Source organism: Gymnoscopelus braueri (genome assembly GCF_963280865.1).
Source record: "Gymnoscopelus braueri genome assembly, chromosome: 16".
NCBI classification, from domain to species: domain Eukaryota; kingdom Metazoa; phylum Chordata; class Actinopteri; order Myctophiformes; family Myctophidae; genus Gymnoscopelus; species Gymnoscopelus braueri.
The window spans coordinates 19,313,348-19,420,719 of record NC_137616.1 but is presented as its reverse complement, the minus strand read 5'-3'; the positions used below and the strand labels follow the sequence as shown (position 1 = coordinate 19,420,719).

General features: G+C 41.6%; 5 protein-coding genes across 8 annotated transcripts in view; 3 read left to right on the top strand and 2 right to left on the bottom strand.

Annotated features, from left to right (window-relative positions):
• The first annotated feature begins 1,048 nt into the window (after positions 1-1,048).
• On the top strand, positions 1,049-37,633 carry LOC308103129 (uridine-cytidine kinase-like 1). Its single transcript, XM_080452983.1, has 15 exons — positions 1,049-1,195; positions 3,615-3,823; positions 7,763-7,869; positions 11,837-12,007; positions 14,025-14,096; positions 17,100-17,289; positions 19,159-19,220; positions 23,397-23,413; positions 25,840-25,938; positions 26,083-26,176; positions 27,495-27,557; positions 29,550-29,672; positions 29,916-30,023; positions 31,935-32,091; positions 33,346-37,633. The coding sequence occupies exons 1-15, from the start codon at positions 1,086-1,088 to the stop codon at positions 33,420-33,422; spliced, it is 1,659 nt and encodes a 552-aa protein (XP_080309109.1). The 5' UTR covers positions 1,049-1,085; the 3' UTR covers positions 33,423-37,633.
• A 506-nt stretch (positions 37,634-38,139) lies between these two features.
• Positions 38,140-63,984, top strand: mpv17 (mitochondrial inner membrane protein MPV17). Of its 2 annotated transcripts, none has more exons than XM_080452945.1 (8): positions 38,140-38,166; positions 40,731-40,808; positions 51,737-51,852; positions 53,373-53,465; positions 56,800-56,895; positions 62,983-63,015; positions 63,135-63,187; positions 63,566-63,984. In XM_080452945.1, the coding sequence occupies exons 2-8, from the start codon at positions 40,736-40,738 to the stop codon at positions 63,633-63,635; spliced, it is 534 nt and encodes a 177-aa protein (XP_080309071.1). In that variant the 5' UTR covers positions 38,140-38,166; positions 40,731-40,735; the 3' UTR covers positions 63,636-63,984. The 2 variants fall into 2 exon arrangements, with proteins under 2 accessions (XP_080309071.1, XP_080309072.1); XM_080452946.1 differs by having other exon boundaries at positions 38,140-38,170.
• A 3,833-nt stretch (positions 63,985-67,817) lies between these two features.
• uts1 (urotensin 1) lies at positions 67,818-68,390 on the top strand (the record flags this gene model as incomplete). Its single annotated transcript, XM_080452571.1, has 1 exon — positions 67,818-68,390. One exon carries the CDS (start codon positions 67,818-67,820, stop codon positions 68,388-68,390), a length of 573 nt encoding a protein of 190 aa, XP_080308697.1.
• A 5,192-nt stretch (positions 68,391-73,582) lies between these two features.
• On the bottom strand, positions 73,583-73,948 carry LOC308102859 (gamma-aminobutyric acid receptor-associated protein-like; the record flags this gene model as incomplete). The annotated part of the gene is made up of 1 exon (XM_080452713.1): positions 73,583-73,948. The coding sequence occupies one exon, from the start codon at positions 73,946-73,948 to the stop codon at positions 73,583-73,585; it is 366 nt and encodes a 121-aa protein (XP_080308839.1).
• Positions 73,949-81,872: 7,924 nt separating this feature from the next.
• Positions 81,873-107,372, bottom strand: part of trim54 (tripartite motif containing 54) — a 42,007-nt gene continuing 16,507 nt past the window's right edge. The window contains exons 5-10 of one of the 3 annotated variants that reach the window (XM_080453073.1): positions 107,168-107,263; positions 106,068-106,301; positions 96,489-96,511; positions 94,210-94,334; positions 89,327-89,433; positions 81,873-82,546 (exon numbers count right to left, since the gene is read on the bottom strand). In XM_080453073.1, the coding sequence (XP_080309199.1) occupies positions 89,342-89,433; positions 94,210-94,334; positions 96,489-96,511; positions 106,068-106,301; positions 107,168-107,263 (570 nt within the window). In that variant the 3' untranslated portion in view covers positions 81,873-82,546; positions 89,327-89,341. The remainder of the gene's footprint in view (positions 82,547-89,326; positions 89,434-94,209; positions 94,335-96,488; positions 96,512-106,067; positions 106,302-107,167; positions 107,264-107,372) is intronic. The other 2 variants (XM_080453074.1, XM_080453075.1) reach the window with 2 other exon arrangements.

The following is a 107,372-nucleotide window of genomic DNA, read 5'->3' as shown; positions in this document are numbered from 1 at the left end:
GACAAAGTCCAATGAGGTCAGGTTCAATACTGAAAAAAGAACCGAAAAACTGACGTTGTAGATCGGCTATTTTCACTTCCTGTTTGGTGGTGAAACATGGAAGTTTGATGCTTCGCCCCGGTCACACCGTTTTCTGAAAACTCACGCTTTTGATAAATTTTCATCGTTAAGGTCTTTTGTGTATGCTGAGCGAGTTTGAGGTGGATCTGACCATCCTCCTAGGAGGAGTTCGGTTAAAGTGCGACCCATGAAAATGGCATAGATTGTGCTAAAACGCCACAATAAATTAAATATGGCTGACTTCCTGTTTGGTTTAGGTCATGAGACCTTTTTCTCAGTCGGGACCAAGCCCCCAGAACTACGGTAGAACATTGAAGCGGCCAAGCCTGGTGGTCAAATCTGAGAATGCACTTAAAATGCTACTGCGCGTGCGTCTCCCGTTTTGTGTGCATGCTCACGACGCGTCACGACGCATGGAGCGATTCCATTGGTTCATATTGGTTCCATATTGGTTCCTATTCTTACTTCCGGGTGCTTCAAAACGCCACTGAGCACATTCATTGAAATGATAGCTGGGGGCGGGGCAATCCGCCCTCTAGTTATATTATACCTCTATGATCGGGACATGATACAGGTGCATACCAATTTTCAAATAGGTGAAACCATATTGTGGGGCTTCAACGTTGACATTTTGTAGGGGGCGCTATTGAGCCATTAGACCACGCCCATTTTTAGACTATTAAAGTACTTTTTCAGCAGGTGTGATGTTTGTGCAAAGTTGCACAACTTTTTGAGGCCCTCAAAAACGCGATTAATTTGTGCCTATAAATTACAAACGTTGCAATTTCAATGGGGTTTCGCACTGGTGCTGTGCTAGGGCCCTAATAATCATAATTATTATGCCTTGAGTTGTTACTGTCAACCATAGCTGTCAACATTAGCCCCCTAATGTGTGCAGTCAGTGTCCCAATGCACAATTTATACACAAAGAGGAACGTCATCACGCTGCGTCCCATGTGGTAGGTAGGTTTACGCGCCGTCGGCCACCTAGAGTTAGGTCTCCTCTCAGTGTGTCAGATGGAAACATGGCTTCTATGACAACGAGCCAAGCAGAAGACAAGCAGGAGCAGCAGACAACAACCAAAGAAGGCCTGGAAGAGGAAGAGGACAGATCTCTGTCCAGATCTGACAGCAGGTCAGTGAAATGAGGGCTGTCTGGAGTAAAGCGAAAAACAAACAAACGCACGCATTATTGTTCTTATTAAACAGAAGAAACGGCTAATATTAGCTTGCTGGCTAAGTTAGCCTAACAACTAACCCACTCAAATCATTCTAAGCTTGGGTCGCATGCATGTATCTTATTATAATAGTAATATGCCGCTTGCTGACAAGGACTAATGTTCACTGAAGTTCTTATATTTGTGCTTTTCGGCAAGCTAGATAAATTAAGCTTGAGTCAGAACAAAAGCTAACTGATGCATAGCAAGAAAACAGGGGGAATATCATCTCACTGACACAACAATGATAATCAATTGTTCAACGGAGCTGCTGTGTGTGTCCACAGACATAACGTTCTAGACTAGTCCAATATGGAAGGTGTACTGTTTGTTTATATGACTAACATACCAGCCATACCGGTCTCATGGCTATTGGCTACACAAGCATTCTGCGTATTCGCTGATGCATAACCAGACGTAGCCATGGTTCACATGACGCTTGTATACAAGCGTCATGGTGCCGAGTCCCCCTGGTCTAAAGTTATGTTCGATTTTTTCACATTGCCATCTCTCACATAAACATAAACGTTCAGATTTCAAATATAAAGTGCTTACCACCGAGCCACGGATGTTACAAGGCGATGCGGACCGCGATGAGTACCCGTATCTCCCGTATTGTTCAATACAAAGCATTTTAATCCCATCGCCGGCCATTTTCTCCAAATTGTCTCCGATACTTTCAACCATGCGACACTAATGGTTGGGAGGTGTATTGCACTCTGATACATTACAAAACAAAAAATAACAAAAAAAGAAAATGGCCGGCGATGGGATTAAAATGCTTTTTATTGAACAATACGGGAGATACGGGTACTCATCGCGGTCCGCATCGCCTTGTAACATCCGTGGCTCGGTGGTAAGCACTTTATATTTGAAATCTGAACGTTTATGTTTATGTGAGAGATGGCAATGTGAAAAAATCGAACACAACTTTAGACCAGGGGGACTCGGCACCATGACTGTCATGGTATGACAGTCATGTTTCAGGGCTAAACCAGACGTGGCGTTGAGGATGAGGACACGACACAGAGGGATCAGGTGTCGGTTTGTGTTATCTAACCCACTGGTTCTCAAACTGTGTCAAGTCAAGGACCCCAGAAGCAAATATTTGAGTTAAGAATGCTTTAGAAATATATATATATATATATTTTTTTAAAATAGCAGATCTACAAGCTCATAGCGAATAGGAGCTTGTATATCTGCTATTTTTGATCGTATAAGTATAAAATGTGATTACAATGATTGTGATGCAATATTAACACATTTTCCTAAATTTCTTGAATTTCATTCTAGTTGTCGGGAACGACAGTCATACAAATTAACGTTCATTGTGAATGCAGTCAATGCAACACTTCCCACTTGTCAACTGATAGGTTTGAGAATCAGAGAATCACAGGTTTTACACAGGTGTAAAGAAGTGGGCGAAATAAATGAGTGTTTGTACAAGCTCCATCGTTCATTGTTTACAGAAAAGGGGGAGAGCAAGGAGAGAAACCGAAAATAAGTATGTCAAAGAAAAAAGGTCTATGATATCTACATATACACAACATTTTAACTCCCAAGTGATGATAGCCTTACTCAGGCGAGTACCTGCCCCCATCCTGTGCCATGCTGTGTCTGAGGCAGCTGTGTGGTTTTCCTGGGGAGGGCTGGCAAGCTCCCCCTCCCTCCCCCTCATCCACACAGACAGTAGGCTGTGGCCGTCACTGTGGAGAGATGTGGTCAGAGAGGGTCTATTGGAGCGTACAGATTCCCCCTCCCTTCTCTCTGCAGCACAATGAGTGAGTGACAGTAGGGTTGAACTGCCTCTCTTGCACCAGCAGCACGGGGGCAGGTGTGAGCTTACATGGCATTTCTGATGGTGACTCGTAAATTAACAAGCCCATTAAACGCTTTCATCATTCGACCACTTCAATCCATTTTGTCTAAAATGTTAAAATATTTTTCAAAGATTTTAAAAACCTTTCAGAACTGGCAAAATAGCCGATCCACAAGCTCATAATGCGCCGCAACGTGTTGTGAGATTGTAGATCAGATATTTCAGATCAGACTAAATACATAGGGCTTAAGTGGTTAGTTATCTTACACTTTTCATTCTTACACCTGGATTTTCTATCTACATTCTAGAGAGTTTAGCTTATGACCTATGTTTGTGTTTCAAGCCATCCTCTCTATAGCTTCTGTTTCCCGCCACTCTCTCTCTACTCATTTAATATACATTCTGTAGAATTAGATGAATATTATCCACTGATGCTACTAAATAAAGCAAACTGGAACATTTGGAATAAACATGCACGATTTGACCGTATAAGTTCTGTCTGTTTCTGCCTTGGTCAGTGGGAGTGGAGACGATTCACTGGATGGCCTCTCGAAACATGTTCCCCGCTGTCCGTTGACGCCCTCGCTGTCACCACGGAAACGGACCACAAGTCAATCCAAGACAGAACCGCCGCTGCTGAGGACCAATAAGAGGACCATCTACACCGCCGGCAGACCGCCTTGGTACAATGTCACTGGGACCACTTTCAAAGAGGCCTTTGTCATTGGTGAGTGAACTTTAAACCCGATGTATCCCGACAAAGTAACACCCACTAATCCAAGAATGTAAACATTTTAGTAATTTAGGACACACACACACGCACACTCAGACACACAATATGATTTGTGTGTTTCTTGTTTTTGGAGACACTTGTCTTGTGGTTTTAGCCTGGCTCAGGAAAGGATAGTTCATAGCTTGTCGTCATAACATGAGATTACATGTTTCTAGACAAGATGTACTTTTCCACCCGGTCTCATACCAGAATGTGTCTAAGCCCTACATGATGGCATCATTGCTAGTTGCAAATTGTGAACCACTGTTTTTGATCTTTTCTTGAAGTCATACTATGTTGCATTCATTTCAGTAGGCAATTCTCCCCACCCATAGTTCCTGTCACTGCCAACCCCTAATGTTGGTCTAAACCAGGGGTGTCAAACTCATTTTGGGGTCCGGGCCACATTGGTCAAATGGTGACTGATGTGGGCAGAAACCAGTTGCGGACGCGCATGTGCGCTCACGCGCATTCAGTTATACAGCATTGTTTTTCAGTCTGTTGTCTCAGTCACTGCTACTAACTACAGTATATCACCTTTAAAAACATGTTATTATGAAGAAGAATAGCTACTTTAATTATTGACATTAAAAACAAAATGCAATTTGTAAGGAGCATTCAATCCGGGAACGCATACTGTGTCATTTTAGATTATATATATATATATATATATATATATAATTTTGCCATAAAAAAGTTAGAGAACCACATATTATAGCAACATAAGTGTTTCAGAAAACTGTTAGGATTTAAAAGACATTTGTAAAGACTTGCACAAAAAGTTTTTTTTAATATCTGCTATTTTTGAATAGCCAAATAAATCTTAAAATGACACAGATGCTTTCCCGGATTTAATGGTTTAAATACGCTCAATTAACACTGAGGATTTCACTGGGCAAGCTCCTGAGAAATAAAAGAAGCAGCTTTGATACATTTGTACGTCTTTAACACATATATGATTAATGCTTCTATCTACCTATTACCATTATTATATTTTCAAAAATACCCAAAATGGCAAATTTACATGGTGTAGCCAGCATGAAATAAATCACTTGCTGCTTCCAGACACCTGACATCTCTTTACTTTAACCAACTTGTCAATGTCAGGGACCAGTTATTTTGTGTGTGTGTCAGACAGACAGACAGACAGACAGACAGACAGACAGACACACACACACACACACAGAATTCACGTCTGTGCTAGGCTGACTCCTGTGTGAGGATCAAAGAGTATAGCCATTACTACTCGACTAGTAGTTGAATAGACTGTTAACGAGCCAATCAGCCAGAACATTCCACAGCTGGGAAGAGCTTCTCTACAGCGGGCCATCAGCTAGGCTGCAGCGAGTGGGGGAGGGGGGAGTGTCCTCACAGCAGCTTGGACTCTATGTCGCCCCCCCATTTTATAATAAGAGCACGTCAGTCTCTTTAAACAGAAAGTAATACAGAAGACAGGAGCCTATCCTATGTCTGACAGCGCCGCGCCACCGTTTTCTGCCACAGCGCCACCTGGAGCCTGAAAAAAAATTTCGCGGGCCGCCATGGACCTTTCCGCGGGCCGCAAAATGCCCGCGGGCCGCCAGTTTGACAACCCTGGTCTAAACTAAGGGTGTAGACTATGTTGCAAATTGTGTACACCGTCAGGAGTTTTCAGTGTTTCTGATACAATGGGTTCAGTACAGGCTTATTTTAGAATGAGTCGCCATCATCATCTGTCTGGCCCAGTATCTGCTATGGGACTAGACCATTGTCTGACGGAGTGAGTCTGTGCAAGATGCACATGCACAAAAAGTAAAAGAGAATTGATAAATGTGCGCTTTTAATGCGTGTATCGATTAGCGCCATCCGATTAGCGTGTGTTTGTGTGTGCAGGGATGTGTTCGTGCATGCACTTGCACGCATCATGAATGGAAGCCGACCGGTCGTTATCTTTAGCTGGCAATCAGTTATCGTCATTGGGTGGCGCTGGTTACAATTTCACACTCGGCTGTGCTCCGCTAGATGTGGTTCTCGTATAAAGAAAAGGCCTGTGTGTGTGTGTGTGTGTGTGTGTGTGTGTGTGTGTGTGTGTGTGTGTGTGTGTGGGGGGGGGAATAGGAGAGAGTGCGTTCATGCGGTATAATCAACCTGCATCAAAGGTCAATTGAAGGCAAAGGGAGTGGAGAGCAAGCAGCAGATTAGGGTGGAGGGGAAGAGGGATTGAAAGACAGTGGTTTTCAAAGTGGAGGCTGCGTCGCATTTCCAGGGGGGCTCATGACGTATATCGCATTGCGACATGTCATGAGCTTTTTTTTAAAGCCATTTCACAATATAAAAGAGGTTGACTCGCAGCCACAGGCTATGGCTATTTAGTAGGGGTGTAACGATACATTTTAACAGCGATGCGATGCGCATCACGATACATGGTTGACGACACGATACAAGGACGATATTGGTTAATTCATGGCGATACGATTGTAGCGATATGTAATGTAAAAGTAATTAAACCCTTCTTTCTCTTTTTTCTTCTTAAAATTGCTAATACAACGCACTATTTAGTATCGATACAATCGATTATTTGCATTGCAAAACTATTCGATAGGATACAAAGTCAAACAATACGATATTTTGCTGTTTGCATATCGATATAGTTGGATCGTTGAAATTGAAATCGATGCAGTTACTGTATCGTTACACCTCTGCTATTTAGGGTCCTTGTCATGGAAAAGTTTGGGAACCCCTGGATTAAAAGACATGAGATCATAAGAGGAAGGAGTAGATGGACAGTTAACTGCACATGAGAAGGGTGAAGAGAACGGAACAGAACAAGGGTTAATGGTCTGTGGTCATGTGTTTTGCCTTTTCTCAGTGCAGAATCAGATTTCATTGCTAATAGAAAATGCTGTTTTATCACCCGTAGCCACTGGTGTCAATGGGCAGGTTTCATTGTAGTGTGTAAGTGTGCCACAGTGACAATTCTCATCACTGTGGAATTAATAATGGAACAATACAGATAGGATACAGACTTTGAGATTGTCTTAATACTGCAATTTACAAGCCCTATTGACTAATTCCGAGTTCAGAGTTAAGCAGATCTGCAAAAAACGTCTTGTTACAACATTTTCACCAAATTTTGCAACTGTGATGTGACCTGCTATACGATGTAATTTATTTCCTCGTGCTCAAAGTTATTCACAAATGAACAATTTCCTCCTGAATGTAACTTGATTTATGGGCTCCAATTATCCACAGAAACGGAAACCTTTGTTCAGCTTTCATTAAAAAAGAGATTGCTTCAGTCAGGATTGTGATTACGTTTTTGAATTTTTTTATTAATTGTGCCGCCCCCCTAGCTGTCAGTGATAACCATTTGTTGAAATCGGGTGTTTTGCAGTTTTATCACTTTCCCCATAATCGTGTCTGGGACATTTTGTGTCGGCCTCAGTGGCCGAAGTATACTGGCTGTGTGCAGTCAGCAGTTTTATCTGAAAAAACTACCTCATTCCAGCACTTTACTAGGTGTTCAGCTCAGAAGAAGTCCCACAGGCTATTTCTGTTACACGCGTGCACGCACACACACACACACACACACACACACACACACACACACACACACACACACACACACACACACACACACACACACACAGGGAAAGGTATCCTGTTTTTCAATTGAATTGAAATATAAGAGAGCTGAACTTGGTGCACTGGATATGAACCTGTCTTAACAGTATGTGTCGTCAGTATGCTCACATGTGTCGTCAGTACGCTCACAGTGAGCTTGTCGATCTGCAATTTTCTGCAAAAGCCTTCCCCACAATACGTATGCTGGGTTTTAAGTGGCTAATGTGAATTGTGACAGAATGCGTGTGTGATGCCGTGGCCCTCTCCTCTCTTCCTGCCTCCTCCCCATAGGTTTGTGTGGTGGCAGTGCCTCTGGAAAAACCACCGTAGCCAATAAGATCATAGAAGCCTTGGACGTTCCCTGGGTGGTGCTGCTGTCCATGGATTCATTCTACAAGGTAGACAACACCGTGACATCATCATGCCTTTAACTGGGTTCATGACATATTTACAGTGCCTATGAATGGGCGTTCTGTGGATTTATATTTTCCACAACTGCACCAGTAGAGGTCCACAGGAGAGGGCGAGAAACGGTTGGATAGATGGGTAATTAATTGGCTTATGGCAGTGGCTCCAAACAGCCAGAATGACATGGATTGTTAGACCGTTCAATATCAAAGCTGATATGGATGCTGCTCCTTCTGTAGCATGCACCTGCTGCCAAATTATTCATCTAGGATAATAAAGAAAAACATCACATGGATCCACCTGGGACGTATCATCAGTGTTGTAGCCTGGGGTCGACGGGTGTTTCGGGTCTCGCAACAACATACACCCTCGCCCAGGTGACCCAGCCGGGGTTGATCAAGCCCCGACTTACGTCCCAGTAGCTACCCACGGTCAGTCCTCTTAGGGAAAGACATGCTCCAAACATGCTATCCTAGGAAAGCATGCACATAATTTTTTTAGACTGATATGAGTGTATTTCCCATCAATATCAGCTGATGCCTTTACCATTTTGTACAAAAGTTGTAGCCTATACGCAGGCTTTTACAGACATGGCTGACTTGTTATAATCAAATAGTATCATTAGTTTAGGGGAGTTACAATAATATTTATCACATCATTTCAAAAATATCCCCCTTTGTAGCGCATTCAATTAAACCAGTTTAACAACCGTTCTATACAAATAACTATTAGCATTTGATTTCAGAACAGTTGTGTGTACATTAATAATGAATGCAGCATGCAAGTCAGCCCTTCTCCTTCCTCAGTCCCTTAACGGTTCATGATTAATCCAGATTTAATTTCATTTCATTTTCTTGTGAGACGACTTGCAGCCCATGGCCAATAAGTGATATAAATGAAATGATCCATATCAATTATGTTCTACAACGCATTGGGACTAAATAGTCAATGGCAACTCGATGTGCTCTGCTCACTGAATTAGAGAAAAACATTTTGTGCGTATGTCTCTATGGGTTTGGTCATTGTTTCTGTTAGAGAATACAGTTTTGTTACCTTTTTTCTTTCTTTTTCTCAGGGAAATGAACTGATCTTGGATACCATTCTTAGGCCTCACAATCATACTGGTATGCATATTCATACCTGTGAGCTGGGGCAATTAAGTGCCTTGCTTAAAGTCACCTCTGCAGTAATTAATGTCAGAGGTGAAAGCATTCATCATTACATTTTCCCTCCCAGATTTCCCTAGCTGGTTTGTGGATCTGGACTGACAACAGTCTGGTCAGTGGTCACAAGCCTGCTTCTCTATCCTCTATGTGGTCAATTACTAAATTGATTGAAGGAACAATAAAAAAATTATATAATTGAAAATTATATCATTCATCTGCATTTGTATGGGTGATTTTTAAAGGGGTTGGACTTACAAAAGGCGTTTGCTACTCAGCAGTGTTGTCACTGACTTGACAAGCTACTACCTGACAGTATAGCGTTGTCTTAAAAAAGCCTTGATTTCCTTTATAGATCCCCAGCCTTTATATCATGGCCATTAATCTTCATCGTGTAAAAGTATTCAAAATGTTACTTTCTGATTACTTGTGTATATTCTGTTCTCATCTGTTCTGTTCTGTTGTCTGTTGTCCCCCAGCTGTTGGTTTAGTTTTCAAACAAAACCGAAAGATGCTGTGTGCATACATAATATGTCCCCATTGACTAGCAACATTCTTTACCCGCTCCTGTGAGGCATGAAATCTGCTTTTCTCCTGAGTGAACAGCACTGCACTTGGCACAACATTAAGGTTAACAGCACCGCTGTGTATACAGAGCTTCAATGCTTGTGGTGTTCTCAACTGATTAACTGTATTAAATATGGTCAAATGCTTCCAAATGTGCCCACAAATACAGTATTACTAGCATTTTGGTATGTTATTGTCAGACAGCATATATCAAATATGATTTAAATGGATTGTGCTTGGCCATACATTGTGCTGCAAGACATTTATTTGTATAGAATATGTCAACAACAAGGCGATTCAAAGTGCTTTACACAAAAAAAATTAAGCATTGGGAGATTAAGACACAGAGCATTAAGAACTGTACTTGAGGGGGCACGGTGGCGCAGTCGGTAGCGCTGTCGGCTCACACCTAGAAGGTCCTGGGCTCGATTCCTGCCGGGGGCACTGAGGGCATGTTCTCTCCTCCGTGTCATCAGTGCCTATACCCTAGGTGGGGTTGGTGAAAGGGGGGAGGAGGGGAAAGGAACTGGTTGGAATAACGTCGTGTTCCTTCCATGCGCTACGTCCTATCGGGGAGACTCCCCCCTGTCAGGTGATAAGAAGTGGCCTGCTCACTCCTCATGCGTTGAAGGAAGCATGAGCTCAGTTTGGGGCTCTACCCAGGCTGGCAGAGGGAGAGTAGCGCCCAGGATTACAAGCTTAAGCATTGGCACTGGGTGAATTTTTTTTTTTACAAAATTGTGGGATAAAAATGTATTTAAAAAAAAAGAACTGTACTTGAATTTTGTACGGAACTATCAAACCACTTTTCTCTTCAAGATACTGTATGTAACGCAGCATGAATGAACTATCAGGAAATGCCTGTTGAAGTGAAAGCCAACATGAAACTTATGAAGAATGTAAAAGTTGCACGATTTTGTCCGTCTTATACTGTACGACCATGTACGACGTGTCACACTGTGTGATGTGTAAAAGGTAAAATCATGATTACATAAGTATGAGTTGAATTGAGTCTACCAGTGACACAGTGCGATGAAACTACAACCTATGTCTGCCAATGTATCCCAGGGCAATGTTTTACCTCTAGAAAACTAAACTAAAAAGAAAAGGAGTTGTATTTGCATCCAGATGTGATTTGGCAATAGAGGACAATATGGAGCGTCAGTTCTCCAAAAGGAGCTGATTATTTCACGCTATCTTTCCCAAAACTGTCTGCACAGGCTAAACTAGCAAACGGTGATTGATTCCCCCATGATTTAACACAAGAAAAGTTCGGGCCATTTTTGCATTTGTAGCTGTTGGCTAAAGGTCCCACATTGACAATCGTTACACCAAACACACAGCATGAACATGGCCCCAAATTTATGACACGGCAAGAAATCACAGCCTATGATGTTGTGGATCGGTTCTTAGACAGTGGTCATTGATCCTATCACACTGAACGAAAGACGAAAGATTCTATCACATTTATAATGAAATTTAGTCTGGGATGGTCATGGCACTAGGATGGTTTACACCACAATATTTTTTATTTAAGTATTAAGTATTTATCCCTCTGCAAATGAGAAGTAGACTGTCACCACGCTATTTCCAAGTCATATAAACATCAAGAATAAAAATAGTCATATAAACACACATTGTGCTGTACACATTTATGTTGAAGAGGAAGAAACCTATTGATTTTGGTGACCCCATGACCTTTCCGGCCGCTAGTACCACCTCAGGCACATCAGGCCAAACTTCCCAATGAGCAAACAGGAGAGATTTTTAGGTCTTTGGTGGAGCGCTCAACTGAGTGCATTCTTGGTTATCCTGATCTTTAAACTGTTTTCTGATTTGATGCTGAGCTTTTGTAACTTGTAACCACAAGCTTATGCAGGTTGAGTTTCACTGAGACATATTATGTCCCTTGTCCCATATCATGCTGAATTCGTAACCTGGCATATTTACCAACTCGCCACACCACCACATTGTGGTGTTTGCCTTTCTTCAATTTTACACAATGAAGATACAATTCTACACATTTGCTATTCCACCTTCTATTTTATCGTCTTCTATTCTGAAATATAAATGGTATGTTTCAAGAACTTGAAACTGAGGCATAAAGATTCTAATGGTTGATTTCTGGATCATGGCATGAAAAAGGCTTGTATTGTGTTTGTGTTTGTCGAGCCTCTGGGAGAAATTCACCTTTACTTACGTGTGTGTGTGTGTGTGTGTGTGTCAGGTATTGAATAAGGAGGACCAGGAGCTTGCAGCCAAGAACGAGTATAACTTTGATCACCCAGATGCCTTTGACTTTGAGCTCCTGGTCACTGTGTTGAGGAAGCTAAAGAAAGGCAAGAGCATCAAAGTTCCAGTATACGACTTTACCTCGCACTGCAGACGTAAAGAATGGGTAAGACCTCACGTACACTAATAATGTAGCTAGTGTCTGTGTGTTTAAAGCAAATTTGGTGTGTGTGCATGTGTTATTTTTTTCATTCAAACACCCGTCTGCAATTATGTTTTGCCAACATTAACTAATTTATACGGGTATGTTCAATAAACTTTTAACAACTTTACATTAAATGCAAACAACTGTCTAAAAAAATACTTTATCGGAAAATTGTCAATGTTTATGTACGACATATGGTCAAAGCTGTGAACAGCTTTATGTATTGATGCAGGTATGGTTTTAACAAAGTTAGTGTTGATGTGTGGTCTATCCAGACACACACACACACACACACACACACACACACACACACCAAACATAAAAGTAATTCCAGTTGTCAACGCCTACTAATCCACCAATCACTATGGTTTAATGTGTCCTATTCATTACCCGTGATGCTCCTCTGCTGCAACAACAACAATGGCTGATTCCCTGACAGCAGACATATCTCTGCAGTATAGACTGCACACAACAAGAACACTGCACTAGGAGGACTGCTCTCCCGGTCACCTCTCTCTCTCTATCTCTCTACCTCTATCTCCACGCAATGTAATTTAATGGCTGGAGGAACCGACACCTCCCAGGGGACACGTTACATGACTTGTTAACCAAGAAAGAATTTTACGGCCCGTTTTGTATTGGCTTTGAGTTTAATTACATCACGCTGCTGCACAAAGGACGGTAGTTGGACAGAGTCTATAGCCAACTAGTCAGAGGATACACAGTGTACCTGTGATGTGACAATAAAACTGATTCTCTGATTCTCAGTATGTCTACACACATAATTTGTCAAGGTGTGCGTGTGTGTGTGTTTCTAACTTTTAAAAGGAATTGCAGACCATCATAATCCCCTTTTCCATCACACTAAATGTAGAGGTCACCTTTTATCTGAGCTTCTGGCTTACTACGCACGCACGTACGCACGCACAACTACCTCATAGGCACACAACTTGCACTCCACATACCCACTAAACACACACTTAAGTCCTCTGTAAATCACTCTGTTAGGAAGGAACTAAGGGGGAATGAAGGAATCAATAAACAACTCATCTCTTTCTTGAACATTCACTCTCTTTCGCATGTTCGCGCTCTCTCTCTCTCAATCTGACTCTCTCTCTCTCTAATCAATAAAGAAGTAACCAGTCCATTGACTTTAGCAGTGAGTAGGTGTGTGCGAGGTAATGGGATCATGACATACTCTGGACCATATTGTTTTAGATCAAAGTGATTACACACACACACACACACATATATATATATTTACAGTGCGTACACGTATAATGATTACGTATTCTGATCACATCTTGGCACTTGGTGTAACAAAGTATTTGTGGCTGTCATGCAAGAATTCAGTGTCCTCTGACACGCACGCGCACACACACACACACACACACGCACACAGTAACACACACACAGTCTCCTGGGAGTGCTTGTTGTATGAGAGGGTGTTATCAGATGGCTGCAGTGAGGCAGGTCAAGGCAGCTTGCTCAGTGCCTACGCCAGCATCTGGTAGGATGACTAGAGGACCCGGGGTGGGGGATGTTGTGTGGGAGGACAGATATTGAGTAAAGCCAGTGGGAACATGACTACAAAATGTGCTGCAAAACTATTTTAGAGTTAAGATAATTGTCTGCTGTTTACTGGTTATTGCTCTAGGACAGTACGATGATTGTTGGCTGTCTGTTGCCGTTGTGCACACTACTGATACTAACACAGTAGCAGGAAGCAGGTTTGACACATAGTAAAACCGAGCGTTAACCACTTAAACCATATATACTTTGTTGACTGGGGTTCCCCAGATGTCTATATTTGGTCACCTCCTTTTTTTATCTCTTCACCAATATGAAGCACCTGAACCTTGCAGAAAATTGTGTGACCTTATGTGTTGTGCTGGGACACCAAGGCGCCAACAAGTACAAAATGGTAAGTTCCTTGAAGCTAGAGGCATTGACCTTCCATTTCCTTCTCTAATGACAGAAAACGGTGTATGGGGCCAATGTAGTCATCTTCGAGGGCATCCTGGCCTTTGCAAACAAGGAGCTGCTAAAGGTAAGCTGCTTCTTCTTGCCTTATCAGTCTTCTCTTCAGACCTTAACAAAAATTGTTACATTGATTTGTACTATTTTAGTGGAATAATGTGGAAAAATCTTTCTAAAATTAAAGCTTGAGGCTGTCCAACTGTCTGCCGTAGAATAGCAAGTGCACCATCCAGTTGACATAATGAATATCATAATTTTCTCTTCATTTGGTTTTGCTAATTTAGAATTTGTTATAAATTTTTTTCAAAAAGTGCTTCTCGATTAATTGAAAAAGTAATCAATAGCAGAATCGCTTAGAAAACAATCAGTCGTTGCAGCTATACTTCTAACCCTTTTCCAGGCCTGATTAATCACACCTCCAAGTCCAAGAGACGGGCAGCAGTCTGATTAATGGAGCACTGGAGCTGTGATTCAGAGTAGGGAAATGAGAGCAGCTAGCTGCTTCTGTGTGTGCGTGTGTGTGTGTGTGTGTGTGTGTGTGTGTGTGTGTGTGTGTGTGTGTGTGTGTGTGCGCGCACGTGCATGTGAGTGTGTGTGTGTGCGCCTCAGTCGACAATATTTGTGTGAAGGAAATGGGCTCAAAGCTTTATTAATGACACTCTTGAAGGCTCCTTTTATTCTCTTCGATCTGCGAGTGTGTATGTCTGTCTGTAGGCATGTTAGTGTGCACGGATGCACGCGTGAGTGTTACAGTATGTGTGTATGGGCACGCCCGCTTGCATCACTGCGCATCTCCAACCAAGTTTTGAAATGTGCACTGCTTTGGTGTGCGTGTGTGCTGGGGTTAGATATGATCCATTACAAATAAAGCCAGGGTGTCAACATTTACATCGGAAAAACAGTTGTGCTGGTTGTGATTTATCTCTCTGGACCGTGGTAATGGATGTGCCAGCACCATGCTGGCCCATGGTGATAAGACCGATAGCCAATAAGGTTCATCTGCCCGTTCACACAGCCTCCCCTGAGAGTACGCAATGCAGAGTTGATTATCCTCCAATTCTATTAACAAAGGCTATTGTCTGCTGTGATGAAGTGTATGTTTGATTTGTACATCCATTGATAATAGTCGTAAGTGAAGTCTATTACTGTGTATTGGGGGTGTATTGGTAAATAAAGTGCTTATGGAGACGCGAGAGGTTTGTTTTAGCAATTGTGTTTAGTGGTTTGCATGCGTTTGTCATGACATTTGATGGGTCACAGCATATTTGATTGAAAGAATACCACAGCACACACACGTGTGCGTGTGGCAACCCACTGACCAAAAACCAGTCGGACCTTATGAGCTGTTTTGCATAGTTTTCCCTAGTTGCATATCCGATCTCTCCAGTCACTCTTTCTCGTCTCTCTCTATACTGTCTAATTAAGCAGGGTATTTTTGCTGAAACATTGTCTTAATTGCTGTTGTTGATAAAGTTGAGTAGTTGAGTAGACATACATCCAGTAGAACATAATGGAACCTAGAATTCAAAGCAAGAATTGGTCATGTTCCCAATTATTTTGTTCGAAAATGATTTATTATATCATTCACTCCACCAGGCTGGCATGGCCGGGGACAGTGATTATGTTTTCGGCCCTGTGAGTTTGTCTGTGAGTCTGTTTGTCTGTGAGCACCTACTCTCTGCCACCGCTGGACTGACCGTTGTGACACTTTGCACGCAGACTTCCAGTAGGCCAAGAAGGAACCTCCATCCCAAATGTTGCTACAGTATATAACAGGCAGCTTCACATTTTGGCCTATAACTCTTGAACCGTAGGTAGTACAATATTTTTTTGATGATGCAACTTCCCATATAGGCCTCGCCCATTTCTGCCTGACAAGATTTTCCGCCATTTTGCATTTTGCCCAAAACTCACGCAAATTGGTACACATTATCTCTGGAGTCTGCCATCGAGATGCATCTGTCCTATTTTCCATATTCCAGTATGATTCGCTACGATTGTCTTCCAAAGTTTGCGGGAGGAGCCTGTTGTGCAAAAACTGCCACAAATCAACGTGTGGCAGTTCTTTTAAGACTCAGAGTTAAAAAAAAAGCAACGTTTCGGCAGGTAACTGCCTTCTTCAGGGTAGAAGAAGGCAGTTACCTGCCGAAACGTTGGTTTCTTTTTACTCTGCATCCTAAAATAAAATATTGGCACTTTGGCTACCAGTGTGTGCGGCCACCTTCTTGTCTCTTGAAGACTGCTATTTCGATTATTCTGCCGTGGGCCGCCTCCACTACAAGGACTTAGGTGTGCGTAGCATTCTCGTGCACAGAGTTGTGATCTACAGCAGAGGCCATGCTCTCCAACGTATCACAGCAGACCACTCCTCATCCACCTCCTCCCATTGGCTGACAGCTCTGCTGACCCTGCAATATGCCCCCCCCACCCCCCTGTCCGCTCGGTCAGTTTAGCAGATTTACAGCCGAGTAAAACCAATGGCTTGTTGGGCAACTGAGTTATACTGTACCTGTACCATGTTTCTCTGTTTCCAATCTACTCTTTGTCATTCACATCCAACCCTCTCTGTTTATCTCTCTTTCCCCTCTCTCTCTCTCTGACATCACTCAACCCATTTTATTTTATTTTTTTCTGTTTTTCTTTTTCAGAGTCATCAGTACTTATTCGTCGGGTAGCTTTTTGTTGCTGTTGCAGTGCTGAATCATTGTGACTGGTTTTGCTGAGCAGGTGTTTAAATTTAGTGGGACTGCTGAGAATGGATTGACAGACGGACGGACGGACGGACGGACGGATGGATGAATGGATAGATGGATGGATGAATGGATGATGGATGGATAGCTGACTTGCTCTTTAAAGAGGGTACAGAGAAAAATAAGTTGATGGCCTAGCCTGGCCTTTTTTAAGTCAGAGCCAGAGTTATGCAGGCTGTGCTTTTTTTCTTTTTGTTATTTTGTGGCTGCATAGCATTCACACACACACACACACACACAAACACACAAACACGCACACGCGCACGCACACACAAAAAAACTGTAATGTGATTCTCTCTTGGCCTTCTGCACCTCTCCTCTAGTTGCTGGACATGAAGGTGTTTGTGGACACCGACTCAGACATTCGACTGGTACGGAGGCTGAAGAGGGACATAACGCAGCGTGGGCGTGACATCAGCGGCGTGATCAAACAATACAATAAATTTGTCAAGCCTTCGTTTGAGCAGTACATTGAACCGACGGTTCAGGTGGCTGATATAGTGGTGCCCAGAGGTCAGTGGGATGGTTACTTACAATGCATTTCACTGTCCAATCCTGGCCATGGGCCATAGCGGTAAGGAGAACTCCTAACACTGGTTGAAAGCCTAATCTCCGTGGTGGGAAGACACTCAGAACCCCACATTTTGGTCAGAAAATTAAATATGTCCACCAGAGGGGGAAACTTTAATTCAGTCAACACTGCTACTACCTACAAATCCGGTCAATAGCATTTTGAAATCCCATTTTTGAATGTTAAACTTAGCTTTGAGACTTGACTTTTGTCTACAAGAACAGTGGATACATTATATTATGATGTTGTCTTTCCTAATTCGATCTTACAAAAATAATTTAAGTGTATTTACAAAACAACAACCATACCCACATATTTACGACATGTATGACAGTCAAGCTCCAAATACTGTACTCAACTATAACAATCTGGTGCTATTGTACTTTTAATAAGGGGCAAACTCTTGACATGTCGAATAAATAAGTTCGGTCTAGTAATAGCATTGCCGCAGCCTCCTTGATCCAGTGTAATGAAAGAACACTGAAAACCACTAGCTGATACAGACTAGGGCTTTCACCAACTAGTCGACTAGTATAACCACTAGTCGACTAGTATAACCACTAGTCGACTAGTATAACCACTAGTCGACTAGTCGACTAGTATAACCACTAGTCGACTAGTATAACCACTAGTCGACCTTGTTGGTACTAGTCGAATAGTTTAAAAAAAAAATGTTTTAATGCAATAGTAATGGCCCATCTTACTATTTTTATTATCCTCCTGACTTTATTTATTATCAAAAAGGGGTCAAAAGTATGCCCAATAAAAGCCTATTATTGGGCAATGGGGATCCTTGGAGACGCTGCTGTGGTGCTGTGCCAGAAGCGCTTAGCCCTTTAAAACGCCATAAAAATAAAGGCAGGAGGATAATAATAATAGTAATATAGTAGTAGGATAGCATTAAAACAATGCCCCCCCTAAAAAATATATATATATGTTTTTATGTAAATTTCGACTAGTCGACTACCACTGGGTCAAATTAGTCGACCTGTAAAAATCTCTAGTCGTGAAAGCCCTAATACAGACTAAGAATTATTTGGATGAAACTGCATTTACTGTGCGATATTAGTTCCATTCATTAGCTGGGTTTCATTGGTTCCTGCCATTAGTTTGAAACCAGTAACCAGTTGACAGAATATATTTAGAGCATAATAGATTTTCTCCATTAGTCACAAGCTAATGTTGCTGCATGCAGCACAAAGGTATAAAGTTGAGTGGGATCAGAGTTCTATATCCTAATAGAGTAATGTAATGTAGCTTGTGCTGTCTTTTAGTATTTAGGGGTGTGCCGATTCCATGAAACGATACGATACGATATTGGGCTCACGACATCGATACGATACGATATATGGCACTTTTTTATTATGAAAATATATGGGGGGGGGAGCAAATGCAAACAAATATTTCTGTTTTGCATTATTCAGACATGCAAACTTGTAGCTTTTCAGCTACAATAGCCGTTTTGAACCCAAATAGGGCAATAGTGTGACACCTGACCCGAAAAAAAAAAACATGTTGTCACCCTTTTCACCTCGGGGCTGTTTGCATGCCTGATTATTATTATTGTAAAAAAACGATATTTTTTCCCCCCAAAACGATACATATCGTCACGAAAACGTATCGCGATATATCGCGGGACGATATATCGGCACACCCCTAATTGGATATATTCTCTTACAGTATATGAAACCTATTTCAGTCAAGTCATGGCCCAAACGCATTTGACGATGACGACGTTGTCCCTCTGTGATCCTATGATAAGAAACCCTGCCATTAGTTTCTTGTGCCGTGTGCGTATGTTTACTTTCCAGGTGGCGAGAACTTTGTAGCATTGGACCTCATTGTTCAGCACGTCCACAGTCAGCTGGAGAAGGTAGGACGGCACACAACATCATTACCTCATGTCTCTCACAAAGTTTGGTTTCGAACCAGAGTCTGCCTGACAAGGACACTGCCCTGGGTTTGTCTGGGTTCTACTTCACTATCATTCATGAGTGGCAAGATGCTTTTAGGGCAAAGCCAAGGCATTTGAGAGCTAATGTATTTAGTCATATTGTGCATACAAGCCTGACTCTGATCATCTGCTTTGTTTTGCTGACATTAAGATGGAGGTCATTATACTGACACCACAATGTTGGGGCTGTCACTGCCTCTCTGTATATCAGGGCTCTCAATTCCTCTCTGTAGGCCGTCTCATCATTGTCTGTAATCAGGCTGATGATGGTGGTGTCATCAGCAAACTTCACAATGGAGTTTAGTTGTGTGTGGCCTAGGGGAGCAACCGTTAATCAAACTAATTGATTTAATTCCATTATAAAAAAAAAAATTCTAAATTTTCTAAAATACCGTAAATAGCTGATCTACAAGCTCGCATTGTGAGCTTGTAGATCAGCTATTTTCTGAATCTTTGCACAACAAAATTGTACAACAAAATATAAACTCACTCGATCTGTTGGGAATTAATTACATGCAACCGGCACCTGCGTGTGCAGGCTCAATGTTTTGTCAACAAATAATTGGTCTATTTAGACAAATGCGCGTTGCAAGCTTTTGGATTGAATTTGGTGTAGAGGGGAAAAAAGAGCGAATCAAATACAGTGCCAACCCCAATCGATAAAGTAATCTATAGAATAATCACTGTGAAAATTATCGATAGTTGCAGCCCTAGTGTGGCCACACAGTGTTGCGTGAACAGGGAGTACAGGAGGGGCATTGTGGAGGAGTTGCTGGTGCCAATCCCACCTGTAGTCTGTCTGTCAAGAAGTACAGAATTAATTTGAACAGGACGGTATTGAGTAGTAGATCTCTGAACTTGCTATGAGCTGAAATGGCACACATACATGCTGAACTGTAGTCAATGAACAGTATTCTCCTCACCTATGTGTTACTCAGTTCCATGGTGGTGTCTTTTCTATTGTCCTGTTTTGACTGCAGGGAAACTGTAGTGGGTCCCTCCACCCAATACAGTAAGGAGTTGTTAAGAGTTTTGACCAGCTACTCTAAGCACGTCATGGTGACTGGTAGAAGTCTGACATGGCGGTAGCATACCACCCTGTGGCATTCACCATATGTGATTTTAGCCAAGCATGTTAGACTTATATTCATTGGAATGCCTTCTGAGGGCAGCATTTCATTTAATTGGTTCTCCCGCCCGACCAATCAGTGAAAGCAGTCACTTCGACTGGCAGTTGTGCCATGTGAGACTTCTGCCGTGCGTTTTTGGAAACTATGCCTACCGTAATCTAATGTCACAAAATTACATTTTTAACCAAGTTAGTCCTTGGCCTTCAGCTCCCTCTGATGGTGAAACAGAGTATTTTCAACTGAATTGCACATAGCAAAAGCTCTAAGCAACCCTAGAGTTATCAGATATGATAAGCTGAGTAAGAAAGAGTGCGTGTGCGTGTGCGTGCGCACATGGGTTTGCAGGTATGATTCCCTTTATGAACGTATGCACTGTATGTACAGTATGTATTCCCATGTGCATGTGTGTATTCCCCTCTGTGTCTCCCTCTGCAAAAATGTGCCGATTCCTTCATATACATCGTTCAAAGTTGATTAAAAAATGTGTGTTTTGTATATGTATACATACTCTTGTGTGTGTGTGTGTGTGTGTGTGTGTGTATACTATACATGCGTGAATAGGGTTGGGATCCTTTAGGATTTTAACGATTCCGGTTCCTTAACGATCACATCGTAACGGTCCGATTCCTTAACGGTTCAGTTTAACCATTCCTAGTATAGGGGGTTCCAAATGGACCCTCTGAGAGGGTACAAATGGAACCAATTACGGGTCCATTTGGTTCCATTTGTACACTCTCAGAGTTATGTTGGTCCTTGAAATTAAAAAGTTTGAGAACCACCGGTATTTGTAATTGTATAGCAGACGTGAAGTCCTCATGCCAGCTCTGACTGTGATAAAACCGGTTCCAAATCCCAACCCTATGCGTGAACCAAGTGAACCGTGCTAAGCTGTGGGCTGCCCCCCTCCATATTGTCTCCCTTGTGCTGTGAGCCAGACGCTTCATGAACCGTACCAAACCATGATCTGCTAGACTCGAGACACATCCATCACCACCCGCACCACATCAGGCATCTATCTCTCACACACGCACGCACGCGCGCGCACACACACACACAAACGTTTACACACAGCCTCTGATTCACACTCATACACCGAGCAATATGCTATGAAAGCTATATATGTGCATACTTGCATGCATACATGCACGCAGCACATGAAGCATGACACATTGTCATGCTCTTGCTAAATGCCTGTCAGTCACAGCTTCCATCCCACTCACTCAGCCCTCTTTGTGTGTGTGTGTGTGTGTGTGTGTGTGTGTGTGTGTGTGTGTGTGTGTGTGTGTGTGTGTGTGTGTGTGTGTGTGTGTGTGTGTGTGTGTGTGTGTGTGTGTGTGGTCTACACTGTGGAGAGAGTGTTCGGTTGTAGTTTACAGTGATAACAAGACAGAGACAGGAAAATAGTGATGTGTCGAAAATAGCTGATCTAGAACTTGTAGATCTACTAGTTGAAAGTAAACATTACATTACCAGTAAGTACATTAAACATGTACTGGTGAACTCAGTAGAACTTAGGATTTTCTGCTTCAATTTATAGTGTGGAGACTGGAGAGACAGGGCTGGCAAGCAGGACATGAGCCAGACTCAAACAGACGCAGATATATATGTACTGCTTTTCTTTTTTACATGATACTGATACCAACAGTGCTGGTCGGAGGATATTTTTCCACCCCATTCCGTTTTGTTTGTCTGTTGGTAAAATAACTTGAGAAATGGTAGCCGGATTATCATAAAACTTGGTGGGAATGATCAGACTATATTTTGGGCTGAAAAGGTTAAAGTTAAAGGTCACTATCAAGATCAATATTAAGGACAAATGCTGGTGGAAATGATCAGTCGGCTGCCCCAAAGAGATTATTAAGTTTTGGGTTGAAAAGGTCTAAATCAAGGGCAAAATTACATAATCATTATCATATCTCAGGTAGATATATCTTCACAGTTGCATAGTGTCGGCAGCGGTATGCACTCTACTGAGTTCAATCTTTATAGTTTATGGCAAGTGAACACAGAGCTGCCAAGAAGATGGGATTTCTACCTATGGCCAGATATAAATAGACTAGCACATTTTATGCCTTTTACTACTGAGGCAATATGCAAATCTTAAATTGAATGCCTGCAGTGCTCACTGGCCCTTGTTATTGAACGAGTGCCGTACGTAGACCAATGCACGCTCACAGTCTATACCCTGCATTTCAATGAGCTACCGGGTTCCTAGGTCATTGTTTTTCTCTTTTATTTTATTTTTTTTATAAAATGTTACGTGAATAACACTTTGTTTTCATGGGAAAATGGTAGAAAATGGTTCAAAACATTTTGTTTTCATGGGAAAATGGTAAAAAACCATTGAACACTTTTTCAGGAAGTGGAGGTTCTGGAGTCTAATTCAATATTTAAAATAAAATAAATCAATCATAACATTTTGATGTACTTATTTTGCTTTTAACCCATTAAAACTGGGAAAACATCTACCGGTATGTCATTTTAGCTTTAGATTTTAGCTGTATGTACAGTATAACAACATACGTAAACAAAAACAACTCTTAGAGTTTAGAAACAGTGGTTATATAGATCTACAAGCTCACAGCGCGTCACTTGCGAGCTTGTACGTTTTTGAAATGTTTGAAAAACTTTGAATTAAAAAAAATTATCTTGTATGTTGAGTCCCTGGCACAAAACATTTTCAGAGAGTGGGGGTCCGCTGTCAATTACATCATCATTCTGGGGGTCCTTGCCACGAAAAAGTTTGTTAACTATGATTTAGAAGGCATTTGTAGAATCGGCCTCAGGTCTTAATGGGTTAGGGACTTTTTTTCTGTGGGTGGCGGTGAGGTTTCATTGGAATAGCTCATTCCATTTTATGAGTTGTGACTTGTGTTTGTTTTTAATTTCTCTCACTCCGTGTGTCTGTGTGTGTGTGTGTGTGTGTTATCCCACTGACTGGCTGAATTCTGTATGACCATCCCAGCGTGAGATCACAGTGAGGTACGATTGCCCCAGCCCTCCTCTTCTCCCACTCTTCTGCTCCTCTTTTCTCCTCCTCTTGGTGGCTCTGTCACTCGCGCTCTCTTTTCAGAAGGTTTGGGGAGCAGCTAAGACAAAATGAAAAACTAACCAACATGTAACTGCTTTCATGCATGGAAGCAGTTGTTCTCAACCGTTGGCTCTAGCCATCAAGCTAATAAATTACATATACAAGTTATTATTGAGCACTGCAGCAACCCTGCCAGAAACATCTTCTGCATTTTGTCACATATCTTGCAGAAATCAATATTCCATATTGATTACACGTTCCAATATCCCTTTGCTTTGAGACACATTTCTGTAAAATTTCCTTTTGTCTTTGCTGTTGCTCCTATCAAGTCAACTGACATTTAGCCAACACGTTTATTTACAGGAGCTTACGGTAAGGGCATCCGTAAGAATGGGCTTCAGTTCCCATTTGGTTGGTTCCCAAGTTGGAATTGAAATAGCACGCTTAGCTCCAGAAATAACCTCACATCATTTTCTCTGATGCTATATAATATGAGGGGCTCCCAGATGACCAGCCAGGGGCCATTTTCACACAACCAAGTCGGCATGCATCTGTGCTGTGCAGGGCAGGCAAAGGTGAACACTTGTTGTGCTTTGCGGTTTCAACTCTTGTAGTGAGTGGGAAACCAAGCCAGCCCAGGTAAGGTATCATTAAGGTATTGAGAAATGGGATACAAAAGTGACAGATTTTGAACTGATATGACCAAAAGCAAGGTATACATCTAGCAGGTGAACAGTAAAACTTCAAATCAAGTTTGAAGAGTTTGCAAATCCACTTTTGACACTAGGGTGTAGGATTGGTTAGGTGAGATTCATGGGTGTGAAAATGGCGCCCACTGTTCTCGGGTGAGTTCCATTGGTGGATGCATCCCCATCATGCTTCAAGTAATAATCCAGTGATTGGGGCCCCCTACCTGAGATCTGTGTTTTACAGGTTAAAAAAAGTCGAAGAAATAGGAAACCCACCCCACGGCTTTGCCCACGGCTCTGTAGTGATGTCGAGAGGCTGCTCACGTTCCATGTTCTAACCGTCTTGTCTTCTTTCTCTCTCCTACTTCTTCTGTTTGTCTTTTTATTCCCTCTCTGGTCGCATCTTCTCCCTTGGCTTCGTTCTTTGTTCTCTCATCTCTTCTTCCTCGCCCAATGAATATCTGTCAACCTGTCCAGAGGAAGCAACGCTGGCTTATGTGAGAATCACAACTGCATCTCCTCCATTTTGTAGTCTCAAAAGCACGTTTATAATTTTTTTGTAGAATATAATATTCCAGATATATTTTCCCCTTATATGGATGTTATCGTGATAACATTTCATATATAGTACGAACACGACAACGACTGAATTAAACAACCCTTTTCCTAATAACTGGTGCTAACGTACTAGTGACAGAGGAATTTCCAACATGAATCTGCTTTGCATCTTGATTTTGGTAATGGGATTTCATGATATTTTGAAGGCGATGGTCATGGTATACGCTGTGTTGTCCAAATTCATGACTTTTCAAACTACAATGGCAACAACAAAACAGGGCATTCAGCTATTATGCAGTTATTATAAAACAAACTAATGTACAGTGGTTCAGAGCATCAGTAGTGTTAGTCTTCCAACATTATTGATATCAACATGATCACCCATGATGTAACCTTTCTTACAGAGTCATTATTTCAATGACATTATCAACAACAATTGAATCTGATAATGGGACCAGTGCAGCTGCTTGAAAGCTGGCCTCAAAAATATTTGACAGTACTCTAGAAACCGTGGCCCTTGGAACTTCCCATCTCGGTTGGTTGCAAGTGGCTATTAACCATATTCAACTCTGCAGCCACTGTGTAAATGGTTCATGGCAAAACACAACGAACCATATCCCTGTGTTATTGTTGCCAGGTCACGCAAACAACTTCCCCAAACACACTCTGCCTCACTATTGTTTAAAGGGAGAAAGGTAAAACGATTGACTGTTTTACTTTTTACCTTCACTTTTCATTACCTTCGTCGTTCACTCAATCATGAGTCCTGAAGAATTTAGTTACTTCCCTGCATCCCACTTCAGCACATTTCAAGTTTTGCATTGGTGTGGAAAATGCTTGGAAGGCCTCATGATTGAAGTGGCCACGGCTGTGGCCAAACACAGCCATGGGACTGTCCCCATCCAAGTTGGTCATTATAAAGATAGCTGGTCGGGTCTTGAGACTTCTTGAGACAGATAGCATTTATTTGCTGTAGGAGTTCCTGGGATTTTCCTGGGATACTTCAGTTAGCAAATCTCATGCAAATTCTCAAATAGTGTCATCACACAGTGGGGGCAGACCTAGTGTACCATGATGTCAAGTTCTCATGATCATCACTACATGCCACTGTATCCACTGTATGTGTGTAGGTCAGCCTTGGCCTCTGCCCACCAAGACCAGCCCTTACCCAAGACCCTCAGCGTCATAGGGAACACACCACAGGTCCGTGGCTTGCATACCATCATCAGGTGAGCATGCAAACGCGCACAGACACGCGCACACGCACGTACACACATGTCTTTATCTTTACCCATTCTTTTAAATGTTTCCAACCCCTATCCTCATGTACTAAATTGTTCTTTGTGTATGTGCCTACACGTGCATCCATGCAGGAACAAGGAGACAAACCGTGATGAGTTCATCTTCTATTCCAAGAGATTGATGAGGCTACTGATAGAGCACGCCCTCTCCTTCCTGCCACTCAAGGTGTGTGTGCTTGCGCATGCGTGTGTGTGTGTGTGTGTGTGTGTGTCAAGTAGAGCAGTGGTTCCCACATTTTTTAGCTCAAGACCCAAAAGAGAAATTAGATGTTTGCCCAGGAACCAAACTAGTGAAAAAAGCAGATCTACAAGCTCAGAACGAGTCGCGCTGCGTTGTGAGCTTGTAGATCTGCAATTTTCACTACTTCTTAAACTTTTTTTATAATTTGTAATTATTAGATGTTTTCATTTTATTTATGAAATATCTATATATTTAGTAATGTAGGAAAAAAAAAGGAGATATTTACTCGCGACCCATAAAAATTGGTCTGCAACCCAAAGATGGGTCCCGACCCACTGTTTGGGAAACCGAAGAACCTAAGATGTTAACCTAGAACACTAAACATGGGTGAATATCACCCAAACAATTGTAATTATGTGATGTTCATAATGTTGCTGATGTCTGAGGTGGTCGGGTCCTTGGGTACCTTCAGGATGCTCACTGACATCATTGAAAGTAGGTTTGTTTCCCTGCCCCCATCCCTGTTTTCTTTCTACAGGCAGGTCTTTGGGTGATTTTCACCCAACTTCAGTGATAGAGGGTAAAACAAAATCCCATACTCCCACAATGGTCAGCTGATGCAATTAGAATGTGCCTTCACCGGACAAGGCTCACATGTCCCAGGAATGGGCGGACCAAAAGAGAAGCTCCATTATTGTTTTTTTTAGGTGAAATTTCATGTTGAAATGTTAAAGAAGAGTACCTCAATTTGCCACATATTGTTGTACTTTAATGTATTTTGATGAGAAATATTTTTTATGGAATTTATTATATCGGGTAAAATATACCCAACGTTAGGGATGTGACTATTTTCAATGTTGGTGTTCTAGGGTTAAATGTGACTTAGTTGAATTATTGCACTAAACGCAAAATCGATCCCCTGCAACCTGCCCCCTTTACCCTGGGAATCAAATCCACTCTCTACCTCTTGTACTTAAAGACTGTACTTAAAAAAGTACTTATTTCACTTAAACACTTCTGGGGTCATTTTCACATCTACTCTGGCAGCTCATACAGTTTTTAAGTTGCTTGATTCAATATTTAGATATAGATAATATATATCAGACATTGACAAGAATTATTGGCTTAGGAATGTGACAAAAAAAAAGAAACTATGAATTCAAGGCTTCATGGGGTGTACTGTGTAATTGATAGAAAATAAGTACTTTTTTGGGTGAACTACTCCTTTAGCTGTCAGCTAAATGTCTGACAAATGCAAATCTAATAACTTACATCTTCTGGTTTCTCCCTTCTCTCCCTGCAGTCTGTGTTGGTGGAGACACCCCAGGGTGCCATCTACGAGGGCAAGAGGCTCAGCGGCAAACGAGTACGTCCACTTAGGCACATTCTGCCATTGTTCTAACGTCATCAAGACCACGTTGTGTTGCAGACTGCAGCGTTGCTATCATTAACTCTTTGACTGCCAGATCAATAGTGTCATAGTGAACCACTACTGCCAGCAAAAACAGCAATTTTACTGTACCTTTTGAAAAATCATGGAATATTATCCGTGACCGGCGTCCTCACGGAGATCGGCTCACGGGGTTGTCGTAGTATAGGAAAAAAAATTGTCTGGTCGCGATCCTCCATTCAAGAGCTATGGCCGTTTCAATGAGGCTTGTTTTGCCGTAAAGCAGGAAGAACAGAGATCTAGCAGAGATATGGCCATTTCACTGCAGGAAATAAACAGGAAGTAAACAAGCTTTTATTTTAAATGACGTCATTTCCGGGTCTGTCGTCATTAGGCAGTGAAAGCATCATCCATAGGATAGGTAACAGCGCCATCTAGTGGAAAACCACTGAAAGAAACTCGTCCTAACTTGTCTTTGGCAGGGAAAGCCTTGGCAGAATTCGACGCGTTAACGCGTCCATGGCAGGCAAAAATTTAAACCTCAAGTCCTTATTGAATCTGAAAGCACCTGCACTTAAATGTGAAGTTTAAATCCAAGGTCAAAGCAAGCCTCTGAAATCACATTCAGTAAAGCACTTGGTTTGCAATATGAGACAAGCCTCATCACAACTTCATAACGTCTTGAGTTGGGGGTGTCTGAGTTGAGCAGGGGTAAAGTTCCTGCACACCACTGTAGGTGTCTTTTCAAGGCAGCTTTAAAAGAGTCCAGTGTTGGAGCATGGCGAATCCCTATTGGGATGGAGTTCCACAGGGTGGGGGCTGCCACACTGAAGGCTCTGTCCCCGAAAGTTTGCATGTTTGTGTTGGGGACAGCAAGGAGGTCCAAGTCTGTGGACCGCAGGGTCCGTGACCGGCTCGGTTTATGGAGTAGGCTTGAGAGGTACTGTGGAGCAAGGGCATAACTCTCCTGTTTCCTGTTTCTTATTTTATTTTTATTGTATAATATTTCCTGGTCATGGTTCCTGATTTCTGCTGTTGGACAGGCTTGATGCGCTCACGGCGGATATATCTGTCCGGCCTCATTTCCTGGGGCTGGTACGTCTTGCCGTTGTAGAATGTCCATAGGTCCTGTTTCTGTTTCTGGTCGATGACAGTCAGGACTCTGGTAATAGATTTGCGGACAACGCCGATCTTGCAGATTTTGGAGGCAGCTCCGCCTGTCACTTTGGCCACACAAAGCTGGCACAACTCATTCTTCAGGTCGTCCAGCTGTTTTAACAGCTCTTGTTCGTTCTTGCCCCTCAGATCTTTCATTAATTTGAGCGCACCCATGTCCCCTGTCGCTGCCTTGTTCGCGTCTGTCATTTATAATGTCAGTCGTCAATGACGTATTGATGATGCGTGACTCCAAATTTGGGCAAGATTTCAGGATGATCACATCACATCATTAAAACAATTGCATTTCATTTGGGTGTTTTAATCCAGGCCCCCCTGTGCACCAAAATCTCTTCTCCAAAAATAGCAGATCTACAAGATCTTCTATGTTATTTGAATGTTTCCTCAGAATAGGGATGCTAGGATTCAAGTGGTTAATATGTAACTTGTGTGGTTGTGTGGAGGGGGTCTTTGTTGTTTTTGTTTTACCCCCTTTTGTCCCCAATTTTAATCATTATGCCAATGTATTCCTCCCCACACACATTTCTGTGTGTTGTCAATGTTGTATCCTACTGCCTTACCTGCCAGTGAGGAGCCTTCTCCACACGGCTTCCCTCCTCTGAACACGGGCTCCCTCGCTTATTTATATACTCTCGTGTGTGTGTGTGTGTGTGTGTGTGTGTGTGTGTGTGTGTGTGTGTGTGTGTGTGTGTGTGTGTGTGTGTGTGTGTGTGTGTGTGTGTGTGTGTGTGTGTGTGTGTGTGTGTGTGTGTGTGTGTGTGTGTGTGTGTGTGTGTGTGTGTGTGTGTGTAGATCACAGGTGTGTCCATCCTGAGGGCAGGGGAGACAATGGAGCAGGCTCTGATGGCCGTTTGTAAAGACATCCGCCTGGGGAAGATCCTCATCCAAACCAACCACGACACAGGAGAACCTGAGGTAGGACGGTGTGTGTGTGTCCACATGTAACTAAATGGACCCGTAGGCATTTGTACACTCTCAGAGGTACAAATGGATAACATTAAGACAGAGGAATTTACTGTGGAGTACTCCAGCCACCTCTTTTGGTGGTGTCTGGTTCACGAACAGCACATGGATAGGATCTCAGCAAAACATAGAACTTCAAAAACAAGACGAAGACAAAAAAAATACATTTAACTCCCTGTTGTGTCTTTGCACCAGCTCCACTACCTACGTCTGCCGAAGGACATCACTGAAGACTACGTCATTCTGATGGACAGCACTGTGTCCACTGGAGCGGCTGCCCTCATGGCTGTCAGGGTATTGCTGGTAGGTTTTACACCGCTCTTCATCATGTTTAGTACCATGAAAGGATCTCGTCTAGTCTGTTTGTGGTATTATATTCTGTTCTGTCTTTTGGACAGACATAATTGCATTGTAGGGGTCTTTAGAACTACCAGCAGTGTCTACCAGTAGACATTAGTTGACACACCGTTGGCCTGTGGTTGTCAACCTGGGGTCCAGGGCCCCCAGGAGTCCTTGAGGGGGTTACCGCGGTACAAAAGGGCGCGTCGCTCTCAGCAGGAGTGTAGGGAATATGGTGTTCCTCCTCGCGTATTACTACGTCCTGGTGAAGTTCCTCACTGGCAGGTGAAAAGAGGCAGCAGGTGAATTCCATGCATGTTGTTTCAGCACCAACCAGTCCCAAGACCAACCAGTAGGGGTCATCAGTGACAGGATTACACACAGTGTGTGTGGGGAAATCGGGGACTAATAATTACTAAATTAGGAGATGGTATATAAATTATATATATCATGCATCGCAACACAACTCGTTGTGAGGTTGTACATCAGCAATTTTCACTTTGTTTTACATTTTCTGAAACTTATAACCTACGATTGATTATTTTTTACAATCGATTTAATAAATTACTTTCATTAACTGTTGCAACCCTACATTACATTCTTGTAAAAAAGTGTGTCTGTGCTGGACAGGTAAGGAATTAGCCATAGGCCTGTCAGCATGTGTTGAAACTACAAGCACTACCGCACAAGTAAAGAGCGTATTGGATTTTCTGTTCTGGGCAGTGGAGAGTCTTGTTTCGTACCGATAACACTGAGCTTGTCGGTAATTGGATGCAATCATTGTCAACCAAAGCAACAGTGCACACCTGCAATGTCAAATAACTGTCAGGCCTAAAAGATAAGAGGAGGATAGACTGATGGAACAGATAAAGAGAAGGAAATGGGGTGGGGGTTGAGAGATAAAGAGACAATGTCCAGGCACTCTGGGATCTAGATATGGTTAGAGAAAAGAGATGCTGTAAAAGGATCGTTTTACAGCATCAGTGTGAAAAGATAGAAATGTTCATAAGAACCCTAGACAACGTAGTTTAAAACAAATGTTTTATTAATATCAGGGGTTTCAGTGTGACGTTGTGTCACGGAATCCACAATTCCAAGGGGTTCATCCTAAATGTGAACGGTAAACATAAAACATTGGCTACAATGCGAGAGTCATTTGCCACGGGCAAAGTCCAGTCAAATTCCAATGGCTCAGGGCAATTCAATATTTACTCTTCTGTTTTTGGTCCACTTGCAGGGTTTTCAGGCTTTCAAAGCCATAGAATGTTCCTTATCAGTGTTCACTGCTGACTATGTCAGGACAACTACAGTAACACTGGCACAGATGAACTGAAGAGCTGCTACGCTGCACAGTTCATAGGAAACTTTTCTCACTGCCTGAGTTGAAAATATTATATCTCCAGTTTCCTTGGATGTAGGAACGTATTCTGAAAGTAGAGCAGAAGGCGAATAAAGATAAAACATTATCAATCTCCAGGGGCATATTGGGTTAATGTGTCAGCCTACATGTGTGGAATTAGGAGATAACATTCATGCAACACATTCCTTAATAAAGCCACAACCCAGTTCCACAGTGCCTGGAAATTGGGTGGATTTTATGCTTTAAAGAAATCTCCCTTTCCAGCTTTATTTTACAAAGTATACAACAATGTGTCATTGCCTTTATCTCTGTCTTTTTGTACAACCTGGTGTCCACATAACTATGGAAGTGGACTGAAAATGAAATCTGAAAACACTTTCAGAGTTGCATTAAACAGGATTTTGCTGGCCGCCGTCTGTGTCTATAAAGTAAACAATACTAAAGGCAATGGACAGCTTTCTTTCCTTAATAGTCCGTAAGCACTGTAATGTCTCCATGTGTCTCCCTGTGTGCAGGACCATGATGTACCAGAGGATAAGATCTTCCTGCTGTCTCTGCTGATGGCTGAGATGGGGGTCCACTCTGTGGCGTACGCCTTCCCCAAGGTCCGCATTATCACTACTGCTGTCGACAAGGACGTCAATGACCAGTTCCACATCATCCCAGGCATCGGTGAGAGAGGGACAGTGTTTTGTTTCCTCTTATATGATCCAGAGCTGGGCAATTAGGGATGGGTGTTTGGGCTTTTTTTAAAAACATTCTTGGTGTGTTGAGCAGTTAAGCCTTGGACATAGCAACTGTATCGTATTATATCGGTTACTGTTTTGTACAGTAGCCGAGTTATGGGGATAGATAATTTATAGCTAATTGCTTTGTATCATATTGGACAATTGGATATGGCCCCAGCAGGAAAAGCTATGGTCGTACAGTTAGCAGTTCCAGCGAGGGACGCAGACTTTCCTTTACCTTGGAACATCGGCCAGCTCTGACTGGGAGATTGTGAGGAATTTCCAGGCAAGAGTGGAGATAATCCCTCCACCCGGTCCTCAGCGTGCCCTGTGGCCTCCTCCCAGCTGGGCGTGCACTGGAAAGAGTTGAACTTTTCTCAACTTTGATGCACCGTTTTTTGCATTGAACTTAGCTTTTTCTCAGAATGTGGAAGTTGAATAGTACTGCTAGTGTGAATTCAGCATAAGGGAGATGCCAACTATCCTCTTGAGAAAACCCATTTCGGCCGCTTGTATCCGCATTGTCGTTCTTTCAGTCATGTTCCACATGTTATTATGACCATAGGTGAAGGTAGAAATTAAGATTGACCGGTAGATCCAGATACCTCTGTCCGTCCGATTCCCCCCCCCCCCCATCCCTTGCATCCCGCTACTCATCTCTCAGTCTGCTGTCACTCCACGGACAGGCTCATCTGTGGCTCTGGCGTGCGTGTTGTCATGTCATAGAGCGAGGACAGCTGCTGCTTGTCTCGGTGGCCAGTGAGGCGTGTGTGTGTTATAAATTATATTAGAATTAGAAAGCTGTTCCGTTGTGTAGTGTGTAGACGGCCATCAGTGCTCAGCGGCAAACAATGTTTCTTAATCAGACTGACAGCACGATAGGTCAGGGCAATATACAGTATAAATATATCGATATTGTGTGTATTAGACTTTTTTTATATTATCACAATACGATATTATCATCACAATATTGTTGGTCAAAAATATATTATATATAATGATGATAAATTGATTTTGTCCACATCGCCCAGCCACAGGGGTGAACCTAATAGTGACAGCTTGTAGAGGGCTGATAGCTTGTAGAAACTGGGTTTTTGGTACATACATTCTCTCTTTTAATTCCACCTCATGAGCTGTGTTTTTTCTCTTCATCTCATCTCCTCGTGCTCTCTCTCTCTGCTCTCTCTCTAATCTCCAGGAAACTTTGGAGACCGCTACTTTGGGACAGACGCCCCCTCGGACTGGTGTGAAAGTGACGATGGGATGGAATACTGAAGAGGGAATGGAAGAGAAGAAAAGGGAGGGATGAGAGAGGTGTGGTCCACATAAGAACTTAACCTAGATGTAATGAACGCTGTAAAACGTCTCTCAGAGCCATGGACTGTCCTTGTCCCCTCTCTAAGCTGCTCTCTCTCTCTATCCTGCCTCACTTTTGGGGTGGATGGCATAGAAATAGCTCCAGACACCAATCAGCGGACGGAGAACTTTACTTTTAGGTTAATCAATTTAATGTCTCCATTCAAGCCATCCAGAGTTCACTGGATATTTCCACTTAAAAGCAACGAGGAATGGATTTTCCCGTTTGAATGTGTAGAAAGGTCATGGGCGTTCGCGCAACTTACATGAGCCGTCCCATTGAAATCAGTGTGGACTGGATTGTCGTTTCCATTCATGTCATGAAAGTGAATGGATTGAAATACTATCCGTCTGCCTCCTTAATGGGAGAAGGACAGTGTTAGCAATCCTCCTGAGGAGGTCATGTGATGTTATTAGCAAAGCTTCATGAGCTGTGATGTCCATAGGCATAGCTCAGAAGTACTCTGCACTTATTTGGGCTGGGCCTCCTAGACAGCTCCGCAACGAGAACTATGATTTTCATTTGAAGTCAACGGCAATTGGGAATCAGGCAAAACAGTAGCCAAGCTGCTGATTAAATACTTGATGGTGATGATAATGTGTTGATAATGACAATGATGATGGTGACAAGGACGTCACTAATAGGCCCATCTTACACTCTGCGCCAAACAGCGCAAAGTGCATAACAGACCAATTGTGATGATGCTTGGACAGGCAATAGGCCTAAATAAATGCATTGCATGACAAGTGCACACACACAGTAATCATTTGTAAGATCATTTGTCCTTAATACAATAGAATATTCTCCTGTATGCTATTCAGTAAGCTTACTGGACTTCTGTTATTGGCTGGAGATTAGACAGTATTTCTTTAGATCAGTTACATAGTGAAATGACAAAAACTGGGAAGCACTCAACTAAATTCTGGAGGGTCTAAATGGACTTAGATCTAACTTGTTGAAAAATAACAGCACCGCCACCACCGGTTTTGCTGCCTTCTGCCGCTACAAGAAAGGAATGTTTGTCTCATTGCTACCGCTTAATGAAAAAGACAGTAATGGGCTGATCTTTTGTTTTCAACTGAGTTCAGAAATATTCAGAGGCATGTACTGTATCTAGCTATGTGACAGGCATTGTTTTATTTTAAATTAATCACAAATTATAGTAAAGTAGACCATACCCGTCGGGGAGATATGAGCACCACGCGCGTCATGGTCCGCTTGTTTCACGGATGTGGCAACACCGGCGCTTGTTTGACGCACATGATTTGGCAACCCGGGAGCCAGCGAACACTAAACAGCTGACATTTGGGGAAAGCGGGCTTCGGTGTTCCGTGCACATGGTAACGGTCAATGGCTGTGTGCAAATGCAGATCAATTGCCACTGAGGAGAACCGGGCAGAAGAGATTTTGGGCACAGATGCAACTAATAAGTTGCCATATCATATTATATTTGGGGTTTATGGTGTCATAGCTCACAGGATACAAGCTCAAGCTCACAGGATACAAGCTGTGAGAATCGTCACAGCTGTCAGCCTGATCGCAAGAGCTGGTTATTTTTAACTCATTGTGAAAGAACTACAAGTTGAGAGCGTGCTTTCATCCTAGAGTGCTCTTGGAAATTCCTCACAAGTTAATAAAAAACCCTGCGATAGCACATACTAGCAAAAAACTAATATTTACTTGCTCATCTGCCCCTAAACAAACATTTAGTTCTGATCCTGGGTTCAGAAAGCAGACCTTTCCCAGATGACCTTGTGTGTTTCAGAAACTCAAATGTGCTCATAAAGTACTAAATAAAAGCAAGCTAGTGGATAAGATAGCAAGGGAATGTGCAACAATAATAGGCATTTAGCAGATGCTCTTATCCAGAACGTCCTAAATGAGAGATTGCAATATAGTCTGTCTGGTGGTATACAACAGAAGTTCTCAGGTGGTTTCTCAGGTGGAATCTGAATTTTGCTTTGACCATGACCCAGTATTTCAGATTATATCAGTCTGTTATAATTGCTTTATATCTTGACTGTCAAAACATCTCAACTCCCTTCTTGATCCTGACTTACCGATTAAGGGACATTGGTGTAGAATATCTTTTTAGCTTTTAGCGTAGTGCAATAGTTGGCATGCCTCAGCAACCAGTTCTAATACTTACATCTGTGCTGTAACAAGGTCTCAGGCCAAATTTACCAAAAGAAAGGGAATAAATTGCTACTTTGTTGTTTGAGAGATCTGTGATGAAGTCGAGGAGAATAGTCTCTTTTTGTTTTTGCTAATGTCCATGTTTTACATGTTATTGTATTAGGTTACCACAGCAATAATCCAGACTCGATTATGTCTGACATGTTTTTTGTTTTTGTTTTCCTTCTCATGATTTTCTGACACTTTTAATTGTTTTAAAGTCCAAATGTCTCAAGACACACTCACACCAACAGTTTGTTTGCAAACTTCCTTATAGTTTGATGATCAAAACGGCAGTATTGTACAAAGTTCAATTGACTCTAAACTAATTAACTCTAAGATTCACTGGTGGTGTCAATTACATCAGCTAGGAAATATCATCCAAGGTATTTTTAATTAGGCATAACACCAGCTGTATGGAATACAGAGTTCATTTATTAAGGTTCACATTTTGTCCAGGATTTATTAAGTTAATGGTACGGAAACGTATTTAAAAAATCCCAACCGTATGGTTAAAAAATACACTGAAAATGACAGGAGTGTCTAGTTTGTTGTTTGGAATACATAATCTAAATTTCTCATAATGATATGATTTGGTTTGAAAGTGCAAAAACTGACCAAGAAAGGGAGCTTTGTGGCATATTTGCACTGGTAACCTGCTCACTGCTTCATTGCTGTTTTTTTCCCTGCAGGGATTGTTTTCTTAATTAACATTTATGTCCCAGCCATTTATCCAGGTTAAATACTTGAATTTTCTTTTCAAATGTGTAACTTATTTAGTTTGTATTTAAATGTTTTCCATGAGAATCTAAGTCATAAGTCTCGAGGGCGTGAAATGATAAATGTAGCCATGGTGTGGGGCTAGCACCAGAAAGGATTGTTGCTTACTGCTATGGTGTTAAGCAGAGCGATTCCCTACCTGAGGGTATTGGCAAGTGGGCTCCCAAATAATTGGCAAACGCTAAGATTTTAATTATAATATAACATATATATATATATATAACATTAATATTTAAAACAATGTAAAAAAAAAAAGGTCATGGTATTTTTTTTTTTTAAACCATTAAAAAATAGTTTTCATTTTGATACGGATTAATACCAAACTTAAAGTATACTACGTTAGTTCCATTTGATCCAAGCTGGAACACAATCGATTGATTGATCATTCAAATAAACATGCTCTGAAAATGCAGGCGGCCCACCCTTCTGACCACTGAAACATGACAGCCATTCGCCTGCCGTGTTAAGTGGCCAAATGGGTGAGCCACGATCACTTTTTCAAGTGGCCACTGATCCAGAAAAGGTTGGGAATGTGAACCGCTGATTTAGCCTGTGCTGTCCATTGTTACTCCACCCATTTGTAGTGGCTATCAACAGCACATTGTCTTTCAACATATCAACGGTATAATATTGTACAACTTGTAACCAACCGTTGCATTTCTGTGACTGTCTGTGTGTGTTAGAGAAGGTGTTTTAAAGCCATGTTTTTTTGCGATTTTAATCAGATGTTACACTAAGAAATATTGACCTATACTGACTCCAGAGGTCATGCATGCAGACAGTAAACGGTTACACGGGAGCATAATATGGCAGTATTATAAAAATGTTCATGTCCCATGTTTGCTGTCTAACGTATTGGTCTTAATGTGACTGTCCACTCCAACATAAACAAATCTAAACATTTAGACATCCCCCCCCCCCCCCACATACATGCGCACACACATTTCTGTTAACATTGGAAACTCAATGTTAGTATGGAACAACTTAGGCTACTAATTATCATTTTAAAATAAATGTTACATGTTGTGGAAATAAGGTTAACATTATTTTACATTGCTTTTTAATTTGTTGTACAGTTTGGTTGTGTTCCTTCAATGTTTTTTTTGTTATCCTTAATGCAACCCCATTCATACAGTGCTGATAATTTCATGTTGAAAGAATAAATATTCTTTGTGACTTATTTGTTGGTGGTGGTGTGGTGTTTGTGTGCTTGGCGGACTGTCCTGAATCTTTGTTTTAACACAAAACTAACATGTATCAAAGTCAAAATACAAATTCTTATTAAACTAAATGAATCATATGGAATGTTTGGAGGTTCTGTAACTTCCTCTGTAGACGCCAATGTAAATGTGTATTTGAGTTTGACCACTAGAGGGCAATGTACTTATACTTTGGATGTTTACGGTGGAAGTGACGTTATGATCAGTATATTTGGTACTTTTTGCCTTAAATTAACTGCTAGACTGATGTTTATTGCGGGCTGTATACTCAATTTAAAGATAATATATCTAATCACCGGTCGAAAACATATTTTCAAACTCTAATGTTTTGTGCTTTTAAAAAGCACTGGAAATTTGCACGATATATACAAGTTGATCTTCTCCCGGGGTATCTGTCTGACGGGAAGCATTCACGACAAAAAATAACCTTAGGCAGTGTCATTGGATTGGAATCGTTGGAGCCGAGGAGCCAACATAACAGAAACAGGCATGTGTGTGATTATTTTCTACAATGTAACAGTTTCTCTGTGTGATACAGTAGCCTAGTCTAGTGCGCCACTTATCTGTACTCTATCGCCTGTTTCATTCAGTGTAGCGTCATGAATAAACACGAGAATAAAGTAACAGTTATGTTTGTACACTGACTGACTTAGCAGTCTTCTAAGTCCAGACGGTTGTCAAATCTTAAGTAAATAGAGGATTGATCAGTGGTGGAAAAAGTACTCACATTTTTTACTTAAGTAAAAGTATCAATACTGCTATATAGAAATGGCAGTATTTATACTTTTACTATACACCGCATTCGCAGTATACTCAAACCAAAATTTGGGTGGAAAAAATAGTACACCCTGTAACCACAAGAATTCATTCTGTGACCGTGCGTGTATGTCCGCGTGCGCGAGGGAATAATTATGACTACAGAGAGAGTACAGCACTGGAATACTCTGTTACAAGTAAAAGTCGGGAATTCAAAATGTACTTGATTAAAAGTACTTTTTAATCAAAATGTTTTGTATCAAAATGTACAAGGACCTAAAACTAGAAAGTACTCATTATGAAGAATGTCCCATTTCACACGTTTTCAAATGTATAAAAATCTTTTGAAAATAGCAGATCTACAGTCAAGCTCACAATGTGTTGCATTGTGGAGCTTGTAGATCTGCTATTTTCAAATGGCCCGAAATATTTAGGGCTGAATAAATTGGTTAATTTAATTAACCAATTCAGCCCTATTAGTACGTTTTGTAATGATAACATTAATCTTCAAAATAACTAGTAACTATATATATATATTGTAGTGGAGTGAAGTAGAATATTTGCCTCTAAGATGGAGTAGAAGTACATAACATTTGAAATACTCCAGAAAAGGTAAGAATGTCTCAAAATTGTACTTAAATACAGTACTTGAGTCAATGTACAATTAGTTACTTTACACTACTGTTAAAAAGTTAAGAATCAATGCCCGTTGCTGTATACGATAAGCGTTACTTTATTTAGAATAGTAGCTTTCATATTTAGCGTCACTGACTCAGCCCATGAGTTTTTGTCTATGTTCTCTAATTGAGAGCGTTGTGTCGAGAGGCAGCTGCTAACGCTCATTGAGTTGACCTAACGGCCTTAAAGGGATATTTCACTTTAAAAAAAACTTTGGGTCATTTTATCTTCTACTCAGGCTTTTGTGAGCCCTCCAGACCGTTTTTAAGTTGTTTGATTCATTATTTAGATATTTGATATTCATTTTATCAGACACGCCCCCTTCCTATACAAACCCTTATAACTTCAAACTCAATTTTCAACATGTTAGATTCATCAAAAACACCCGTCCTTGCTTCTGGTGACTCACCCAGCCCTCCTAATACGCGAGGGGCCGTGTTTTTTCGATTACTTTTTTCATTTATTTTTAATATTTTATTTTTGAAAATGAAAAAAAAAAAATACGATAAAAAAAAAATGTAAAGAAAATGAAAAAAGTTAATTAGGTTAAAAGGTTAGGTTATTGTGGGCCAGCAATGTTGATGGAATCTGAAGAATTGGACAAGATCTGTGGGAGTATTATCAATAAATGTGTTTTGCAAAAATCTGCCTCCTGGTGGTGCTATAATAGGGCAATGTCATAACGGGTGGCATTTGTTCCTCAATGTAGGGCGAATGTGCGTGCAAAGTTTCACCGCAATCTGGCGCTGCCTTCATGATTTGAGGCATTTTGTTCAAAGTTAACGTGCCACTCCTGAAAACTTTAGATGTCAATCTGATTGATTGATTGATTGAATACTTTATTTAGAAAGACATGGTAAAAGTACAATTCACAATACAAGGTCCTCTAAACTGGATCGCTCATAAAAGCACTTGGCTTATTTAAAATGAGATCCCCGTGCACTCAAATCATGATGACATTTAAGAAGACATACAAATATACACTACTATGCAGAACGTCATACAATCAGTTTACAGGTTACTGGTATGAAAAACAAGAAATATGTACAATAGACAGTTTTAGCAGGAGGGGAGGGGGGGGGGGGGTAGGTTAAGACTTTGACAGGGGCCAATTTGGAATTGCAGCCTCCTGAAGGTGATTCTTTAAGGCAGTTTTGAAAGTGAGTAGGGTTTTACACTCCTTTACTCCTTCCACATTTTTGTTGAATAGCATGAGAAAGAGTTCATTCCCTTGTTGTTAGCCAATCAGGATGGAATATGGAAAATCTGAAAGACCTGTTTCGCTATAGAGATACTGTGTACCGCATGATGTTTGGACAAAATGTGTAGAAAAGATCGACCTCCTGGTGGCGCTATAACGGGCTGATCTGAAAAATTCGGGGCAGAGGTTCTGCTGGCATCCAAGAAGTGTGTGTGCAGTTTCGCTGCGATCGGCCCTACGGTGCTGGAGATAAGCTGCTAACAGACAGACAGACAGACGGATGGACACGCACGCACGCACTCACGCATGTCTCTGCTACACCTTCGGCCTGGAGGAGACAATTAACACTGAGGGCTTTTCTGTGCATAATGATTATTAAAGCTATTGATTTACCTACATGCTTGTGTTTCATACAGGTAGAATGGCAGGCCTGTGGAGATCCTACCAGGTCTTGATGACCAAGTACCCATGGTCTGTCCAGATAGTGACTGCCGGTAAGAAAAACGAAAATGCTAATATTTAAGAGACATCACTGTAGTGTAGATACATTGATAAATAAAAACACGGACAAGATGGAAAAACAGATGAATAGGGCTTGTGAAGTAAGCAAACCCTGCTTTATTAAATGGCTGCATTATAGGCCTATTGGGTTCTCAGAAAATGCATTAATTTCTTTTGGACATTTGTACACTCTCAGAGTTTTAAAGAATAAAGCCTGCACACTCATGCTCCAGTACAATTGATGACATTTTGTGCCAAGGCTCTTCGTCAGGTCAAACTCTCTGTTAAAATGAACACAGAGGCTTTCACTGTGTACCTACATTACCATGTCCTGTAGAGTGAGTGGCAGTGGAGTGAGTAGTAGTTCATGTAACCAAAATTTCATAAAAGGAAATTTCATAAATCTGTCAGTAGTCCATGAAACCATTTTATCAAATACAATGTCATAAATCTGTCAAAGCTGACAAGCTCACAATTGAACAATGACACTATATTTAACTGGTTTCTTATCTATTAATTGCCCTGTTGTAGAACAGTAGTAGTAGTGGAGCATGAGCCTAGGCTGCTACTGTAAACATCAAGTGTAATATCATTTCATAATCACTAGATGGCAGCAGTAGGCAGTGTTTTGAGTATCCTTCTGTAGAGCTATTTGGTCTGGTGTATACAGTATGAAAAGACGCTGATATTGTGTGGTATAATAATCACTTCATGTAAACACATTCCTGAGACTTGGATCCTGTTGATGTTGCACAGACAGGTTCATTAACCACATACTTTAGTGAAAATAGCCACTCTACAAGCTCACAACCCGCATCCTGATGTGCTGGAAGTTTGTAGATCTGCTATTTTTGCTGTTCCATGACGGGGGGGGGGGGGGGGGGGGTCTTTGAATGCTTTGAAAATTGTGGCCCACAATGATGCTGGTGACATTGGCAATTCATGCAATGCTGGGGGTAGACTGCTGAACATCAAATGCCTTCCAGTGGCCAAGCGATCAGAAGATATACAACGCTCCACATGTCCCAGACTTTTCTCCCTTCTGGCTCCCAAACTGTGGAACAAACTCCCCATTGCAGTTAGAACTGCAGACTCCCTCCCAATCTTCCGCCGTAATCTGAAGACTCACCTCTTCAGACACCACCTTAGCCCGTAGCACTTGCCGGAGCACTTGCCCTACCCTTGACGACCTTGCAGGCTTATACAAAGGCTAAAATGTAATTTAGAGATAGCATGTTGTGTAGACGTGTCGATGCCAGATTCATTTGTAGACCTGGCATCCTATAGTGGGTATTGTTTCAAAGTACAGATTATTAATTTTTTGATATTATACTGTTTAGACTGATGATAGGTTCTTGGTTTACCTATGATCTTACCTCGATCTTACCTTGTTTACCTTGCTTACTGTAAATTGCTCTGGATTAAGAGCATCTGCTAAATGCCAAAAATACAAAGACTTCAAGTTTACATTTCTCTAGTGCCCAGTTATATATTAAAAAAAAATAATAATAATAAAAAAAAGGCTGGTACCGTGCATGGTTTTCTCCGCAGTCTGTGTGAATGGGTGAATGCAATGCACATTGTAAAGCAGATACAATTGCTACATAAATGCACCGTTTACTGTTCAGGTATAGTATATTTACTATAAATTGTATTGCCTTCCTGAGAATTTGTAGTAGGTGCCTGTGCTTGTGTGAATGGACAATTCCCTGTAGACCTTGTCACTGGAATTGTGTTGCTAGGGAACAGCTTATGGGTCTGAGTTTATTTTCTGTCAGCTTCTGATATTCACAAACAATGCAACAGGAAATAAACTTGGACCCATTTGGAATGTTGGGGAGTGTGAAAAGGTCAGCTGGTGCTGGAGTCGTGACAAGACTTCAAGGTCTAACATTTATGTCGTTGAAGAGCAGCTTGCCAGCATGCAAAAAACAACATGATTATAACTTTTTTTCCCCCTTTTTTTTCCTTTAAATTTAGAGTAGCCAATAATGTTTTACCCCCTTTTTCTCCCCAATTTAGTCGTTATGCCAATGAATTCCTCCCCACATACATTTTTGTGTGTCACTGCTGTTGTATCCTACTGGCTCACCTGCCAGTGAGGAGCCCCCACCAGGAGGACGTAGGGCCTTCGTCCTACTCCTTCCGCCCAACACTCCCTGCTGACAGGTGCCACCCCAGGCCGTAGGAATAATGCAGTGACGCCCACGAACACGGGCCAATTGTGTTCGCACAGACACCCGATAAAGCCGGATGCACCACGGTGGATTTGAACCCACAACCTCTGTGGTGGGCAGGGACTTCACCACTGCGCCACCCGAGCACCATTATAACAGTCTTTTATACTATATACAGGCTGTAAGGGCTCATGAGCCCATACAGAGCCTGTACGAGCAGTCGGCAGTCATAGTGATCATTGTGGACTCTCAAAATCATTGTGAAAATTAGACCACTTGAAGCTATATTGTTTGTTCCAGCCTCCAGCAAGCTGCGAAATCTTATTGTAATAGAGCAATAAATAAACACTTAGTACTTTCATTCTTAAACTTTAAGACTTTAATGGCGGTTACACACCGGCGAATATGCGAATATACGCAAAATTCGGACTCGTTCCGAATAATTAAAAGACGCTTTTTTCGCTCCGCGAAACTGGTGTGGAAGCTTGCATTGACTTTATGGTTTAAAAAAAAAACGTATTATTAGCATGAAAAAAATCGCCCCGGTGTGTAAGGACCTTAAGTCTTCACGTTGTCAATATTAAATGTATCGTCAAATATCTCTTATGTCTAAGATGTTTTATGTGACGCAACTGTCTACCATCGTGGCAAACATTTCTCATGCTTTTTTTATGTGAAGACCAAGTTCCGCTTGGGGACAATGAAGTTTACCCTTACCTCTTACCAACTCCAATGAGTCATCACCATTGTTTTGGACTTGGTGGAGAAGGAGAGGAGAGTGGGCAGGAAAGCAAAATTAGACAGACAATTGGTGTACAAGGGGAGTATGGTGGAGAGGTAGAGCTTCCAGAATGTATGCTGTGTGTGTGTGTGTGAGAGAGAGAAGAGAGCAAGTACAGTATTGTCGAAGAAATTCGTCTGGAGGCAGGAATCTTAAGATGCATATCCACCACCGTATTTCCACACACGGTTGTGTGATTCATTGATAATGGGATATGGGCCATTTCATATTTGTATATAGACTAAAGATAATAACAATGCGTGAATTTATTTATGACACATTTCATTACAAGCAACCTCATTGCGCGACACTGTAAAATCCTGTGTTAGCTGTTTTGACTTTTGAGTGTGAAAATTGTCCCGTAAGGATGATTTGAAATGCACATGAATGACCAAGATTTAAATATGCACCCACTGCCGGCATAAAAAGGAGGAGCTGAGCAGAGAACGTGTACAGATGTGTTTGTGAATTAACGATACAGCGTGATCTGTATCAATGTGGCAAATAAGCGAGACGAGGCATGTTAGGATACAGTATGTGTTGCTCCAATACTGCAGCTTTAGTTTCCATGTAGTTCTTCTACACCTGGTGCCACCGGTCCCTTTTTTTTCATTAGCTTAATGCCCAAGATGCTCTGCCAGCCCAATCCCTTTACATTGCTGCACTGACCCAGAATGTGTTGGTACTTTGTATCTGGCCTGTGTTTGTCCCCCGTTGACATTATTGTGTCTGTCCAGTCAAGGTGTCTTTTAGAACAGTGCTTGTGCTTCTCAAACTTTTTCCTGTCAAGGACCCCTAAATTAATATGTATTTGGCCGCGGACCCGGGAAATATTTTGTGCCAGAAACCCCATACAAGATTTTACAAGTGTTTCAAAAGTTTTTTATTTTTTTAATGGCCGATTTCTGATAACAAAATGTGCACAATCTAATTTTTTTTTTTGTTTTGCTGTCACTTGTATTATGTGTAGATTGATGGCAAAATATGTATCTAATCCATTTTTATATGCCCCACCCTGTTACGCGTTATACCCGTTGTCATAGCACCCGTCTGTCTGTCTTTGTCCCTTTTGTGCCTATATGGAGATCTCTGTATGTCTGTCTGCCTGTATCCCTTATATATATATATATATCCCATATATGGAGATCTCTATATCTGTCTGTACTTGTCCCTTTTATGCCTATATATGGAGATCCCTGATGTTATCAGTATATGGGCATATATGGGCATGCACATCCATATATGGGCATATGGGGGGATCGGCAGTTGTGGAAAGTCCTTGTGCAATTGTAAACATCTGTGGAGAATGTGTGCAAACTGACTGAGAAAAATGGACTGACAAACTAATCAATTGGCAGGTGTGGGGAATTTGCCCAATCCAGTGCCATCTATTAGAGAGTTACGCCAACTCCGTTCACTTCTTCGGGCCAGGTCTTCTACATACACATACATTGGCGAATAGTGACAAATCCCTAAACTGGAAGTTCATGGAATGCATTGAAGTCGACGGCTCCTTGTCACTATTTCCAGCTACATGAACCACGTGACCGAGGCTGTTTCTGACCCCTCATTGGCGCAACTCTCTAATAGAAGGCTCTGGCCCAATCACGCTAAGGCTGGGGTTGTCATGGCAATCAATTGGCTCATTTGTTTGAGTCTTTTCTGGTGGTTCTGGACAACCTCCTATCCGACCGACTCAATGTCGGGCACTGCACTCCCTCGGGTCGTCTGCGACGCGTGTGTCACATTTGAAGTCGGCCGATCGAACGTTTCTCGAGATATGTGAATTACAGACTTACGTACATACATATGAACATACATACGTACGTACAGAGATTCAGTGCATTTATTGTAAGATTATATCCATATTCACATGTCCCCAAATGTGGCCTATGTCAGGAAATTTCTAATTGGGGATAAAATTGGTGTCTCCAATTGGATTTTACTGAAGTTCATAGAGTTTGGAATAGATTAGAGTAAGGATTTATGGAATGAATATAAGTCAATGCAATGTCCCCAAAGTTTGCTAAACGTGTGTGTGTGTGTGTGTGTGTGTGTGTGTGTGTGTGTGTGTGTGTGTGTGTGTGTGTGTGTGTGTGTGTGTGTGTGTGTGTGTGTGTGTGTGTGTGTGTGTGTGTGTGTGTGTGTGGTCATCAGCGCCAGGGAGAGAAGCAGTTTGGAGTCGGTGACCTTAAGATGATTATTCTCTTACCTCTTAAGACACTTCTCTCCAAGCACTTTACACCAGTGGAAAGTGTCAGATTATGAATCACACATGAAATACATGTTTATTGTCTCTCATATCTCCTCTGACATTTTAAGGAAAGGTTAGCCAGCTGGGTACAGCTTATATTCTTAACCAGTGCTGTGTGTTTTATTAACAGCGGTGCGTAGGGTGAAGATGACAGTATCTCCGTACCGCCACCAGGCCAGCCAATGACTTAAAAGGATACCACCAAAGGCAGATGTTTTTTCATGTTGGTTCCATAGACATAATTTGTCATATGAAGGACAAATAAAGTATCTATCTATAAACATAAAATAAAAATAGGTAGACTTAAGTCTAACCTAGCCATTTTCACTTGGACTTTGCATAATTTACAACTGTTAATAAATATAGATATTGATAGATATTGATATAGGCGTCAATATAATGTACATCATCTATCACCAGAGATATGAACATACATCTATCGTCATTCGTCAGTGAATGGATGATATATGAGGCTGATTACATGTATACTTTGGTTCTAGAACCAGCTCCGTTCTTGGAACCTTGGTGCTTTCTAGCAAACCGGCCCGAACCGGCCCTGCGTTTCCCACCAGTTATAAGCAGAACCGTTGTAATCAAGGATAGGCTACGTCATGAACGGAGGGCGTTGTGTTTACAGCCTGCAGATAGACATTTGTATATTTCACGGTGGAAATTCAATCGTCAATGGCAGTTACAGTTTTCCAAAATAATCTTTGCACACATTTTTTAAATAGAACCATTATTGTAAGATATTTAAGCTGTCAATCCGTTATGAATGCATATACCCCATGTATATACTATCTAAAGTGGATATTGAGTTGATTTGTGTGTTTTAGGCACACATGCATGCTTTGTTTGGATAAATAACTTAAATGATATGGAGTTTCTGCTGCACCAACACATTCATGACAGATTACACTCCTTCTAAATGTACAGTATATGAAATATACTCGCACTTTCATTTTACACGAGCAGAGATGAGGATTACTGAGACATTTTTTTCCGACTCTGTGAGACAAAATACATCGCTGGCACTGCGCGATTAAGCCTACAAAAAAGCTTAGCCTACATAACAGAAAAACAATACATTGATTGACAACTACTTAATTCCCTGAGCGGTAAATTACGATGATGATCTAGAGTGATCACCTTAGATAGATGTAACTAAACAGCCCCAACCTGAATAGCGTTAGTCTATCAATTGATTGTTAATAAAATATGAAGTCCTAATTTGCATTAACGGTATGGGCAAGAAAGTTGTCCCAGATTGATAAGTCTGACTGTTTAGGATTCTGTTCATGTAAAGTGACAACAACACAGAAAAGGAAAATTGTCATATTCTGTACAAATATATTATGATTAGTGTGGACTTTATACCACCTAAGATGAATCTTACATGGTGCAACCAAACAAAGACAGCTTTAACTATCAAATTAATTGCACCACTGCACTGTTGTTTTTTAAAAGATGATTGTGCACCATTGTTTGTATCGCACCTGCATCTTCCAACCTGTAGAATATTGACACGGCCACTTTGGTTCACAGTTCAGGGCAAGAAAAACCAAGTATTTTTTGGTTCCCCTGTTCCGAACCAACTTTTAGGGATCTGAACCAATTCATTTTTGGTGGTTCAAAACTAGGTGGGGAAAAGAACGAACCGAACTTAATACTTAAGTGTAAATCCCAGTCGTCCTTCCAGCTTCCTCCTCATCCTCCTCTCCACAACCACCACCAGATTGTCCAGTTTAACTCCCAACTACAGAACTAGTCTTCCTCGCCAGGTTGTTGTTTGTTAGTGTCCTCGAGTTGATGTTACGCCCCCAAACAGACCACGACAAAGCAGAGGACACTGGCTAGTGGCTACTACTAACTGGTAGAACATCTGCAGCAGCCTGGGGCTGCTTGGGCAGAGGGAGGAGTAGGGGTGATGGATGTGTGCAGTGCTGCTGAGCTCGGTTAGGCTGGGAGGTCGCACGCTGCATTGGTTCTTGGTTGGATGTAGATGGGGATGACAATGGCGTATGAAAAGTTACATGCTAAATATGGCCTCATTCCCACAGCCAGCAGTTCTATGTCCATATTGCAGATCTGTTCCTTTACATTAACCTGCTCAGGTTGACACACTGTTTTTGTTTCCCTCACACATACACAGCGCTTGATCCTTGCCTCTTAATGCGATGGAACTCATTTTTTGTGAGCTAAAAGTTGCTTTTAAGTGTAAACATTAGGCCCTCTCACGGCCATGTTCATTGTCACGACCATTGTCCAACTGGGCTACACCAAAAAAGTCTATAAACAGTATGACATTACACCTGTCCTCCATGACCTATACTGGCTTCCTGTGTCGGTCAATCCAATACAAAATCCTGTTTACCACCTACAAGGCACTCAATAATCTGGCTCCCCCTACCTCTCTGATCTTCTCCAACATTATGTCCCCTCCCGTTCCCTCAGGTCCAGTGAAGCCAACCTCCTGGAGGTCGCCAAGTACCGTACCTGGGGGGATAGGGCTTTCTCTATTGCTGCCCCCTCCCTCTGGAATGCACTCCCTAACCCTATTAAAGACGCCCCTTCCCTCCCTTCCTTCAAAACCACACTCAAAACCCATATCTTCAGGATAGCCTCTCCCAGCTGAGGTCGAGTTAAGATGTCCCCCCAACCCATGCTTAGCCTTTTATCATTTTTTATCTAGCACTTTTCTTTTTATTCTTTTGTGTTTTCTTAATAAAGTTGGTTCCTTTTCTTTTATGGAAAGACTTTGGGTACTTAGAAAAGCGCTATAATCTGAGCTATTATTATTATCATAACACCACGGAGCTTTGTTAAACCATGTCTGCTCCCTGTTCAGTTTGACAGTGTGTAATACTGAAAACTGTAAATATATCCACATTTTGCAGTGGTATGGTATACGCCGTATATATCCACTTATTTTCTAGTGTACATAGTGTATATTTTAACTCGCATCAATCAGTTTTAGTGTTGTAGTGTTGTCCATACATTATACATTTCTCAATACATATGGATCAACAATATTTAAAACCATTTCAACACTCATTTTCTGCACTATTGACACCAACCATGCGTTCTCCTATGACTATAGACCGGAAAGGTCGATAAAACAATCAGAGAGTGGCACACACAGGCCACACACACACATGCACCATTGCCAACATGGAGTTGCTCACTCACAGTGTTGGTATCTCAACTCTCATCACTTGACTTGACTTCTTTACTCCACTTCATAGTTTGTGGCCCTTGTCACAGTGTTATAGTATACAGGTAAACTGCCCTTTGCCATGGTTTTCTAAAGATGCGAAGTGCACAGAGGCTTTGCAAATGGTTTTAACTGTCAAATATGAGGTGGACAAATGTAAATGTATATTCAAATCCGACTTCCGTCTTGTCTCGTACTGTATGTCTCTTCTCTCTCCTTCTCTGCCCTTGGTTTCCCTACCTCTACACTCTCCTGAAATGAAACATAAAAAAGTGACACAAAATACATCTACAGTACATTTTGTTTTGGCAGCATTAAGGCTTGGGCCACCTTGAAATCTTTTGTCAAAAGTAGTATACCGACTTCTCCAAACACTACTGTGAACCCACCTAACGAGAATGTTCTCTAAATAGTGCGCTTGATTTAAGACGCGCGCGCTTGTGTGTGTGTGTGTGTGCGCGTGTGCACGCGCGCACACCTGCCATTGTGTTAAGAGATATTTTCTACAGTAGGAATCAGGGCAGGGAGTACAATTCCAGCAGAGTGAGAGAAAACATCTCATCCTTCAGAAAGTATATGAAGTAAAAACCTCTGCCGCTTGTTCAGTTTGTTTAGACACTAGAGGAAGTGAAGCAGCTGTCTCTGTGTCTTACCATATACAGCACAGTCAAGTTATCACTGGCAGCTAGGGCTGCACAATATAGCAATATTATATTGATATTGTGATGTGAGACTACATCTCTGGAATTTTAGATAAGACATAGTGTTGTCTTTTCCTGGTTTTAATCAAGTAAGCCCTATTTTATTCTTGAAATAGCCGACCTGCTGTTTTCTATATTTTTAAACGTAAAAGAAAAAACAAATGGCATTATCATCACAATATCAATATTTAGGTATTTTGTCAGGAATTTCATTATATTTGTTTTAGTCGATATGGCCCAGCCCTACTGGCAGCAGTAATGAGGAAGTAATGTCCAATTTATTCCTCAGTTCTCTCAGTATCCCAGCCAGTTCACCTGCTGTCCTTCCATCCCATTGAACAAAATTTGTCTCTCATCAGCGAAGAAACCCCCAAACGTTAGCAGCTGGGAGTTTAGGAGTGGTGAATAGGGCTGAAAAGTTAGGATGATTCTTTGAAGCCCTCAGCTGACATGCTGTATAGTCAGGGTATATTTAAAAAATCTTGGAATAAATTCCTTACCAAAAAAAATCTTCACCAATGTGTTTGTAAAGGTGTCTAGTAACACATCTCACAAAGACTGAAATGCAGTTTCCCTAGGAGAATTTGTGACAGCTCCTGAAAGTTGGGGTACCCACCATAACCTTATGTGTGAAAAATCTAATTTTAATTCTGTTTTAAGTAGCATGTGAGGGGTCAAACTAGGGTGTTTTTATGATTCTGAATCCATTGCAAGCATTTGTTTTGCACCAAAACCAATCCTTGGGCTAAAAACGGCCATAGCCATCCTTTTCCAGGTATACTTTTTGTGTAAAAAGCCTATTGAGATTCGGCTGTTTTTAGCCCAAGGAGTGGTTTTGGTGCAAAACAAATGCTTGCAATGGATTCAGAATCATAAAAACACCCTAGTTTGCCCCCTCACATGCTACTTAAAACAGAATTAAAATTTAGTTTTTTGCCCCTGCATAAGGTTATGGGTACCCCAACTTTCAGCAGCTGTCAAAAATCCCCCTAGGGAAACTGCATTTGAGTCTTTGTGAGATGTGTTACTAGACACTTTTACAAACACATTGGTGAAGATTTTTTTTGGTAAGGAATTTATTCCAAGATTGGATTTTTTTCGGCTAATATCCCCTGACTAGTAGTCCCTCGAAGGTAAACCTTTCCCCAAATCATGCCAACCAAGCCATAATGTAAATCAGACAATAACCCCATGAGACAACGTACACTTTGCCATATTAGCCTTAGGGCAGATGATCAATTAGCACAAATGTATCACCCTCTTGCTCCTCTTGTCACCCTCTCACTCAGGGCAAATAAAGAGTGTGTGTGTGTGTGTGTGTGTGTGTGTGTGTGTGTGTGTGTGTGTGTGTGTGTGTGTGTGTGTGTGTGTGTGTGTGTGTGTGTGTGTGTGTGTGTGTGTGTGTGTGTGTGTGTGTGTGTGTGTGTGTGTGTGTGTGCTCGTGCCTCCATTGGCAGGTGCCTGGGCTTGATTTGCCCACTAAGCATTGGCACACAATGTAATACAAGGTGACATAATGCCACTAATCATAATTCTCTTTCCGTCTTTTTTTTCTTGCTCTCCTTTCTGTTACCTCCTCCTCACCCTTCAATGTTCTCTACTTTTGTTTGTTTCTTATTCTTTCTCCTATAACAATTTTTAAGTGTGTTAATTTTATAATGTGGCTCTTTTGTGCCTTTTCTTAATGCTTTTAATCTTTTGTGTAAAGCACTTTGAATTGCCTTTTTGTTGGAATATGCTATATACAAATACACTCGCCTTGCCTTCACATCCCCCTCTCTCTCTCTCCTCCAGGGTCATTGGTGGGTGTTGGTGATGTCATCTCCCAGCAGCTGATTGAGAGGAGGGGATTGGCCAATCATAGTGTTCAGCGGACAGCCAAGATGATGAGTATAGGTTTTTTCTTTGTGGTGAGTCTCTCCTCTCTGCTCCTCTCCTCTATTCATTGGTGGTGTCGTCAATATAACCATACGAGCTATAATCTGGTATAGAAGCAATATATTTGGAATTTTCATAAGTGTGTATATGTGTGGTTGTCATGCAATACAGGCTCGTGCTGTAACCTCATTCCTCAGTTGAAATGCCTGCACTTCACCACTGAAACTTCATAATGGTTGCTGGTTTTTGTTCAGAACTTTACCCCCAAGCTTGACTCACAGTGCTGATAGCCAACTCAGAAATTAGAAACAGCTTTATTGCCAGATACATTTTGCATGTAGCCTACTAGCCTACTAGGTAACTGAAAACAAGATGATCGACAAAGACTATGAAAAGAGTGCTAACAGAGTCACTACAGTGGCCTTTCTCTTTGGTACCTTGTGAGACCAGTGTAAACAGCTTTTTGATACATGCTACCTCCAAGTACCAGTACCAGTGCCAATTACCTACTGAAAAATTCAAAACCACATTTCCGCTATTAAACTGATCTCTTTTGCTTGGCAAGTATAAAAGGTTGGATTCAGAGTATATTGGTTTATTGACTCGGAAGTCATGTGACAATGAGCAGGTTTTGATATTGTAATTGGCTTCGAAAATGTGTGAGAGGGGCCTATTTCAACAACAAAACAAACATAATATCATGAACACAACATCCAATCAACCCCAATTGGAATTGCATGTTGAGAGGCCTCTATAGACTGCGCTTCCAAAAGCACTTTCACTTCTGCCCATAGGGGCACAACAAATGCGAAAAGTTGCACTGTATGTCGTAAATGCAATCCCCCCCCCCCCCCTCAGGTCCTGACAGTTGAAATCCACTTACATACGTAGTCCTAGGCAACCCAGCCTGGGGGAAATATTCACTCCGTGGAGCACCCCATGGAGTCGTGAGTTATTTCTAAACCCATGTTTTGACACCAGCAGTAGTCACTCTCACCTCACGCCATTTTTCTTTTTTTATTTCTATTATCAAGTTTTGACGTCACAGAGACGCAATCAAAGTGTATTTATATTTCCCTAATCGTCTTACATCACAACAACAGGCTATTGTTATTGTCCAAGGTTCCATAGATAGACAACATGTCAACATATTTGTCCTGGAAACTAAGCTCCGCTGCCACAAATAAGAAGCCTCAGGCTCACAATAATCTATTTTTATTTATTGTTTCGCTTTCTACTGTGTTTCACGTTTCTCTTGTTCATATTTTTTCTGTTTATTCCTTACCATTGAAATTCATAGATTTTTGTCAGATTCGTGCATTTTCTGTACATAAACTATTGGAGTTTTCAGACCGAGCTGCCAAACTAAACCACAGCCCTACTCGCGCTCACAGTGCGACCACAGTAGGGCTTATAGTTTGTAGATCAGCTTTTTCTGGTGTGCGACACTATGCACAACCAGGTATAAATCAGGCATTATGCATTGTCGTGAGGTTGTTTTCCTCTCCCAAGAGCCAGGAGCTGACTTATACACGACTCTTTTCCCCACCAGGGTCCATTGGTAGGAGGCTGGTACAGGGTCCTAGACAAGCTGGTCGTTGGAGGCACGAAGACTGCTGCCATGAAGAAAATGCTTGTTGACCAGGTGAGACATCTGAGAGATCATTGACCATATTTACATGGCAGCCATTTTGCTGTAATGTCATAAGTGGGACATTTTTTTCACAACCCATCAAGGTAACAAAATTCCTTGCTGCACCACTGTTGATGGTGGAAGTAGGCCCTACTAGTAGTAGTAGAAGTGACTGTGGGGCCAGGCTCTGGGCATAACTGTAGTTCCGGGTTTCCAGAAGGTGGCATGCCCGTTTCCTGTTCATTTTCCCATAGCTTTGTTTGATTGTCTCAACAGTAGATTTGAACTGGAAACCCATGACACCTTCATACTGTATGTATTTCCAGTTCAAAACTACCTCTGAGCCTTCTACGCCTTTTGGAAACTCAGGACTAAAGTTATGCACATACGGTAGCTTATCCCCAATACCATGATGCAGTGGTGTGCGGCTGAATACGCAGGATGTTAAGAGGACAATGAGTCTTGCATGCTGCCCTTTTCCATTGGGCAGATTCATTCTCGTTTGGAGAGGAGAGCAGGCTTCTCATAGATGTAAATAATGTCCCTCTCAGCTTTCTCCAAACCCGGTAACCCACAGGCAAACAATAAGGCACCACCTGGAGGCTCTGGGCTCTATTCAGAGCCAGATTTGAACAAACCACTAATTAGGGATTTCGGACTAGGCAAGAGGCGTTTCCCCGCAAAATTCGGTATTCTATGGCACCCCCCTCACCCGCCAAACACCTGAGCTACCCGTTACATTATGCATAGGTGTGGTTTGGGCGTTACAATGATAAAACCAATCACCGTGCCAGAAGCCATTGCCTTTAAGAGAAGACTGCGCTAGCCGTCATCCCGATCCAATATATGCTCTAGCCTATCTACCTGTCTGCACTGTTGCCTGGTCTGATTATTATAAGCCACATTGGGCTTGTTTTCCTTCTTTTTTTTTATTTTATCCAAATACATTTTTATATTAATTTGTAGCCTATTGTGTTCACAATAAGCTTGTCATATTAGTCAGATCCGGAATAGTATATGAAAGCCATTTAAAATATGTATACTATTGGTACACACTGGCTGCTCCCAAATAATTAATTACATCATGTTGCGACAACGCTCCTACGTGGTACACAGACAAACAGTAGCACATGGGTATAATAAATTGGACAGTTTTAGGAAAGGTCTATAGCCTATGTACTCACGTTGGCTGTTATCGTTCTATTTCCACCGTTCTAATGGATTCCAGGGGTGTGTAAACATCTCTGAAGTTGCTCCATAGTTTCCTCTGAAGTGACGCAGTTAAAGTTAACTTACATCCATATTGTCCCCGTTATCTTTCATCATCCACCTTTGTTCAGTAATCCCGAACAGAGCTAAACTTTAAGTTTACATCAATCAAAGCCTCTCAAACCCAGACACATTGCTGCGATGCGTATGTGCGTCGCCTACCCAAAATAACAGACATACAAGCTATCAACGGCGCTGCGTCATGTCGTGTCGACAGTTACAGATCTGTTATTTTGGGCAGCATACAATGAGGCGCGCGCGCGCCACGGAGTAGCCTATCACTAAACCAAAAACATTACATTACGTGGTCAACAACATACTAGACATGTAACTTGCTTGGAGCTTTTAATGCAGTGGTTCTCAACCTGTGGGTCGAGACCACAATGGAGCACCCAACGCCTGGCGAGCTTGTAGATCTGCTATTTTCACAATATTTATCTGTGGAACCGAGTCAAACAAAATGGGGGGGTCCCCAGTTCAAATATGGTTATTTTGGGGGGTCATGAACGTAGCGTTTGCATGGGAGGCGTTGTGAGCTTGTAGATCTGCTATTTTCAAATAGCTGATGTATATGTTAGAGTGCTCATGTGGCCCATAGTCGCTTGACTCGCTTCTTTTGGGCTGGTTTTCCTAGACCTGGTTGCTTGTTAGTTGTTTTTCCTCACAACACTGGCACTGATGATAACTAGACGGCAGCCGTCATAGAATCAAAATGACCCCGCTGGGAGTGGTGGTGGCGTTTGTGGTAGAGTGACCATGGGTTTGTATGAAGAGAGATAGCGCATTTGCGGTAGAGTGAGCATCGGTTTATATGAAGAGAGAGAGCACATTTGCGGTAGAGTGAGCATGGGGTTGTATAGAGAGAGATAGCGCATATGCGGTAGAGTGAGCATCGGTTTATATGAAGAGAGAGAGCACATTTGCGGTAGAGTGAGCATGGGGTTGTATAGAGAGAGATAGCGCATATGCGGTAGAGTGAGCATCGGTTTATATGAAGAGAGAGAGCACATTTGCGGTAGAGTGAGCATGGGGTTGTACAAAGAAAGAGCGCATTTCACACACAGATCATTCATATATTACCAAGATTTAATGAGAAATAAGGCTTCTTTAGAAAAATGACTGACGGGCTGGGCTGGGTCTAATTTGTCAATTATTAGTCGAGCCTGGCTGAGATATTTAGGGGATATGAAAGCTCTAGTTAGTAGTTTGAAGTGCTCATGTGGCCTTAGAGTTGCTTCTTTTTGTTTTCATAGACCTGCGGACTGCGTTGCTTATTTCTCTCCAAGGCTGGCAACACGGCTCATGGTCCAACGCACAAAGCCATTGTAGTGTCTGTGTGCACTTGACGGGTGATTTTATAAACCAGCGGGTGCTTCTAGAATCCACTATCCCCCGTCCCCAAGCCGTACCCATGTGTGTCTGTAGAATTGCAATGTGGGGGATATAGCAACAACACGCCCACAGGCACACCTCCACGCGCAAATAACGGCGTCGGCATAATGGTGACGGGTAGAGCAGGTGCTAGAATAACCTATTGGGGCGGCGCAGGTCCATTATCCCGATTTAACGGGGAATTTTTGGCCTGAGAATGGGGCCCTCTGTCTTTGGGAATTTCAAGCGACTGCGTAACGTGACGTGTGTGTGGGGCGGGGGGGGGGGGAGGTAGGCTGACCTTCTAACTGCAAAGCTTCTGTTTACTAACACTGATCACACTCTCTTGAATGGTTTTGCAAAGTAATGAAGTGAGTACATTTTAATTCAGAGAGTAGGCATTCATTTAATACATAAGGGATATTTTTCCATTCTGCCTGGGTTACATGTACAAATGTGCCTTATCTTCAGGTGTAATAGAAAGATTTGGAGTTGTTGTTGATATTTAGTTACAAAGACTAAATATTACAATAATAACCCTCATAGCCTATGACACCGGTAATTGTTTCCATGCCATGCATTCACGTACAGAACTACTAATGTATGCAATCACAAATACACACACTCATACAGACATGCAAATATAAATACATAACACTGAGGATAAATTAACATTGAGTATATTTTACTGTGTGTGTTTGTGTAGTTGTGTTTTGCTCCCTGTTTCCTGGGGGGCTTCCTGGGTATCTCTGGAGCTCTGAACGGACTAACACTGGAGGACAATGTTGCAAAGCTGAAGAGGGTGAGATGTCTTTGTTATATTTATCACTAGTCCACTTTTTACATGTGTATTTATTTGAATTCATACAAAGCTTTACAAACACAAGCAGTACTGAGATTTTTTTTTGTCATTACACTACCATAACCACTGAAAGATACTTATATTTAGTTGACTGTCCACCAGGGACCCCTTGGTCTTCTTTTTTCCCCGCTACGCTTGGTTTGTAATCACTTATGCATGGTGTTATCTGTTTGTTGTATAGGAAATTGTTTTCTCTTCTTAAACATCAAATTATTTTTCTTGGGTACAAAGTACAAACTCAAGATTGTGGTGCAAACAGGCTGGTATGCTTTGGTGGTTGAATGGCACCAATTCTTGACACAAAATGGAAATACTGCACATCACAACAATAATAGGTTCTTCGGGTTTAAATCAAGAGTTTGCCTCACACCTGAAAACTTTAGATGGTAGATTTGGCCGCTCAAATATTTGTAGGCCAGCCCAGTAGTAAGCTCCTGGGGCACTGAACCTACAATATAACACAGTGGTTCTCAAAGTGGGATCCAGGGACCCTCTGGGTTCCTTGAGGGGGTTCCAAATGGACCCTCACAGGTCTGTAACTCTGAGAGCTGGTATAATGTATCTGGTATAATGTATCTGTGAGGCATCTAGCTTGGGACACATGCTGTTGCTAATGAAGCAATAGGCCTTTTCCCCCAGGAGGCTGTCCTCTTCTGTCAGCCAGCTCATAGGAACCACCTGACCCATGTCTTTCTGTCTTCATTATTATTAGAAGCCATTTCCTGTGATGGATGGAGGGAGAGGGATGGGACTGTGGAAATAGCAATCTCGGGTGACTCATGTTTGAAGGGGTGTGTGTGTGTGTGTGTGTGTGTGTGTGTGTGTGTGTGTGTGTGTGTGTGTGTGTGTGTGTGTGTGTGTGTGTGTGTGTGTGTGTGTGTGTGTGTGTGTGTGTGTGTGTGTGTGTGTGTGTGTGTGTGTGTGTGTGTGTGTGTGTGTGTGTGTGTGTGTGTGTGTGTGTGTGGATAAGAAGCTGCATGCATATTTGTACACTTAAGTAAGAACAGGGTGGCATCCTGGTGGTGGTGCTGCTGGCACAGATGGGTGTCTCCAGCTGACTCACACACACCATTCCACTGCTCACCTTAGACTGATCATTGATTATTTAACCAAGCAATGGTATGGAGCCACAGCCTGAACAAAGAACCTGAAAGGCCAATCAGGTAAATGTCAGAAAAGACAGAAAACAACAGACTAATGGGTTCCTTACTGCAAGCCTGGTGCAAAGTGAATGTGAGAAGAAAGGTAGGCTGTTGTGGCATGTCAAATGTTGTCAAATTCTTTCTGTCGTATATAACAGAAGATGGTGATGTGTGGAGGAACATTTCTTTTCTGGGCAAGCTGGGAAAATTAGTCTGGGACAAGTTGTTGTTGGAGGAGAGAACAATACTTGGGAAGCAGTGGAGCTGCTCAGTGGCCAACAGTAGCTGATTATCAAGGAATGAAGTAGTTTAAGTGTATCCTATTTGTAAAAATAGAACAGCACTATAACATCAAGGAGAAGGCACACTGGAATTCTGTGGGGGGGAAAGTATAAAAGCATTTCTTTTTCATGGCTTTGCAAGATAAGAAATAACGAAACACAGTACTGACCAACAACTTTTGACTCAAGAGAGTATTTGTCAGTGTCAAAAATCCTACACATATCATTACACATTACATTGCTTACCACGTCACCCAGGAACATCACATTTTACCACAAAAAGTGGGATTTCCCCAGGTTATGATGAAGATGGAGACCTGTCTGGTGAATGGCCTGAAACACCTCTCAGAAGCTGGCCAGAGCTGCAGTATCTCGAAGTTCGCTATGTGCGTGGGCAAGGAGGGTACACCACACAGCGGCTGCGATGAACCAGAACTGTGTCCATCAGATGCTTGAACATGGCAGGGTCGTTGCATAGGCCGAAGAGAGGGAAGAGGTCCTTGTTGTGCCGCTGTAAAAGCCTGCACACGCCTGCCAGCGTCTCCTCTGTTGGGCCTGTTACTGACGGTGTTGGTGCTGGCAGTTCGATGCCCATTACTGGCGTCAACTTTGGCTGTTCAGACTTCGATCCCCTCGTTAATTGTTGTCAGGCTCTGGGTAGCTGGCAGGGCCGGTGTAACAGTGTCTTGGCTGGCTGTCATCGTGGGTAGCTGCTGTTGTTATGTCTGAGGTGGAATGCTAACATCATCAGCTTTGCTTTAGGAGTGATATAGAGCTATTGTCACGGAGCCCAGAGGGAGACCGTTTCGCCTGCCCAAAAGAGTTAATCTACAAGCTAACAGTGCATCACAATGTGATGAACTACAACATACCTAATACCAATATTATGATGCTTGGACAGACAATAGACCTACATAAATGCATTGCATGACATGTGCTGACGAAGATAATGTCGTGAAATAACAAAAACTGGGAAGCACACGTCACCCAAATTCTGGCAGCCATAAATGGACTACCACTTGTTTAACCCATTAAGACCTGAACAACCTGAAGGCAGAACCTCTGCCCCAAATGTTTCACATTGCTCTATTATAGCGCCACCAGAAGGCCGATTATAAAATAAATGTTGTCATATTGCTCCTACAGATTTTGTCCAAACATCATGCAAATCGGTACACATTATCTCTATGATCATGTGATCAAGACGGATCTGTCCGTTTTTTCCTATTTCATCCTAATTGGCGAATTCCGAACATTAGTGGCCCACAATAACATACCTGACCTGGCGGAGACCTGTGTTCCGAGGAGCACTTTTTCTAGTTCTATATCGTTTTTGTTTAGTAGCCATGGGGTAAGATCAGCAAATGTTCTTGTGGTAAATTGAGCCCATATTAAGTAATGAAATTGTACACACGTGGGTTTCTTATTCAATACATACAGTATAGTTTATGAAGGAGGAAATGTTTAAAAACTCCTATGATCTTTGCTCAATCTGCATTAAACTTGGTACACACAATCTATGTATCAATATTTAAAATTCCAGCATAAGAAAACTTTTGTACAGCAAAGAAATTAAGCCTCTATGAGCCAATAAGTATTGTAGAGGGGGGCAGCAGTGGCTTAGGAGGAAGAGCTGCTGTCTCAGAAGATCCCTCTGGCTTCATGTTGAAGTGTCCCTGAGCAAGACATTTAACCCCTAACTACAGACTATGTGCTACTGTAAACGAACTGATAAAATACCAATGTACTAACATTATTTGTACAGGCCAGATCTTAACTCTTTGACTGCCAGAAATAAAACATTGTTTGCTAAGCCACTGCCAGCGATTTTAAAGTGTTTTCAGTAACCTTTGAAAAATCATAGAATATTTATCCCCAGTATGATCGATCCCCCGATCACTTTAAAAAACGTATACGAGTCTCGTAGAATCGGGGGGGAGCGTGCCGTCCCGATCTTCCATTCCATAGATATTGGCAGTTGAATGTAGGCTGTTTTCGCCAAAAAGTAAAACAGATAAAAAGCTATTTTTCCAAATCCATTAACATTTTGCGATCACGTGATTTGCTGCTTCTTTGCTTCACTGGGAGTCAAATGGTGACTCATAGGTTAGCGAACAGCGCCACCTAGCATAAAACCTCTGAAAACACAAAATCTTGTCATTGGCAGTCTGCAGTCTCTGCACCTTAGCAAAATATGACGAGAAATCTCTTCATTGGCCGTCAAAGAGTTAACCATGGGCCGCCAGCTGAATAGTACGAAATAAAATCTTAGGTGCTGGACGGAAGAGCAGTCTAAAGAGGAAAATAAAGTCCACACCCTGGATCATGCTCCACAAGTGTTTTTTATGGCCTTTCCTGGCCACTTTCCTCTGACCACTAGTTGAATAGGCCTGTGGACCAACATGACGCTCTTATCTCTTTATTTATATCTTGATAGTAGAAGATTCTGCTTGAACTCGGCAACTCTCAAGTGTTGGTTCCATCAGTTGTTGTTCGTGAGCCTAGTAAGGACACAAATTATTTGCAACTTACTGAATAAAAGCTGCTTTGTGTGATATTCATTTAAAACAAGCCATGGTGTTTCAAGAAAAGCCAGCTATTTTATTTTGAAGAAAGACAATTTTATTGTCCGCAGATTTCATCAACCCAATTACCATGTCAGTCAGTCAGTATCATCTTAGTAAAGTAAAACACACCTGTGCATGAAAGCCGTTTTGCTCTACAAATTCTTTATTTTTATTAATATTTTTTTATCATCAAAAATTATTTATGAGTTTAGAGATTATTTTGTGAGTCCAGCACACAGCAGTTTGCAATTAGCATCGCGCCTCTAACGTCAAAGAATCTACAATAATTTTGCACCCCCCTCACCCCCCCCCCCCACCCATACCCGCCAGTGAAAAGGCCAAGGGCATGCAGTGTGCCTGATGGAGACCATACCAATTAATTAAGTGCTGTTGGCTTTTTATAGAATCCACCCAAGATTATGTGTGTTGTGATTAAGATCCCAATAGATGAGACACACCTTTTCAGGGGTAATCTTTTTTTCTTTTTAATAATTGCCTCAAATTGATGGTCAACTTGCTTTCTTTACCTACCATGTAAAATATAATTTCTAATACCTGATTCATACTTGGTTGTATGCCGTGTCGCGCATGTGCATCTAAATAACAGAAACGGAAACAACTACTAAGGCACTGAGACCCAATATATGCTCTCCAAAGAGTAGGAATAATTGTGACATCTTATCCCACTGACACAAGGATCACCACACTGTAAAATTCTTAGTGTTACGGGTCCATTTGGTTACATTTGTACACTCTTGGGAGTTCAATTATACCTGACAATTTTACAGTGCAGCAGCAATTTCAGCTCAGGTGGCATTGTACCTTGTTTGCTCATAATTATAAAAACAGTTACGCCCCAGCAAACAAACACCAGCAGCAAGAAATAAACCCAAAACCCATTGGAACATTGACTTTGTGTTTTTATATGTCAAGACACGTTGAGCTGACCTTTAAGTCGATAAAAGAGGACATTTTGTGAGTTAGGATCAGTTTATGTTGGTTGTGTTTGTCTCAGTGCGTGTGAGTGTTTGAATTTGGACTAGGGTACTGGAAAATGATTGAATTCATGCTTTATTTAATCAATGCATGTAAATGTGCCCTTCCAAGCATCTCAAAAACAGCCGAACACTGTAGCATAGCAATGCATTTTGCATGCAAGTATAACTTTTTAATTGAATGGTTCTTTATTGAAACCATGAGGTGTGTGTATAATATTACATGGCAGATATGTTGGCCTACGAAGCACTGATCCGTAACTTCAATGGTGAAATGGTAGGTGTTAAATTACTACCCTGCCAATTTAACTGTGAGTGTAAAATACGGACCTGTTGGGGTTTTACCATGAATTCAAGTAGCTGTGGATGCAGCCAGTTCATGGTGGTCAAGATAGGACTAGGAGAGGTGCATGGAGCCCCCATCCCTCCCTCCATGGCCTTTTAATAAATCATAAGACTGTTGCTTGGAAGCCAGTAGTGGTGACATCGGAGCGAAACAGCTGATACCCAGAAGACAGGTGGGTGACAGTTTAAATGCCACAGGAGAATGGATGTGAGTGTAGGACAAGAGGACAGATGACGCACAGTAATCAATTAAAATCTTTCGATACATGCCCATCAATTGTGTTGTGGTTAAGACACTCACTTTCTGGGAGCGCACATACTCCCACAGACCTGGAGTGTTTCCCACCAGAGCCTTCCTACTGTCTGCCTTTCCTACACTGTCTCCCTCTCAGCTTCCCTACTGCCTGTCTCTACTACACTGTGTTCCCACAGATTTCCTCCTGTCTGTCTCTACTACACTGTGTTCCCACAGCTTCCATACTGCCTGTCTCTACTACACTGTGTTCCCACAGCTTCCCTACTGCCTGTCTCTCCTACACTGTCTTCCCCTGAGCCTCCCTACTCTCTTGCTTCTTAGGCATTTCTAACAAGCAGTAAAACTGTACCTGCCAGGAAGTCCCAAAGAATTTAGGCTCACTAAACAAACCATTAAAACTTATTATGATGCAAATAATTGATACTTTCTCTGTCTTTACAGGACTACACAGATGCCTTGGTCGCAAACTACTATGTAAGCTTTCCATATGACATTGATTCTCACTTTGATATCTGCATATCATTTGAATGGACTTTGCATATTTTGTTTTATGAATGTAAAGAAATACACAATATAGAAATTCTGTCTTTCAGCTATGGCCACCAGTTCAGATGGCCAACTTTTATTTCATTCCACTGCAACACAGGTAAGGGTCTACAAGCTGACTGCCAGCATAATATCAATATGCTCTATCGAATAATGCAAACATGTTTTTTTATGTCATCTAAAACATTTTAGCTGCCATGTTACGTTTTTACAAATCATTTGGCATTTAAGTTTCCTATGAAATGGTTTTCAGTCCAGTAACAACTTTCTATCTTTCCTACCAATGAAAACCCTGATTTGATATTGCCTATGTTCTCAAACATCATTTCATTGTGGGATAAAACAAAAACAAAAAAAGAAAACGGCTCTTTCTTTAGTTTAGGAGAAGGTCTGTGACACAATAGTAGTACTGTACATGTGGTGTGATCTAATCTCAACCCAAGCACACCCTCCAAACATAAGACTCCTCTCTTTGCAGATTGGCTGTGGTCCAGGTCGTGGCCATAGCCTGGAATTCCTACCTATCCTGGAAGGCCAATAAGATGTGAAGGCCCAGTCAAGTCAAGCCTCCCTACCTCACACCTTCACAGCAATCAGTGTTGAAGATGATATTTACACTCACTTGTAGTGCGATATGGACTGTTCTGCTCCAAAGCCCACTTAGGGCACTTAATTATTTCCAGCGTAGAAAACTGACGAGTCACTCGTAAAAGGTTAGGGATAAGTGTTTGTACAATCATGACAAATTCACACTTGAGAGACTCAAGTTATTTTGTTATATTAGGAAACACGATTGCAGTATGACATTTTAATTGTTGCATCTTCTTGTACAATACATTTGGAAACTGTTGACTCTGTTGAATGTAGAAGTGTTTTACATTAAAAACTCCTTTCCTCCATGGCCTTTTAATAAATCATAGACTGGTGCTTGGAAGACAGTAGTGGTGACACCGGAGAGAAACCCAGAAGACAAGGTGGTTGACAGTTCAAATGCCACAGGAGACTGGATGTGAGTGCGGGAAGAGGACAGATCAATTGTGTTTTGGTTAAGACACTCACTTTGGTTAAGATCGCACTTTGGATCTCAGATACAGAGGATAGCTGGCTTCAATTGGAATCTAACATCCTGTCACTCTTCATCTTTAAAAGCCTTGGTATGCAGGTGTCTTCCACTTAAGCCTAGGCAGCACTCCTCTAATCCTTTTGTTATCTCCACTTAAAAAATTTGGCAACAAATCAGACAGCATTTTGGCTGGACCTCTTTGTCTTAAGCTACACCTTTATGCAATAATGAACAATTTCAACCGGGCAAAACTGATGGGAGATTTTCCATCTGGTCTCCTCTAAACACCTTATCATTCCCACAGGTTCCGCCAGCTTCGGGTATTGACCATATTCTCCCAGTTACTCTGCTATCAAAAGGCTATATTTCTTTTTTATATAAACTCTTATCTGCAGCGGCAACTCCTGCTTTGCATAAGATCAAAACGGGTTGGGAAACCAAATTGGGCACCACTCTGTCAGACACATTTTGGGACGCTGCATTAAATACTATTAAATCTTCTTGTGCAAGACTTGGTCTCATCCATTTCAAAGTACTTCATAGCATTATAGCAAAGCTAGGTTATCGAGAATATATCAAGATCTCTCTGACACCTGTGATCGATGCTCCCAGGCATCAGCCGATTTGACACATATGTTTTCTCATGCCCAAGCCTGGTGGAATACTGGAGATCTTTTTGTTATGTTATTTCAGAAATATTAGGACTGAATGTAGATCCATCACCTTACATTGCTATTTTTGGTGTCCCTGACGAGGAAACCAGAATGAACACCAGACAAAAATATATAGTTTCTTTCGCCGCTTTAATTGCTCGTCGCCGAATCCATCTATGGAAAACACGTTTACCCCCCTTCAAACACATCCTGATTGTGGGATTTAATGTCATTTTTGAAACTAGAAAAGTAAATGTTCTGTCCGTGGTTCTGTTGAAAACTTTTATAAACACTTGCAGCCTCTCATCTCTCACTTCGAAGTACTACAAACCATCTCACTGGATTAGACAAGTGTACAAACCACCCCAATTTGAAGGTGTGGATTTTGGTTTATCCTGGATCACAACTCATGAGGCGCATGCACCATTCGAGGTTGAGTGAACATGCAATGTTTTGCAATCTTTTTCTTTCTTTCTTTTGTTTCTTTCGTCTTCTTTTTTCCTCTTCTTGTCCCTTTCCTTCTTTCTTTCTTTTTATTTCTCCCCTTTTCTTTTTCTTTTTTCTCTTATTCTTTTCTTTCTTTTTTTTCTCTTAAGTGTTTTTATTATGGGTTGGTAGGTGGGGGGGGGGGGGATTTGGTAGCAGGGGAAAGTGGGAGGGGATGTTTTAAAAAGAAAAAAGAAAGAAAGCACTGACCAATACGATATTGCTGGAATTGTGGAATAAAAAAATATTATTATTCAAAAAGACGCTCACTTCTGGGAGCACACATATTCCGAAGGACCTGGAGGGATCCCCGCCAGACCCATCTTTCTGTGCCTCTCTTCTGTCGCCCTTCTCAGCTTTCTCAGGATTTGGCACTGGAAAGCACCATTACAAAAAATATTTTTGTTATAGTAGCTAACAGTATTGCAGTATAACCTGTTCATTTTTTACATATTACAATATATTTGGAAACTATTTACTTTTTGAAATGTAGAATATTAAAAACTCGTCCCAGCATCATGTGTTTTTCTTCTCATTTCATAGGATTGGGGTTGTTTTGAAGGCAGTGAGCTAGGGCATAGTCAAGCTGTCAACAAATTGAACTCACATCTTCCCACAGAAAACATTATAGGACTGACAAATAGATTGAAATTCTGCCAAATGGGGAGCGCAGGCTCTTTTAAGAGATTTGATTACATTTTATTCACACAGGCTTTAAATGTTTCAAATGTAGTTTGTTTGAATTGATTGATTGACTGACATTGACAAAATTCACATGCTTATAAATATTTGTACATGTATATCTGTCACAATCAAGCTTGAGAACTTATTCCCATTGTGGTCAAATGTATGAACTTTGCCTATAGCTTACATCTGTACCATGGCTTCATGTTTTACATGAGAAGATGAATGAACAGAAATCATTCAAATATAATTATGTTAGGCCTGTATACACTTACAGTATACTGTGTATAGTATACCTATATCTTACTCCATGAGCACTTTTAATCAACCATTCAAAGCGTAATAACTACCCAATCTAGGGAGGAGGTTAATTATCTGCCCATTAAGCAATTCTCTGGCCAACAGTGATTGCCGATGGAGTTACAGCCTAAATGTAAGTAGTGTGATGTGAACTCATCACCTTGTATTTCAGCTATAACATAAGTTAATATAATCAGTCATTTGACCGGGTGTGTTCTCTCCTGTGTGTAATAGGCTGGGCTAGTAGCAGGCCATAGCAGGATATTGAACGGGTGCAGGTTCAGCACCACGGCCAGTTCCCGTTGTGTTTTGGCTGCAGCTCGTAGTGATGTGAAGCCATGCGGAAAGACATCACGATGTCTAACATACAGTAATGAATCATGTGATATTCCAAGCTGGCTCCCATCATTCTAACCCAGGACCAGATTTTAGACCCACAATCAACTTTGTTCTGCTATTTTTGCTTAAACTTTTCTTTAGTTTTCTCGGAAACTTCATGTCTGGTGGCCTTACCCTGAATTCAATTGCCTTCGGATTGGGCCAATCCTGTTTATACAGGCCTTACTTTGAGCAAAAAGACACGTCGTGTCATTCTGTGCCCATCTGGGCACCCTCCCTCAGCTTTAATTCTTAACGACGTTGCCTTTCAACCGATATTGTCACCTAATTTACAAGCTGTATGTGTGCTTGCTTTGACGTCAATGGAGAGATCTTGGATGTATATAACACCTCGCCGAGGGGCGGGCTTCTCCAATCCGCCTTCACTTCACTGACCGGCCACAAAAGTTTTCCCTTCTGCACCAATCCTGAAATAAAGTAAGTGCTTCGTTTTGCTTCTGTTCTGCGACCGAATAGTTTGTTCAACAGTTGACTGAAATCCAGATAGCCTGATAGTTCATTAGTGCATTAGGAATTTAATCTCACTATAACAGCATGCTCTAGAGTAGGCTAGAAAGAACGCCGATTGCAATTTAGATGAGCCTACATCGTGCACATCATGTTTTTATTCGTTTAGACGTGTAATTAATTGGCTATGTTTTTATTCAGCTTTTCTTTCACCAATCGTTTCTTATTGGAGACTAGGCTACACTAGTTGCTCTGCTCATGTCTAAAATTCATGGTTAGGCCTGTTACAGTCTAGAGCTTTATTTAGTCTAGAAGAGCTTCTGTAGCAACACTGATTCCCCAAGTGCCACTTTTTGAGAAGACAATGACTGGCAGGCTGTTTTATATTCATGTGTGTATATTTATGTGTGTATGTGTGTGTGTGTGTGTGTGTGTGTGTGTGTGTGTGTGTGTGTGTGTGTGTGTGTGTGTGCGTGTGTGCGTGTGTGTGTGTGTGTGTGTGCGCGCGTGTGCGCGTGTGCGCGTGTGTGTGTGTGTGTGTGTGTGTGTGTGTGTGTGTGTGTGTGTGTGTGTGTGTGTGTGTGTGTGTGTGATTCTGATCTTGCTCAACCCTGCATGTCACTGTGTGTGTGATTCTGATCTTGCTCAACCCTGCATGTCACTGTGTCTTCTCCGCAGGTACCATCCTGCACTCCACTATGAAAACCGCCCCGTTGCTCCTGCTCCTCGCCTCGTTCCTCCTCACATCACATATCATCCGGCCCGGCGCCTGCCGACCGCAGAGCCTGGCGCCGCCGGGCTCGTCGCTGGATGACGGTAACGGCCGCTACAGGAGCCCGCTGGACGAGGCGCTCCTCAGAGCCGCCGGAGACAGCGCCGTGTCCTACCTCCTGGGCGAGAAGATCCTCCGGTTCCTCCAGACCCAGAGGAACCCGCGGATGACAAACAACCCCAACGCTGTCCTCCTGCCCCGGTTCCCCCTCGACATGGTTCACGGCGAGGAACAAGAAGTCACGGCGACCACGACGCAGCTGGACGCCAGAGCCCTGGCGCACCTGGCGCGCAGCCTGGCGGCGCTGGAGACGGACAGTGGAGACACGGCGGTGGACGCGGGGCTGAATCTGATCTCCAAGAGGAACGGCGACGACGCGCCCATCTCCATCGACCTCACCTTCCATCTGCTCAGAAACATGATCGAAATGGCCAAGATGGAGAGCATGAGGGAGCAGGCGCAGCTGAACCGCAAGTTTCTGGACGAAGTTGGAAAGTGATCAAAGCCGATGCCGTTTGTTATTATAGGCCTATAACAGCCTTGGATCAAGACTATCATAGATGTATTTTATCGAGTCTAACTTTAAAGCCATGCAGACTCGATAAAATACATCTATGATAGTCTTGATCCAAGGCTGGCCTATTATAGCTCAGTGGTTCTCACACTTTTTATTTGATTTGAAGGACCCCGATATAACTCTGACAGTGTACAAATGGACCCGTAAGGGTAGGCTATACATTTGTGTAATCTCAGAGTTACAGACCTGTAATGGGTTCATTTGGAACCCCTTTAAGGCACCCTGAGGGTCCCTGGACACCACTTTGAGAACCACTGCTGTAGCACTATACGAAAGAAAACGCCAACTTAATATACATATCTCCTCGATCGCCGTCTCAAACCCTTGACATATTTGGTTTGCGTTTACTCGTGATGTCTGCCTTCCTCTCAACCACGCGCGTTCATTCTGTGCCATTTACACCCGATCCAGACCGTGCGTAAATGTAGCTCAAAATGTTTCTTTCCAAAACGTTGCAGGAAAATGACTTGGTTAATGGAAAAGGAGTCTCCACTCAGCGTTGGACTCACGGTGGATCTGTAACAAACGGGAGCGCTTTTCTCATCATTACCGGATTTTACGCAGCAGTTTTCATTTTTCATAATATGATATTATATAAATTAAACACATGAAGTCTGTTTTGGATGAAGATGCCAGCATATGCCTATACACGCTATCCTTTAAGCAAACAATCTATCATGTTGTTTTTACACATTGTAGCAGTGAGGCAATTATCTCACAAGAAAAGCTGAGAATAGAATTGATTGTTTGGATAGTATCCACTGCTCTTGGTTGATAGATCAATTCCTGTTTCAAGATTTGAATGTGGAGCTACCATCACATCTTAGCATCCAATGGTTTATTTGTTTATTTATTGAATTATCTCTGTTTAGTCAAATGGGTGAGGTGAGGGCTCAAACATTAGGTCATTAGTGTCCACTTTTGTATGCAAAGCAGACACTGTTAAATTACTCTTAGTCTGGCAGAGTAAGGACCTTTGCTAAATAGATCCAGAGAAAAGTAACACTGTAAACGCTCCAGAACCACACAGAGAAGCATGTTAAGTTATAAAAAGCAACTATTAACAATTGACAGAACCAGTGAAAGTCCAATTTGGTTCTTCAAGGGAGCCGGTTAGGTGAAATATGTGGCTTTTCTATTTAAAAAATATTCGTAGTGAATATGAGGCAGTGCCACTGAATTGTTGTGATGCATCTGTACAAGGGACTCACTTGAACTAATTAAACACCAATGTTGCTGCAAGATGTGGAAAGCTATTAAAAATAGTGTGTGGTGGCTGAATGAATATATTTGTATGTATTTCCCTATCCCCACAGACCTGTTTTCAAACACCTAAGCCCTATTTAAAAAATAGCAGATGTACAAGCTCACAAAGTCTCACATTGTGAGCTTGTAGCTGCTATTTTCTCTATTTTTTGAAAATGTTGGAAATGTTGGGAAATGTTTTTGAATTTCACCTATAATGACATGCCCAAAATAGGCATGCCAGGTTGAATGTGGTTAAGAAGGAGGTTTAAGGTTGGGAGGAAGGCAGGCCATACACTCAATGCAAGTTACTCTTTTGCTGTACAAAACAATACCCTTTCTTATAATTCATTTTCCATAGCTTGATTTTGAGCTGGTGCATATGTATTATACTCACCGTAGCATGCTTATACTTTCAGAAAAGTAACAGAACAAACGGAATGCATCATTTCATTGTCAAATAATGAAGTGATTCAGTCACATTTTGTTTCAGCAGTAAAGCTTTTTTGCCATTTATATTTTGTAATAAAAAAGTTCTGAGTAAAAGAAAACCATGGTTTTTATTGTCGTTGTAGAGGTATTTTGGCTTGGTGCTTTTTGCATTTCATCATTATATTTGCACCATTTTGTTTTCAAGGGGTCCCTCAAGGATGATCATGATAGAAAAGCAAATAAACAAAACATTTAACAAAAAACTAAAGCAAAAAAATAACACTATACCAAATGTGACAACAAGACAAATGAAAACAAATAAATATATAATAAGACATACAAATTCAGGAGCTTATACTCCAAGCAGAGCATGAACATTTATCATTAATTCACAGATTATAGAAAATCATTCATGTCAGTGATGATATTAAATAACAATTATAGAGGTTATTACGTACAACTGATCCTATAAGAAGACAGTCATTTATGAACATGTGCTATTCATCAAATATTTGGATTATTCTAATCAGAGGAAGCTTTACATAAAGGTTTCTGCAGAAAATTTGATCTGTATAGAATGTCTCCATTTATAATTAGAGGAGAAAGAATGTTTTAGATATAAATATATATATAAATAGATATATATATCATATTAGTTAATATTTCAAATAGTTGTTGCTTGCCAAAAAGAACAGATCTACAAGATAACTACTGGCCATGATACTGGACATGATACTGACTGTGATACTGACAGAATACTGACCATAATACTGACATGATAATGACCATGATACTGACATGTTACTGACATGATACTGGCATGATATGGCCATGATACTGACCATGAAACTGACATGATACTGGCCATGAAACTGACATAATACTGGTCATGATACTGACCATGATACTGACCATGATATTGTCCATGAAACTGACCAGGATATTGACCATGATACTGACCATGATACTGACTTGATATTGTTATGATACTGATACCTCTGATTCTTGTATGAGTGTTTACATCTGGACAACACATATTTTAGCACATTTAGAAAGTCTCTCCAAAACACGTTGACATACATTTTCTAAGTATATGGCTGACAAAGATTTAAATACAGTGACAGTAGTAATGACTAATGAATGGCTCAAGCTGCTCTCAGAGCCCCTTTTATGCCAGGTGAGGTGACCTGGACAAAAGGCATACATTTGCATCACTATATAGGCGAGGGTCGCTCTGCTGAATTGATACGGTGGTGATTAGCTGCCTGCCCTCCTGAATGGACGAGGAGGCGGGCTAATGGTCCGAAGGCCACTATTCTGTTTGGATTTTTTTCACTGCCTGTTTTTCAGTCAGTCTTTTACTTCATTTTCTAGCGAGATTTTAGTTCCTGCCTCTATGGTGGGTACACCACTGATAGCGTCACAATAATTTTGAACCACTTAGCTTTGGCTATTCAAAAATAGCAGATCTACAAGCTCATAGTGCAGCACCGAGTGCCGCGCTATGAGGTTGTAGATCTGCTATTTTAGAAGAATCGTGAAAATGTGTGCATATCTTTGAAATATATATACATTTTTAAAGCGAACATTTTTAACTCAAATCTTTGCTTCTGGGGTTCCCCAATCTGGGTACCCATCGCCAAATGAAAAGGAAAAACAGCGCCCTCTGTTGTTTTTTACTATCTCACTTGGCTCTGGGAGGAAGTCGACGTAGCACACGTACGCAAGGAAACCGGGGTTTTGGTCTGCCTTCATCCTTTCACTTCCGGTGGTGCGACTATGTTTTCATTCCCACTAACAATATTTCTACACGGAACACTAACACCACTTCTCCCAGAGAACATGGATCGTTTTGGTTATAAGCCCACTTGTTTCCATGATGAAAGAGCAAGTTAAAATGTGAATATCTTTCCGTGGTTTTGTCTGCTCCGAGGACACTATTGTTAAATGAGTTTCGGTTTGTTTCGAGTGGGGAAGGATCGGCGGACACGTAAATCCCGCCCACTACATTTGATTGGGTAAAGCGCGGCCTGCTTCCTGATCTGAAGGCACGCCCACTTGTAGGCCAGGCACGCCCACTTGTAGACCAATGTTAGCCAAGCTAACATTGGTCAAGCTCCACGTGACACGTGTCAATATGTTGACACCAATGCCTTTGATTGGCTAGAGGGACGCATGACGAAATAAAATCCTATAAATAGGTGTGTCACTTCAAAAGGCCATTTATGTCCTTTTGAAGTGCTAAGAAAGCATACTCATCTACAACAGTAACACAGAAGAGGACTATAGAGTTGAATTGATCCCACAACAAGGCCGAAGTCTTAATACTGTAAAAATTGGCCACCTTGATCAAATACATTATGTAGCACTAGAGAAAACTGACATAGATCAAACACACCAATCAACTGCTGAAACTGTTCAAGACAATGAAGATGAAGAAGACAGACAAGCATTTGAACAAACCAGTCAATTACGACGACTCCCATATGACACATTGCTTCAAGAAGAACATTTTTTAGATGCAGACACTACATATTCAGTCGCCCCTGCAGAACACCAAAAACCACGCGCATTCTACCAAGACGACCCGTTCTACCAAGACGACCCGTGCTATTTTGGTTTATGGTTATGTCTGAGTCGTAGGGACATGCCTATACATTGGCGTATCGGGTTTGTTTATGGTATGTTTGAGTCATAGTGATGTCGCCGTGGTCACACGTAGAGGAAGACCTGGAACGCATTGATTGATTGATGTACTTTATTTAGCAAGACATGAGAATAACAGTACATGGAATTACAAATTCACAATACAAGGTCTACTAAACTGGAAGACTCATTAAGCACTGAGCTTGTTTAAGATGAGATCCCCACTTTTTGATTTGAGCTAAAAAAAACATTATTTTACACTTTGGCTATTCAAATATAGTGAAAATGTGTGCAAATCTTTGAATATATATTCTTTAAAAGCAAACATTTGTTACTAAAATCTTTGCTTATGGGGGGTCCCTGGAACAAAATATTTTGAGATGGGGTTCGGCGGCCAAATACATATCATTTTGGGGGTCTTTGACATGGAAAAAGTTTGAGCACCACTGATATAGAAACATACATTTTTCAGAAAACTGTTGGGATTTAGAAGACATTTGTAGAATCGCCTTCAGGTCTTTATGGGTTAAGAAGCAGAGCCGTAGACGCTCTCATCGCTGTAGGTCACGTAGAGGAGCTTTAGGAAGCAGAACCGTAGACACTCTCATTGCTGTAGGTCACGTAGAGGAGCTTTAAGAAGCAGAGCCGTAGACACTCTCATCGCTGTAGGTCATGTAGAGGAGCTTTAAGAAGCAGAGCCGTAGACACTCTCATTGCTGTAGGTCATGTAGAGGAGCTTTAAGAAGCAGAACCGTAGACACTCTCATTGCTGTAGGTCATGTAGAGGAGCTTTAAGAAGCAGAACCGTAGACACTCTCATTGCTGTAGGTCATGTAGAGGAAGGAGTCCTGGTGGTGGTGCTCCTGGTACAGCCGTCCCATGGTGGTGGAGGCGGGCGGGATGACGTCGTCCACGAAGAAGAACAGAGCGTCCTCCGCTCGCAGCCGGATCCTCTTGCGGATCACAAAGTAGAACTGGCCCACGGTCATGTCCGAGGGCACCAGGAACCCCCTTTTTCCGTTCTTGTCCAGATCCACGGTGGCGTTGGGGTCTTTCTCCACGATCACCGGCACCCTGTCGGGATGCTTCCTCCTGATGCGCTCGCCCTCGGAGCGTCTCTTGTCAAAAGAGAACTCCTCTTTGTCTTTAGACTGCATTTCTCTGGCCTTTAGAGAGAGAGAGAGAGACAATGACACACAGTGAGTTCACTCTGGATACGTAGCTAAAGCTCTGATGATGTTTAGATGTTGACCTCAGATGGTTTGACCAGGGAGCCAGCCTGCTTTTATGCCACGGCCTGTCAGCGTGATGTCACTGTGTCAGCGTGTGATGTCACCGTGTCAGTCAGCGGCGGACTGGCCATTTGGCGTACCGGGCAAATACATTTTCTAAGGTGGGCCGCTGGGCCAGTGGGCCACTGGGCCACAAAAAAAAAAAAAAAAAAAAACGTTTTTCTTTTTTTTTTTCCTCCATATATTATGCCTATATATGGGCGTATGTATGGGTTTGCCTATGGTTATGTCTGATTCATAGTGACGTGGCCGTGGTCCTGCCTATATATGGGCGTATCGGGCCGTGGTCCCCTCCCAGTAGCCGGTTCTAAAGGATGGACAACATGCCTGTCATAATGGACATGCCTGATGTCACAGCACAACACCGCTAATTGGCGTTGCTATGCAACGGTTAATGTCAAGCTTTTAGGCAACGAGTGACATCAGCGTTTTCTGTTGTGTGTGTGATGTCACAGCAGAGCTCGATCATCTGTCTGTCTGTCTGTCTGTCTGTCTGTCTGTCTGTCTGTCTGTCTGTCTGTCTGTCTGTCTGTGTGTCTGTCTGTCTGTCTGTCTGTCTGTCTGTCTGTCTGTCTGTCTGTCTGTCTGTCTGTCTGTGTCTCACAGATAGCTTGCTCAGGGTGGGACAGTTAGTGTTAATTCAAGGCTAAGTTAATAAAAATTGACCCTTATGTGTATCACTCCAGATTTTAACATCTTTTGGACGGCATAGTATCATACTCTGACCCTGACGCACACTGCTGTGTGTGTGTGTGTGTGTGTGTGTGTGTGTGTGTGTGTGTGTGTGTGTGTGTGTGTGTGTGTGTGTGTGTGTGTGTGTGTGTGTGTGTGTGTGTGTGTGTGTGTGTGTGTGTGTGTGTGTGCGTGCGTGCGAGCGCGTGCGTGCATGCGCGTGCGTGCGTGCGTGCGCGTGCGTGCGCGTGCGTGCGCGTGCGCGTGCGTGCGTGTGTTCCTATGCGGTTTGCGGTACAAACAGTACTGCTATTGTTTCGGCATTTAACAGGAGCCTTATTAACACGCCCAACAATGCTATTTTGGCGCAGAGAGAGAGAGAGAGAGGGATAGAAAGAGAGAGAGAGAGAGAGAGGGAGAGAAAGAGAGAGAGAGAGAGAGAGGAAGAGAGAGAGAGAGAGAGGGAGGAAGAGAGAGAGAGAGAGAGAGAGGCCCTCTAGAATTAGCACAGTGAGAGGGAGAGCGTATGGGAACAGCAGGATGTCTACTGCATGGGAAACGCCAGGGAACCAGTCGCTGAATGCATCAAAGCAAAGCGGGCAAACAACCAGGAACCAACCCCACACAGTATAAAGTCTGAGTTTAGTTTAAGTATGAGCGGCCCTTGGGTTTCATGGTGCAGAGAGGAAAAGTGAAAGTCAGGAACGCAGACGTATAAGCACATGTTCAGCTCAGGACACCATGTTTTATAGCCTGGCATTATTGCCAGACTGATCACGTGAGTGTCGCTCACACAAGTTCCTTCGCGATATCAGCCTGTGCGTGAACCCAACGTGATCAGTTTGGCAATAATGCCAGGCTACTAGGTGTACAATATTAAACATAAACAACAACAAATTACTGACATGAAATATACACACAATTCTGTAAAACCTATCAGAAACACATACATTTATCGTCATGTAAACACTAAATTCTGACATGAAATACACACACAAAACTGTAAAACATATCAGAAACACATACATTTATCGTTGTGTAAACACTCTCAATTCTTACCGTCAGTCTCTCGGAGCTCGCAATGGAAAATGGCGAACGCAGCGATAACACCCTGGTAACTGTGGCCTGCAGGACAGTTCGTACTGACCAGTGAGCATCCACTCTATTTATATGGGTTTGGTGCTTTGATGCTTTTTAGCTCAAATCAAAGCGTTCCAGGTCTTAATGACGCAACTCAGGCTCCAGCACTGTTCTTTAACACTGTCCTTATCTGATCTAATCAATCAAATCTCTCAACACTCTCATGTGACATGTACAAAGTCCCCTGGTTTCAATAGTGTAGTCACAGCTGTAGCTTCTTAGAATTGCATATATTTGTACTTATTATGGCTAAGTAACTAGTAACTAGTTACTTTACTTTACATTTTTTTTAAAGAAGAAAAAATGTATAAAATAAAATAAAAATATATTTATTATTTCCAAATGATTTTAATAGGCTATACATAACAACGTTTATTATTTGTTTTCTTTAGAAATATTTTCTTTCACATCAGGATGTAATGATCATTAGACTCAGAACAATCAGAGCAATAACCCACCCATCTCCCACACTCCCTCCCCCCCTCAGTTTGAATGAATTTGATGCATATAGATGCGAGTGGACTTAATTTAACTGACTAAACCTTTTTTTAATTTTAAAATAAAAAACTCTCTTACACTTATGCCAGTGTACACACACAAACACACACAGAGAGTTTTAGTGTTGCTCTGTGGCACAGTGAGAGAAAAGACCATTGTAGCAATTGTCATTATGAAATGTAGTGGAACAATTAAAGGTCTTTCTGCACTGTAGTGGCCCTGCTGCTTTCACTGCTATTTTGCTGACTAGTTTTCTGAAGGCAACAAACTCAACCGTTGCGATGGGAAGCATGTCCTTCTCAACAACATACCTGCCAATCAATCTGTTTAGTTGAGTCTGGGTGACATGCTGTCGCGATTTAAAAAAAACGCTCACTGTGAACCTGTGCACACACACTCCCTGGATGCCAATTCAGAACCTCTGCCCCAAATCTTTCACATGGGCCTGTTATAGCGCCACCAGGAGGCCGATTTTTGTGCAAAACCCATTTTTGGATATTACTACAGATATAATCCAAACATCACCCAAATCGGTACACAGTATCTCTATAGTCATGTGATCAAGACGGATCTGTCCGATTTTTCATATTCCATCCTGATTGGCTAAGGTTGGCTTCCAAAGTTTGTAGGATTGGTACGTTTTGAACAAAATGTCTCAAATCATGAACACAGCATGCCATTTCCGTGAACATTTTCACACACATTTCCACTAGGCCGGGGAAGAAATGTCACCCTTTTCACATTGCCCTGTTATAGCTCCACCAGCAGTCTAATTTAGCTAAACACATTTTTGCAACGAAATGCCTCAAATCATGCATGCACGCACATTCCCACTAGGCCGAGGAAGAAATGCCACCTTTTTCACGTTGGCCTATCACAATAACCTACCGGACCTGGCGGAGACCTGTGCTCCGAGGAGCACTTTTTCTAGTTTTACAATGTATTTGATATTACCTTTATATTATTTAATAAATTATGCATTTCATCCTCTATATATTGTCCAGCAACCTTTATGATAAAGGCAAAAAAAGATTGTAAACCCATAGGAGCCAGATTGCTCCGATGCCAAGGTTCCTGTGCTGGGATTCGATCCCATGATCTTGCGGTCTGAAGTCAAGAGCTCTTCCAACTGAGCTATGGATAGAGCAGCAGCATTATAAGCAGAAGTCACACTTTCAACTCCCACCCTCGCCAGGGTCAAAAACTTTATATTTGAAATCCGAACGTTTATGTAGAATGAACGGGTCAAAAATGGAGAAAGTGCAAACACCAGGTTGAAGTTCATCCATGATGGTCATGACAGATCCAGACTAAACTAGAGATTTGTTTACATTCGACCGCATGGCTCATTTGCATAAGACGTTATATATTGATTTTATCCCACCTGCTTCCGGTCTCCTAAAAAGGCATCCGCCCACTTCACGCAGATAGCTACGCGAGACGCGAGACTATGCAGATACGGGAAGTAAACCGGAGATGGTGTGTCTTTACGATTTTTGTTGCGCGAGTCTTGGTTGCGCGAGGCGTGGTCAAGAGCCCCCCCCCCCTGGGAAAAAATCTCCTGTTATCGGATGGTCTGAGGTTGGCAGGTATGCATGCAATGTAGAGATTACATGGAATCCATCTATTTATATATCTGCAGTGCCGTCCACGGGTAACGGGGGATGGTGGTAACGGGGGTCCCGGTGGCGGTAACGGGGGTACCGGCGGCGGTAACGGGGGTCCCGGCGGCGGTAACGGGGGGGTCAGACATTCTGTCTGTCAGACATTTTTTATAATATAAAAAAAAATCTGTAATATATTATCAAACATCTAACAACAATATGAACTATAGTGTTAACAGAGTGACAATGACATATCACATGAGTCATTGTGAAACAATTATGATTCATGGTCACACTCTATTTCAGTAATATAATTAAATTGATTATATCTTATTGTATTTATTTCATTTTATTTGAATGCAGGGTCATTACAATGAGTCCATATACAAACACATGTGTTGAATTAACTGTGGAAAAACTTGAAGAACAAGGCACTGGATTAAATAAGCTTGGCTGTTAGCCTGGTCCCTACCAGGCTAACTTCACAGCTAAATTTCCATGGTAACTAAGGTAGGATTGCATACATTTTCTTTCGTGAAATCGAGTAATGGATCAATTTATCCAGGGTGCTCTGGCTAAACTAATCTGGCAAGATAATTCAGCTTTCATGAAACCGATTCATCGCCAATCCTGGCTAAATTAAGCCAGAATAGGTGTTAAATCCAGGTTTAGGGCGCACTCCCACCACACTTTTATTTTACCTCTGGGGCGGAATCTGCCAATGCTTTGTCAATGCAAATGCGTGGATTCATGGTCTTGCGCATTTTTCCCCAGAATCCACGCATTTGCATTGACAAAGCATTGGCAGATTTCGCCCCTTAGGTAAAATAAAAGTGCGGTGGCACCAAAACATGGTCGGCTAACGTTAAACGCAGGTTGTGCGCGGCCACAGTTTTTTGCAGCCAGCGGATTCTAAAAAACGGGAGTGACCCACCTGTCACTCACTTTCAAGACCCTCCCCGTAGCCCGCACATAGAGTTAAAAATAATAGAGAGGGCACCGGATATCGCCTCCCATCCACTTGCATTGAGTTGCTCACCCAGCGCATGAGGCGAAATCACCCCTTCTTCCGGGTTGGAAAGTGTGATGGGCGTAGCCTATTTGGGGCCACGGTGATACGTTCTGCGTCACAGAAGTGACGCGTTTTACGTCACAGAGGTGCGCGGCCCTGTGCGCAAGCTCGTGAGTCGAGCCCATTGGTTGAAACCGTTTTCGCTCATACATTGTGCAGTGGCCCCATCCGTTTAAGCTGCTGTACCTATGAATGGCCAGCATGTCCAATGCGCTTCAATGCAACCACTGGGTTCTGGGGGCTTGAGCCCGCACCGCCTTCTGCCTTGAGCACCATGTTGCTTCCTGAGTCTTGGGACGGTCCGCCTTCGACTCACCCGATTGGACAGAGGGGGAAAATCAGCTCCTGCCTCCAGCAGTTTTATGCTTCAAATGGACAAGTCGCGTAGAGCGGATAAACACAAGGTCTGCGCGACATGCGGAAAGATCCGCTCTTGTGTGAATCCACGCATTTGCATTGACAAAGCATTGGCTGATTCCGCCCCAGAGGTCAAATAAAAGTGCGGTGGGAGCGCGCCCTTAACCCCTAATTCTGCTTTTGTGAAATAGGCCCCATGGTGACACAGTAGTTTGACTGACTGTCCTGTAAAGGAAATGTTCCAGGTTCAATCCCCATTAGAGCCACTTAGTGGACACTAAACTCTCCACTCTGAATAAGACTGTCAACTAAATAATACAGATATAAAAATGATTTAAGGAATAAAAGCACACTGTCTGCACTCGCTTAATAAAGATACAATACAATTAACATTTCAGTCAAGGACCTTCTTCAGGTATAATATGAAAAAGGTCCTTGACCAAAACGTTGCCTATTAAATCGTATCTTTATTGAGTGCAGACAGTGTGCGGGTGTCTTTCTACATTCTACGTGTCTACTCCACCAACGCACCTGTCACAAGGATATTCAGGGGGCAAGACTTCTGATTATCTGAAATTTGAAAATGATAAAATCACGGATGGCGCCGTTTCCTGGTTTCTCCTTTTCTGGGGAGAAGAACCTAACAATATTGTGTATTGTGTTGCGTATATAATTTAGAAAACATCTCATTGATTACCAAACATCAGATTTTACATTAAACCAGACTGTTCGTATGTGAGTATTATTTAATTTCATCCCTGTGCAAGGCTGTAACATGTCACATCCTTTTGACATGATACTGACCATGATACTGACATCATCAGTATCATGTCAGTATCACGGTCAGTATCATGGTCAGTGTCATGTCAGTTTCATGTTCAGTATTATGGCCAGTGTCATGCCAGTATCATGTCAGTATCATGGTCAGTATCATAACAGTATCATGGTCATTATCATGTCAGTATCATGTCAGCATCATGGTTAGTATCATGTCAGTATCATGGTTAGTGTCATGTCAGTATCATGTCAGTATCATCGTCAGTATCATTTCATTATCATGGTCTGTATCATCATCAGTATCATGTTAGTATCATGTCAGTATCATGGTTAGTATTATTTCAGTATCATGTCAGTATCATTTCAGTATCATGGTCTGTATCATCATCAGTATCATGTCAGTGTCATGTCAGTATCATGGTTAGTCATGGTCAGTACCATATGGTCAGTATCATGTCAGTATCATGGTCAGTAGTATCATGCCAGTTTCATGGTCAGTATCATGTCACTAATGTAGACTATGTAGAGCCTACGTGTGATGTATGCTCCGTCTTTCAACAGTGTTGCACGCTGAAAATAGTAATCTACAAGCTCTACAATGCATCCACATCTGTGACATGTTGTGAGCTTGTAGAGCGGCTATTTTTGGCTCGCGACACCTTTTCACAACTAAACTTAGATTGGGTTTAACAGTGTCTTGTGACAAAGGCACTGTTAAGCCCTCCTATCTTTTGTTGGTACAATACTCCTGTCCAACCCTAGATACATGGGAGAGAAACACAAGGCACACAGAAGATAAATTTTTCTGCAAGTCAGCTGAAAATGTGGGTGTATTGGTGCCTGTTCTGTGTATGTGTGTTAATGGTGGCACCCTGTTCGAACTACAGTATAACCTACAAATACCTTTCTACAGTACATCACCCAGGAGATCAAAGCAATGACAGAGAGAGGGAGGCTATCTATCTGCCAAACTCAATAACACCAGAGACCTTCATGTTGAACTGGGCTGCTTTCTCCTTGTAGACGTTTATACAATTTGGTGGGAATGATCAGTAGGCTGCCCCAAATATACTGTATGACTAACATTTGGTTTGAAATGGTCACGGTCAAAATTATATCATCATCATCATCACACATTATGTTCTCAGGAACAGAGTGATAAAATAAATGTTGGGGCAGGCAGGATTTGCACTCCCAGGTATGTTCTTTTATTAATTTTGTTGAATGTTGGTTTGTAATGCCCTTTAAATACTGTATAGCCCTTAATCACAGTCACAGGACTCCTTATTATGTTGATTTGACTGGCTGTCATCCTAGCACTAATCACCAACAAATAGTCAAGTGGAGTGTGCAAGGCACAAATTGAAGATTAACAACCTTTTTTTTCCCTATGTCACAAAATAAGTTTATACAGTGCTCCAGAAGCCCCAGTGTCACAATGCCATAGTTAAAGTAACAATATTACAGACTTTCCCCATGATTACAGTGGCAAAATCACAAAATGGACTCTCAGTTAAAACACATGTTTCCACTGTACCACCGCAAATGCTTTGTGGTCAACAGCTTGGTGCTTGTTCTGGGCAGTTGAGTTTGTGTAACTACTCTTAGTCAGCCTACTTAAAAAAATGCCGGTCAAAATACACATTGCCACTTTTAAACATTAATTTATTTAGATTTTTCCCCACACATCAACAATTTAGATATGCTTGTCGGAGACACAGGCAAAATGCACAAAGTATGAATGAAAGTATGAATGGCGTCAGAAGGTATTATGGCGTGCATCTATATAAGGGATTTTAATCCCAAAGCAAAAGGCATTCACGGACAAAGTCTTTCTTCCTCTCCTCCCACTACGCTGCATGCAGTCCAGTGTCAATCAACAGTGGTAGTATACTATATTCCCCTGAGCTATATGTACACACAGTGCCCTGGTTATGCTGAATAGGGCTGCAAGTTAACAACTATTGATTATCTTCTTAGCTATGATTCCATTGATTATCTTTTTGATTAATCAAATAATTGAGAAAAATATAGAAATGTTTCTTACATTTTTTATATCAACGAATCAACTAAATCGATTTGCTGATTAACTACTTAAGTTGTATTTTATACTTTACTACAAAATGTTTTGAAATAACCGATCTACAAGCTCACAATGCGTCACGATAAGTCGTGTTGTGAGCTCTCCATACATTGCATCTCTTGTTTGCTAAATAGAGATATATTGGCTGTCAGGACAATGGTGGGTGGAGGTTTTGAACTTCCAACGCTGTGTGGATATCTTCAAGGGGATTATGGTAAACCCCTCTTTCCCTCATTCACTCTTTACATGAGCTCAGGACCCTGAAAGGACAAAATAGAAAGATATTGTGAGATCAGTGTTCAGCTTACATCTTCACAGTCACCCAATTTGCATTCCAGTTCCAATTTAACACACGCACGCACGCACGCACGCACGCACGCACGCACGCACGCACGCACGCACGCACGCACGCACGCACGCGCACGCACGCACACACACACACACACACACACACACACACACACACACACACACACACACACACACACACTCACTCAGGAAGACGCCTTTAGCTTCAGAGCTGACATGAATGCAGGATTCATTACTTTATTATTATCAGTAGTAAATGGGGAATAATTCGCTGCCTGCAGGCAATTATATGCATGGGTCAATGACTTGATGCATGGGCCAGGCTGTTTTCTTGGACCTCATCAACATGACATCAGAGATCCAAAGGGAAGCCACACCGACATTTGACCCCCAAGACCCAGATTCTTTTAGCAGAGAAGAAGAAAGGAGAATCCTAACAAATGCAATAGGGTTTCAACTGCTTCACTGTTTGGACCCCTCTATAATAATTAAATAATTAAACAATACACATGGTCAAAACTGGTCATCAAAGGTATGAGATGTGTACAATGAGCTACAGCATGGACTCCAACTTCACCTAAGCATGCATCTGTTGTCATACCACCACACCTGCTCCCACAGCATACTGTGAGCCGAGGTTTGTTTTAGTTAATAATCATACATTAAATCCTAAAGATCCTCCATTGTCTTGGTCAGTATACAATGGAGTAATACTTATTACTTTGCTGACCGGGGTCCCCCAGGGGACCTATAATTGGCCCCCTCCTTTTTCCCTCTATACCACATTTCTTCATCGAAAATAGCCAATCTACAAGTTCACGATGCGTCGCATTGCAACGCGTTGTGAGCTTATAGATTTGCAATGTTCTGACAACCAGAATTGGGACTCTAGGGTTCATGTGGTTAAATGCAGTCCTTCATTAAAGGTAGGGTAAGTGATATTTTTGGGTTAAAACAAAATGTTTTTATTTAAAAGGTTTAAGTACTATATTGTCATAGTAATGATTTCTATAGAGTGTTTGTTCAGTAGCAGGGGTCTCTGCATCTCTCCAGCTCTTTAATAAACAGAGAATACATTTTCAGGTGGGTGGCCAATCTTCAACCAATCAGGATAAAGTACCCATTTATCAGCTTCAATTCTATTCCAGTTCAAGTTTTGTCTGCTCATTTCTTTGTCTCATCACTTCCAAATTCACTTGTTTATCCTGTGTCTTGTGTGAGTTTTCTCTCCTGATTGAATAAAATTGGCATCCCGACCTGAAAATGCACTTCTGTTCAATCAAGAGGTGGAGGGACAGGGAGACCCTTGTTAGTGAATACAATCAGAATATAAAGCAATTTAACACTTATTTTAACAAAGAAATATCACTACTTTCCAGGTAGCCTGCATAGTGTGATCACAGAATTTGAGTATATTTCAGCACGTAATCAGAATCACATTAGAGTTAGACAGTAGGCACTCCGCCTCCACAAAACATCCGACTTTGATAAAAGAATGTCCATGCTTGTGAGTTTGAATCCTGACTTAGCAATGTAATGCTTCCATGTAGGAGAAAGAAAGATTGGAAAAACTCATAGGCAGTTATTAAAGCACTGTGGTTCAGTAGACCATGCATGTAACCACTGACTTGATGGGTTGAAGCCAGGGGCTGCTAGACTCACAGCGGAGGGGGGCAAACCACTCTTGAGTCGCCCTTCTGGTAAAAGTATTTTAAAATTCACAACTGTAAAATGTCTGATATCCTGTCATGAACACATACTGTCTCCCTGAATTGTTCTACATGCATCGACTAATGGTTCAGCACCACCACCAATGGACAGCGACAGGCCATGTGCACTGTGACCCAGGACAATTGTTTACAGGGATACAATAAGCAAAAGAGCAAAGCAGCAGTCTGTATGTTTCTAGTTAAAGGTAGGGTAAGTGATATTTTTGGGTTAAACAAAAAGTATTTTGTTAAAAGGTTATTGGAGAGACAAGGAGACTCATTTTACTGAACAAACACTCTATAGCAATGAGTACTATCAGAATATAGAGCTATTTAACACTTATTTTAACCAAAGAAAATCACTTACCCTACCTTTAAGCCATGCACAGGAATAGTGGTCGTAGCCCTAGGCTCCACAAAGGGTTAATCCTGCCCTGCCTGTACCGTTCTCTCTTGGTGTACACCACACACATGCATCACCCACTTGTGAAGAATATGGCGAAAGAAGACTCAACTGACCATATTTCCACATCTCTTATCCTGGCTACATCTACTGACCAGGAGCCAGTTGCACCACCTCACACTAAGTGAACTTAGTGTGAGGTGAACTTAGTGCCCCCTGGGGGCATTTGCACCACCTCACACCCCTCCTCACACTCCTCCTCACAGAAGGGGGAGCATGGAGAGAGCCCACCTCCAAAGAGAGGAGCTTATGGAATGTGCATACCTCCAGAGGGAGGGGCTTAAAAGGATCCCTGGCTAATAAGCCAAATATGCCTTAATACATTATAATTGTCCTCTATAACTAAAATGTAAAATTAAAAACATTTAAATATAGAAATACTTTCACTCAATAGGGGAAATGCCCGTCGCAAGTTGATGATGTCATTTGTCGATGTGTGGTCTAGCCCTATGGAATTTATGGAATGCATGTGAAATAAAAAACAACTTAATACTTCCTAAGGTTAATATATATATAATTTTAAATGTATTTTATTTGCTCGTGCATTCCATAAATTCCATAGGGCTAGACCAGACATGGACAATTGACATCATCAACTTGCGACAGGCATTGCCCCTCTTGAGTAAAAGATGAACTGTTTCTAAAATAAATACATTATTTAAAGGTGTCATGACATTCATTTTCACTTTTTTTATTTTCAATGTTTTATTTGGGGTTTTATGACCTCAATTACACCCAAAAAACCTGAACTTAGAACATTCAGTGGATTTTCTGTGGTCTGGGGTTTTCTGAATAATTAGGCTGAAAAGTAATCTGAGCTTGGCCCTTCGACAGTGAGGTCACAGTCGATTAATCCCGCCCACTCTCCTCCTCGCCCCTCCCCTCCCCTATCCTTTCCTTTGGGGGGGGCGGAGCAGAGGCGATGATTGACAGGCAAAATCCCTCACCAGCGACACCCGCAGGCAAAGATTTCTTTTTTCATTGCAGTTGAAAAGGCTTTAGAAATGTGAGAGAAAAACACCTGCCATGGATCACTGGAATGGAATTTTCACTTAAAACTTTTTGTACACTTTTGAAGGACCAGGACAAAGACTTTGAATGTGGTGTAAAAGTGAATGTCATTAAACCTTTAAGGTGTTTTACATTTTTTATTTTAATTATATGGGGCAATTATAATGTATTAAGGCATATTTGGCTTATTAGCCAGGGATCCTTTTAAGAAATGTGCATATTACACAAAGTGATTTTTTATTTATTTATTATTCTTCATCAATCATTAGTTTAATTTGACAGGGCTTTTAGTTTGGGAATTAGATCTTTTGTGAGGCATTTGATTATTCAGTTTTTGATTCACTTCATTAGTTTAATTTTATATTGAAGCATTTTTTTATCAGCTTTTTAGTTTTTGTTTTGATGGATATTTTATTAACCAGATTTATAAACCATGATTTATCCCTTGAGCCACACTGGCATGCAAGTTGTGAGTGAGCAGGAAATACTTAAAGGGCAAGACCACTTTGGTAGAGGTTTGGGTTGTGTAGTTACCTTGCCATGATGTAACTCCAAAGGTGGGCAAGAAATCAAAAAATATTGCTCCATTGATTAGAAATTGATAATTCAAAATATGCTCCTCATTGACTTACATTGTACGGTAAAACTGCTCTCAAAGTCACTCTTTTAGCACAAAAACGAACGCAAACAAAGTTGATTCAGACAATATAGAGCATCACCAAACCCAGTACTGTTTTTTTTTTAAATAAAAATGTCAACTTCCTGTTGATTTTGCCATTTTTAATAAGTAGAAAACCCGGACTGGATCGGCGGATCCGGATCCGATCTTCAAATAGTAAAATCAACAGGAAGTTGACATTTTTATTAAAAAAACAAACAGTACTGGGTTTGGTGATGCTCTATATTGTCTGAATCAGCTATGTTTGGGTTCATTTATGTGCTAAAATAGTGACTTTGACTTTTTACCGTACAATGTAAGTCAATGAGGAGCATATTTTGAATTATCAATTTCTAATCAATGGAGCAATTATTTTTGATTTCTTGCCCACCTTTGGTGTTACATCATGGCAAGGTAACTACACAACCCAAACCTCTACCAAAGTGGTCTTACCCTTTAACCTTTTAGAAGTAAGTTAGCGAGTGTAAATGTTCCCAACAGTGGTCCTGAAACACAAAATGTGTTTAACTCTAACACTATTATTGGTCTATTGGTCTGTAGTTGTAGTATCCTACAGAGGAGCTGACTTTTTCATCGTATCCACAACGTTGCTTGGGCATCATAAAAAGACAGAGCTTCCATTTTCAATCACAAATCAACCATAATTGAACATATTTTGTCCATATTCTCATTCTGGCATGCTCTGCAGTGAAGTATTAGAGCCAGTGTAAACTTAGACAAAACATATGAGTCTGAGGTTTTGAACGCTCAACCTCTGCTCTAAGAAACACATATTTTTACCACTGCACCACTGTGTTTCATGGAATTCACATGTCTTACTGTACATGCTCTTTGTAATGAATGTAGTTTGGGTTGGCTCACATAAGTATAGCTGGATGGAAAGGTGTGACCACTGTGGTGCATCGGTAAGAATGCAGTAAGAGGCACGCTCTTCAGTGAAGAAATAGAGCCAGGCACAAACTTGGAAAAACAACTATTTATCCCTGCTTTTGAACCATGAACCTTCTGGTTACAAAACACTGACTTTCGCCCTACACCACACACACAGACAAATGTGATAACTATTACTTAGCCTTATCAGATTTGTATACTTTGTACATCAAGCTGCCTCTCACTACAGAAACAGGAGGCTCCTGCCCTATAGGCCTCATGGCTCGGCAAGGCTTACTACTACGACAGATTTACATGCAGAGTGAACATCGTACAAAAGGTAGATTTGAACCAACTACCTTCACAGTCTCTGCAACCACTGTATGGTTCCTGCTAAATCAGTTCTCTTGCACGCTCTTCAGTGAAGAATTAGAGCCAGGCACAAACTTGAAAAAAAAAAAAACACACTTCTTTGTGTGATACTGAGACATACTGTAAAGACCCCAAATGTCAACACCTGCATTTACCTTGATCCACAAGAACCATAATGGTAAATATGTTATTTGGATGACCCTACAATATGTTATATTGGGATCACATAAAACCTTCAATGATTACTATTGCAATTTCCCCTGGGTCAAACCACATATTGACTGGACTAGTTTTGCAATTTAACCACAAATCACACAGCACATACTGTTTGTCATCTCAACAGAAAAAATAAACACAGCCCCAAACACAAACACGACAATAGGAAAGACAAATCATAGGCAGATATGCTGCTCGCCTGCCTTCCGCAACTTGAAATTGATATGGTAGATTATGACACATTTCAATGACATAATATTATAGTTTGGCCACTGCTTTTTCTGATTACCATGTTGTTGTTTTTTCTTCTTCTTTGTTTAGATAGTACTGTACATATAGTAGACAGACAGGAAACCGAGGTCAGAGAGGCCACTTCCAGGTCTCTGTATGTCTGTATACAGAGACCTGTACAGTATGTGCACCTCAGATGACCTGAGGTGCACTGGGAGAGACTGTTGACAAAGCTGAATAGCTAATGACCCCTTCCCCACTACAATCAAACAGCACCAAAGCCAATCTGAACAAAGCCCTGATCGGTTCATCAATACAGGTCAACAGGGAGGTACTTAGCTGTGGAAAAACAGCCTCTCTCTCTCTCTCTCTCTCTCTCTCTCTCTCTCTCTCTCTCTCTCTCTCTCTCTCTCTCTCTCTCTCTCTCTTCTTGGAAGTTGGAACAGGTGCCACCCGGGTGATGATGATGGAAATGGAAAGAATATAACTCTGAGATTGAATAGGTACACTCTCAATTACATTGATACTTTGCATTTCCTTTCCTGCATTTCCTTACATAACTTCCTCTCTCTTCTCGTCCTCTCTCTTCTCCTCCTCCCCTTGGTTGTGTGGGTTCATGTCCCATCGGTGCAATTATAATTAACACTGTACGGACTCACATTCCAGTAAGGCCTGTCACTAACTCCACATCCGGGGACCCGCTCCCTGGAGTTTTTTGTGTCTCCCACTTCGCAGTTATTCACTATATATATATTCTTCACTATATACTATATAACATTATTGTTATATTGTTACTAGATTATATTATTATATAATATCTTACACTATTATATTTACTGTTATTGCTATTGCTACTACTTGTATCTCCCTCTCCGTCTCTCCCTCTGTCTGTCTGTCTCTCCCTCTCTCTCTCCCTCTCTCTTCTTTCCCCCTCGACACGGTCGAGGCAGATGGCTGCCCACCCTAGAGCCTGGGTCTGTCTGACGTTTCTTCCAGTTAAGGGGGAGTTTTTTGTTGTCACTGTCGCAAAATTGCTAGCTGAGGGTGGGACAATGTCGGGTCTCTGCTCTACAAGTGTCTTGAGACAACTTGTTGTGATTTGACACTTTCATAAAATTGAATAGAATTGATTTTAGTATGTAGCCTAGAGTTTGCCCTTCCTCATTGTGGTGCTACTGACCTGGTTCAGTACCGTCTAGTATCTGTGGCAGTAGTCTAGTTCTCCTCCAGCCAGAGAGGACAGATCATCTCCTTCCTCTGTATCCTCCTCTCCCTCATCCCCCATGCCTGAACGCATGCACGCACGCACGCACGCACGCACGCACGCACGCACGCACGCACGCACGCACGCACGCACGCACGCACGCACGCACGCACGCACGCACGCACGCACGCACGCACGCACGCACACACACACACACACACACACACACACACACACACACACACACACACACACACACACACACACACACACACACACACACACACACACACACACACACACACACACACACACACACACTTTAGACACACACACTTTAGACAGGCAGAGCAGGACAAACAGTGGTAAGTGGAAGTGTGTACAGTAAATTGAAGCTTGTGAGATCAAGCTATCTTTGGCATGGGCTGATAAACAAACACCCCAGGTGTCTGGAAGCAATAAGGGATCCATCACTGACAAGTGCAAAAAAGAGACACACAGTTTAGAATCTTCAGAACTGACGTGAGATGGCCTACAGTACCTACAGAACGTACTGTAGCAGCGTGTGTCTACAGTACTTCTACAGTAATAAGTACAGAGCCCTTCATTACTATTCTTACTAGGATTTTGGTGTCAGGAAAAGGTATATTTAAGAGCTAGACTAGACTAACCTAACTAGTCAGGTTAAGACTAGACTAGATTAAGCAAAATGTGAAAGTAATCTGTTTTAGCCAATAGTACAAAATATACCATAATTCTATTCTACACAATAAAATCCTCAGCGTTAATCTATCCATTGGTAAATTAACACAAGATTGTACTGTGTCCTAATTGCAAAGCAAGTAATCTGACTGTCCCAACCTTTTTGTGGGATGTTTCATCGGGCTGGATGTGATGCTTTAGCAACTCGCTCTCACTAAATAAAGGCCCTTTTCAGTGAAGCACACTGTTACGGCCAGCCGTATTTGTATTTATTATTATATATTTGTATTTGGTTTATTTAGGTAATTATGATGCTTTGGAATATTGTGGGATTATTTGTGGCTTGTTTTTCTATGTTTCATATAAGGTCATGAGTGGTGGTGGAAGCTGTGAGTCTTGAGTCTGGCTGTGGTGCTGGTATGAGTGAGTGATTGACTTCCAGCTGTCCAGATTGACAGGTCCAGCCTCTGGCCCTGTTCCCCTGCTCCCATTCGTCGTCCCTTTGTCTCCGCCCAAGTCAGGGTTGGCTGTTCTCTGAAGCTCACCTACAAAAGCTCATTCTGCCCTGACTGTCATGGGGACTGGTCGCTCTCATTTGAAAGAGCAAGCAGAGATTCAATCCCTCTGTCTCCCCGAACCCATGTAGCTTGTTTGTTTGTGCCTTTGTTCTTCAGTTACTTTGTTTGACCTTTAGTTATCTTATAGTTAAAACTGTTGTTTTTTTTACCTGTATTATTTTGAGTTAAGAGTATTTTGTATATATTTGTCCATTCTATTAAGTATTGTATTTATCTGTTCACTCACCTTGTAGGGGTGTTTGGTCTTTTTGTTTGGTTTAACCACTTTGTTGTTTGTTTCTGTTTATTCATTAGTTAGGTAAGTAAGTTTAGCAATTGTATATTTTTTCTTTTGTTAGGTTTAGGTTAGGGGGTAATTTTCTTTATTAGGTAGACATTTTGCAAATGTAAACTGACACCCTGAAGTTTTTGGCACTTATGAAAAAAAGACAAAAAGAGCTTGAAATCTCTGCACAAAAAAAGGGAAATAAAATCAATTCATTTTTGAAAGCGACTTTGTCCTCCATTATTATGTCACCTCCCCTACCCTAGACAGGGGGTCGTAACATAATTTGGGGGCTCGTCCGGTCCAAATTATAGCATAATATCGATCCAAATTATAACATAATTTGGGGGCTCGGTTTAAAAATGTTACCCCTGAAACGTATTCCTTTTTTGAAAGTTACTTTTTGAGTATTCGTTCAAGTCGGTTTAATTTGTTCGTTTTAACAGGTTGCATGGGTTTGGTTCGGTTCGTTTTGGTTCTGGTGAGTAGTCAATTAAGCTTTGTTCCAGTTTTTGGTTGGCAGGTTAGGTACAGTATTTGATTCATTGTGATGTCCGCTGTAGAAACAGAGGAGGTTGTATTCACTTTCCCAACTTCTCCCACTTTAGAAAAATTAGATAAATGCACTAAAATTGAGTTAAATTTGATTGCAAAAGTCTTCAAAATTTCGGTCCCATCGGGTGCCAATAAGGCCGAACTAAGGTCTTTAGTAGAGGAAAAACTTACTGAAAAAGGGCTCATAAAGTGTGTAAGCACCGGGCTGGCGGAGAATATGGCTGGGCGTTCGGGTGAGAATGTGGAGGTGGCTGCTGACACAGACTCCCCTGCGCTCACTGAGCTTGAGGATGGAGAGGCTAAGGCCTCACCTCAGGACTCAGAAACAGACCCGCTTATAGCTCGCATCACTGCTGGGGGGGACTCACATAGTCTAGGGCTGGCCCTCCGCCTCCGAGAGGTGGAACTCGAAACAAAAACCAAGGAGGTTGAGCTGATGCAACTCCGCATCAGGGCCGCAGAGCTCGACAGGTCGCCTGCCCCTCAGCTCAGAACAAGTGGTTCTGGGACTTCGGGATGCCCTCCAGATTTCAACGTCAGTAAGCATATTCCTCTGGTACCACACTTTAAAGAGACAGAACTTGATTCTTACTTTGACACTTTTGAGCGCATTGCAACCACGGTGAAATGGCCTAAGAATATGTGGAGTCTATTACTGCAATGCAAATTGGTGGGAAAAGCTCGGGATGTGTGTGCAGCCTTAACTGTTGAAGAGAGCCGCAAGTATGAAGTTGTAAAAGAAACCATACTACGGGCATATGAGTTAGTGCCGGGGGCGTACCGCCAAAGGTTTAGGTCCTGTGAAAAGACTGCCAACCAAACACATGTGGAATTTGTATGAGATAAGACTGTGTTTTTGATAAATGGTGCTCAGCAAGCAAAGTTTTGACTATTCACCAGTTCTGTGAGTTAGTCCTATTAGAGGAATTCAAATAATGAACAAAAGGTTGATTCTGTGTCCCAGGTTGCTGCGTGCGCCGAGGAATTAGTTAAATGCGTGTGTGTCTGTGTATTAGGATGATCATCTGTTTCGTGTGGTGACTTTGACTTCGGTTGTGTCTTAGTCCTTTTGTTCAGTATTTTTGCTCGCTTCTGTCATCTGTGCTTGGGGGGGCACACATGACAGAAGAAACTTTGTGCCCCTTACCCACTCGTTTTCTCTTTGAATCCCTATTACCCACTCAGTGATCGTGTATTCGATTTTTCCCACTCGATAACTTCGTTCGTACCCCCTTTCCTCCCCTTCGTGTGTTTTCCAGATTGTGTCTTCGTTCGATTTGTAAATATGCAAAAAAAAAAATCGTGAATTTGGAAAAACCCTGCCATTGGTTTTCGTTTTGTCTGGTGCACTTGCACTTTGTTCTCCAAAAAAAAGCTATGGCTTAAATTTGTGTTTTTAGAAAGAATAAAAAAGACAGCCTTCTTTGGGGGAACATGCACAACAGACATTTCGTAGCAACTTCTGTGTTTGGTCATTTTGTTAAAAGGTTATTGGCAGACCCCTTTTAACACTCGCATACATTTGTAGTCCTGTTTTTATTATTCCGATGGTGTTTTATGCGTTTGTGCCACTCGGGCTTTGTAATACACCCTCCACGTTACAGAAAACAGCGAGGTGTACCTCATGTGTTTTGCAGTAAATTCCAATCACTGATTTGAGCATATTCACACTTTGGAGGTTGAGGGACCTCATTTTGAAACTTAGGATGGTGAGTTCGGCTGTGCATTATGTGTCTCTCGTTTAGCCCCTTCTGGAGATAACTTTTGGAGGGGGAAGTTTTCTTTAGGGAGGGGGGTGTTACGGCCAGCCGTATTTGTATTTATTATTATATATTTGTATTTGGTTTATTTAGGTAATTATGATGCTTTGGAATATTGTGGGATTATTTGTGGCTTGTTTTTCTATGTTTCATATAAGGTCATGAGTGGTGGTGGAAGCTGTGAGTCTTGAGTCTGGCTGTGGTGCTGGTATGAGTGAGTGATTGACTTCCAGCTGTCCAGATTGACAGGTCCAGCCTCTGGCCCTGTTCCCCTGCTCCCATTCGTCGTCCCTTTGTCTCCGCCCAAGCCAGGGTTGGCTGTTCTCTGAAGCTCACCTACAAAAGCTCATTCTGCCCTGACTGTCATGGGGACTGGTCGCTCTCATTTGAAAGAGCAAGCAGAGATTCAATCCCTCTGTCTCCCCGAACCCATGTAGCTTGTTTGTGCCTTTGTTCTTCAGTTACTTTGTTTGACCTTTAGTTATCTTATAGTTAAAACTGTTGTTTTTTTACCTGTATTATTTTGAGTTAAGAGTATTTTGTATATATTTGTCCATTCTATTAAGTATTGTATTTATCTGTTCACTCACCTTGTAGGGGTGTTTGGTCTTTTTGTTTGGTTTAACCACTTTGTTGTTTGTTTCTGTTTATTCATTAGTTAGGTAAGTTTAGCAATTGTATATTTTTTCTTTTGTTAGGTTTAGGTTAGGGGGTAATTTTCTTTATTAGGTAGACATTTTGCAAATGTAAACTGACACCCTGAAGTTTTTGGCACTTATGAAAAAAAGACAAAAAGAGCTTGAAATCTCTGCACAAAAAAAGGGAAATAAAATCAATTCATTTTTGAAAGCGACTTTGTCCTCCATTATTATGTCACCTCCCCTACCCTAGACAGGGGGTCGTAACACACACTCTTCCCTCACTGTCACCATTATGCCTGACTTATACTCTGTTGTACGTCTGTGTCGCAGACACAACACTTTCACATTGTCTGCATACCTGAGCAAGAGTCAATATTTCTGAGCATGTCGGCCACATCATCAGTGTTGATGGTGAAGTGGGTCATGCTTTCATAACCAGGCTCCAGACGCTCCATTGTAGCTGCCTTGGATGTGGCTGTAATCCTGTCAGGCACACACATGCACACACACACGCACACGCACACGCACATGCACTGTTAGTGCAAAGTCTTTCTTCATTTATTTGTTGACAGGTGCATGGGGATGGAACAGGGCGTCAAAACGTAAGACTCTCACACTGTAATCTACAACTTGCTGAAAATAGCAGATCTACAAGATCACAACGCTTTGCCTGGCAACATCTTGTGAGCTTGTAGATCAGCTATTTTCGTAGAAGAGATTTGGCGTAGCAGAGAAAAAAGGAATGGGACAAGTACAGACCCCTTGGGGACCCTGTTAAAAAAAATTATAGGGTTTAAGTGGTTAAACATCTTAATGAAATGTATGTTGGCGTTATCTGAGGAAGGTCGTGTGAATGCAATATTAATTCGATTGAAGTCTTTTCAATTAAATGTTCATTTCCAAATTCAAGTAATGGATACATGTGCAAAACTTGTGTTTGCTAAACAGGTGGCAGGTGCTCACATACTGTAAAGATATTGTTAAAATTAAGGTTGATTTATGATTTGATGATATTTTTATATATGAAAAGTTGCTACAGTATATAGATCCTGCGATTCTTCCTTGAACTAAGTTCCAATCTTATATAGCACAAAGAAGGAAGAAACAAAATGTCAACTATGATTGGGGCTCATAACCCCAGTTTACTTGGAATCTTCGATTCTGCCTAATCCTCCTTGGGAAATGGACATGTGGACACATTTACTGTGCTGAATGGGTATGAACATACAAACACACTCAAATATCCAAACTGCTATTCCCAAAATCCACATGAGATTAGCTGTAACAGACAGGTTAGGGTAGACAGGCAGATCTCTCTCTCTCTCTATCTCTCACACCATATAGCCTACTGAAGTATAAACCAATACAAGATTATACAATTATTACACAATACAATAAGCTGCAACTGCAGTATGACACAATGTATCACAACACAATGCAATGATACAATACAATGCACAATGAACTACAAAGCCAAGCTGAACATATTGAGTGAGTGGACTGACAGGATATGAATATTACATGACTTTTATTTCAGTGAGATAAGATTATTTTTTAAACACTATGCTGTTAGACATGCAACCGTACAGACTTTTATAACATTTTGTTTGGTTTTATACCAGCTACAGTGGAATGGACTTTGTTTCAAACCCATAGACCAGCGCCACCGTATGAAAGACTGATATAAACTATAGAGCTAATTCAATATCTACAATGAAACAAATCACATAAACAGAGTATGGCAGCATTCACAAATAATTATTAAGATTTATTTCAAGCTACCACGTACTGGATGGGTGGCGTTAAAGGGTAAGACCACTTTGTTAGAGGTTTGGGTTGTGTAGTTACCTTGCCATGATGTAACTCCAAAGGTGGGCAAGAAATCAAAAATAATTGCTCCATTGATTAGAAATTGATAATTCTAAATATGCTCCTCATTGACTTACATTGTACGGTAAAACAGCTCTCAAAGTCACTCTTTTAGCACATAAATGAACCTAAACATAGCTGATTCAGACAATATAGAGCATCACCAAACCCAGTACTGTTTGTTTTTTTAATAAAAATGTCAACTTCCTGTTGATTTTACTATTTGAAGATCTGGATCCGGATCCGCGGATCCAGTCCAGGTTTTCTACTTATTAAAAATGGCTAAATCAACAGGAAGTTGACATTTTTATTTAAAAAAAAAACAGTACTGGGTTTGGTGATGCTCTATATTGTCTGAATCAACTTTGTTTGCGTTCGTTTATGTGCTAAAAGAGTGACTTTGAGAGCTGTTTTACCGTACAAAGTAAGTCAATGAGGAGCATATTTTGAATTATCAATTTCTAATCAATGGAGCAATTATTTTTGATTTCTTGCCCACCTTTGGAGTTACATCATGGCAAGGTAACTACACAACCCAAACCTCTACCAAAGTGGTCTTGCCCTTTAAGTACGGTATATTCATCCCGTTCAGTCCAATAAGGTGTAAATGCCATACATGCCGACTTTCTAAAAATGTGTGTGGAAATCGAAAATTTCATAAAAGCTCCATCTATCTGGCACCTCAGTAGACTAAAACAATTTTCAAATGCTGTTTACTGCGTAAAAAAAACTGCACACAATACAAAAATCACAGCAAAACAGACTTACTTTTCCAATATCACTGTGGCACTCTGAGAGATTTCATAAAGGAAGAGAGAGAAAGAAAGAGACAAGGGTTGAAGTAAAGACTAAATAGAATAAATCATGCTTCAGTCTTCACCTCTGCAAAATGTTTCATGCTGCAAAGTACTGTGAAGGAACCAAAACAACATAATTGAAAGAAAAGCGGTGTCACGCTGGGCTTGTACTGTATGTCCTAATGGAGTTCAGAAGTTGGTTCCTCTCTATCATTCGTACCACCTGCTTTTGCTGCGGATGCAGTTGAACATAAAACACCTGAGTCATGCACGCACGCACGCACACACACACACACACACACACACACACACACACACACACACACACACACACACACACACACACACACACACACACACACACACACACACACACACACACATGCACACACACATGCACACACACATACACAGTTGCCTGGTCAGACATCAGTGTTTTGCAACAGTATCCATCTATCTGCCTATTAGCTGTCTAGTACACGTCTAACTAACTACTGCCAGTGTGAACATGTGTGAACGTGCACTGGTGCGACTCCAGAGACCCTTTATTGATATGGAGGAGGTTGAGTATGAAGGATGACGTAGATCATTAGTAAGGGAGAAGGGGCGCTGTCCTCCCGAGTGTGTGTGTTGTTGGGGGGGATTGCATCTTGGATCATTACTGATCCATGGAATGTAGGCTGAGAGGTTTAATCTATAGCCACAATTACAATGTTGAAGGTGACTGGCATACATAAATCAGTTGTGTAGTGAAGATAGATATACAGTAGAGTAAAGATTTGCATACAGTACAACACATCTAGTCAAATGACCATGGTTTTGCTTAGAGTTGTTACATATGCATAATGTATGCAAATTAACCACCATAAACATGCAGTGGATTGCAAATATCCATAGACCTGAATTAGATAAATATTCATTCACTTACAACACAACCACCAAAACGCACGTTGGATTACCTCAAATTTATTGCAAATTACCTAATTAAATATGCACGATAAAGAAATTATAAAGCAGACATTGACATGTCAAACTTTAGGAACAACTGAAAAATGTTTGGTACACCTGATTATCAAATTTGTATAGGCTTTGTCTGAATTTTCCGGTCCATTTTGAATTTATGGAAAGAGCCATCCCTGCCTAAAAAATAACACAAACATCTACTAATTTTACACATGATTTATTCATTTGAGTTGATATTTGATGGGGTTTTTTTGTCCAATCAGTAATATAAATCCTGTATTCAAACAGTTGTAACCATTTTAAATCATCTTGGGTCACCGATGTGTCAACTATACTGTAAGGATGCTCATAGTGTGAAATAAAAAACTTTCCAGCCTGGCCCAGAACGTTCTTTGCCGGATCCCTGTGTGTGTGTGTGTGTGGGGGGGGGGGGGGGTTAACTGTGGTTAACTGACTGACTCCTTGTTGTTGACACATGCATGCACAACAATCTGTCCCTGCTGCAAATAGCAAGTGATGTGTCTGTGTGCCTCAGGCCCCCAGCATCCCATTTCCTTGTTTTTCTTTGCAGACAAACAACACTGAAACGTATGCATCTCCATAGCTTATGCAGGCATGTCATATTGAGGACAGTAGACTTCCTCAGGTGGGAGCTCTGTAGAGTCCCAGGCTTTTATTGGCTGAGAAAGACTTCCCAGCATGCCTCAGGGTGTGCACCCATTTCGTTTGTTTTATTGTCATACATTTAAATTATTTGCTCTGGGAATGCATTGGGAATAATTATGCGTTATGTTGCTTTCTGTTATATAGTTTATGTTAGTGTACTTAATAGCTCTAAACCATGAAAGATAGGGGTAACCAGGGGGACAACCTTGCTTCTATACCTTCATTTGAGTTGGTTGAGTGCTTGATGTTACAAATTAGAGCATTTCCATAAAACGTTGTTCCTTTGGATCAGCAACCCTATTTTCTAGGGCAAGTCCATTCAAATTCCTTCATTATCAAGAAAATGGACAGAAAGCTGCTACACTTTATAACAGACAAAGTAGACAGAGCTCTGGAATAATTTTGCAATGTTTTGCCAAATGTTTTAGTCCCCCTTTCCTACCCTTTTGCATCCATCCATACATCTATATTATCTCCACCAACAGAGTTTAATGGGGGTTATATTCACCATTCTGTTTATCTAGTGGCAAAATAACTAAAGACGAGATGGCCATATATTCTTGAAATATGGTGGTCATTCGTTTTCTTAAAGAGATGGATACATTTTTGGGTCAAAAGGTCAAAGATCAAGGTCACAATCAAGATCAAAGTCACAGGCAGATTTTTATGAAACATGGTGGCAATGATCAGTAGCTCACCTCAAAGAGATGGTTTTGGGTCAAAATGCAAAGGTCAGGGTTAGCTCAAATTTACTTAATCACTCACAATGCAGTGTTGAGCAAGTGACTTAAAAAGTAATATAGAACACATTTCTCATTGCTACTTCCATCAGTAATTAATTATACGTCACAACACATTGTAAGCTTGTAGAACTGCCATTTTCGCCATTTGTCGTACAACGAAGAACAGTACTGTATATAGGGCTTAAATGTAAAGATTTGTCTATTCACTCCGTGTCTCAGAGGGCAACTGTGGACAACAGTGACCTCATCGATGGGTAATCATAAAAATAAACCACAAATTTGTGAAATGAACAAACCTGCCTACCAATGATGTCACTGGTAGGAGAGTTTCTGAACTGTCCAAAGCCCTCCTGAGACAGACCGAGGAGAGAAAAACTACCATATGAGTATTAATGAGGACCAATTATATTAAGATAGGTTGAAACTGAGTGAAACTGAGTGAAGTGGTCCTTTAAGTGTAAATGGATACAGTTTTTCTTCATGAAAATGTAACTTCTGCCGTTTTGGCATTCTGTGGCTGCTTCAATTAACCAATATATTCAAACTAACTTTTGTATGCAAGTGTGCGCAGTGAGGTTCTTGTCGTTCAACTATCTGTAAGTGATATGGTTTTGTAAAAAGTTGTATTAAAATGTTAAAGCTCTGTATTCATATGTTTAGTAACAGGAGTCTCCCCAGTTTCAGGTCAAGATACAGGAGAGATAATTTAAGATTAACTGTAGTTTTCTAGCATTTCAGTTACAAAATGTTTTGCCAAGTTGTTTCATCACATCCATTTTCACTTTATCCTGTATGAGTTCTCTCCCGATTGAATACAACTGGTATCCCGACCTGAAAATGTATTTTGTTACTTGAGCTGCCAAAACGGAGACTGAACACCATGATTGCTGTTGGAATGTAGAGCCATTTATCACTTCCACCCCTTTTAAAGCTATTGATGTCAAACGGGCATTGTGCACCAATGTGTTACATACATGTCAAGCTGAATGTATTAAATCCATGGGATGTATTTGAGAGATAATGCTTGGAAGACTTAGTTACTTCAGTGCAATACGAATGGCAAGAGAGAAGCCCTTACATCAGATTAATGCCATACCTATCTTAATTTGGTAACATTTCAGGGTAGTTGATGCAAGCCAATTATTGGAGCTAGTCACAAAAATGTTGTGAAATTCAAGTCAGTTCTACGGAGCAGTAGTGTCAAGTGGCTAAGTACATTTTTTTTTTTAGGTACTTATTTTACAGGAGTATTTCCAGTCTTCAATACATCTCAGAGGCAAATATTGTACTTTTACTCCAGTACAATTATTTGAAAACTTTAAATTACATTTTAAAACATACCACTAGCACTTTTTTTTATACCTAGGCTATTTGAAAATAGCTGATCTACAATCTCATGTGTCATAAGCTTGTAGATCTGCCATTTTCAAACATTTGTACTTAAGTACATTTTGATACCAATACTTTTACTCGTACATTTTTAATTCCAGACTTTTACTTGTAACAGGGGACTTTACATTGCAGTATTGAAAAGTAAAACATTCAAGTACTTTTTCCACCACTGCCCCGGAGTGGCCATTGAAAGGAAAATAAAGCCATGGCCACGGATTACTAGTAATAAAGTTAAAAAAGGTTTTCCTTCAAGGGCCACTCCGTACAGTTCCATGTAGCTAGTGTGGTCTGAGCAACTGAAGTTTATTTAAAACAAAGTTAATCAGAACCAAGTGAGCAGGAGCAACTAGGCATGTTTAACGCAATTCAATTGCAGCGAGTGAAAAGCATTGATTATTCCTTTCCTAAAACTATAGGGCAGTTTACCTTAGGCAACCAGCTTTGGAAATTGTGCCCATACCCACAAGTCACCTTTGTAAAGTATATTAACCATAACATGAAATAAGCAACATGGCTGTAATTTATAGTTTATTAATCATCCATTTCTTCAAGCACAAGTACAAGCAGTGTCACATCCAAAACATGAGACCTAGTAAAAATAAGTTAGAACTGGTTAAGGGACAGAGGGAATCCATACATGTAGAGTTCTCACCAGTGGAGACTTTAATAGTGACGCTTTACTGGATTCTGAAACGGTCTTTTTTGTAGCAGAGTAGCTGGTCTCACTCTGGACTCACGCAGCACTGGGGGAGGACCCGGAGGAGGATAGACCACCCAAGGAGTGTGGATAGTTTCAGCAGGTACTGGGACCTCCTCAGGAATGTAGGTAGATTCAGAGAACACAGTTTTTCCACGCGTGTAGCGTGACCGTGAGCTGATGGAGCGGACTGGCTTGAGATCTGATACGTCACTGAAGACTGGTTCATGTGTGGCCACAGTGCTGCCGTCTCCACCACCGTGCCACCAACGAACACTGTCGGGGCTGCTGTCTACAGAGGCACTAGCAGCAGAGCCATCGTAGTTGCTGGGGGCAACAGGAGCAGCAGCAGAGTCATCTGGAACCTCATGTACAGCAGCAGCAGAGTCATCTGGAACCTCATGTACAGCAGCAGCAGAGTCATCTGGAACCTCAAAGTGTACATATGGTGCAGCAGAGTCATCTGGAACCTCAAAGTGTACATATGGTGCAGCAGCAGAGTCATCTGGAACCTCAAAGTGTACATATGGTGCAGCAGCAGAGTCATCTGGATAGTGTACATATGGATATGGTGCACCGTAGTAGCCAGCCACATAGCCATCATAGCCCTCATAGCCATACACAGAGGGCCCATAGCTTGGATATGCATATGGCACACTGGAGGCAGGCTGAGGATCCTCATAACTAGCCACAGTGTCATAATGCCCTAAATAATGTCCACTGGTGGAAGTACTCTTGTGTGTCTGAGAGGCAGGGGGCTGGTCAGAGATGCCAGAGCTGGGGGAAGAAGGGCTACTGTCCTCAGAACTCCCTCCTGTCGCATAGTAGGATCGTGGGGAAACGTTACCATAACCTGCAGAGAATCAGCATAATTATTTTTCAAGTAATCATTTGAGCTTAATTGACGATTTGTTGGATCTAGAAAAATGATGTGCTTTACCTCTTTGAGCAGGCAAAGTAGTGACAATTCCAAGCAGCAAGCATGAAATCCACAGCACCCTACAAACACATTTCAGTTAAGTCATGCTGGCTAAAGAATTAAGGGATAGTTCACCTTCAGACAGTTTAAGTTGCTCGATTCAGTATTTAGATTTTTGACATTAATTTGATATGACACGCCCCCTTCCTATACAAACCCTTTGTAACTTCAAACTCCATTTTAACCATGAAAACACCCGTCCTTGGTTCTGGTATTGGCCTACTAATGCGTGAGGAGACAGTTTTGATACATTGATATATATTAAATATATGAATGTTAAAAAAAAAAAATTAAGATTTTTGGACAGGTGTTTTCAAAGAACCTAACATGGTTAAGAGTTTGAAGTTACAATGAGTTTGTATAGGAAGGGGGCATGTCTGTTAAAACGAAAATCAAATATCTAACACATTCCCCGCCGAGGTTTTTTTTCTTCCCCCACTGCCAGCATTGTTTTAACCATTTTTTAAGTAGTCACAAAATATTTTCCGTGATCACCATCCTCACGGTGATCCCCTCATTACACACACACACACACACACACACACACAGGAGTCTCGTAGAATCGTGGGAAAAAAATATCCGAGTGCGGTAATCCGTTCCATAATTGCAGCCAGTTGAAAATAGCATGTTTCACCCAAAATAACATGGTAAAAAAAAAAGTACACAGGAGCCGAGATACAGGATTTTAAAGTAATAAATTAACCAAGGACTGAATGGAGCTAGAAATCTTTGGATCGCGATATCTCTGGTTCTGTGTAGATAAATAAAATAAAAATAATTTTAAAAAAAACAACGGTTATACTCGTTGTTGGCGGTAAACGGGTGTATTTTTCAACAACGGTTATACTCGTGTTTGGCAGGTAATGTGTATCAAGTAACTTAAAAACTGTCTGGGGATGCTCACAATAGCCTGAGTAGACATTAACATGACACCAAACAGGTGTATCACTCAATTAAATAAGAAATGTATAAACATACCTCATTCTTTGCAGTTGAACTCTTGACACTTTAAGATGTAGACAAACAATCTCTTGTTAGCAGTGAAGTCGATTAAACTGTTAACACATTGGCATTATGAACTGCTGCAGACCTGTTGTTGGAAGAGCAGCTTTCCACACAGCACTTCTTCAATACTGTGAGGTGTTCAGGTGTCCCTTTTAAAAGGTTAATGTTAATCAGTGTAACACAGCTGAAGGTAATATTGTTAATCATAGGTGTGTTTCTTTTAAGGGGTTTTGTGTGCGACTTCAAGTAAGTGTACAGGAGCTGTCCATGGTGGCACACATTAACATAGAAATGAAACGCACCCACAATTAACGCTATTGCTTTCACCTGTGTTTACCTGTCAAAATGGCCACTATGGCATGGGTCTACATTAGTCACAGTCCACCATTAGTTTTATGCTCAGAAGAATCAATCAAAGATGTGATGGTTGGATCACATCTGCACTCACACAGGCATACACAAAGTGCTTTATAATTAGTATGAGCTATTGAGCTTTGATTCATATCACTGTTTTACACCTACAGGAGTGGTTTTCAAAGTGGGGTCCAGGGACCCTAAGGGTTTATTGAGGGGGGTCCAAATGGACCCTTATCGATTTGTAACTCTGATCCTTACGGGTCCATTTGGTTTCATTTGTGCACTCTCAGAGTTATGGAGGTACTTGAAGTTAAAATGTTTGAGAAGCCCCGACCTACAGTATGTAATTTCCTCAAACTGACATCACCTCAGCTCAGCCACACCACCATCAGCTGTTATTCATTTGTCACTGATTATCATGGCTTGGAGAACCCTTCAATAAAATAAGGACACCTGAACACCCCAGAGGTATTGAAGGACTGCTGGTCTGAGCTGTACAGTTAGTCTGTGTAATCTTAAAGTTCAATTAATGTCATATCTCCTGCAACAAAATGAGGTGAGCACAATTGTCTTGTTTTAATTACTTTGATATGCCATTCTTTAGACAGCATGACTTAAATTAAATATATTTTGTAGGATGCTGTGGATTTCATGCTTACTGCTCGGAAGTGTCACCGGTTTCCATATTGAAAGAGGCAAGGCTGTTACTGAAATACTAAAAGATCCACAAATCATTTTTTTTGTACTTGAAGCATAATGATGTTGATTCTCTCCAGGCTACAGCTCAGGCAATCTTGCCCCACGATCTCACAATCCACAGCCGCCTGCTTCTTGGTACAGTGGGACAGGAGGGATTTCTGATGGAGGCAGCCCTTCTCTCCCCAGCCCTGGAGTCTATGCCCAGCCCCCTGTCTCTCAGAAGACTGGCTCCAGTGGGCCATATGTAGGCTATTCCTCTGTGGCTGGTGGCTATGAGGTTGAGCTTCCTGCCGGCTATGGTTACTACGATGATCACCGTGTAGATGGCTACCACAGTGTTGGTGGAGACGGCAGCTCTGTGGACACCAGCCATGGTGTTGGAGCTGATGAACCAGCCTTCAGTGACGTGTCTACTCTTTCTTGAGCCAGTCTATTACTCCAGTTCTCGTTCACGCTACCAGCGTGGAAGAACTGTGAAAGTACCTGAAAGTACCTACACACCTGAAGAGGACCTCAAGCCTGCTGAAACTAGCCAAACTCCTGGGGAAGTCCTCAAGCCTGCTGAAACTAGTCGCACTCCTGGGGAGGTCTATCCTATTCCTCTCCCAGTGCTGCGTGAGCCCAAAGGTAGACTAACTAAGCAGATGCTTCAAAGAACACCTGTTAAAGTGGGCTACTAAAGGCACCACTGGTAAGATAACACAGGTTTTATTCAATTGATTTGCTCTGCCATCTCTGCACAGTTCTAACCAGTGTATGATTCACAGGTCTCACCTCCTGAACATCTTCTGCTGACATGAATAAAGTATAGATTATAGCCATCCGTTTGTCTTGTCATTTTTATCTACCATTTGAATACTGTGTTATACTTATTTACTGATGACACATACTGTAGTATTACCACTGCAAGGATTTTGGAGTATAATGTGAACATGCATGTCAAGTAAATTACTTGTTTTCCTACATGGTCAAACTTGACCTTGGACGTTGCAGCCTTCCATGTCCTGCATTTTTGGTAACACAAATTTAGTCTGGTTTATGAGATTTCCTTTATTTTATATTATTGTTTTTTCTGCCTTATTGATAGTACAGTGGAGATTAGCCAAACGAGGTGAGAGCAGGAAAGTGAGGTGCAGTAAATGGTCCTCCCAGACCGGGAATCTAATCAAGACTCGATGTCGGGCATCATCAGAGCCCATGGTGCCCCACATTAAGGCTATCGCCGCCCCCAGATTATCAAAATTGTGATGTGATTCCAATGTCAAGGCACAAACTTTCATTCTATCTTCCGAAATGCCAAATGAAAACGAATGTGCTGTACGATACACCAAGATGGCACATTGAATTTCAGGAAGTGACACTTATATCTGTGCAGCTGAATTGCCTCTTTATCAATGCTGATTCTCAAATCAGCTTAATTCTAGTAAATATATTGATGGCTTTAATCATCCCTTCAAAATAATAAAAGTCCGCACAACAGCATTGCTCCAGTGTTTAGTTTACTTTAAAACACAAATTATTACATGGTACAACGTTTCGGCCTTCATCGAGTGCTGAAGCAATGCTGTTGTGCAGACTTTTATTCTTTAACTGTCACTCTGTGTCCAGCAACAAACTGTATGTGCGCAATCCATTGTTTTGAGCTATTTAATCATCTCTTCCCCTGACAATGTGTCAGGCCCCATACAAGTTGAATCATTGATGTTTACTATAAGACAATGGTTTGGTTCTCTTTGCAGTGATTCTCAAACCTTCTTTGTTTTGCTTTAGTGCCCCCTCTCCCTGATTTCTGAATCCAAGTACCATCCAAATTTTGGAGGAAACCCATAGCTACCATATTTTATTTACATGTGAGCTTGTACATTGGTTATTTTCAAAAGATCTTGAAACATTTGGAATATTCTTGAAACATTAACAGGTGGTCCCTGGCACAAAGTCCTTAAGATGGGGGTCTGTGACCAAACATAAATTTGACATAAAGTCTGAGAACGACTGCACAACACTATGTAACCCAGGTAGAGAATAGGCACTTGAATCCTATGTACATACCTGTAAAAACAAGGCCATGTGTGGCTCTTCCATAGACTGTATTGCCGATTCTACCAGCTTGACGGCGGTCTCCAGATGGCCCCCATGGTTGCAGATGAGGGAGCGGACATATTTGAGCTTATCATCCTGTTGCTTGGCGATGAGCCCCACCAACTCCTTCTTCCTTTCTTCCAAGATGGCTACCAGGCCGTCGAAACTGCTGGCCAAGTGCTCCTTTTGGCGCCGTCCGTTCTCCTGAAAAGATGATACAAGCTGAAGAGCCAGGCATTCACTTTTAAATGGAATACCTTAAATGGATTAATGATTACAAGCTACTCTAATAGGGAAAGGAAATGAAACGGGTGGATCAGCAGAGGAGAGCCTTGTAGCATTTGATCACTTTTTTAGAGTTTTTTTTTTAAAGTTTACACTCCATCACATGACGGTGTTGCTTGCCATCAAAATCTGTTCAATTAGGCTTTAGGTCATGCTCACACGTACACTTCAGAAGCGTCATCTTCCCATTCACTTCCGTTCTATGGAAGCAAGAGGGTGGAGCGTCTGGTTGTGGCGTTTTGAAGCAACGCAACGCTTTCAATGCGTCTGAAGTGTGGAGTTCAACATTGGTGAACTTTGACCGAAAGTCAACCAATAGGAAAGAAGTGTCATGACTCGTGGATGACCCTGCTTGACAAGCTGGCAGGCATTTTACTTGTAGTTTTCTTTCAGTGAGCCAACCACTCTAACGTAAGTCAAATGAACTACGATACACTAAACCCTAGAAAACTGGCACTGCTCAAAACCTGCAAAACAATATGGGAAATTGATGCATCTGACACCTTGGCATGCGTTGATGCTTCTGGCGCAAATGTGTGACCGTACCCTTAGGGAGCAAGGCTGATAAACTTGAATCCCAGCATCCCTATTCTGGGGGAAATGTTCGACAAAAATAGCGGATCTACAACTCAACGCCACAAGTTGTGAATCGTAGATCGGCTATTTTAGACGAAGAGATTTGGTGTAGAGGGGGAAAAAGAGCATACCAAATACAGTTACAACTCGGGTCCGTTTTACTAAGAATAGACTGTTTAAGTGGTTAATGTGTGTGTTGTAGTTCTAACCTCTATGGTCTGACAGATTGCTTCCATCTGAGAGATGAGCGCCTGGATACGGTCGTTACCGGCAACCAAGATTGCGATTCCATCACCGAGCTCTATCTGCAAAGCAGTCACAATTATTAATTTTTTTTACAGACCAGCCATTTGTGATTCTTTAAGTTTACTATTATCTGTATTGAACATTTTGGCTGATAAGCAAGGTCAGAGA

Excerpts from the sequence above, each read along its gene's own strand:
- LOC308103129 (XM_080452983.1), top strand. The coding sequence starts at position 1,086 with ATGGCTTCTATGACAACGAGCCAAGCAGAAGACAAGCAGGAGCAGCAG. Across the intron at positions 1,196-3,614 it reads CTGTCCAGATCTGACAGCAG|TGGGAGTGGAGACGATTCAC; the intron begins GTCAGTGAAATG and ends TGCCTTGGTCAG. Across the intron at positions 12,008-14,024 it reads ACTGCAGACGTAAAGAATGG|AAAACGGTGTATGGGGCCAA; the intron begins GTAAGACCTCAC and ends CTCTAATGACAG.
- mpv17 (XM_080452945.1), top strand. The coding sequence starts at position 40,736 with ATGGCAGGCCTGTGGAGATCCTACCAGGTCTTGATGACCAAGTACCCA. Across the intron at positions 40,809-51,736 it reads TGTCCAGATAGTGACTGCCG|GGTCATTGGTGGGTGTTGGT; the intron begins GTAAGAAAAACG and ends TCTCTCCTCCAG. Across the intron at positions 53,466-56,799 it reads AGAAAATGCTTGTTGACCAG|TTGTGTTTTGCTCCCTGTTT; the intron begins GTGAGACATCTG and ends GTGTTTGTGTAG.